This window comes from Peromyscus maniculatus, chromosome 6 (genome assembly GCF_049852395.1).
Source record: "Peromyscus maniculatus bairdii isolate BWxNUB_F1_BW_parent chromosome 6, HU_Pman_BW_mat_3.1, whole genome shotgun sequence".
Taxonomy (NCBI): domain Eukaryota; kingdom Metazoa; phylum Chordata; class Mammalia; order Rodentia; family Cricetidae; genus Peromyscus; species Peromyscus maniculatus.
The window spans coordinates 33,025,364-33,136,208 of NC_134857.1; the positions used below are offsets into that span (position 1 = coordinate 33,025,364).

The 110,845-nt window shown below is 41.0% G+C and overlaps 1 long non-coding RNA gene, 1 other non-coding gene and 1 pseudogene across 2 annotated transcripts; 1 reads left to right on the forward strand and 2 right to left on the reverse strand.

The window, feature by feature from the left end:
- Positions 1-11,767: 11,767 nt before the first annotated feature.
- Positions 11,768-16,403, reverse strand: LOC102923611 (forkhead box protein J1-like; annotated as a pseudogene).
- Positions 16,404-24,433: 8,030 nt separating this feature from the next.
- LOC107401282 (uncharacterized) lies at positions 24,434-82,937 on the reverse strand. The gene is made up of 7 exons (XR_006073640.2): positions 82,405-82,937; positions 81,676-81,731; positions 65,183-65,221; positions 63,864-63,996; positions 63,107-63,155; positions 53,139-53,316; positions 24,434-24,786 (listed from the first exon to the last, which is right to left on the reverse strand). It is a non-coding gene; the product is annotated as an uncharacterized LOC107401282 (long non-coding RNA).
- Positions 35,791-35,916, forward strand: LOC121830635 (U6atac minor spliceosomal RNA). The gene has a single exon (XR_006073851.1). It is a non-coding gene; the product is annotated as a U6atac minor spliceosomal RNA (small nuclear RNA).
- Positions 82,938-110,845: the final 27,908 nt, after the last annotated feature.

Below are 110,845 nucleotides of genomic sequence, written 5' to 3' on the forward strand. Positions count from 1 at the left end.
AGCCTCTAAACTGACTCTGCTACATCCTTCTGCTCTGTGGATGTATGCACTGATTAAGCACTGATGTATGTAGGTCTGAAAGTCCTACCCACAGGAAGTTGTGTCTTCAGACTTCATAGCGATGGAGCATCGGGTTGCTATTTTCTCCCTTTTACATCTGGAGATTATTCTGGCAACTATGTTTCCTGTTTTTAAATTTGCACCGCAGAGAAAAGCATAAACAATCTCGCTCTTCCAAAAAATGATTACAATTAAAACAATAACTAAAGACTTTGTTTTGCTTGTTTTACCTTAAGAGATTATAAGAGTGCCAACTAGGTATAATCTTTTAAAAGCAGCATTAGAGTTTATTAGAGTTAAAGGGGAGGTATTTAGGGATGGGGAGATGGTTCAGTTGACATCATAGTAAAGGGAGACCTGCATTTGATCCCTAGAATTCAAGTTAAGCAGTCTTGTGATAACATACACATGTAATCCCAGAACTGGGAAGCCAGAGGTGGGCAGATCCACGAGACTCACTGGCCAGCCTGCCTATCTCAAATTAGTAAGCTCCAGGCCCCTGAAAAACTCTATCTAGCACACAGCTCCTATAGCGAAGCACCCAAGACTGACCTCCGGCCTCCATATTTGCCTGTTCACACACACACACACACACACACACATACACTCATATGAACACCACCACCAATGATCACACACACATGCATACTCATACAGACAGGAAGAAAATGTTGCAATAAAGGCTTAAGTATAGGCATTAGAGGAGACAGAAAGATGCTTAGAAAATGCATCCAAGTGTGAGCCTGGGCTGTTCAAAGACAGACGTTGGGTACAAATTTTATTGAGAAATTTTATACTGTTACCATCATCTGAGTCAGCCATATCACTATTTGGATATGGGTGCATGTGTGATGGTCAAATTCTTAATCTAGAAAAATAAACTTTTAATTTCTTATGTGAATAGCTGATGACAAGCAAGCCCTGTATAATTTTGCCTGTTTCTCTTGCTTTGTTGGTATTTATCCACCACTAATATCAACATCCACTTAGAAACCTCTTGGCTGCAACAACACTTACTTTGAAGGTATCACTAATGCCTTCCTAGAAGTAATTGTTAGCTCCAAATGAGAAAAACCATAAAGTTGCTTTTTAAAGCATGGAGAAAATAAATAGAAATTGAAGACTAGAATGGATTAATGAAAAGAATAAATATTAAAAACAGTATGTATTTCATATGAACTATATGAAATGTTTCAAAGACTTGTGACATACACATACATGTATATACATATACCTGTTCTGGATGAAACCTCTCACCAATCATGAGTTCCAATATGGTCAACAACCTTGGCTTCAAGCCTTTCTCTCTTCCCAGCTGTAAGCCTATAATTGTCTAGGGATCTTACCTGAATCCCCATTTACAGTATAAGACATGTCTCGAGCCCTTTGTGCAGTTCTAGTGGCTTTTGGTTTTTACCAAATCAATTATAGCCCTATCTAAACCACCTCTGGAACCACCCCTATATTCACACTTCTCCAAATGAGAGAAAGGGGGACAGTCTCTTACCAGTCCTTCGATATGTAACTTGAGAGCCAGCCAAACAGTATGTATGGCTAACGTTAAAACTTAACTATGACCCTCCCCCGAGAAGCCCATGCCCATTTAGATATGTCTTATTCCTTCCCTGGGTGTCTCTCTTCCACTCCTTGTAAAGTTAATACTAAAAAGCTCTTTTAATAAACCCCGACTCTCCTTCGTTCACGCCCATGCTCTTCAGTGTGTATTTTCCTCTCCCCAAAAAGCTTTCTTTAAATTTTAATAAACTCCAAATCTGCTTCTTACTTTCTCATCCTAAAATTCCTTTCTTCATCACAGCCAGGAAAACTGAGTGGAGATCTCTGAAAAAACGTTCATCAGGCTGCTTCCAGTGACAGTGCGGAGGAGCTCTTCTCTCCCCTTCCTGCCGCTGACAAGGTCATCTTGTGTGTCCTGTGTCTGTCCCTGTGTTCCTGGACACTGATTGTTCTCAGTGCTCACTGCTCCTCTGCAATGGTCTGTTTATTCATCTGTCTTGTAAACAGCTCTAGCACTCAACCATGCCTTGAAATAGATATTATCATGGCACTTGCATTATCACTTTAAATGCATTCAGTATGAGGGAAGGGCCGCCTTCACAAACGGCGTCCTTCTCCCTGGAAACAGCCTTGACTTGCCTGCTGCTCCCAGATTTGCCCCTAACTTCCTACTCTCCTCTCCTATAAGTTTTCTCAGTTGTCAGCTCACTCAGTGGTCCAGTCATCCAGGACTTATCCTTTCTCACAGAGGCTGTAGTTTTCCACCTTGGGTCTGCCAGGGTCATTCCAATTAAAACACATTCCATTTGGTATGCAGTGAAAATCAAGGTCAGGCTTAAATGCTGCTACCTCTGTGCTCCCTGAGCACTTTGATCATAACACTAATACAGCACGGATCACATTGTGTCGTAGCCAGTGATCTATCTTTCCCACCACACTGAACCCTCTAATGAGCAAGAGCCCTCTGGTTCGTCTTTGTACCTTCAGAGAGGTTAAATGATTGGCTTAAGATCAAAACACTAGAAAAAAAAAAAAAAGAAAAGAGAAGAAAAGAAAAGAAAAACACAGACCAACCCTTCTACTCTGCCTCTAACCCCAGAATGTTAAAAATACTTCTTCTAAAGTTCTTTCTGTTTTGACAAAGCTCAAGAACATTTTACTATCATTAACAATGGTGGCAGGTACACACACATATTTTTTATTGCATCTTCTTAATAAAATGTCTGCCTCAAAAACTCAGGGGAAAAGTAATGTATAGGTAGGCGGTAAATTTTGAGGCTCCTCTTAGGAAAACTCTCAATGGAAACCTGTGTGCAAACTTCTGAGACAACATCTCCTGTGACCATGTAGTTTCCTTTGCTCATGCTTTCTACTCCAAAACAGAATTCTGGAGCACCAGATTAAGGATAATGACAGTTGCCTAAGTTGTCTGGATATCCCTGTATGTAAAGAAAATGCCTTTGAAACATAGTTATCTGAGAAGCTATTCTGGAGGAGGAACTGCTTGCTGAGCAGCAAAGAATCCCAGAAGCAAGTGGTCAGGGTCTGGTCTACTTTCCAGGCTGCACCTTCAGACCTCCGCACATTTGCTGACAGCAGTTCAAATGCTCACCAGAGGGCTCTGAGGGCAGAAGGAAAGGGAAACCAGCTTAGTTTAAGGAGGCCAAGCAGCTTGGAATACACGCAGTGGCCTGAGCACAGGTCCAGGAAGTCTGAAGCTTTCGTAACTATAATCCTAGCTCAGACACTGATCCCTCCTGCACCCAGGGATAAATTACTCAACCTTCCTGCCTTGCTTTCCAGATCTTTCTAAATAGGGGTAATAATCTTGACCTCAGAAGGCTGGTATATGAATTAAACATCTGTGAGGGCTCATCTTAAAATCCAGCAGAACTAAGCAGACCCAGTCACTCTTTGGATGCGGGTTAACAAGAACTACTTTTGTGCAAGAGGTGAAAGATACCTGATTCTAGCAGCCGCCAAAGGAAGGCAAACTCATAAATGAAAGAAACAGAAAGCTAGGAACAAAAACAAGCAAGCCATCAAAAACTTTTACTTCACCCAAACCATCACGCCTGACTGGTTCATTCTCTCTCTATAATGAGCACTGAGCTTGGCCCTTAACAAGCTTTGAGATAATGGTTGCCTTTCTGGGCACCGAGCTACAGAGTGAGCCTCGGCATATTTTCAGTGTATTGTGACAGTTTATGGACATATTTAGTTGGAAAAGATTCAGTTTTGATCACTAATAAGAGATAAAACTGTTTAATATCTGAAAGTTCTGTTGAAAGTACCATTTAGAGCTACACAGAATAAATTATTATTGTAGCAATACAATTTAATACATAAAACCAAATCACTTTCAGAGTAAGTGAGGGATGTATGCCAGAGGATTACATGTAATTCCAAATTCACACTAGTCAAGCTTGACTTTCCCGTGGGGAGAGAGGTAACACATTCTGGAAACAGTTGATTCCAAAGCCCACATGATGTCTCTGTTTCATGCTGTTTTGCTTTCTTAAGTATTATCTCTCTCATTTGCATCTCTTCCCCTCAACTAACAGCAGACCATAACACACATTGTATTTGTCCTTCGTGTAGAGTTAAGGATCTTGGGGCCTCAGACATGCTAGTCTAGTACTTTACTACTGAAATATGATTCTGGGTATTGTAAAGACTTAGCATGTTTGTTATTTCACAATTTCTTGTGGTCATGAATCAGGGCAGACCATAACTGGGTGCCCTGGACTAAGGCCACTCAAAATCATGACACAATCAAGAGGAGTTGTAATCATCACCAAGCTTAGTGGGGAAGGGTCTGCTTCCCAGACTACCTGGAACACAGTTGGCAGCAGGTTATCCACAGTCACAGGGAGTAGATTATACCACAATACCAAAAGATGGAGATCATTGAAGCCCTCTGAGGGTACCATACTACAGACTTCTGCACACTATATACTGTATCTCTAACTTCATTTCAATATTATTAATACTCTGGAGGATTTTTCTTATTAGCATAAGATTTACCCAGTACATACTCATAAACCTTTGTTATAACAATGTAAAATCATTTCTTAAGGTATCCTAGTGCACGTTTAAGTAACAACAAAAGAGTCAGTAAGATCTCTCAAGGAACCCTGGAAGTCTCACCAGCTATGGCCTGAAGGAGGTCAACAAGGAAGGATGGGAGGGCTCTGTGTGAAGGATCAGAGGGCCTTACATGTGAAAACAGTATCAACTCATCGCAAAACTCATTCAGACAAATTTTTAAAAAAAGTCACCCTGAAATGGAGAAATGGAGGCAGGGGAGTTTGACAGACCTGGGATCCACCTTAGTGGTGGAGAACTGGATGGTGCACACCCAGAGATCTATCCCAGAGCCACTCTTTCAAGTCGGTGTCTTATCCTGTGGGAATACGTATGTTTCTGAAAGCAAGGACTGCATGCCATGGGTGTGTCCAAGGGTGGGAAGGTTAAGCAAAGAATTTTGAATGAACACCGTGGTCAAAATGAGCGATCCCATCAAATTTCAAAAGCATTTCAAATCTGGTTTTGAAAGGAAAAGTTACTGCTAAAATAGTTTCCTACTCTGTCCTAGTCATATATGCGTTTGGGTAGCCTGCGTATTTGTGATTGTGTGAAGCCTGTGGAGAGCGTGGGATCAAGGGAATAGCTTCTTTATGGAAATAACTCAAGCTACACAGCCTGCAAATTGACGATACTGTGACTTACAGACCCCTCATTGCAGTAATCACTTAGGTTTAAAGATAATCCTGACCTGACAGTACCATGCAGCTTTCCCTCAGATGTTGTTGAACATGTATTCCTTAAAAGTACTTCTTTTTATTTTTATACTTAGTGTATGGGTATATATGTGTAAGTGTATTTGTATATGAGTGTGTGTGTGTGTGTGTGTGTGCCCTTGTGCACCTACAGAGACCAGAAGAGGGTGTCAGGTGTCCACTTCAGTCATCCTCCATTTGAGAGAGGGTCTTTCGCTGAACCTGTAGCTCACTATTTTGTTAGGCTGGGTACCAGGAAGACCCATCGATTCTACAGCTGCATGGACACGTGGATTTTACATGGGTGCTTTGGATCTCATTCAGGTCCTCTTGCTTGAGCAGCAAGAGCTCTGTGCACTAAGTCTAGTGTTGATCAAAGTCGTCTTCTTACAGCAGAAACTTTTCTCAGTGGCAGTCACTTCTAAGAAACAGTCTTTCTTGTTTCCACACGCTCTGTGCTTGCTGTTTCCAAACATGGCTATTTGGGCACCTCCCGGTTAGCAATCTGCAACAAGATGAATTGCAAAAGACATATTTCTACTTCTGTGTCATCAGAGAGAAGATGAAGAAAAATAGGAAGTGCATTGTTTTCCCTCCAAACTTTGTGTCTTTGATGTAGTAGCCGCTGACATAGTGGAGACAAATTCCCTTCCACAGGGTTTCGAAGCATCATTTCCACATCTGAAAAGCAAAAAGGCATTCTGAGTCAATAGTTACAACTCAATGCTGCATGCATTGAGTTCATTGAGGAGAGACAGAGACAGAGACAGAGACAGAGACAGAGACAGAGAGAGAACTAACCCTTTTCCCCGTTCTTCTCTTTACTTATAAGGAAATGTTTTTTTCAGTCTTGGGATCAAATTGCAAGTGATTAAGCCCAGTGCCTGTGCTAATCATCCACTGGGCAAACAGTGTTGTAAGAGAGAGCTGAAGCATCTTTGGGTGCAGTATTGGTTTGTCAGGCTGCTATGAGTACCAACTCAACCTGGAGGTTTTTTTTTTTTTTCTTTTTCTTTTTGTTTGTTTGTTTTTTTTTCCTTTTATTTTATTTTACAATACCATTCAGTTCTACATAGCAGCCATGGGTTCCCCTGTTCTCCCCCCTCCCATCCCTTCCTCTTACCCCCACCCCACTCCCCATTCCCACCTCCTCCAGGCCAAAGCCTCCCCCAAGGACTGTGATCAACCTGGTAGACTCAGTCCAGGCAGGTCCAGTCCCCTCCTCCCAGACTGAGCCAAGCGACCCTGCATAAGCCCCAGGTTTCAAACAGCCAACTCATGCAATGAGCACAGGACTCGGTTCAACCTGGGGGTTTTAGCAAAAGGGATTTATTGTCTCTCAGTTCTGGAGGCTGGGTGTTTGAAATCTTTTGTAGAGACTGGAGGGAACATCTATTCCAGGTTTCTTTCCTAACCTTGTGAATTGTATCCTCCCAATATTTTCATATCGCCTCTCTGTGCATACTTGTGGCTAAATTGACCTTCTCATAAGGATATCACCACGCCAGATTAAGTTCCACCCTTATGAACTACTTTAACTCAATTACCTCTGAACCCAAACACACTTTCACCAAATAAGGTCACATTCTAAAAAAGCAAAGGATGAGGATTTCCACGCATGAGCTTAGGAAGAATACAGTTCAAACTACAGAGCTTTTGCTATTGTTGTTTTAATTGTTTTATTTTTGAGACAGGATCTCATGTAACCCCAGTTACTCTCAGACTTGACTTTGTAGCTAAGGATGACCTGAACTTCTGAGCCTCCTGTCCTTACATCCTAAGGATTTACAGGCACATGCCACCATTGATTTAAGCATTGTAGCTGGAACCCGGGGCTCAGTGCATGCTAGACAAGCCCTCTACCAGCTGAGCTGCATGCCAAGCCCCTGTAGCACTGCTAATCTATGAGAAAGCACCACAGACAGGATGGTTTATAAACAATTCTGAAGCCTGAGAAGACCTGAGTCAATGGGCTGTTAGACTCACATGTCTGCAAGTGCTTCCTCCAGAGATGGTTGTCATGCCACTGGGTCCTCAAATGACAAAAGGTACAAGAGAAACCCTAGGTCCTATTTTTCAAGGGAATTAAGCCCATCCACTTAAGAAAGCATTACAGCCGGGCGTTGGTGGCGCACGCCTTTAATCCCAGCACTCGGGAGGCAGAGCCAGGCGGATCTCTGTGAGTTCAAGACCAGCCTGGGCTACCAAGTGAGTTCCAGGAAAGGCACAAAGCTACACAGAGAAACCCTGTCTCGAAAAACCAAAAAAAAAAAAAAAAAAAAGAAAGCATTACAATATATATAGTAATTATTTTCAGTTTCTAAAGGACTGAATTGGAAAGAAGAATGTGATTTTTCAGGGATATTCTAAAATACAAAACAAAAAAAAATGAGCATGTGAAGTCAGGGGAATTGAAAATTGACATTAAATATAGTAAATACATTCTTTGAGACTCTGCATCACATCCTATAAGACAGGCTTTGGATTTTGTAGAAATACAAATAATAATATCAAATATTATCATTAGTGGTAACTACTTGATAGACCTTGAATTCTTCTTCAGTCTGTCTCTCTCCTTGGCTATTTTCCTGCAGTGCAAGGGAGCAATAGCAGCTATTCCCATTGCTTCTGTAGGAACTAAAGGATATGATGATCACTCAACATCCAGGACTATGCTCTATGCTAGTTAGTAATATTGTCACTATTAATTCTTGCTGCTTCCCAATTACTGTAAGATGTTGAGATCATTCTTACAATTAAAACAGTGGCTAGCAGGCCAAACTCATCAGATACTATAGGAATCTTTACACTGTTGAAAGCTTGAAGATTTTCAAAGTGAGTATTTTACTGTTTCAGAAACAAAGAAGCAGCTAGAGATAGGTTGAGTAGCTTGAGTTCATGTCTTCCTATCCCAGCAAAACTAGAGTTGCTATTGCTTGATTGTATCACTCCTCAGATACTTAATTTCATAAGCTGCAAGTGGTATTTTCCCTTGTCATGTGTTTGATTAATGTTGAAAAATACCTGTGCAAACACTGACATCAATTTTAATGTAATCTTCAATGTCAAATATTATCACAGAAAAGCAGCACTGAATTATATACTGAGGCAGCTACTTAGCATTGAATGTCTTTAATTTTTTATTAGATTTCATTTACTCAGCGTGTGTGTGTGTGTGTGTGTGTGTGTGTGTGTGTGTGTGTGTGTGTGTACAAATATACCATGTCACACCCATGGAGTTCAGAGGACAATTTGAATCGGTTCTCTCCTTCCATAATGGGGTCTTGGGAAGCAAACACAAGTTATCAGGCTTGCCAGCAAGGGCCTTCACCCACTCAGTCATCTCGCCCACCCTTAATGCATTTCTTTACATGCAACTCCCTCGTGGGCTTATTGGAAGATCCACGAATTAACTCCTTCCTTATGTGAAGAAATATAGACAATACATCATTCATTCATTAATTTCTAAGTCATCAAAACATTATCCCAGAGAACTCTGCTACGTGTTCAGAGAGCAGTTACCAATAGCAATACAAAATTAACAAGCTAGGTAGCCTTCTATCATTCACCTCCTGGTTTTCTACTGAATACACAGGTAGATACTTATTTTCTAAAGTATACGAACTATGAGAGACAAGCACAGGCCATTGAAGAAATAGGCAGATGAGCTCCTAAGCACATTTTCAATACATGGGCCTAGCAGAGGAAGGGTTTGTAAGCTCAGAACTGAAGGTCAGTAGACATTCATAGGTGAAAAGGGTGGGGAGAGAAAGCTGTGGAAGAGATAAAAATGAATATGTGATATTCAGAGAAAGAAAGGTCATGTATCAACGGAAGACCTTCAGAATTCCCTTGGATTCAGAAGGAATGGGGTCTGCTGGAATATCTCATGAGCTGGGAGAATGTTAACTGATGCTCCAAGTCCTATACATGAATGTAAATGTACTGTGTAACATTTAAAATAGTAGCCAGTGTTAGAGGAGCCCACACATTATTTAAGATCTTTTACTTAAACAAATAAATTTAAGACATCATAACACACCCTTATACTGAGATGAAAATTCAAATTTTTCTATGTTGTACTTCAAAAAGCCAAACTCTTTATTCCCTTTTCTTTGCAGTAACCAAACTGCCCAGCACTGTGGAAATGTGTAGCCCTGGATCACCATACACTTCTCTCCTTAAAAGAAATGAAGGATGGTGTTATTCAGCAGGGAGTGGTTTTTCCAATGGAAACGTGAATAGGAATGGACTTGCTTTATTAAGGAGAAAAATGAGCTCTCTGTGGTTCTCTGGAGAACATCCCAGACAGAAGCGTGGGAATCTGATAGACACTCAAAATTTGTTGACAGATCCAAGTCCGAACCCAGTTTACTGCTCCTTGTCTGTGTTTCCAACTTTTTTCTTCACCCCGGTGAACACAGTCCAAATGCATCAGTTCATTTCACGCCAGTGTGCCTTTGTCGTCCACCCTCCCTCTATCTCAAATGTTCTTGCCCTTGACACCCAGTGCCCTGTTTCCCAGGTAACTGCCCACACATACTTCAAGACTCATCTCTTTTAAGTTTCTCCCATGCCCTTAGTTCGCACTTGGCCAATCATTTCCCCATGTTCTTGTTTTAACCCTTACCTGTTGGACAACCTGCTACTCAGTTGTGCACATTTAAAAACACATTTCTTTCTCCCCTTACAGCATTTGATCCTATCAGCTCCCCATGAACGGATGCATGAATATACGAATGAATGAGATCTAGTTCATAGCTTTAAAGCATGGATTCGGAAGGCAGACCTGTCTGCTTCAAACCCTTTCCCAACTCCTACCAGATGTGTGAAATTTTGGAAGTGATCTCATGGCTCAATCTCAGTTTTTCAATTATACAATGGGAATCATAATAATACTATATGAAAAATCAAAATGAAAGTGCAGTGTATATTTAATATATTCACTGGCAGACCTGGTTTTCCGTGTGTGTGTGTGTGTGTGTGTGTGTGTATACACAAATTTATAAAATTCAGTTAGCATGATTTCATTAAACATCATCAGTCCCTAAATAATCTGGCTCAAATTTCAATAACTACAATACATTCACTGTAACTCCCCTATGTAAAAACATCAAAAATAGCTTGAAGGCCAGGAGTGGTGAAGGCCAGGGTGGTGGTGTACCCTCTACCCTCTTTTTCAGATTAAAAAAAAAAATTCATTTTGAAAAAAAAATTTACTGTAAAGAACTTTACATGAAAAAGATTAAATTGCCCCATATGGAGGGTAGATAAGGGTCCCAGCCTCAGACATCAGGGTGGAGCAAGACCTGATCCTCCTCCTGCAGACAGGGTCATAGGGCTGGCTGCCCCTTTCCTGATCCAGTTCCCAGCAAGCTGGACATCCCTCTAGCTAAGTCTTAACTATAACTATACACCATGTTAGTCTCTCCCCAGAATCGAACAACTTCGCTGTCCCTTCCCCAACCACCCCAAACCTCCAATTCCTGTTGTTCTCAGCCTCAAGACAGGCTCAAAGGTTTGTGGCCTCCTCTATGCAGGTCATGGGGTCAGGAAAAACCCCAGAGGCCATAGAAACCATCTTTTTTTTTTTTTTTTTTTTTTTTTTTTTGGTTTTTGGTTTTTTCGAGACAGGGTTTCTCTGTGTAGCTTTGCGCCTTTCCTGGAACTCACTTGGTAGCCCAGGCTGGTGGCCTCGAACTCACAGAGATCCGCCTGGCTCTGCCTCCCAAGTGCTGGGATTAAAGGCGTGCGCCACCACCGCCCGGCTCATAGAGACCATCTTGCCGCCCCTTGCTGCCCCCTCCCCGTTTCTGATTTCTCTCTCTATTCCCTTCCCCCTGTATCCAGCCACCATCCTCCCTCGCCAAGGCTGCTGGGGCTCCTGAGGAAGCTCCTCCAGGAGGGAAATCCTGGGAGTTAACTGGCTGTCATCCAATTAGCATTTGCTGTACCTGGGAGCTTTCTCTGGGTAAGGACCAGAGGAAGCAGCAGAAGTGGGTGAGATGAAGATGAAGCCGAGCTTTGATGAAGGCCCTCTTCCGTTCCTCCCTAACCTGGCAGAACCCCTCCAGGACTCAGGTCTCACAGTGCAGGGGTCAGGCGGGGGTAGGGTGGGTGTAAGGTCGGTGGTGATTTTGCCAGGTCTTGATCTTAGGGGAGCATGAGTCAATGAAACGCTGTGTGCATGGAGATTGCTGATGAGGGAGAGGCAGCGGTTCTGGTCCTAAGCCCCTAGGCCCCCTTGGGCTTGGATATGAGGACATCCCTGGCTGGCAGCAGTATGATCTCATGGAACCAGCCTTCAGAAACCTGACCCGGCCCTCATCTGGCTGCAGAAATGTTCGCAGGACTGTCTTGGGGTACAGTTCTGGGCCCTGACTTGGGCACTGTCTGGAGATAGGGTGGAGCTAGACCTCACACAAGAAGGCATCCACGCTGGCCTGGTCCTACAGATCAGTGGCCAGTGTGGCACCCTCTGCTTCAAAAAAGAGCTCTGAGGACAGGCATCTACTAACTTTCTCATCTCAGGGATGCTGGAGGAAGGATGTGGCCAGGAAGGTCTCACTAAAATCCGAGCTGTCAACAGCCTGCTCCACTGGAGGTCCCCAGATAGCAGGGCACTAAGGTCCATGTCTCCATACGAGGCAAGCTTGGTGAAGGACTTAGCCTTCGGGCCTCTGGTGAGCTTAGTTCCTCAACCAGAATGCCAGCATGGAAGATGGCCTCCCAGTCAAAGTTGCCTTTGAGATATTTTTAGCTCACCCTGCTCCTCCTGGATCAGCAGGACCTTGGCAACCCTTTTAGGCAGTGGCTGCTGGTGCTTATGTCCCAGCCTGCCCTCTCCTGTGCTCCCAGCCCACTCCCCCATGGCCTCCTCAAACTCCTGCAACAGGGGCTGGGCCTCGGTGTTCATAGTCAAAGTTGTTCATAGTCAACTCAGAGAGCACTGCTGGAGTCCTGTGAGGCCTGGCGGGCAAAAGGAGGGTGGTGGTGAACTGGGGATAGCCTCTGCTTCTTAAAGGCCCAGCTAAGCTAAGCAGGTGCTCTACATACTGAAGGTCAATGTGACAGAAGCACACCCCCACCCCCCCCACCCACCCCCACCCACCCCCACCCACCCCCGCCTCTTGCCAGGTTGGTCCATCTCTCAAGGCACTTGGATGTAGCACTTGTTTGAGGGACGGGTTGTGGCAGATGGAACTCGGCCAGGTGGGGTCCGCATGACGGAAGTAGCAGAAGTTGTTCGGGACCCACTCGTAGATGATTGACAGAGTGATCGTGGTGGTCCAGCTAGCTTGTCTGGCCATGCAGATAGATGAGAATGGCAAATGAGTAGGGCAGTGTGGGCGCCTTTAATTCCAGCACCCAGGAAGCAGAGGCAAGTGGATCTCTGTGTGAGGGCCAGCGGACCTAAACAGAGAGTTCCAGGCCAGCCCGGACTACATAAGGAGACCCTGTCTCAAAAAAATAAAAAAGTCTGAGTCATACCTGATTACTATCATACAACTAACAATGTACATAAGATCTTAGCCTATGAGTAAGCTTGCAGCGTTTTATTGTTGGTCTTGAAATAACTTCAGGAGATTTTAGTGTGAAGTTTCTTAGCCAGGGTCACTTTCTCCGGGATATCTTCAACTCCTTATTTTCATTTATGTCAACTTTCCTTTTGGTGACTCCTCTGGGACTCATATTAAGTAATTCTCAAGTGACAACAATGTCTGTCTTTCAACTCTCTCCACATCTCCCCAGTCAGCCTTGTGACTTCGTATTTCTATGCTACTCTTGCATCTATTGCACAGTTTCCTCTTTCCATTTGTTAAATGCCACACGTAGTCATCACAGCAAGACACACAGGCAACACACTTACATAGTTTGCTGTCTGAGTCCAGTAACAGATGTGCACTGAAGCAATTGTTGTTTGTTCAGTGATTTCTGGACTGAAAGTTCGTCCCTCCTAATCTCAAGGTGCTGGGTTAGCATCACATCAAACAACAATAAAGGGAGAAGTCAGTCAGTACAACTCCATCCTGAGAGACATCTTACACTGTCCCCCCTTTCCTTATCATTTCCCTCTTCCCTCTCTTTGCCACCTCCTCTCCCCATTATATATTGATCCTCCACACTATCCCAGTTATGAAATCTCAACGTCACTGAGGCCACCAGGATTATCTTTTCTGACAACCATCCACCCTGAAGTGGTGGTAAGGGGTCCATAGGGATCCTGTAGATTCTGAAGGTCCCCACTCTTCTATTCTCTCCAGTTCTTAAAAGTAGAATATCTACAAGAAAACTCTCCCTGTTGGTAATATCCAACAGTTATAATGTAACTGGATATGCAATATTTTCATGTTTTCCTCTTATTATGAGAAGAGGGAAGAAAACAGATGTTAAACTATCATAATTTTTGGATAATGACAATGAATCATTCTAGGAAATACCAAAAATTAAGGATTGAGATTTTATGAAAAATATTTATTTTCCCAGACACTTTCTCACACCCATGACTTTCCAGCAAATTATGATGAAAGATCGTGGGACAGAGATAATCTGGGCTAGTTTCCCGCTGCGGGTTTCTGGGGTGATTCTTTGGAAGCAGGTGCCTGGTCCCCACTTTGAATCTACCACATCAGAAGCAAGTCTGTGGATGCACAGAAGCAATGCGGCATTGAAAAACTGCATTTTTAATGAGTTATCTGGATGTGGCTAATGAAGTCTGACATTTAGGGCCCACAACTGACCATCTTCTTCCAGTTCTGAGAAGGAATATCTACAGTGTGGCCACTTTACATCTCTGCCAATGCTCTTTCTTTCTGCTTCAGACTCAAATGAGCCTTTTCCTTTTGTCTAGCTCTTGAGAGGACAGTCACATCGCTCCTACAGTCCACACTGAAAAAAATGTAGACTGTTGGAAGCCCCTGAGAACTTGGCACTATTTTTTAAGGTTAGATAACATAAATATTCTGAATGTAAGGAGGTAAAATAATCTGAATAGTTTTCTTTCTTATAACTAAAACAATGGTAGGTATGGCCAAATAAAAGCAAAAGGTGACTTTTGTTATATCTAAGATAGTATAGTAAGCACATCGGTCAATACCAAAGGAGAGTAATGACTCATGTTTAGGCCAATCTCCCTGCCATAACCCTACTCCACATTTCTTGAGGACACCTGCTCTGTCTTCAGAACAATTTGAGGAGGAATTATTTACCCCGTTCTCTAAGCATTCCTGCAGGTGAGCATTTCAAAGCATATCTTCAAATCTATCTCATCTTTTTCAAGGCTCTCCCTAGTTACTTTTTACAAATCACAAATCTTCTGATCTCCCATGACAACAAGACAAGACAAAATACTGTTGATATTCAAGAGTCGTTTCACCTGGCAACATAGTTCTGGTCAATAATAAGAAAGAAAGAACTCATATACAAAATTTAAAAATCAAATGTAGATATAACCAACCGTCTTATTAAATAAGAAACACAGAACCAATGCAAAGAAGAAAGCCAAGAGGTCAGAGCTAAGAGCTAAAAACCTTACCCTTCCTCTCAAGGTGGTCCTACCTCTTTGAAAGAGACCTATTTCCTGTGTGTCTGTCTTTATATAGACTTTCTGTTCTGCCTTCTCTTTGGTTGTAAACCCAACCACATGACCGCCTCGTCACTGCCTATCTGTACAGACCTCCGGGTCTTCTATGGTTGGTATTGAGATTAAAGGCATGTGCTCCAATGCTGGCTGTATCCTTGAACACATAGAGATCTACCTAGCTCTGCCTACCAGGTGCTGGGATTAAAGGCATGCACCACCACCACCCAGCTTTCCTATGGCTTGCTAATAGCTCTGACCCCAGGCAACTTTATTTATTAACATACAAATAGCATTTTAGTACAAATAAAATATCACCATAATCAAATTCTCTTTAAATGTTCCCTTCTGCTATATTTCCCATGAATCTTTCCCAAAAACATGTTACTGGGAAACTTAATTCACAGTAAAAAGTGTTGCATAGTGGTACCCAATGGTGGTGATAATGTCACAAATACTCTACCCTCACGAGTGGATTAACGTTGATCATGACAATGTTTGAGAATATGAGTGTAGTTTCTGAATCTTTTTGTCTCCCTTTTCTATTCTACCATGGGATAATGTTGTAAGGAGGCCTCCACCAGATGTCAGTTCCTTAATCTTCGTGCTCCTAACCTCCAGAAGGGTGAGCCAGTAAACTCTGTTCAATATAAATTACAGAATGCAATGTTCTATTAAAGTAATAGTTGCATAGCCATTTCTTCTGAATTGAAATATCACTTCCAGGAAAGCTGGGGAGAAGAGGGGAAGCATCACATGAGACTCAGGAACTAAACAAACTTCACATTTCTGGGAAAGCTGAAATCTAAAAGATTCACAGGGCCCTTCTCCAAAGTTATAGAAACAGTAAACAACTACTGATGAACTGAACTGTCTAGAGGAGACTCTTGGACCTGTTCATCTGCTTAAATCCATGCAGAGAGCTCAAGGTTGCAATTTTTGAGTCATTGCCTATGTTGGGAAGGGCTTTTTAATGATACAGCTGCTCCTGTAAGAAGCCCCTTACCCACACTTTGCTAGTAATCCCACTAAGCTCTTTGTTGGTCTGTGGTGACTTCCATATCTGGCATGAGTACATGCATGTGTCATGTCTCCCAGGGAAAAGTTCATAGAACAGTAACATATTAAGATTAAGTATTAAGTGACAGATTAACACATTAAGACATATTCAAGTGTGACTTACCCAATGCCTTTGAAAGATCTCTGACTTCATCTTCCCAATGGCAGGGGTTAAAAACACAAAGCAGAATGTACACTAAAGTTCATGGCTAAGCCATCCCCAACTACTCATGATGTGCTGTAAAGCAACAAAATGGCAAGACTCTGGAACAGTAACGTAAGTAGTATTATGAACGCTCCTTGAAGCTGAGATAGTTACGTAAACTAGTATAGTGAATGCTATTTGGAGCTTGAGTCTTCTACATGGAAAAGAATGTTTAGATACTACCTGACTTACCTCCGGTCATGTGAGCAAATAAACACATATGCAAATTAAAAAATAAATCAAGAAGATGCTGCAACCAAGTGAAACTAATATGTTGTAAATGTACAGATAAGTCCATTTTATATTTATGTAATATGTAAGTCATGTGTTCAATAAAATATGCCACTTACGCCTTTTGACTAGTCTGTCATCCCCATGTTGTATAACGACAAGCATCTCTGGTTTTTTTTCCCCACATATAAAAGCAAAGAGCCTTTATTTCAAGCTCAGAGCTTAGTCCCTCTGTCTGTCTGACACAGCGGTGAAAGCAGAGAGCCGCATTTCTGTTTGATAATAATAATAAAAAAAAACCAGCAAGCTCTCTAGGCATAATTGGAGCTATGCTATTGGCACATGATAGTTTAAAATGGTATGAGGCTATCTTTAAAGCCCAAGTGTTATTAAATGCAGTTTCCAGTTGTAGGAGCTAACATAAATCAGGCTTCTCATTGGTGTTTTAAATGTAAAGAAAAGACACTTCCATATGGAGTAGGGCTATTTACAAGCCAGGATTAACCACCACAGAAAACCAAGTATCCCTTTGCAATATGGCTCAAGTCAATCAAGACAGAGAGATCACAGCAGCCCCTCACAGCACTGGACTTAAAAAGTCACGATGCTGCCCCCACCATTTATGTGTGACCATTCCAGGATCTCTACAGCCTCCTAAAGCTTGTGAAACAAGGATGAGCTAACCCCCCCAGGACTACCTCATTGGGAATAGTTTTCCAGCACAGACAATAGCTAAGACATTGTTAAAGGAGGATTCTTTGCTCTTCTCCCCTAGCTATAAGAGTCAAGACATTCTGAAAAGCTTGGGAGCAGCTCATTTGGTGTTCAACTTCCCAGAACACCTCCAAAGGCTGTCACACTGTTTTATAACCCCAGGAAATCTCTCTCTCTCTCTCTCTCTCTCTCTCTCTCTCTCTCTCTCTCTCTCTCTCTCTCTCGCTCTCGCTCTCGCTCTCGCTCTCTCGCTCTCTCTCTCGCTCTCGCTCTCCCTCTCTCTCCCTCCCCCCCCTCTCACACACACAGTGTGTTGGATTGTATATCCATTATTCAGACTTTTATCTGAAAAAAATACTAGAGATTCACAGTGTCAACATTATCAGCTTTAATTCACCAACTGACAGTCATGACCAGAAGCAACAAGTTTATCATCACTCCATGGGGGCACAGCTGTCCTCCATTTCTCAGGGATTCTCTTACTTGTAGTATACTGTCTTTAATCAATTTCTTCCCCATCACAGCTTCAAAATATATGACCATAATAAGAATGCCATCTAGGCTGGTTAAGGCATTTGTTCATTAAAAAGCCAACTTGCAGCTAAATGAAGAGCCAAAGATCATTAGAGGTGACAGAGCATGGAATGTTGGAAATGAGTGCCTCCCACAAGGCCTCAAATATCACCTTGGCCATTTACGGCTCTCTTGGTGTCTATTTTATACATCATTTATTTAAAACAGCTTTGAGAGAAGGTCATTCAGGTATTTGGATGTGGGTTAACATCTAAAATGAACCATGGTTTATTATTCTTCTTATTGTCCATTTACTAAGGATGGTATAGTAGATGGTTAAAGTCTATGGCCTCATTTGATAAAGTGCAAAAACAGCACTTTTTTGCCAGTCATATTAAAATTGATATCTTGATATTTAAGGTTCTAACCCTGTAGGAAAGAGTGCTGATTTTGTGCATATAAATACATCTGCACCACATCTTTCTAACTTGGAAGCATAATATTCTAACTCAGGCAGAGGAGAGCTGCAGCAAAAGGACATTAGTGTCTGCAGCAATGTTCTCTTCAAATGAATTGGATCTTTAAGACAATCTTATCAGGCTTGCTTTTAATGTAAGTGGCAGCTTTATGTGGAAGCAGGAGAGCAGGTAGTGAAGGGTATCCTGCTGCATCATAAACCTGCAGGAATTTTACAAGCCAAGGTAGATGTCGAGATAATGAGAACAGATTCACTTGTCAGGGGCTCTGATGCCAAAACCAGAGTTTTCTATGATCTTTAAAAAGAATCCTCCACAATGTTTTCTTTTTAATACATTCATTACACAATAGTACTCCACAGCATTTGATGATGCACAGGAAGATGTATAAATTAACATCAAAATGACGCATCTGCCTCTGCTGGTCCTGAATGCCTGTGGGTAATCTGAGAGTCACTTTAAATGCTGATTTTTTTTTAACATTAATATTTGCAAACAATCTCAAGTTTGTTCCCTTTGAAACTAACTGGAGGGGCATACTTAGACTAAAAAGTAATTGATGCAAGACTCTGAGTGATTGTTTTTTTCTTTGTTTAATTTGTTTTGTATTGTTTTATTTTTTTTAGGCAGGGACCCAAGTTGTCTAGAATGACTGACTCTTTATGTAGAGGAGGATGACCATAAACTCCTGACTGTAACCTCCTGCTTCTGCTGCTCAAGTGCTGGGATCATGGCACATACTACATTACACCCTTCTCTGTGGAGAATCTTTATAAATTTCCCCACAAGTGAGAATTCAGGAAATGTAGTAACCAAAGATCAAAAGACAAAGCTCCATCATTCAAACATTTCTGAAATGAATTAAGAACAGTTAAAAGGTTATGGCTCAGAATGTAAAGAAACTGATAGTGGGACACACCCAGAATACAGTTTTAGGTGGTTAATGTTTAATGAATTTATTAACCTAGAAAAAGAATGGCTTATAAATTCAGATACATACACATGTTGCAGAAGTGTTAAGGGAAGTCAGTAATGAAAGGATTGTGAGAGTTGGCAGTGGCCATCTGATTTCTTCCCAGGATGCCCTCTAGGTAATGGACAGGATCATGCATGATGGCAAAACACTTTTGTACTAGAACCATGGCTAAAGTTCCTAACCAAAGAAAGTATTTAGGATTTTGAATGGCCTGTGGAAGGCAGAAGCCAGGAAACACTCAAGTCGGGACTGGAACTAAAGGAAGAAAAGATTTGTTCATCGTTGATAAACATGGTCATTGGAAATGGTGAAAACAGTCTATTCAGTACATGTTTAGAATTAAAAAAAAAAAAACTAATCTGGGAAGTTCTAACTGGCTTACCAAGTCAACACTGAAGAAGAAATACAATTTTTAAGATCACAGTGTACAAGCAGGGGTAGAGGAGGCATGTGGTGAACACCATTTATCTTTTAGTTTGATAAGTAAACTGGGCACAATTTCATTTAAGAATGTAAAGGGTTATAAGCATTGCATCCTATTATTTCCCCCAAGACCAGTACCCCCAGCTGCTCCAAATGGTGCAGGAAGATGAAATTAGCCAATTCCCTGGAAAGGCTGTAGCATTCAGCTTCAGGGCTTTCTTAATTCTCCTTCTCCTGGGGTTCCCAGGGAAGCCTGAGAGCAGAGCAAGGAGGAAGAGAGAAAAGAGGAATTAACAAGCTTCCTAACGTATTGCTACCCTGACATCTTCCAAGGGACTTGGTTAATTTCACTTTGTACTTCCATTCAGATCAGCTCAAGTTTGCAGAAAGCACCAATTAAAAACAGGGAAAGAAGACAAAGGCGGTTGGGTGGGAAAGGGAAGGACGGATAGAATTTAAATTAGTAACCACAGACTGAGGTCTCCCCCCACAGTACTCAAGCACAAGGATTTCTCTTTTGAAAATCTAACTAAGATGGAAACTTTTACATTTTGTTAACTGTTATTCTTCCTTAGGATATGGGTGGAACCCCTGACTCTTATTTTCTAATGTAGCTGATTCACAGGATTGGAAGTTGTCTGATCCATACAATAGTCATCCATGCGCTTCACAACTCCACCTGTTCTCAATAAGTGTTTTGAGGTTGAAAATGAGACCTATGTGCCTGGTGGGAAGCCCTGCTGCTTTGAGTGACAAAATAATGGAAGACATGAATAAGAAGGATAAAAGGGTGGTCAGTGGAAGTGGATAGGAGGGGAGACGCTGACAACTGTAAGTGCACAAAAGTTACCCAAGGACGAAGGCCAGCACACTGTTAAAGATGACAGGAAAGAGCACAGACATACACATTCCCTTGTGTCACTAGACTGTAGGCAAATCCCCATCATGACCCCAGCTCAGGAAACCTCGCTGGAACAAATGTATAAGTGCTCTATGAAGTACTGGGATCTCAAAATCACCCAAGAATGTCTCTTCTTGGTTCTCTTTGATAAAACTTAGAAGATCACTTCTTATAATCCCTTTCACAAACTTGACTCCAGTCAGCCAATATCATAAAAATCCTGAGTCTGTACAGAGTATTGTTGACAGCTATCACTTTGGTTCAGGACTGCAAACAAAATCTAAGTCCATGGCTATCCAGGAGGATTCCCCAGGTGGCCTTAGGAAAATTACTAGGCAAGAAAGAAATGGCAACTTTCTTGGAGAAAAAAAAAAATGAGTGCAGTAAGAACGACTGTGCAAAACTGTTGGGTTCAAGGATGCACCTCTGATTCATAAACAAAGTGACTGGCACAATACACATCCACTGTCAACCCTGTCAACCAAATGATGACTACCATGGCTAGAAACAAGCATGTCTACACCCAAAAAGCAGAGTAAGAAGTCAGAGCATCAGTGGATCTTCAAATCAATTTTATGTCAATACAACCTGAACAGAGTTTCAAAAAACTAGAGATTTAGAGTCTTATCTCAAACCTATTTAACCAGAATCTCTGTGAATAGTGTCCAGAAAATTACTACAGATTCACCAGCTATTTTTTCATTAGTATTTTAGATGGGTTAAATCACTTGTCAGTATCTTCCAGTGGAGTGCAGAACCTTGAATCCTAGATGTCTTGTGTCTCTGTATGAAATCATATTTTACCACTTTATTTCTATGGTCAATCAGCATCAAACTTAGGGACATGTCTTTATTAATTATTATTGTTATTATTATTATTTGATGTTCTAATGCTGTATCTTTAATAAATTCCACTATTTTCTCATAAACTCTGGGTTCTTTCTGAAAGATAACATGGAAACACATAGTTCATCTACTTTCCATCGACTTCTTACTATGTTGTGTGTAAACATAGACCTGAGTAAAGTACCCAGGTGTACAAACTTCCACATAAGTACATAAAAAGTGTGGTAAACCTTAGAAGTAAGTGTGAGCTTTTAAGCAAGAAAGAGGAGCAAGCAACAGATTTACCTTCCTGTCTGAAAGAACTGGAAATAGGTTGTATAAAGCAAGATTCTGAAGACACAGGGCAACAAAGGGCAGCAATCCCTGCAAGGTAAGGGATGAAACAGTGCCTGTAAAAGCTGCATCTCACTCCCTAAGGAGCTTCTGGGCCATTGTGGAGTGAGAAGACCCTGACAGCTAAAGAGGGGTCAGACCATCAGAGGAACTTCTCTGGCTACAGAGGAATTAACTTAGAAATAAACAACTGTAGAGGCCCCTGGAAAAAGTCCCCAAATATTTGGAAAGGAAACAATCTTCTCTTAAATAAATCACAAGTCAGTAAAAAAGCTCAGAACGAAACTAAGTGCTTTGAGCTGCTTTGGCATAGATCCCAAGTATCCTCCAATGTTCGTGTACTGAAGATCAGGCTCCCAATTCAGCCGTGTTGAGCAGCACCTTTGTGGGTGGGGAAATCATGAGGGCTTCAATCTCAAAAGTGGATTAATAATTAATTAATTAATACATCTATAGACACAGATCATAGTGGTTTGGGAGAAATGATTTTTATAAAAGTGCTCTTTCTTTCTCTCTTCATCTCCTTCCCCTTTTCTTCCTAACCACTATGAAGTGAGCAGTACGGCTCTACCACACACTTCCACTGTGCTATGCTACTTCACCACAGCTTGGAGGAACGAGGCCAAGAGGCTATGGATCGAAATCTCTGAAATCATGAGATGAAGGCAATCTTTCCTTCTTCATAGTTTTTTGGTGTGAGCCTAGTCTTTGATGGCTGAGCATCTTTCCTTTTTAAATACAGTTTTCTCAGTGATAGAAAAACAAGGAACTAAAGGATGATGCCCTGGCTCAGGGCAGCATAACTCTGAGATGTGGTGCTTACAGCCACAGTTCCTCAGCCTGATGATGAACTTTGAGTCATCCCAGGCATGAAGTGAATACATCTATGCAGTGTCTCCCATCCTCTGAAGAGTTTGTGAGCCCCTCCCTTGCATCTGAGGTCTAAGGAGAGCACCTCCTTTTCACTCAGTACTCATTTCAAAGGACCCATGCAGATGGCTCCATACCTCTTTTTAGAACACAGATACAGTTGGCATCGGTTTTATCAGGACCTCAGCTAAAATGGAAATTACCATCTGTCACTCTGTCAATCATCTATCTTAATTCAGTTTGGGGAGTAGTCCAGCAGTAGTGCTGTGAAAGCAAACACATATCAACCACATCTTTAAGCAGAAAATTCATCCTCAAGAGATTAAAGTATCCGGTGTCAAAAGAAATCCATGCCTTCTTTGCTCTCTTATCAGTATAAGCAAGCCAGATGATCTCTAATATAAAAATCATATGGTATTTTTGGCTCATAAATATGCCATAAACTTATCAATGAATCTACAAGTCTAATACCCACAGTCATAAATTATACAGAAGACTGTAATTGGCCTGTGGCCTAAGTATGATTTTTGTTAAATAAATAACAAAATCAATTAATTTATAAAATCAGTTAATTTAATATCTTTTGCCTAATTGGCTCATATGTGAAATTCAGATGAGAATAAAAGGACCAAAAAACAGATAGAAAAGAGAAAACTAGGATGAAATAATCTTAAAGAATAGGAATCATTTAAATATTGAATATATGTTTTAAGAAATATTGGGTACATCTAAAATTTTAAAGATGAAGAGTAGGTCATTTCATTAACCTGATTCATGCAAAAGGACTTATACATTGTTGCTCTTTTTTTTAAATAAAGAAATGATTAGCTGTACACACCAAAAATAAAATGCTAGAATTAATAAATGGCTACATCTGCCATCCCTCGAGGCATGGGCTTCTCATGATCACAGAGGTACGACATGCACTACTGCCCCTGAGTAACTCCTGGTCCTACTGATATAACTCTCATTTGCGTGGTGCTAAGAGCTGTATGAACTCTACTTGAGAGAGGGGAATAAGACCTCCTTTATCTTTTTAAAATCCTGCCAGATAGCATCTTCCATTTCTCCTGCCAACATAAAACTTTATCAGAGCTTATAGTGGAATTGCATATGTCCAAAACACTGAGTCTAAAGCTATTTTTTTTCACAAATAATAAAAGAGAGAGAGAAAACATCAAGTCACAGTACTTTGATACCATGAAGAACATTGCTCAAATTAATGTCACGGTTTAATTTGAAGAAATATTTATTTAAGATCTGCCACGAACAACAGGTTCTACACACATTTACATTCAACAGAAATCACAGCTGTCTACTTCAAAGGCTTTAAAACCTAAGGAAGTTTTTCAAACATCTTTTAGGGAGGTAACAATAATTTATGAAAAGTGTGAAGAGAATTTCTCCAGGTTTTAAGTGTCCACAACACTGATCTTAAATCTATTCTCCCTCCAAATCTCTCCCTCTGTCAACTCCCAAAGTACACATCACACTCTTACAATAGCGAAATGCTACAATCTCAAGGTTGGGAGGGCTAGTTAAATACAACTAAACAGAATAATGATTAAAATAGTGATGACATAACATTTTGTTAAAAGGTTACATTAAAATATACTTTATTTTTCTTTGAGAATTTCATGCAATGTATTTTGGAAGGCAGTCATGCTCCTACTACACTACCAATGCTCCACCAATATAACATATTTTGAACATACTCATTTTCCTTTCAATTCTTCAAGTCCTACCTACCATTAAAATGCTCTTGACCTTCCCATCCCTTCCCATTCAACTTGAGATTTCTTCTTCCTCCTCCCTGCCTCCTTCCCCACTTCCACTCCTCCTCCTCCTCCCTGCCTCCCTCCCCACTTCCCCTCCTCCTCCTCCTCCTCCTCCTCCTCCTCCTCCTCCTCCTCCTCCTCCTCCTCCTCCTCCTTATTTTTCTTCCCCTGTTGAGTCCCGTCTGAGTTGCCCAGTTAGTATTAGGAGTGGGCCCTGGCCTGGTATGTAGTCAACCTTTGAGAGGTCACATCATTAAAACAAAACAAAACAAACAAACAAACAAACAAAACCTGACTCTCACTCTCCCAACTACAATCAAATGCCGGTAGCTCCTCAGATGGTGGTAGGATTTCCTGTCCAACTTTCCCAGCTCTGGGCTGGATTTTTTTCTGGGTGGAGTATGTTCACAATCCCCATGAGTTCGTAAGTTCTTCTCCCTGCTGCTCTTGGAACTAGTGTTTCATTGATGTCATTGACCATTCCTGGCTCTTCCATTCTTTCTGCTCTCTTCATGATGAAGATCCTGGTGGAAAGAGAGAGGGGTGATAGTAGTGTCCCATTAGTGTCCCCTTCAGGGCTGGGCACTGTACAGTCCTTCATTCTCTTACTGCTGTCTGCATGCATTGCTCCATCTCACCCTCCAGTTACATACTCTCCATGCCCTAAAGAAGCTTTATTCGACTCTCAACCCTCATTCCTTGCTTAGTACTTATATGCAAATCAGACCAACCTCGGGGACTTTCTGTGACATGCACATGGTTGAAATTAGTGTTCTTGGGAAACTCAAGGTGACAGTCTCCTACTCCCTCAGTTCACCCACTCTATGCATCGCCTCTTTGAGCCTCTCTGTTCTCTCACAGAATCTTTTATCCACGGGTTCTGTTTAATTTTCTTTTGCAGGTGAAAATTATCAAATCTTGATTTAGTTTCAACTCCATTGTTTCAAACGCTGTGACTTTTAATGGACTCTCCAAACACAATCAGTATTTAAGGAACGAATACAATAAGCAATTTAGAGTTCAGTGACATCGAACTAAGTGAAAACATTAGGACGTTTGGGAAGTAAATGCAGTTTTCACTTCCATCTGTCTGGATATCCCTTTTTTGAACATCATTTTCTCCTTCTTCTTGTCCACCCTGCTTTGCCAGCAAATGTTCCTGTCTCTAGCTCTCTGAGACTGAATGAAGGTCAGTGTGACATTGAAATTTGGGAACTGGAAGGGCTTACTTACACCTTCCTTTGCATTACATTTCACTTATTCATTCTCTTGTTCAACTAAGTGGTTTTGTTAGTGTGTGTGTTGCTTTGTAATGCGAGGTATTGAATCCAGGGCCTTATGCATGCTGAACAAACCCTCCACAACTGAACTACTCTCCCACTGTCCTCAAAAAATGTTTTTTGAAGTCAATATAGACTTTCTTGTTACATAACTTCTTCTGGTTTATCCCAATATTGTTTGAGCATGTGTCTGTTTCCCTGTCTGTGGTCACACCCTTCAGGAAGAAACCTTGGGTTGTGGATAATACTGAAGCACATGCACAGAACTCAACTTAATAGTTTAGGAATTTAAGGCTGCCCAGCTTCTTGCTCTACAGTTAAAGCAAATCAATAAGCTGGAATGTAAGGGACTTTTCCAATGTCATCTTTTTGGTCATTGGGAAATACCAAATGAACCATTAACCTTTAGTTCTTTCTGTAGGATGTATCTAATTCAAATATGAATCTTTGGCATTGATATTGGAAAGGAAACTGGTTTACATTTTAATGTGTGGTTTTGTTTTGCTTTTTTAGGCATTCTTCATTCATAAGTGTGGTGGGGGTGACAGTGGGTGGCAGGAACATCCTCCCTGTGCTCTTTCACTCCCAGTACAAGACTCCACTTAGGGGAGAGGAAGAACTCTACCATGGCCCAGGAAAGCTGGAGCACTGAGAAGATTTGGCTCCTGAATAAGGAGTTCTCAGGATCCTACGAGCGTTCTCCTCAAATCTTTGAATACAGAAAATTAATAAATCATTTGTTTGTGTCTTCTGAGACAAAAATAAACCCAAAACAGAAGCAGAGAAAATCAGCTACCATCATGCTTAGTTGCATTTTACCTCAACATGTTACACACTCATGCGGCTTCTGTTCTTTCTGTCACTGAGGGCACCTGACATCTAGGACAGGCTCCTGGGCCCTGTTCCATCACGAGAGCAGTGCTGTTCAATGGTTCCTAACAGCCTTTCAGAGAACATACAGACACTGAACTTTATCCTGTTGGAAACTGTGCCCCACACCTGGGCTGGAAACCTGAGCTTCTCGGGTGATCTCACCCTTTCTAAGTGCACCATCTTCTGCTCATTGCCAAGGCTTTAGCTCCAGCCACAGAGAGAAGGGTCACAGTGGGAATGGCCCAGCTGTTGGAGGTAGGTGATATTTCCTCCCACATGTTTATGCAGGCTCCTTTGAGAGTGTCTTTAAATATTTACCAAGTGCTGGTCAACCAAAGCAAGGTCCCTTCTCTTGCAACTCCCATGACTAATCTGAGCTGCTGTTGGATTCTCCTTGCCCCTTTGAGCAGACCTTCTGGTCGGTGCCCTTTAGGAGCTGGTCTGCTGCCAGTTTCCTCCCCTGGGATTTTACCCCCTAGAATGGTGAGGGTGTGTGACTGCTGATCCCTGGAGCAGGTACAGCTCATTCACCAGAGACACACCCTCCAGTACCAAGAAGAGACAACTCCAGTGGAATAACTCCACCATCACATCCTCAGACATCAAGATCAGGACTAGCACACATTTGAAATTTATTCTTTAATTATGTTTATTTTAATTGATATCTAAAGTTATTAAAAATACATGCTTTCATAGGCACCTGCTGTAGACTATCATTTGAAGTGTGCTATTTTTGTTTATGTTGCATTTGTTTAACTCTGTAAAGTTAACATCTAATGGTCTAATACAGAACTGAGTGGCCAATCGCAAGGGAAGAGAAAGGATAAGCAGGGCTGGCAGGTAGAGAGAATATATAGAAGGAGAAATCTAGGAAAGAAGGAGAAGTAGCCAGAGAAAGAGGAGGAGTACAGGAGCCAGCCACCCAGCCACACAGCAAGCCATGGAGTAAGAGTAAGATTTACAGAAGTAAGAGAATGGGAAAAGCCTAGAGGCAAAAGATAGACTGGATAAGTTCAGTAAAGCTGGCTAGCAACAAGGCAAGCTAAGTCCAGGCATTTATAATTAAGAATAAGCCTCCATGTGTGATTTATTTGGGAGCTGGGTGGCAGGCCTGCAAAGAGACAAAGAGTAAAAAAACAGCAACAGTACCACCTAATATTTCAGGATATGTATATATTATGTGATATTTAAATTGGGTTAAATATCTTTATTGCCTCAAATGTCTATCATTCCCTTATGGTAACATTCTTTTCAGCTGTTTGAAATACACCATATATTCTTGATACTCCCCTGTACAACATCACACTGGAATATCTAATCCCTCTAATTGTGACTTGCCTAATCGATAATCAACTTTTCTTTATACTGTCTTCTTCCAGCTCCATGCTCCTCCAGCTTGGCTAACCACAAATGTACTCTCGATTTCTACAAGACTGACTGTTCTAGATTCTATAAATGTGTGAGAGCATGCAGTAGTTGTTCCTCTCTGCTTGACTTACTTCACTTAGTGTAATGACCACCAATTCCATTCATGTTGTCACATGTGAAAAGATTCTATCTGCCATGTGGTTGAATAGAATTCTATTGAGGCATGTGCCACATTCAGCAAATCCATTAATCATTTGATGGATACTTAAGATTATTTCCATTGCTTGGCTACTGTGAACAATATTGCTATAAACATGGAAGTGTGGGTTTCTCTGTGACATGCTAATCTCATTTCCTGTGGGACGTGGATCATATTTGCTGGATCATATAGTACTTGTGTTTTTAATGTAGGGAGGAATTGATAGAATCCCATTTATATTAATTACTTTTTACTTTGCTGTGACAAAATACCTTACATAAACAGATTAAATGATAAGGATTTACCTGAACGCATCGTTTGACAGCCTCCCAGGTTGTCTTGGGGGAGAAGGCATGGCAACAACCGTGGCTTATTGCTCATAGCAGCAGACAGAAAGCAGAATGCAACCAGGTCCCAAAGCAGCTATAATCAAGGCCCGCCCCAGTGATTCACTTCTACCAGCTAGAGCCTCACATCCTTAAGTTACTACAACCACCAAGAACAGCACCACTGGCTTGGGCCTGTGCTCAAATACATGATGCTCTGAGGAGCACTTTGTGTTCAACTATAACTTGAATCATGAGTTTGAAACGGCCCTTTAGCCCTTGTCATATTAAGTCTTTCTATTAACAGTCATTAATAATGGGATACGGTTTGGATTTTTGTTTCCCTGGTTGTTAGTGAAGCTAGTGGTTTTTTTTCTTTTGAGAAATGTCTAGCTAGGTCTTTTTGGGTTTTGATTTTTGCTATTGAGTTTCTGCAATTCTTTTTATATCCAATGTGTTAACCCCTTGAAAATATATAGACTGGAAGTGTTTGATCAGATTCTAACAGTTGCCCTTCACTTCGATTATTCCTTCCTTGGCTGTGTAGCAACACTTCAGTTTGATGTCATTTCTCCGGCTTCTGTTTTGTTTCTTGTGCTTTTAGGAACCTGCCCCCCCCCCAAAAAAAAAAAAAACATTTCCCCATTCTGTTTCCATGCAGCATTTCTCCTGTTTTCTTCCAGTAATGTCATAGATTCTAGTCTAATATTTATGTCTAGAATCCAGTTAGGGTTGCATTTTGGGAATGGTGAAAACTAGTGTCAGTTTCATTCTGAATTTACCAGAAAGATTCTTCTGCCTCTGATGTGTGCTCTTCACATTTTAGTGGAAAGTGGCTGGTGACATGTGACTTTGCTTCTTGACTCTCTATTGTGTTTACTGATTAACTCTGTGTCTCTTTTCCTTATAATACTATGTTCTTTTGATGACTACAGCTTCTTACTATATCCTGAAGTCAAGGAAAATAGCAATTCATGCATTTTTATATTTTTGCTCAAAATTACATTGCCAATTTGGATTCTTGTGACTCAACGCAATTTTTAGGAATATTTCCCAGTTCTTAGAAGAATGTCATCAGCATTTTGACAAGGCTTGCACTTAATATGTAGATCAATTTGAATAATACGAATGTTTAAAACATACTGAGTTTGGGATCAGTGAGATTCTTGCCACCAATCTCAACAAATTCAAAAATTTCACTGGGTGGAAGGAGAGAACAGACTCCTATAAGTTCTCCTCTGACTTCCATATGTGTGCCATGGTATATGCACTCCTGCACACAGCACAAATACAAGCAATAAATAAATCTAATCATGAATTTTACAAAACATATTCAAATGTCCAATCCATGAACATGGAATGTTTTTTCACTTTCCACTTTTTTAGTGTCCTCTTCAGTATCCCACACCCATGGTTTTCATTGTAGAGCTCTCTTATGTCTTTGGTTAAACTTATTCGTAAACAATATTTTCATATCTATTGTGAGGTCATTTTCTTGATTTCAACTTCAGGTAATTTGGTATTGGCATATAGAAATGCTGGGTTTTCTAATGTTGGTTTTATATCTTTGAGTATGGCAAACTTATTAGTTCTAATAGCTTTTTATTAGTCTTTGGAGTTATATGTTTGCCATAGTTTGAATACTGCCCACTGTCCCAAAATGTTTATATGATAAATGTTTTCTCACCAAGGTGGTGCTATTATAGTGGTAAAATCTATAGGAAGGAGAGCCTAATGGGAGGTATATAGGTCATGTGGGACATGTTCAAGGGAACAGTTGAGGCTGAGTCTCTCTCTTCCTGTTTTTTGCTCCCCCACTGGGATGTACTAGTGCAGACCCAAAGCAACTGGGATGAACAATCATAAACTAAAACTCCAAAACTTAGTCAACACAAGTCTTGCCTCTTCCCAGTGTTATAACAATAGGAAACTGACTATCACAGAGTGTTCACTTGATCCTCCCTTGTTCCCTCTTACTTAAAGTAAGGCTGGTAATTACAGGCTTCTCCCCAGTCCCATAGACATGTCTCCCAGAAGCCCAGTTTAAGACTAGCAACTTTGCAAGCCTAAACCCTAATTTATAATGTTTCATTATTCAAATTTGGGTCTCTGGGGACAGACAGACAGAAGTTTCATTGAACATATTATAGCTTAAATAGTTCTTCACACTTGGATCAGCTTAGAAAATACAATGGTCAACCTCTAAACTTCAGGTTTAAGAACAGGCTAGATCTGGAGTATAGATTATCAGGACCCAAATTATTCTGTAATACAGACTGAGAAAGCCATAACCCCAAAAGACCTTTTAGCTCTTACAACCTAATAGTCCACAGGTTCCCTCTATATCTGATGACCAAAGAAGTTTCCTTCATCTTCACAAACAGAAAAAGGAGAATATGATGCAATTTAGTAAATATCTCCATGTGTTACTTGGATATTATTTATTTGATATCTTCCCTTTTGTTTGAACTGGTACGTTGTGACAGTACAAAGCTTTGTATTTCACAGGTAACATAAAACCCTACAGGGATAAAGGAAGCATTCTGAATTCAAATTAACCAACTATGCAAATACCACAAAGCTTGAAAAATATAAGGATAATAGCACTGGACAAGTTAAGAAATGTGGAAATAGCATGGTTCTCTTTAAGATAATTACTAGTGACCATAATAAATGCTATTAGCAGATTTCATCGTCTTCTCCCTTTCTTTTAGACTCTTTCATTCAGCTGCACTTGTGTGCCTTCTGTCTTGGGCCAGATGCTATAAAACATAATTAACATCATGCTTTCTCCTGGAAGTTTGTTTCACTTTGAAAGTTTCCTTAGTCACTGAAAAGAAATGTATCCTAGATTCTAGATTAGCTCTTTGCAAATCTTCTTGCTCATAAGTTAACCCACATATGCACTTATTAATCTTTCTGAGTAAATGTGGGTTCAGAACTCATGCACACATACAGGCACACAAAGGGTAAGTGAGCAAGGTAGATATCCTCACAAGAGGAAGATGGATAATCTAGTTAACATTTTACAAGGCACATTGAACAAAAGCAACAGATATTCTGGCCTCTACCACCCTCCTCAGCTAAACCTCCACTGAGGTTTTTCTTTCTCTGGTTTTTCTCTTTCCTTTGGCAACACCCTGACACTGTGTGTGTCTCTGCTCTCCTGGTGGTGTTCCCTTTGACAGCAGCTCCTCCATCATTGAGAATGTAGTTTAAACATGTCTGAGCATTAGAACATGCTTATTAAGGTTTGCCCTGCTCATCTTAAGCTGTATCACGATAGTCTTCTATATGAGATGTTCTCCTTTCTTTCAATACACAATCCTGTGAAATAATAGAAACAATTTTTCTCTCTGAATATTTCTCTGTTCTGTTCATTAGAGTTGAATAGATATTCCTTATTAGCCATAATAGTTGCACTCCATCAGGTGGCCCAAATACAGGGCACAGCACTGGTAGAGAATGCAATGGATGGTGTCACCACTTGCCCGTGGAAGTGTGTGAGTCAACAGGCCCTGAGGACTTGGCCAGAAGGAAGCCTCTGCTTTCCAGAGCCCACATGTTTTCCAGTTCTGAGAAGCACATTCCACAACATTATTTTTATTTCTCACCAAACATCTACAAACTTGTTGCGGGTAGAAATGATGATGACGGTGATCCAGATAATTGTATATTGAATTTACAGGACACTTTGCTGAGGAGCTCAGAATTTGTCCATGGTTCTAAGACTCCCCATCACCTCCCTTTCTGAATGCCATAATCTAAGCAGCAGTGATTATAGCTGTAAGTAAGACATTCTGAGAGTTTAGACTGGTTTCCTTAGTTGGAGCTCTGGAACACTCTCCCTATATCTCTGGGAACGATGACTAAGAAGCTGGCAGTGAGCTCTGGCTCCTGTGCTGGTCGTAATGTAGTTTGTTCTTTGCCTGAGGAAAGTGTTAAGACATGCGTCAGGTATTGTTAGAGATGGTGTTCAGCAACTGTCAGCCCCCAAATAATTACAGACCACAGGCATCTCAGATGCGCTCCACTTTTCCGAGGGCCAGAACAGCCTTCCACCACTGTTTAGTCAGCACTCTAGAGGGAGAATGTGAGGGATGGTCCGAAGCTCACCTGAGGCTAATAATTACACTGTGGCTTTTCTCTACCATGTACACATACAGATGTTTTGTGTTGTCATCTGGAAACTTCAGAGGAAAAGAAAGAAGTCAATGCAGATTAAGGTCACCATAGACTTCCTCACTGGCTCTGTGTGTGTGTGTGAGAGAGAGAGAGACAGAGACAGAGACAGAGGGAGAGAAAGAGAGACAGAGACAGAGAGACAGAGACAGAAAGACACACACACAGAGAGAGAGAGAGAGAGAGAGAGAGATCAACATCTTGCAATACCTTTAAGTCAGTGTAGAAAAGGAAAGGTGGCATAATCATGACTCCAGTCAAAATCATCTCTTCAAATTGTTGCTAAACCAGGGAAGGATGCCCTTGATGGTGTCACAATGACGCCCGCTGGGGTTATCTGCATCCTGCAGGTCACACATATCTTTGCTACATTGATTTCAATCCATGTTTTGCAAAATAACAACACAGAAAAGTACACATCAAGAGACTTCATTGACATTCCTTAAATGCTGTGTTCATTCAGAACGAGTTGGTCTTCGTGTGGCTAAGAGACCATCATTTTAGCCCAGCAAACCTGCTTGTTACACAGAGAAAATGAAAGCCCTTTGAAGATTGATGCATCTGTGGGTCTTCATTCATTTTGCAAGGGCACAACCACGCTGTTTCCTGCACTGCAGCAATTTAAGGAAAGCGAGTATCAGCCTCACTTGAGAGAAATGAATCATGGTAAAGAATTCTCTAGACTGCCCCTCTTTGCCCAGCCTCCCACAGTGCTCCAGCTCATTCTGTCCATACTCAGCTCCTCTAGGGACCACTGGGAGTTAAGACTAAAGTCTTGAAGCAAGTATGAAAACACAGGAAGAGGTCAGACCTTTTACCCAACCCATCAGCATGTTTTGGTTAGCACACAGGAACATTTTGAAATGGCATTTGGGGTGCCTTGGAACACTTCTTTAGACAAGTATAGCACACATAGCATTTTATTTCCCTAAAGTGTATTTCTACCATGGCTCAGGCCATGTACAGGAAAACAAAGCTGTCCTTTTGTAGCTTCCTGCCTGGGTCCCTAATGAGACTTTGCTTTGTTAATCTCCAACTCCTCTAAGTGGCATTAAAAAAAAAATACTGCATTTGGGCTTACAGCTGTGTGGCTTTGGCACAGGGATTCTTCCTTATGAGCTTTGTCTAAAGGCAATCCATTTGATCAGAGTTCCACCCTCTGACTTCCTCTTTTATCATTCCTCAGTCAGACCTGGGCTATGGGTAGAATCCTGCCGTTATTTTATTTAACATAAAAAATGATTTCATTCTCCTGCCAGAAGCGGGTCTTACTGATCATTTCGCTTGCCACCTAACAGCCTGGAGAATCATGGCTTTTACATAACTTGCAGTAGTGGGAAATGGCAGATCATCCTAATTAAGAAAAAAAAAAAAAAACACGGCCAGGGAGAAAGACTACAACATAGAACAGGAAGAAGAGCAACTCTCCCGAAGTCATTATTTCCATAGTCTGAGAGACAGAAATTGTCAGGGCAGCAGGAAGAGTTTTCAAGGGCAGACTCTGCTCCGAGACTGTGTGCAGCTGAATGCTCTTGCTCTTCCTCTCTTTCTTCACTTCAAGTGAGGATTTCAAGTTAATCCAGTGCCCCAAGACCAGCAGCTCAGAAGAAAACATTGCAAATTCAGAAAGGAAAATCATCTTACTATTGCAGTCACCACATTTGGGTTCAGAAGGTCTGAATATATTTCCCCCTAGGCATTCTTTCTTCTTTTTCCCAACTTCAAACCATCAGTCAGTATCTTCTATTTGAAAACTTAAAAGTGGATATAGGAAAGGCTATACCATGGCCGCTTTAGATGATACCTCATGTGTTGACTTGGGTTCCTAACTGTTATCAAATGGTTGGAATGCATCAATTATAGCCCTAAGTCATAGAAATGCGCATCATCCAGGATACTCAGAATGCAGCAAACTGTAACCTGTCATATATATATATATATATATATATATATATATATATATATATATATATATATATATCATAACAGATATCATATGTTCTATGAACAGGCTTTGAAAAAAAAGCAAGTCTCTGGAACCACAGATGAACATACATGTGTAAACACATGAAGAAATGGCACTGTCTGGTGGGTATTTCATAATATCCACAAGCTGAGTGGCTTCCAACTGTAGTGAGCAGCTGAACAGCCCACATCTAAAAGCAACTGTGGAAAAGCTTCTGGCCAAAGAGTATCAAATATCAAGAATCTCTCATCCTGAAACATTACAGAAATATTCTTTAAAAGCAAGAAACTACAGGGTTGTTATAGCATTTAAAGGATTTACCTAAAAGGGTACTGCTGTTCTTTCAACCAAACAGGGGGAACATCTGAGTTTCTGTTTTGGCTAGAAAGGAATAGAGAAATAATTTTAAAGTAGTAGGTGTCCCCGTCCCCCCCCCCCCGTGTGTGTGTGTGTGTGTGTGTGTGTGTGTGTGTGTGTGTGTGTGACATATACTGTTACTAGAGTAAAGGTATTATAACCTTTTTAGAACTAGAGATGAAAAAGATGATGATACACACATTCATAGTCACGGTTTTTATTCCTTTTCTATTTACAATTTGGGGGAATAATTTATCAGTTTCTCCACTAAGTGCTTTAAATGTATAAACTCATATAAAACTGCCAAGAAAAAGTGAATATTTTGTCCTAATTTTAGAAATAAAGAAATTGGAAGGTACAATGCTGGAATAATTTTTCCAAGTCAACACAGCAAAACTATAGGGATAAGATTAAGACCCAATCCTTCTACAAGGCCATAAGAACCAAGTGGCTCAGCTATGATACGCTTTCTGACTAGAAATCTTAGCAGCTGTAACTTGCAGGTCTTGTGAAATAGAGTAGTCTACTAAATTGCCACTAGCTGTTGCATTACCCCAAAGCTGACAGTATTCACTAGTGAAATAACCACATTTAGAGCATGAAATCTAGCATCAGGTATTTGGAGTCTAGCCCTGGTATACTGGAGGAAGTATTACATTCATTCATGCCTATTTCAGTACAACACATAACAGGTTTGGCCATGCACCTCTCCTGAACTTATAAGCAAGAAACTTGATAGAAATGTGAATATTGCCTTTTTTGTACAAATAAATTAATTCTTAGATCATTTTTCTTCATAATTGAGCTTATGTTTAGTTAAAAGTGTTCTTAGCTATCATTTTTGTCAAAAACTGTTTTCAATTTGAAAACAGAGACCCTCAAAGATTTTGTCAATGAAGATCACATGGTTTTTGGTTTTCATAATGATTGAACCAGAAAAATCATGAGATATCTTAAGGAAATTACAGACAGAAGATGTGTTGTGTGAAAGGAGAGGTTTGCACTCTCATTAACAAGGATAGAAGAGGCCCTGCAGCCTGAAATGTGAATGAACTGAAGGCGTTGCCACCCACACGGTTTGTGTCGCGTAACCACTGTTATTTCTTTAAAAAAAAAACCAAAACAGGAGATTAAAAAGGTGGGCAAAAAAACCCTGTGAAAAGGTTTGGAAACATATCGTCTCCAAAAACCCTTACAGGCTTTCCAAGCAACCTGATTAAACATACTTTTTAGTGTACAATTAAAAACCTATAGGACTTCTTTACTGGGTGTATGAGGGGTCTGCGTACTGGAGAACATACCAAATATCAGTGTGTATCCTGGTATTTTCCAGTGTTCTCTACAGTTATCAAACCATTTGACTGTAATCAGATATAAACCTCTCTCCCGCCAAGCTCCTATTTTAGTCATTTTCCAGACCCAGACTCCCCAGCCTGTAGATCTAGAAGTGTGGGTCTCTGAAATAGGAAAGTCAACCAGCAAAAGTGCCTCTGCCCCATCAGTGCCCGCTGAGAGCAAAAGTCGGGGCTGAGGTTTCTGTGTAAAAGGATCTCGTATCTGAACACGAGTTAATGGTGCCATTTGGGGAGCTTGTGGAGTCTTTAGGAAGGGGGCCTTCCTAAAGAGGAAGTGGATCATGGGGAGGGGGGGGGAGTCGTGAGAGGTAGATTCCACCCTCCTCACCACCTGAGTTCTCTGTCTTTTGGTGGGTGACAGATGAAAAGAGCAGTTGCTCCATGCTTTTGTCATCATTGATACAGCTCCCCCCTGCCAGGCCTTCTCTGTCCCGAAAGACTATAGCTTGAACTGTCAGCCAACATAAATTGTCTCTCCCTGAAGTTGCATTTGTATGTAAAGTATTTGGTCACAGTGATGGCAAAATAGCTAATACAGCTGCTCGACTATGACACTCTATGTAACTCTTGACAGATGAGAATGGACCTGAGTCAGCCAAAGAGAATTGTTCCAACAGCAGTCAGCCTATTTTTATGACCTTGGATTTACTAAGCATTTATAAAGTTTCTGTAAAGATGGGTAACATAATGAGCTAAAGCACACACCAGCTACCCTCTTTACATGAATTTCACCTGGAGCCTATGAACTACCATGCTTACCTGTTAGCACAAGACTAGAGTCCAACATGTGTTTGGTAATATGCCTATATTATTACTATATATGCATTATTAATCTATATATATATATATATATGTTCACATGTATATATGTATCATGTAAACACAATCTTCTTGGTGTCCATACATTAGTCTACTGAAGGTATAGAAAGAGTATGGGTTTTTAATGGCCACTTCCTAGATATCATATATAGAAAAAGCCCAATCAGAGAAATGCAAATCAAAACTTCCTTGAGATTTCACCTCACCCTAGTCTGAATGGCAGTCATTGAGAAAATAAATAACAACAAAAGGTGACAGGGGTGTGGATACAGGTGAGTAGATAAAGGTCAGTGCTGATGAGAACGAAAACTGGTCAAACCACTTTGGAAATCAGTATGCAGTTTTCTCAGATAACTAAAAATAGATCTATGACGTGATTATGCTAGATAAGCCTTTGGTATTTACCCCAAAGTCTTCAAGTCAACATATCACATTACTGCATTGAAATTAAGTAACCAGTCAATGTATCTAACAACTGAGGAATGGATAAAGGAAGTATAGTACACAGTAGAGTGTTTTTCACTTGTTTAAGAGTGTTTTTCACTTGTTGAAGGAAATGTGTGCAACCAGTAACAACCACACTAAGTGAATTAAGCCAGTCTCAGAAAAGTAAAAATTGTTTGTGTGCTCTCAAAGCAAATATTGCAGTGTGGTTCCTAGATATCTAATCAATACATAAAGTAAGATGTGTATATGTGATATGAAAATAGAAGTGCATCTGTCTAAGGAACCAAAAGAGTCTAATGGGGATAAAGGGGAATGAGAAAAGAGAAGATGAGGATGTGAGAAAGATATGCTTGCATGTAATATACGTATAAGTGTCCTTATGTAATACAGTACCAAGTACAATGAAAATGCACAATAAAAATTTCAAAAGAAAAGACAAGAAAAAGAATGCTGTAAAACATGAAACTTGAGTTAATCATTTGGTGTTCACTGCAGACTCCTACCAGAATTTCTTCTCCTTGGGGAAACAGAACAGAAGATTCAGTCATGTAGAATCATGGGCTGACAAGCCCACAGAGTTAGCTTAATTTAGCTTCTTATGTTGAAAGCATAGACCTATAGAATTTCAGTTTGAGCCCCAACATGATGGCCTCTGCACATTATTATTAAGCAAGCATGAGATTTTCCCAAGATAGAAAGCTATTATGCTGATTTATTGATCTTCCAGAAGCCCCTCCATACTCAACTGAATTAGACAGCCAAAGAGCTCTTTCAAACAATGGTGGTTTGGCATCAAATCACAGGAAGTAAGCGTCACAAGAATGGTCAACACAAGAAGTTCGATGAAACACTACATGACAAGTGTGGTTGAAATCAGCTATATACCTACAGAAAGAGCTGAACTGAACTAGTCACAGTGGTGTGGACTTGTCATCCTCAGTCTCAGGAGACTGAGATGTCAGGGTCAAGTCCAGCCTGGGATACATAGTAAGACCTTGTCAAAGGAAGGAAGGAAGGAAGGAAGGGAGGGAGGGAGGGAGGGAGGGAGGGAGGGAGGGAGGAAGGAAGGAAGGAAGGAAAGAGGAGGGTGAGAGGAGGGGAAAAAGGAGAGGAAGAGGAGAGGCAAAGAAGATAAGAAAGAGGGAGAGAGGAAGGGAGGGGAGAAAAGAAGCAAGCAAAGAAAGGAGAACCACCCCAAGGCTGGCATGGCAAATGTTCAACCTCTTAGATATCTAGTGAGACTGATACAAAGAGGGTTATGAATTCAGAGGCAAGATCTAGTCTAGCATTGAGCTTATTTATATACCGGAGCCATGATTCCAGGTCTGGATAACATGTAAATTTCAGATGCCACCATTGGTTCATCCTTCAGATACAAATATCTTCCTGAAAGTCCACCCCCAGGGACACACCTCCTCCCACAAGGCCACACCTCCTCTAATAAGGACACACCTCCTAATACTTCCCTGACAGCTCAACTGAAGACTAACTGAGCATGCAAATGTGTGAGCCTATGGGGGTGGGGGGCGCCCTCCCCATGGTCTCACTCAGATCACTGCACAGGTTAAGGCCTTTTCTCTCTGGAAGAAGACAGAAAGTTAGAGCTCTCAAGACAGTTACAAGGTCCCGTCCTAACAGATCCCAAAGTTGTTAACCATCAAGAAAAGCAAGATCCAAAGAAGAGGGTAGCACCAGGTATTTCCCAAGCTCAAGTGTGAAGCTCTGTAGCCCACTGGCAGATCCTGCCAAGTGTGATGTCTTCCTTCAGCTGGATTTGACCTTGGCCTCCTGCAGGGGCAAGAGCTTTTCCCCCATCAGATGTTAGTATTTGTTTATTCAGTCAATGGAAGGGATTTTACTCAAAGTTCATATTTGGAATCTGTTTCTCGGTAAATGTTTCAGGAAAAGAGGCTTTTACTGCCGTTTCTCCTCCCAGCCTAGTCCAGAGAGTCCAATCCAGCTCCCCAGACTCCAGCCTGCTGCCGGGAGTCCTTCACCACCCAGTCCTTGGTTGCCATCAGGCACACTGCTCTGTGGAGCACAGCTGGGTTCCACTTTCTATCTGCTAAGACCATTTAACCGTGTTCTGCTCTATTAGCATTAGAACAGTCTGTAGGCAAATCATTTCATCACAAATGTACAATTTAGCTTAGGTTGAGGCATTCTGGGGCAGCTTGAGCACTAGGTAGATATATATACAGACCCCTGAGCAACTTAAGTAACCTTATCACAAGGTTAATTACCACATTTTCACTTTACCTTTGTATAAATAATAATAATAATAATAATAATAATAATAATAATAATAATAATAATAAATAAAGGCATAGACTTTTCTTGGTTGCAAAATCTACTCATATGTGGCTTGGCTACTAATGACAGTGTTGAATATACAATTGTGTTAAGCACAACGTCACGTCACAATGAATTCCAAGCAGAGAGTCCTGCTTTTTTTTTTTAAATTTCAATTTCAATTTCTTAAAATTATTCTAGCTCCAAAGGTTGTCCTACTATGCAAACTAACACTTAAAAAGCCTACTCAAGCAGGCTGCCCCACCTCACATCACCACTACAATGAGCATGTGAGTGGTGGATGGATGGGAGAGAGACAGAGAGAAGCAGAGTGAGCTGTTCATGCCCTGTGGAGAGAGAGGGCAGAACTGGAGGCAGCAGTGAGGACCAGGCTGACGGGAGTGGCCTGAGCTGCCATCTGAGCTCACGGTGATTTCCTGATCCATGCTGACCCCAACGGTGATTTTTGGGTCCAGGGTCCTGCTGTAGTCAGAGTCTGTGTTGATGTCCGGGGCCTATGTTGTCACGAAAGGCCATCTGGATGTCCAGAGTCTGGGCTGCCCCCAAAGCCGTTAATGTGAGTGGCCTACACTGCCCTCTGAGGCCAAGTTGATGTCCAGGATCAGGGCTGTCTCCAAGGGCCTTGCCTGGGTCTGTGGTCCTACTACAGCCAAGGGCTCTGTTCGTGGTCTGTGCTGTGCTCCCACTGACTGGGAAGAGCAAGGAGGCTACTTTTGCAGTGATATCAATGATTGCAGATACACAGTTGAGAAAGAGGAAAGTGTCCATGACAGGCCCTACACCCACCCCACCCCAGCCCCAAAAGGTAACAGTCTAAACAGGAAGCCATCAAAGAGACCTCTTTAAAAGTGTGATGATGATGCTGAAGTTAGCTCTCCACAATTGATGGCTTCTGGCTGGGGTGCAGGAGGGGAAGGACTCAGTCCTATTTAAGGGCAGGCCACTGGGAGTTTGCCCATGCTCCAGTGAGTATATAGGTAACACAAATTGGACTTGTTTGTGTTTTGTTTTGTTTTCTTCTTTTTAATTGAATTTTAATTTGGGGAGGGCAGGAAGTCACAAGGGTGGGGAATGAATATGGAAGGACTGGGAAATGAGTATGATGGGGTGTATGATGTGAAATTCCCAAAGAGTCACTAAAAAGATTTTTTTAAAAACTTACTCAGGTGTAGAGATATCTTCATATATCATATACATATGAGAGAGAGAGAGAGCACACAGGAACACTTCAAACTGTTCACACATTCTCAGAGTCAGTGACTATCACCTGTATTGAGGAAAATGCAGGGGGAAGCCCAAGCAAGCATTGAGAATTCTACAGACACCCATAGCTTCATTTTTTCAGGAAAGGGAACCATTTGGTTTCATTCAAGTAATGAAAACAGGAAATCAAACGTTGGTTACACTAGCCAAAAAAGATAGCCTACGCATCTCTCTCTTCCTCACGACAGTTAAAACATTTAGAAACCACAGACCCCCAACTTGAAGCATGAAGAAATGGTTTAAAATTGAGATGTTGGCCACATATACATCCTATTTGCCAGTGCTCCCCCCCTGAGCCTTAGCTATGGAAAGGGGATAACTATAATTGGGAAGAAGTTAGAATTTTACCTGTAACAGAACCAGATAAATCCACCCAGCATCTAAGACTCCAGTGGTTACCTTTTGAAGCACACGCTCTACATATGGGTGAGGGAAAGATAGTTCAGATTGACATGCGCAGGTTCCTGGCTTGGGTAATTCTCTCTGGTTTTATTTAATTATCATGTGACATTTATTTAAAATTAGTTAGAAAGGCCAGTGGGGGCTGAGAGATAGCTCAGTTGGTAAAATGTTTGCGACACAAGGCTGAGGACTTGAGTTCAGTCTCCAGCACCCACCATGAAGGCTGAGCAGGGTAGAGGAGACCTGCACACCCAGCACTGGAGGGGGAGGAGGGAGGATTCCCGGGGTGGAGGGGATCTGCACACGCAGCACTGGAGGAGGAGGAGGGAGGATTCCCGGGGTGGAGGGGATCTGCACACCCAGCACTGGAGGAGGAGGAGGGAGGATTCCCGGGGTGGAGGGGATCTGCACACCCAGCACTGGAGGGGGAGGAGGGAGGATTCCCGGGGTGGAGGGGATCTGCACACCCAGCACTGGAGGAGGAGGAGGGAGGATTCCCGGGGTAGAGGGGACCTGCACACCCAGCACTGGAGGAGGAGGAGGGAGGATTCCCGGGGTGGAGGGGATCTGCACACCCAGCACTGGAGGGGGAGGAGGGAGGATTCCCGGGGTGGAGGGGACCTGCACACCCAGCACTGGAGGAGGAGGAGGGGGGATTCCCGGGGTAGAGGGGACCTGCACACCCAGCACTGGAGAGGGAGGAGGGAGGATTCCCGGGGTGGAGGGGATCTGCACACCCAGCACTGGAGGGGGAGGAGGGGGGATTCCTGGGGTGGAGGGGATCTGCACACGCAGCACTGGAGAGGGAGGAGGGAGGATTCCTGGGGTGGAGGGGACCTGCACACCCAGCACTGGAGGGGGAGGAGGGAGGATTCCTGGGGTGGAGGGGACCTGCACACCCAGCACTGGAGGAGGAGGAGGGGGGATTCCTGGGGTGGAGGGGATCTGCACACCCAGCACTGGAGGAGGAGGAGGGGGGATTCCCGGGGTAGAGGGGACCTGCACACCCAGCACTGGAGGAGGAGGAGGGGGGATTCCCGGGGTGGAGGGGACCTGCACACCCAGCACTGGAGGGGGAGGAGGGAGGATTCCTGGGGTGGAGGGGACCTGCACACCCAGCACTGGAGGGGGAGGAGGGAGGATTCCTGGGGTGGAGGGGACCTGCACACCCAGCACTGGAGGAGGAGGAGGGGGGATTCCTGGGGTGGAGGGGATCTGCACACCCAGCACTGGAGGAGGAGGAGGGGGGATTCCTGGGGTGGAGGGGATCTGCACACCCAGCACTGGAGGAGGAGGAGGGAGGATTCCCTGGGTGGAGGGGATCTGCACACCCAGCACTGGAGGAGGAGGAGGGAGGATTCCCGGGGTGGAGGGGATCTGCACACCCAGCACTGGAGAGGGAGGAGGGGGGATTCCTGGGGTAGAGGGGATCTGCACACCCAGCACTGGAGGAGGAGGAGGGAGGATTCCCGGGGTGGAGGGGATCTGCACACCCAGCACTGGAGGGGGAGGAGGGGGGATTCCTGGGGTGGAGGGGATCTGCACACCCAGCACTGGAGGGGGAGGAGGGAGGATTCCTGGGGTGGAGGGGACCTGCACACCCAGCACTGGAGAGGGAGGAGGGGGGATTCCCGGGGTGGAGGGGATCTGCACACCCAGCACTGGAGGGGGAGGAGGGAGGATTCCCGGGGTGGAGGGGACCTGCACACCCAGCACTGGAGGAGGAGGAGGGAGGATTCCTGGGGTAGAGGGGATCTGCACACCCAGCTCTGGAGGGGGAGGAGGGGGGATTCCTGGGGTGGAGGGGATCTGCACACCCAGCACTGGAGAGGGAGGAGGGGGGATTCCCGGGGTGGAGGGGACCTGCACACCCAGCACTGGAGGAGGAGGAGGGGGGATTCCCGGGGTGGAGGGGACCTGCACACCCAGCACTGGAGGAGGAGGAGGGAGGATTCCTGGGGTAGAGGGGATCTGCACACCCAGCACTGGAGGGGGAGGAGGGAGGATTCCCGGGGTGGAGGGGACCTGCACACCCAGCACTGGAGGGGGAGGAGGGAGGATTCGAGGAGGGAGGATTCCTGGGGCTCAGTGCCTGGGTAGTCTATCTGGTTTAGCAAGGTTAAGGAGCCATGAGAGACCTGGTCTCTCAAAACAAGCTGGGTGGCTCCTGATGAACAATACCTGTGGCTGACCTCTGGCTTTCACATGTGCAAGAACACACATGTACTCACAGGTAAATGATAGATAGATGATAGATAGATAGATAGATAGATAGATAGATAGATAGATAGATAGATAGATAGATAGATATCAGTGGACTGCTGGAATTGCCTTCTATTTTTCACCGAGTTCCACAGTACAGGGTTAAAACATTATGGAGGAATAACAGTTCCTCCAAATCCCAGAGCTGTGGGTGTTAGATACAAACACAACGACTTTCGAATACTGAAAGAGAGGCAGGAATGTTGTCCCTTGAGCAGTGGAATCTTATCAACTTGGGGAAGGAATTGAAGATTTGTATGATTCAACAGCAAAACAAACAAACAAACAAAACTGGTCTGATTCTCCTCACCCTGTTGCCAAGGACAGGCAGCCATTGAGTGACTCTAAGAAGAGAGACACAGGCAGACCTGTGTTTTAGGAATCTCCCCTGGCATTTCAGTGGGGAACAGAGAGGGACAAACTGCCAAGACTTCAAACCTGAGCAACTGTGGGATGTAATGCAGCTGTCACAATGAACGATGATATGGAACCTGAGCTAAGACATGGCAAAGGATGCCAGAAAAGGATGCTCAGGAGATATGTAATACATTAACAAAGCTTGGTGACAAATTGGATGCCTCCACCTGTCAAGTAAGAGCCTGTACTGGTGCTTTATTCTGTCACCTGTAGTAGGCAGAATAAAAGTTCCTCCAAGATGGCTGCATTCTCATCCTAGAAACTAGACATTGGGTTACATCAGAAATGGTGTTAAGATGTCGTACAGAGCCGGGTTGCTAATCAGCTGCCCTTGACATAGTGAGAGTACCTTGGATTACCCAGATGAGCTTGATGGGATCACAACGGCTCTTCAAATGTAAGAGATAGTTTCCGAAGAGCCAAGGTTATGAGAGCCTTGATGCCACTGCTGCTTTGGAGCTGGGAGCATGAGAGAGTTGGGCAGCACTGGAAGCCAGGGAGGCCATGAAAAATTCCACCCCCCATAGCTTCCAGAAAGAAAGGCAACCCCTGCCAGGGGCCATGCTGATCTGAGTGACCTGTGCTGCCACCTGGGGCCACGGAGACATGGGGCCCCAGGCCACAGCTTAGGGTCATGCCTGTGTCCATGGCTTTGCAGCATCAGGAGTCTGTGGTGATATTCATGGCTCCTGTTACCACCAAGGGCTCTGTAGATGCCCAGAGTCTGGTCAGTCACCTGAGACCCTGTTGGTGTCTGTGGGTCATGCTAGGGCTACACTGATCTGAGTGGACTGTGCTACCACCAGGGCCATAGTGATGTCCTGAGCTGCTACAGAGGGCTGTGTCTCAGTCTGAGGTCCTGCTGCAGCTGGGGTCTGTGAGGATGTCCATGGCTTATGTTAGCGGTATCATTGGAATCATACTGTGCTGAGCCAGCCCCACCCTTCACTGGCCCTGGGATAGCTAGCCCTGCCCCTCCCTGGATACAGCAACAGGAGAGCTGGACCCACCCGATAGGGGAGAGCTCTCCCACCCCTATCCCTTCTTACTCAGAAGGATGGCCCCACCCCTCACCACAGGCAGGTACCTCACCTGGGGAGCACACTAGAGCTGACCCTGTTGTCAGGGTGGCGGGTGAGCCAGCCCCAAGGGCATAAGAGCAGGAGAGTTGACCCTATTCCCCACCACCACCCCGCCCTCATCTGCCCCCTACAGCAATCAGGAGAGAAAGCCCTGCACCTTGCCTGGGCAAACAGTAGAGGTGGCCCTGTTGGTACAATTGTGAGTAAGCCAGATCTGAGGACCTGAGAGCAGGAGTCCTGGCCTGGCTCCTTGCTGCAGGCTGCATTGGGTGAGCTAGCCCAGGCAGCACTGGAGAGCTTCCCTGGGGAGTGACAGCCAGGGAAAGCTGGCAGGCTGACCAACCCAGCTACCAGGGCTGTGAGTTGGCCCACCCCAACATGCAACAAATCTGTGAACTGTTGGAGCATGTGAAGTAGACGAACCTAGAGATCCCAAACAGCAGGGTCTCCCAAGACTGGACAACAACAGGCTATCCGAGAGGAGCCCCCATGGAGAGCACATTATCAGTGGTGTAGCAGATGCCAGAAGCCTGAGCTGGACCAGTGACTCCAGTGACTCGTGGCTAAGAACACTTGCAGTGAAGATGAACGGACTAAAGGGTGAACTGTGGGACTCGGGGCCACACTACAGCTTCCACAACGAGATTCTTCTTTTTGTTGTTGTTGTAATTGTTTGTTTTTGTGGTTTTGTTTGTTTGTTATGTTTGGTCTTTGGTTTTTCTTTTAAACTTTGTTTTGTTTTGGGCAGGGAGGTTGCAAGGGCAGAGGGAGGATGTGAGGAGACAGGGATATGAGTGGGATTGGAATGCATGATGTGAAATCCACAAAAAATCACTAAGAGTTAACAGAGAAAGAGAGAGAAAAGAGAAAAGAAAGGCAGCCCTGCCTGTACCTTTGTGCTACCCTCCCAACACCCATGTCCACAACTGCAGGATGTTATCCGAAGCCACGAACTTTGTGGCAGAATTTTGATCCAGCAGCCATTTGGTGAAAAGGGATGCATTTACCATTTGTGCTTTGGTGACAGGGCCACGGTCTCTCAGATTCATTTACGTTGTTATCCTTCTTACGCTTCACATGATTTATAGCTTTCTTAGCTCAGTGTTCGTAGTTTATTTAGAATCTAAATTTTAGATAGTAGGCACAAGCTGGCTAGACCATACCTACCACTGTGTGACGATCACTCCAGCACTCTAAACTATTAAGTGTACTTCCTGTGAACAGGGAAGCCCATCACATTACCTCCTAATAAACTAGAAGGCAAAGAGCATGCTGTGGCACAGTCTCGCTCTTCCTTGCTTACCTACCCATCAGTCAACTCATGTAGTTCTCAAGCGAGAAATGATTTAGTTATAAAATGTAGGCAGCTTTCTGTCACAAGATATATTTATTTTGCTGTTGAATTAATTAATGTTTGGGAAATGCCATGTAAATGTTAGCTCTTATCCTTTCCTTATTTATAGTAAGTTAATAACTTTCGATTTAATTCCCCACACTAGGAAATGCCGTGAAGTATGAGTTCTAAGTTCTCATGATGAAGAAATATTATTTGCCCTCATGGCTTTCTCTGTAACCTACATATAATATTCAGAACTTGAAATGATGGAGATAATATCTTCAGACCTAGCTTGGCCCAACAGTCATGAAACATAGATGTGAAGGATTTTAGCTCGCAGCCTTAAAAATGAATGGAGCTTTCTACAGTGTCTATATAGCTTTCAAAAGAGGGAAGAGGTAGAGATGAGAAAGTAAGACATTGTTCACATTGTACCTTGAGGGCAATTAAAAATTCTATGGGTTTACATAAGGCCCAAATTGCATTTGAAAATAGAGTTTAAAGAGAGATTGTTTTGATTCTCTTTTAAGGTCCCAAAGAGCCTAACACAGGGTTTATAGAGGGGCTCTTCCCTTGAGAGATGGATAACAACTGGAAGAGTGTTTTATGTTCATAGGCTTTGCTAGATGTTTTTAAAGATCAACAGAAAAGACAATGGCATTCCAAAAGATAAGGATTCTATCATTCTTTGCAGGAATAGAGGTGCTTGCAATATCATGTTCTTCCCTAAAGCGGCAGGTAGCCAACCAGGCAAGTCAGTAAAGACTGTGATCTCTAGGTTAGTCCCAGCTATTATGCCACTATCTAGAGGACAAAGGACCTTGAGGTAGATCAGTAACAGGTGCATGAGCCATGTGTGTGGAATCGGAGCTTATCTCCAGGCACACAATGAGCTGGAGACACCCTTCCTTAGAATTCAGGGCTCTGGAGTCTGTGCCCTTAAGCCACAGAGAAACAAAAGCCAATATGAAAACGACACCAGGTGCTATCATTTGATTAATGTTGAGACACCACAGTTTCAAATTACAGACAAAATAATAACTATTCAAAATACTCAAAAATTGTTTGTATTTCTGCGAGTTAGGCCATATACCCAAAAATCTCAATGTTCGGGGTAATTGCATCACGGTGGCAAGTCTGTTTGTTCGCAGGCAGTGTAGACCTGTATTTGAGCATCTCTGGAGGGCAAAGGGGTAATCTGCCACAGCTGTGGAATTGAGAAGGCTCTGATGCACAGAGCAGTCAGTACAAGTAATTTGCAACGAGGAGGGCTCAGGATATTTTCTCTCAGAATGCAAGGGTAGGTAGGGTTCTGGGTTAGAGCTGTATTTCTCCCTCACAACTGCTTACAAAAGCTTCTTGTGGTAACAGAAGCAGGTTCTGAAAAAGACAGTACAAGTATATTTCACTTCAAATATGTAATTCCAAAGCAACTTTTAAAGGCTGCAAGAAAATCCCACCTGAGTCCAGGTACACAGTGTTATCTTTCCTGGAAATGTTGACTGTAAATGAGTTTTGCAGTAAGTAAATATCCTGAAATACATCAACTACATGTTCCCATTAACTTCCCCCTACTAAATACTGAAACCACTAAATACTGAAATACTCATGGTGTGCTCAAGAGAAGTTTATGCCTGTATATACATAGGTGGTCCCACTTCTCATCCAAGCTCTGGTGTAATAGCGGATCCTCGAAACTTCCACTGCCTTTGCTCTATGGAAGACTTTCTACTTCATTAATTTGAGAGTAGTTGTCCTGTCTCTAAGCTTTTTCTGCATGAATTTCTATGAAGGATCATCAAGAGGGTTTGATTTCTGCCTTCTCTCTTAGGGTTACATTTACAAAGAGCAAGCTGTAGGCCATACATAGACATAACCTAAGCACAATGTCATTCAATAGTTATGTCCCAAATCCTTCTTTCATCTTCGAGAAATGGCTGAAGAAAAGGCCACAGGATCTCCAATAACTACTAATGAGCTCCTGCCTCCCCGTGGGTCGCTTTCGAAACACCGTATCATCCGCATAACTTGGACAAGGAAGGCTCTCTGATCCACATAAATGGACCTCAGGCTGTTCTTGGAGTCACTAGCAGAGAATGCTGTTCATTTTAAAAACTGACTCAAAATCAGGACTTATCTGAAAAGACAGCTTTTCCCAGAACACGGTTTGTAGAGGACAATCAAGAGGAGTGAACTGGCAAGCCAGCCTCACATCAGCCAGGATCAGTCGGCAAGGAGGAGGAGCACAGAGGGCCCGATGGGTCTCCTTTGTCTCCACTAAGTAACTTTACTCCTTATCGTTACACGGTGTTTCTGACTTAGCATATGGCATAATTATTAGTAGCACTATCATGAATACATTAGAATTAACTCATACAGATCCAATTTGTGAGTTTTTCTGATAAAGTTGAACTCTGAAGGAGCGGCATAATCACTTTTGCCTGGCCGAATTAGCATAATGTTACGGAACACTGACCTTTAGGCATGACGTGGCAATTGCCTCTTGAACTCTCAGTGCCTGTGATTATCCTCCAGGACACCTGCATAAGACTGAGGCTGGGCCCACTAATGTGTCTGTCATGGAGCGGGTCAGGGTCTCACACTGCCCCACCCGGCCTTTGAGGATATCTAGACGATTAATAGGTTGCTAGGAGAGAGAAAACCTTTTCCTCGGTCTTGTAGCCACTGGTATATTGATCATGTTACTGCCAATAACCCCTCATTCATACGGCTGGGAGTGGCCTAAGTCAGACTTGAGTGGAGTCATTTCTTTGGTCTGTGGTTGCTGCCCTGACCTGGGGTGAGTAGATGGTTAATTCCCATTTTCCAAAAGAGAAGGTTCATGCAGCACATGGTACTTGGCAGACAGTGGATGTCAAAGAAGAATTTATTAATTTGTCTTCTTAAAAACTGTTCCACGGATATATAGTGTGTACTGAAAGGGAGGTCGGGCACCCAGAATGGGTACAGGATGTACTCAGACACCAAATTCTCATCACAACTCTCCAGAAGGGCAAGTAGGGTGGGGAGAGGCTGCAAACTTAGCAGGAGCAGCAGCAGCAGCAGCAGCAAATACAAGCCAGCAAGAGACGGTGTTTCTGCAGCAGTGGGTTTTTAAGGACAAAAAGGCAGAGTCTGTGCTAGGGTGAGTTGGTAAATCCTGATTGGTTATATTAGCCTAATAATGAATTTTGATGGTTGGACCTTGGTGTTTTGTCTCAGGAATGAGTTGGTGGCCAAATAAGGGAATAGACCTTGGGGGCTGGTGTTAGGAATATAACGGTTTTTATCGAGGGAGAGGAAATGGGATCAAAGGGCAAAACCTGTCCGCAGTGCTTTCCATGCTCAGGCCCGTGTTTGCCGTGCTCGGGCCGTTAGAGCCCCCTCATCACCCTTCCCAGCAGGAGGATTTTCTAAATTTCGTGAAGTTGAATGAAGAAGCATGAAATCAATATTTAAAATAATCATCATATGTGGACACAGTGTCTGTCACAAGACTGATTGTAGCATGTATTAATCCTTCTGTGCTTACCAATGACTCATTAAGCAGATGAGCGTGAGCATAAAGACACCTGTTGGGACCTAGGGGTATTTAAGCACACCAAAGTCCCCAGCAGCCTGAGACAATTTACTGCAGGCTGCAAGCAACATGAAATAAGGGAAAGCATTATTATTCTCATTCAAGAGTTCATTGAGGATATTCAGTAACTGTTAAATGACTGACTGGTAAATGGAGATTTGGGGACTCATTGGAAATCAAGGCGGAATTAACAATGAAAAGAAATTCTGACCAACCCAGAGAAAGTACCTCTGCTATTAAATTCTGTGCAAACATGGAGGTACCCACATGTTTAATTTTGTTTTTGTTTTTGTTTTCCCGGATTGCTTCTATTCCGGTGGGCGGATCCAGAAGCAGGGAAAAGTACAAAGGGTGTCATGTGATTCTCAGAAGTCGTGACATTTTCCTTCAGACTCAGTCAAGCAAAAGAACCAGAAAGACTCAAGAGCTCAGTTTGCACCCATCGATTCCCTAACCTCTGCATAGTTTCTCTTCTCTTGGAACACAGAGGCAGCTTATGGTCTCTACCCCTTCCTGACCAGCTGTACAGAGGTGAGGACACCTGTGAGTCAATGTTGGTGAGAAAACAGACTGTGCATCTCCAGGCTCACTCAGATAACCCACTGCAGTGGCTCAGGGGTCTAGAGTGAAACAGGCTTGTCAAAGGCTTGAAGATCCCCACTCATAGGCTTTCTACCATGAGCAGAGCTGGTTGTGGTGGCACAAGCTGGTAGGATTTGTTGAAGGAGGCAGAGGCAAGAGGATCGCGAGTCTGAGGCCAGCCTGGGCTACCATGCACAGAAAAGGTGATCTGTGTACGTCTTGTCTGGCCACTGGGCTGCTGTCTCTCTCCTTGAGGTTTGGTGGCAATACTCCCTCATGACAAAGGTACTTCCGATGCTTCCCATCAGAACTGGAAAGGTGGGGGCTGGGGATATATGGCTCAGTCAGTAAATGCCTGACTTTTAACCACGAGGACTGGAGTTTGGATTCCTAGCACTCACATTTAGGAAGCAAGGCACAGCACAACATACCTGTCACCCTAGTCCTTCTTAGTGCTGAGATTAAAGGCGTGTGACTTCCCAAGCAAAGGCATGAGATCTCAAGTGCTGGGATTAAAGGTATGTGCCACCACTGCCTCGCTCTGTTTCTCTCTTACACTCAGTCAATCTCAGGTAGTCCAGGTGGCTTTGAACTCACAGAGATCAAGACAGATCTCCACCTCCCAAGTGCTAGAATTTAAGGCATGTGCCACCACTGCCTGGCCTCTGTGTTTAATCTAGTGGCTTGTTCTGTTCTCTGATCTTCAGGCAAATTTTATTAGGGTACACAATATATCACCACAACCCTGTATGAGAAAAAGAAAGTGGAGAACAATAGAAGACACTGGATGTTGACATGTGACCTCAACATGTCTGTGTATATACACATGTACAAAAGCAGGAGCACAAAGTACATAACACAGAGAGAGAGAGAGAGAGAGAGAGAGAGAGAGAGAGAGAGAGAGAGAGAGAGAGAAGATTAAAGCAAAAGGTTCTTGATGTGGCTCTTCCCTTGCATCCTGTTCAGGCAAGGTGGCTCCAGCCAAAGGCAAGGGAGAACTATAGAGCCCAGATCAAGCATATCATTGATGTGTGGTTATTCTTATCAATGCTGGTGCTTGGTTTCCACAGATTCCCAGGTCAGACAATGAGGTGGAGCTCATGGGATCATTATGCTCTCTACATGTTCTCACATGTATATATGCAACACACCTACTCAATGACCCAAACAGCTGCCAATCAACAAACAAACTCTTATAAAGAAAAGCCCCATGAAAATTTTCACATCTTATTAGAGAATCCTGTAAGTGCATCAACCAATGTCCTTGAGGTCTCTAGTTTCTATGATAGTGCCAGGCCCTGTGGGTCAGGGCTTTGGAGAAACTGCTGGTCTTAGATTCTGAGTGCAACATTTAATGTTCATTTGGCTTCTGTGAAAATTACTTAACCTCTCAGTGCGTCCACTGTTTTATCTATAAAGGGAGATAATGCATCTACCTCACAAAAATATCCTTAAAAAGTGGCCTGTTTGAAATAACCCATAGAAGAAGCAAATATTCCCTAAGCCTTGGCTGTGCTGACCTTGGCATCTGAGTGGACTGTAAGAAGAAAAAGATGGGAAAAAATAGTGAGGAGAATCTGTGGTCCTGTGGAAAAAGGAAACATTTTCATTGAGAAATGATTTCAAAAATGAAGGACAGAAAAAAATCCTTGGGCACATAAATGGGAAAGAGACCCAAGGCTGTTTGGTGTCAATTATTTGCAAGAAGAAAGGTCTCTGTACTAGGCAATGAAGTTAAATGTGTTTTGAATGAACATTTAAAACCTTCTGTGATTGAATCAGCCAACCATTACGTTTTAAATTAAGCAAAGCCCTATAGAAAAGATAGACAGCTATCTAGGCAACAAAAATAGAGATTAGAAAACCTGTTAATTTGATTTTCATATAGCCTATTTTATGATTAATATATCTGCAAAGTAGAATGTCTTATCCAAATTTTCATATTAAAAATGGGCCTAGACTAGTTATTCCAAGTAAATAAGCAAGTTCCCCTATAAAAATATATTGTAATTTCATATATGAGCATATAATATAGTAGCATATATAGCTATTTCAAGAAATATAATATAAAACTGTTTCAAAAGAAAGTAAGAAAACAAAGAAGAAATTAAACATTCCTCAAGAAACCGATAATGTTATTAGGCCCAACTGGATTGTATTTATATATTGACCACAAGAATGTTATAAAGAGGTCAAATTCCTCAGCACCTTGTCAAGATTATGAAAAGAATTACTGAATTTTAGAAACATTTAAAATAATTGATCATCACCTCTAATTTCCAAGTTTTAAAACTGAGGCCTACAGAAGAGAGTCAACTTTTCCAAAATTACAGTTCAAATGATTTGTTGGTATGTCTCACAGAAAGAGCTTTTCTCCCACGGCAAGAACAACACAGCATTGCTCGGCTGTGGAATTGGTTTCCTAAGGCTGCCATAACCAATTAACACAAACTGGGTGGCTTCCTACCTCATCGCGGTATAGGCAGGGCTGTCTTCCCTCTGTAACCCCAGGGGAGGCTGTGTCTTCTGTGCTTCCAGAGTCTTCCAGCTTCTGGTAACAGCTGGTACCCCTTGATGTTCACCTCCTATTTCTCAGCCACACGTTCCCATCCATCAGTAACTCTAAATTTCCTCACTTAGAACACCTATGGGACAATAACAACCCAGAATAGGTTTCCTCTCTAGATCCTTCACTGATCACATTTGTCACATAAGGCATTACCCATCCCTCTACTCTGTAAAGCAATAGTCACAGCGCTGGAGGTCAGGATGTGGACAGATCTGAGGGTGCAGGGTAGAGAGGCAGGAGGAACAACACTGAGCCTATCACAGCCTTCAGTAGCAGCAAGCCTACGCGTGTGTCTGAAAGAGAGATGGCACTTTTGAAAGGCTTCAGGGTAAAACTGTAGAGAAGGATTACCTTTTGCCACTTGTCCAACAACTCATTCTTCTTAATTAACTGAGATATGTCACAGAACTCAGGTCACTATTATTATCTAGGACTCAACTTTGGTGTGTGAAGTCAAGTTAAAGAAGGCAAAATGGACATACCCAGTTATCTCTGTGTATTCCTAAAACTCCTCGAAGACAGCTAAGGAACAAACTAGGTCAAAAAAAAAAATTCACACACTATGAAAGAAGGTACACAAGAAAGAAATCCATGAATCGAATTCTGAGAAATGGCAAGCTGATGGACAAGGGGCAACAGATTTAACACAGGATAAACCACCACCCGGAGCTTACAAAGGAAGAAGTCTATAAAAGGAAGATGGATGGGGCTGGTGGGGTGAGTCGGCAGATAAAAGTACCTGCTGCTCTCCAGAGCACAGGTGCTCAGTTCCCAACATGCACATGACTCAAGTTCCAAGAATCAGACCCCTCTGGCTGCCATGAGTATGTGCATGAGCACACACGCGTGCAAACACATACATACACACACATACACACACACGAACACACGGACACGGACACGGACACAGACAAATAAATAATAAGTAAATACTTAAAATCTGTGCATTGATTCTTACCAAAAACATTCAAGGAAAGCTAAGGAACAGAGGTATCATTATTTTCAAAGGCTCAAGTGAGTCATAAAAATGAACTACCCTTTTCCTAACACCTCCAAATGCAAAATTTCTGACAAGTAAAATTGTTTTAGAAAATTTTACTTCATCCAACCTTATTTGCTGTCAAAATATGATCTAAAGTATGTAAGGCTAATTATAATCTTTATTAATCCTCTCTTAGTAAGAATATTCATGTTCCACGGCAGGAAAAAAAATCGATGTGTTTAATTATGGAGACTACTGCAGGTCCCATTAGGTGATGCATCAATTACATATCTTATTATTTTCTAAAATCTAAAAATTAATTCAAATTCTCAAACATGTCTAGCCCTGAGGAGTTTGTATAAGGCATCACGGGACTGTATATAATGAGCCTTTTCCAGCCCCCAATCCCTCCCTTGCCATTCTCTGTCTCAACAAGTAGGGGTGTGCTCTCTAGGGAAAGTGAGTTCTGATCTCTGCGAGGCCTTACACACCAAGGCTTACACGTAGCACCATCCTGAAAACCGAGACAGTAGAACCTAGCTCCCCTGGTGGGCTCACAGGAGCCACAGGCATGTGTTTGAATTGGTGAGTTTTGTACATGTGTCCATTCAGATAAAAGTCAGAGTTCGATGTCCAGCGGTTCTCTTCAATCACTCACCACCTGTTCCTCGGCTTGTTTATTGCTATTGTGTTGAGATAGGGCCTCTTACTAAACCCAGAGCCTATCCGTTCAGCCAGGCTGGCTGGCCAATTAACTTCAAGGATTCTCTCCATCTCTGCCTATCTCACCCCTGCCAGATTATAGATGTTCCGTTTTCAGTGCCTTGATTTTACACAGGCTCTGGAGATCCAAACTCGGTCTCATTCTTGTGTAGCAGGCCTGTCCCGTGTGTCGTGTCCCCCCACCCCCTCCCACCTAAGCCATCCTCAGCTCCTAGTTCTTGGTTTTACGATCTGGTTTGGGGTGTGGTTTTGAGATGAGACCTTGTGTCACCTCCTATCTACCCCCGCCCCCAAGTGCTAGGATTACAGGTTTGTACCACTAATCATGGGGAGTTTCAAAAGTTCCATTCTGTGGCTTCTTGTCACTGTTGCTTTTGAGTGTGCAAGGTCACAGTACATCATGCCAGAAAGACAGGGAACAAAAGAAGGAAAACAGGGTCCTCAAGTCAACAGCCTGACTTCCCCGATGGCCTCACCTCTCAAAATGCTATCACTTCCCAATAGTACTACAGGATGGGTACTAAGGAGGGGCTCTGAGGACACTCAAGACTCAAACGTGCAGCAGCATTCCTATCCAAATGTCACAGGTTTGGGGGCTTTCCCCTGAGCTGGTCAAAAATCAAAGATTTGACACTTGGGGGTTCCCAGGAAGACTGTGGAAACCCCATCTGCTCACCTCCCAGAGTATCTCACTCAAGTGAACAGAACTCTAAGTTGGATTGAATGAAAAGTCAAGAATCATTAGACATCTGAGGGCACAAAAGAATAAGTAAAACCAGTGGGAAAATGAACCCAGGGTAAGAGCGTGTCCAGAGCTGTACTTAATAGTCACAGAAAGATAAAAAATTACATTAATGAAATGAGACCATAATAATTTTACCTTTAAAAATCTTCATAAAATAAAGGGCATGAAATATTTATATTGAACAGAAACATTAGAAATTAAAATTGGTCAAAACAATGGCCAGAAAATTAAGCAAAAAACCAAATACATGAAAAATGATAAAGAATATCAACACACACACAATAGTGAAGCTTAAGACTATAATGGATTTTTTTAAAATCCTGAAGTCTCCCAGATATAACAAATGTGCTAATAACAAATACATAATTTGTGATTATAATAATTGTAATTCTAACAGTTGCATCATTGAGAACTAGGAGATACTTAACCAGCCTTCAAAATTCTATGGGAAATTAATCTCCATACATTTGTATATTATGTACTAATTTAATCAATAGTATATAGATATTAATATTTTTAAAATATTGTGTTCCTGATGGCTACTGATAGTACATACTTCAAGAAAGCAGATAATAAAGAAAAGACATGAATAAATAAAACAGGACACTCAACTCAAACAAAAAGAAGTTGGTATTTCAAAGAAAATACAACTTATACATAACAGTGTTATTCTAAGCACAGGTTTGCTGAGTGCCTGTTCTGAATCGAAGGACGATAAAGTGCTTAACTACATGAAAAGGCTACCAGAACAAGTAAACAAAAGAAGCAGTTATCACAGCCAGCACAAAGCAATTGGCACAAGAAAAGAAATGGGGTAGCCCCAGCCCCCCAGGTGGCTTAGCCATGCATCATGCGTACACATCACTAATATGAATATCAAATCAAAAATGGCTAACACAGCCGCACTAGAAGAGGAGAGAATTATGGGGTAAATGAAGAGGATGATGGGTTAATATGAGGCAATGAAATGTTCATTTTCCAGATTCGGGTCAAAAGATACTACCTAAAGTTTAAAACTCAAGAAATGAGCTATTTATGCTTGATACTTAGAAATAAGGAGAGAGATGTGGGAAGAAGCCATGGGCTCTGACTCAGAGAAATGGCAGTTGCTGGACCAGAGCAGAGGCCAGCATCATCTGTTATGAACCAATGGCTTTTTGTAATACCTTAATGTGATACAAAATAAAAATCTGATTTTACTAGTGTCTCATTGATTACTAGTAAATAAATAATTCATAATTTTTATCTGTGAACATTTACTGTTTTCCTTATCCTCTATTTTCCATCAAAATGGTATTTTTTTAATTGACCAAATCAGTCTTTATAGCTCAAATCATGTCTTCTCTTTAAGAACAGTAAGTGATCAAACTCATTGGGCACTTACATTCTTCCCAGCTTATTTCCCAACTCTCACTTTGCAGATAATTGTGGACCAGTAGCTGCACAGTCTGGTTCAGGCATGGTTTATTTTGCTCCTTCGATGTTCAAATATTGGTCATTCACAGATCTTTTATTGGGGTCTTGATATCTTCTTTATCGTTTTTGGCCTTTGGGGGCTTTTCTTTTTGTTTGTGTTTGGTTTTGTCTTTAGTTTTTGTCTTTAGTTTCTGCCCCTATGATATGGCTCATACTCTTGAAGTCTGCACGTTAATCGTGGGGTGTTAGCTCAGCAGCTCAATGGCATGATTGGGACCCTGCAGAATCCACACCATGTTTACAGAGCCTTCCTCCCATCACATGTGGGCTGCACAGCTGCCAACCTACAGAATAACCTTAGGCTTCCCAAGCAGGGAGACTGATGAAGTCAAAAAGATTTCTTCTTCCAAGCGGTTTTCTTATAGGGATGCTTAACATTGTCTTCGCTAAAACTGGGTCACATGACCAGTCAAGGCCCCTCTGATACCCAAAAGATCTCCATGAACTAGTTGTGACTTATCTTCTAGGGCAGAATACAGTGCTTATCTCTCTCTCTCTCACACACACACACACACACACACACACACACACACACCTAGGGCAGAATACAGTGCTTATCACACACACACACCCCTGGGAAAAAATAGACAAGCTCGTATGGAAAGCTGGTGAAGTCTTGAGTGGATGCATATTGTTTCCATTAGCATGACCCTGTCAAGGATGCCAATGCATTAGACTCATGGGAATGGCAAAGCCCTCCCTGGGTCTGGCTCAGGGGAATGGCAAAAGCATCCCCTTTGAACACAAATGTTGACGGACAGTTGACTAGCACCTGAAAGCAGTACATGCACAAAGTACCATCCGCAGTTCCTCATCCAGGATGAATGCTTTGGAGAGACTGCCACACTACAGAGATCCCCTGTCAAGACTGGCAAAGCTGCCGCCTCCTCCACTGGATATAACAAAAGAGCTAAGTGTCGGGACTGCTGGTGTGTCTCCATGCAAGCCCATGGCCTACCGGATCCCACCTTCTCCTTGCTTATGTCTGTCTTTAATTTCCTTTCACTTCCAGTCAGGTTTACAGGCCCAGCCTGCAAGCCATGGCAAAATGGAATGTATTTGTTCTTTTGTTTTATTTGCATTTTTGATTTGTCAGAGCCATTCTCTTCCTCTGACCTACAGTAAGGTCCTTAATAGAATTTGTACATGAGAGGAATGTTGCTCTCTGCAGGCACAAATGTTGCATATGACTAGCAGGTAATCTTTTTTATTTTGCTTGGTTTTTAATGTAAAATCAGTTTGAAAGACAAGACCCTGGATGGATTGATTTATCACGACATTTGAGAGTGAATTTCTTAGTTTGTGACATGTAAGCAGCTAAAAACACAAAAGCAAACTTTACACCTCGAAACACAAAAGATGTTTTAAGCTAAAAGCTTTAAGAGGAGAGTGGTGTATTTCAGGGTTTGCCATATACATTCTAATAAAGATTCTCAAAACTGAAGTTCACCAAGTGAACTTTCTATCTTTGCTTTGTTTTTGGTGTGTCGATGTAGGTTAAGTTGAATTGAAGTACAGAGTTACCGAGTCAAACGGCAATCTGGGCATTGCTTTGAAGGCATTTGTGCATTAATGGAAGCCCCTCACCAGTTGAGCAATTAGGCCTATTACCTTTCACAATCTGGGTAGACATGATCTGAGTAGCAGGAAGAAATTAAGAGCAAGATTAAGTTTCAGGCAGAGAAAAGAAATTCTCCCTGCGCATAGCTTCTACCCATACGTGTACACTGAGTTTCCCTCTCCCATCACTATCCAGGGACTTGTTTAACCAGCTCTCATAATGGCAAAGTCAGGTCTTTGTGATACGTCTTCCTCCATCTCTTCTTTAATACCCTCTTTCCCTTTTCATCCTCCCCCATCAACCATGTAGCCGCCTTTCATCAATTCATTCACCTAACTACCTATCTACCTTAATACTTACCATCCATTTATCATCCATCTGTCATCTATCATCTATCTACCTATTATCTATCATCTATCTATCAATCATGGAGCATCTCACTGATCTCGCTTCTCTAGTTGAATGTTGACAATATCACTTAAACTACTTCAGACAGGACCATCTTCTGGTTTAATATTATTCCTTCTTCACCTTAATATTTCTTTTCCATTCCTTATTTCTTATTTTTATTCATCTGTTTTGGGTGGAAGGTGAGGGTACCATGTGACTCGTCATTTGTGTGTGTGTGTGTGTGTGTGTGTGTGTGTGTGTGTGTGTGTGTATGCCTGTGCACTCGCGCACAGGTCAGAGGACAACTTGGAGGCGTCAGTTCTCTCCTGCCACCAGGTGAGCTTTGGGACCAGCCTCAGGTCTGCAGGCATGATGACAAGCACCTTTACGTGCTGAGCCATCTTGCCGACTCTACACTCACATCACTCTAATTCTTTCTCTCTTAAAATTATGCTATTCTATACAATATAGATAAAGAATAAATGGTTCTGTGCTCCAGTATCTACAAACCACAAGACACCAGTTCTCGAGAAGGAAACTTCTTGCCAGTCTGGCTAATGCAGTAGAAAATTGAGGAATGGTTGTGTTAGGGAGAAACTAGGACAGAGTTCGAAGGTGAGGCCATGCATTCACAAGATGAAAAAGAATTCATGTTGACATTTTGACAAAATAAATACATCTCAAACATCCACTGGTCCAGGGTGTTTTGAGTCCTGCATGAGGCTGTTGACACAGTGGGAGAAGGAAACAAGAGTCCAAGGCTAATTCAGTCCAGCTCCTGTCTTTAAACAGAGGCCAAATAATAGTGCTTGTATTTCTTTGAAAACAAAAGTTTAACTGTCTTAGATGTGATAAGATTCAAGACCATTTTCTATGACATTTCTTCACTCTTTATTGCTCATTTGAAAGAGAACACAATGGACCTCAGAAATTATCCTTTCCTATGGATCCATCTCAGGTAGTATTTTCAGACCAAAATCATCAAAGTAGCACAGGTTTTTTAGGTAGGATATCTGGAATTGAAAACAAATTTTGTAAAAGAATGCTCCTTATCTCTCTTCTCTGTTTTTTCCCTTTCTCTCACTGAATATCATTTGTTAGACTCATTATTTTCTATCTCTATTACTAGCATATAAATTGTAGGCCAGAGTTTGTGTATGAACTTCAGTGTATTCCAGAAGTGAGCATAATGTGTGGCATGTGGTGGATGCTATTGAATAGTACATCTATTGTTCCTGAGTCTGTAATACAGGCATAATGATAGTATCCAACCTCCCAGCTTATAATTATAAGGAAAAGACATTTTGTATGATATTCTCAAAAATCCTAGTCAACATGAACTACAGCTTTGCATGTGGGCGTCAATAGCTGCTTCCAAACAGATTGTATGTGACATAGAGAAATATGGGGCAGAAATCAAACATTAATCAGTTTTGCTTTTCCTCCGACTCTACTGTTCTGTTCTCAATGTATTGAATTCCTGATCAGGGGTATTGTCTTGGATTGTGAGTTACTGAAGTACTGTTTGTTCCAACCAAGTCCCACACCAAATAGGATCTGAAGTAGAGCCTTTTGGTGGTTTACCATTTAGTTGAACCAGACAGCTGGTCAACAAATGGGATGATTATTGCCTTCCATGATGCTGGAGATGGTAAAATATTAAAAATAGATATGACATTTTCCAGTAATTAATATCAACAAACATTTCAGATTTACAGCCTGAGTACTCTTCATTGTGTTTGGCAGTCTGCCCTCTTCTTTGTTCAGTGGAACTGAAGAGAAAATAGATAGGCATTCTGTAATCAAACACTGAATGGAACTCTCACATAAACTCCTTTGAGTATTCACCTTGACCCCTGAGACCAAGGAGCAAAAACTTGCCAGGCCACATTCTTTAGTACTCTGCCATGGAAAATGAATGATCCAAAGTTAAATAAAATAGGATCGTGTATGAAATCCATGGAGACACCCACGGGAACCTCAGCACTGGCTGTACCTGAGTAACAGGTTCATCCGATATGGTTGTTGATGTTCCCCTGTTTTCTGCAGTGACCATGCATTATTCATACTCTGATAATCAAAAGAATAAGAAGGTTTTTGTTTCTTTGACATGGTATTTTAGATCTTAGAGGTAATAGGAATTTTACAAGTGTTGGTGAATCTTATTTTCATTAACTGAAGAGAATTGGGGGGGGAGAGATAAAAAGATAAGGGCAGTTTGAAACATGAAAACAGGTAAATGTGGGTCATGCAAAAAATACATAGTCAAAAGTCCACTAAGCAAACCCCTTGGCAGCAGAGTTAACTTAAAGCATTTATAAGCATCTTCTCTTATCCCTTCTGATATTTTTCTGTAAACACCAAGATATCATTGTTTTCACGGGCTGCCAAGCTGTTGGCAGGGGACAAACCCGAAACACATTTTTTACTACTAATATTTTACTTTAAAACACCATTGATCTTAAGCTACCGCCCCAATTGCAAATTGGGGGCTTTTTGAGTAATTTATAGGGAAAAACTATGAAGTATATCTTTGAAATGAAATGAAATAATACCTGCACTTCCTACTTTGGGGAAATTTTATGTTAAAACACCCCGACAGGCAGAGGTGACAAAACGTTGAGAAATATTTAGAGATTTCATTTCTCTTCCTGATAACGACAAGGTTGATGTTGTGCTCTCGGAGGGGAAATCATATCTGATTTACCATCGGCTGCCTCGGTACCACCAGCCACATTTCACGTTCCTTAAACAGCCACAGCTCGGTGATGCTGACTACCCTTTATGGTGGGGTTGATCAACTGCCCAAGGCCTGACGAATGCCGTGGAACACTTTCATTCTCTGCTACCTGTTTCTTTATCTGGATAAAGCAGGATGTACAGCAAGAGGCAAACTGTCATAATTTTATTGGCGAAAGAAGGCTGATTTACACCACCTCGCTTCTTCTCGGTGCAAGAGCTAAAAGCATCAGGGAAAGAGGCCGTCTGGAGTGAGTCTCCCTCTTCCCTTCCTCTTGCTCCTCTGCTTTGCCTTTTCCAAGCAGAGGAACAGCTCACTCCCTGCCGCGGCTCTACCTGAGGAATGTTTAGGTCAGATTCTCAAGGAAGCCCGAGATAGCATAAGAAAAGTAACCCTGACTGGCCTTACCTAAATAACCCACAAATCCCTATTCTGCTCATGAATCCCAAGCAGACCTACAGTGAGTTGAGGGGAAGCCTTAGCGAACAGGCTGTGTATTTAAATGTTCAGCAGGGAGGAATTTAAATGTTCAGCCATTCTACAAAGCTCACAAGTGGAGTGAGATGTCAAGATGGAATTACTGTTTAGAGAAAAGAATTTATTGTTTTCAGTTTTCATCTCCAGCTGGATCTGAAAGTCATGGTACATGCTTTAAAAAAAAAATGAATGAAAAACTAGGCATGTCCCTCCTCAGTCCTCCCCTCTCCTGCGCATGCTCAACTCAACACTTCAGCTCCTCTGAGTTTTACTCTGTGGAAACTTCTAAGTCGAGATGCTAAGATATGGAAACAAATGAGGAAGGATAAAGGCAACCTACTGTGTTAGTGAAGACATACCAAGATAAAGGTTGTGGCTACCCATTAGTGTTTTCCTGATGGATAACTGAAGGCAGGACAGAGAAAAGCGTTTGGAGAAACAGGATAGACACACAAGGAAACTGAATTTGTCACTGAAAAGAAGGGACAATCGGTGTGATAGATGCTCCTTCCAATCCGAGTCAAAATTAATTGCCTATCCCCCCTCCCTCCTGAAGCATAACTTTTGAAAGAAAGGTCTCTACCAAATTTACTCTGCCTTGCCATTGACAATGGTTATTTCTCTTCAGAAGCGTGCATTCCCCAACCAACTTGGCACCTCTGCCGTCTATTGAAGACCTAGCTAATGTACCTAGTCATCAGTTAAGCAACTTAGTGTTGTTACTAGACCACCGCTGAGTGTCAAACTTTAAAATCTGACTACCTCTCCTTACCTTGGAATTCCTATACACATGGAGCAAAGCATGTCTATTCAAATGAGCTCTGTAAAAGAAAAGAAAAGAAAAAGAAACCGTAAAAAACTGGGTTGACGTGTAGACAAACTAATGTTTACCACAAAGACTGTTGTGTTGTCACGGGCCTGCCTATTTACCGCTGGAAAGAATTAGAAGTTGCTATTGTAAAGAAAAATGGAAGCATTCTCATTTTAAAATATGCAAAGGGGCGTTCAATGGATTTGACAGATTGATCACTGGATTCTTCTTAAGCCCTTGATACTTGGTTCATGGGTTTTCAAGTATTCTGACTTTTTTCTCTCATTACTAGACCACAGCTCTGGTAATGTCTTTCCCTCCTTCCTCGAGTTTTTCAATTTCTGAACCCCATTCTTACAGCGGGTGTTACCATGAATATGCCAGGAACATGATTATTTACAGGAAGATATTTGTCTATTATTTATAGTCTCTCTCTCTTTCCCCACCGCCATCATCCTAGGAGCTGGTAGTTTCTGAAAGAGATCTTCATCTTGCTGCACAGGGTCACTATGAATGACGGGAAATAAAGGACAGCTGAACTTACACACAGAAATAAAGATTCTTTTGTGGAAGATGAGGTGAGGGAAGCAGAGAGGGTGAAGATAAAGGACATAGGACGAAATGAAAGGGATGAGGTGGCTGTGTTGAGAAGGAACCTTGGGAAAAGCATTGAAATATTGAAAAGGAGTTAGAAGTTTGGGTGTGGGCTGTGTCTTACCTGGCTTGTGTTTACAAGACCTTGTTTAGTTCCATATTCATCAGTATTTCCAAAGCTGGGAGGTTTGGGTGGCTTTTGTTTGTGTTCATCCCTCTATGACTTTCAAAGACATGTTAATTTTGATCTCTTTCCTCTGTAGAAAAGAACAAAACGATCACAGTATCACAACTGCTGTGTCCTGTAAGACCCATGTGCTCAGCTTCCTGCTAGAATGCTTTCTTCCCATGCCAACCTTGGGCATCTCAGACTCAACCTGCCCACACCTAAACTCAAAATTCTGCATCTTGTCTCCCAATTCCTTCTCAAAAATGACAGCACCACCCACCTACTTGTATCTGTCATGAATATTGAAGGACAGCCCTGTCTTTTCTCTGTGTGTATGTCTCAGTGCAGCCACCATGTTCTGGTTCTTTAATACCTCTCAGTGTCTCTTTCTCCACTTTCTCCATCATAGTCCTGCCTTAAGAACCATAGTCCTTTTGGAACAATTGCTAAACCTTCTAGACTTTACCTCCTTTCAATCAGAGTAATCATTAAATAAGACAAACAGGTAAGAGCGGCTACCATTCCATTTTTACGGACAAGGGTTTTCAGGCTTGCTTTCCACCCATTTTCAGAATCCTCTCTTCCTTCCTCTCTTGTTAAGCTCATGATTGATCCCTGTTTCATTTCTCCAAAGAGGTAAGTCTCCCCCTGCTCCTGTACATGCTGTTCACTCTAAGTAAAAGCCCAGCCCCAACTCAACCCCAGTTTACCTTGCTTACCTTTTCTTCTACCCACTCTTCCATTTCAGACTTACATTTGGAAAGCCACCTCTTCAGGAAAGTGCCCATCCCTGACCCCCCTGCCCCACCCCCATCCATCCAAGACTGTTATTTCTCCTCATTAGCATCTCTCCCTGTATAGTCTACATTTTTCTGACAGAATTTATTTCATCTATAATTAAATAACCTTTTCTATAATTATTAATGTCTGTTTCCATGGTGGACTCTCAATTATGACTCATAATGTTAATGTTAATATTATTAGAATTATGCTGGTGAATTGCTAATTGTTTAGAGATGGATAGACAGTCATTTCTGAGATTGCTATTTCTGTGATAGAATCTTTTAAGGCTAAAACATTAAAAATTAAAAGTTCTCTATGTAAATCATACTTATATTTGACATTTCTATTTCTCTGTTTATGCTAGGAGAAAGATTATAAGACACCCAGTGAAACTAGAAACTAAGATTAAGATGTGTACTAGACTAAAATAAAAAATCTGGGACTGTCAAGGGAATGGTGCTTTTTCTTCAAAGAGCATGTCAATCACTTACAAGGACAAGATCTCACATCTCCAAACTCAGCACTTGCACCTATAGAGAGAAAGAAACCCTAGTCATTTCAATTCAGATATCATCCTCATTGCTGAGAGAGCTCACAAATGGAGTTCATTAGTGCCACGTGGGATGACAGGGTTCTGGTTCCATCATCATATCTGCTAATAAATGAGCTGATGAGTCAAATTCCCTAAAATCTCTCTTCGTCTAGAATATATTGTAAAATATCAAAGTCGAGGTGATGATGTGCTTCACGGTATTTCAGATGTAATAAAGCTTAAATCTCTCACTGAAAAATGGAAAGTATGTGAAGTGAGCTATCTTTTTAACACAAAATATTTGGGGGGCTAATAACCCATGGCATACTGCTCATCAACATGGACCAAGAAAAAAGGCATTTTTCAAGTCAACCTGACTCTATTATCACCAGTACAGCCTCTCTTTGCCTCCAAGAGAATCAGGACAAGCAGGTATCTCCCCGGACACTTCCTGTGTCTTTCACTGGAAAGCTAGTTCATCCCTTTCCTCCATTTAATGGCTGTTATGTGTGTTGTCTAATCTTTTCTTTGATAGGAATTTAGTGTATGTTCAACAAATGTTTATGGCATATATTGCTTCAGACTGCCAAAAATTGGAATAGAAGGGGAATAGTCACAGCTTTAAAACTACATAGCAAGTTTGATGTGCTTAATGTCCATCCACCCATATACACAAAACTAACAGACCACTAATTTTAAAAATACAAGCTTCTGATATAGGTCTTCTGGTGAGTATTAAGTGAATTTCATAATAAACTAAAAGTCAAAACTTCATAAAAGATGATGAGTTTACCTATACTTACACCTATCGATTATTTAAATGACTGGACTGTGAGGAGAAAAAGATAACAAATGGCTGGTGTTTGGGAGCAGGAAGGGAAAATACTGGGGAAATAGGGACATATTAAGAAATATCTCACATACCAGAATGAGAACCTGGGAGCAGCACCAGCAGGGATGAGGCATGGCTACACATTTAGGCTGACACATGGTTCAGTTGGTAGAGTGACTGCCTAGCAGGCATAAGGCCTTGGGTGTGGGTTTGATCCCTAGAATAATATAAACTAGGCATGGTGGCACACATCTGCAATCCCAGCACCAGCGAGGTAGAGGCAGAAAGATCAGACGTGCAAGCTACAGAGTGAGTCTGAAGACGGCCTGGGATACATGAGACCCTGTCTCAAAAAATAGTGGGGAATACTGTATTTTTTAAGCAGCGTGACATAATAAAAATGATGCCACAAAGATTCATGGATTAAGGAACAGATTTGCCAATGCTATTAAAAAATGTTGATGTCTAAAATGATCAAAACATTGATTGGCTTATATAAACTGGGAATAAATATCATAAAATAGCAAAGAATACTGAAAAATGAGAATCTATTTCCATGACAAATGTACTGTGATCTTGGGGAAGACAGATTATAAAGATTAAAATTACTTGAATATAATCATACTTAGAATAGAAAAGAATGGCATTTTAGATACAAACATTAAAAAAATGGAGGAGCTAGAGGGCTGAGTGATTAAGAGTGGTGCTTCTCTTGTAGAGAACCCAGGTTTGATTCCATCATGGTGGCTCACAACTACATATAACTCCAGTTCCATGGACTCCAACATACTCTTGGGCTCCTGCATGAATGTGGTAAGCATAAATACATAGGCACACACATCTACACATTAAATACATAAACAAAAAATAAAGAATAAATATTTTTTAAACTGAAGGGACCTAACCACTTTCGAAATGTTTGAAGCAGGGATGCCCCTAGTATCTATGGAATCCCAGTCCTCAGTAAGGTTCAGGAGTCATTTGTTTTATTTCTACCAGAGGTGAGAACACTTTCCATGATGCTAGAAATCCCTTTCCATGTTGATTTGACATTTACCCTTCTGTAGCTTAGATGTAGTTTATATTGAAAAGGTCCATATTTTCCTTTCTGGAACAACATCGAACAAAAATATGTTCAGAACCCTTTCATGTGATGATTCTTCAAATACTGTGAAAGTCATTGAATCATTTTATTGTAGCTCTTAAATAATCTATTATTTACAGCATATGAAGCTCATTAACAAAATTAATAAATGCCTGTGTTATTAATGAGCATTACTAAAGCATCACAAATATCTCCCGATAGATTTACTAATGCTATTTCAGTCTTACAGTCAGATTTATGGCTTTCTCTTGTTTAAAAAAAATACAGACAACTTTCTTTCCCTGAGAGCAAAGAATATAAAATCACTATTCTACATCAAAATGTCCCAAATTTAATGAAAACCAGGAACAGAAAGTCTAAGGACCTGTGGTCAGGCTCCTAACTTGAAAGAATAAATTAAGAAGCATCCAATTCAATTTTCCCAAAGATTGTGATTTTCTATTTGTATGTGCTACAAATTTGGCAGGCTATACAGATTTAGAAAAAATTATTATTATTTTTCCAATACTTTCAAAAATGTATTTGCTTCTAAACCTTTGGGTGCATTCAGGTAAAAGAAAAAAATCTATTTACGTATCCATTATCTCTGGGTAGAAGCCGAGTTTGATGAACGCTCCACATAGCTAACAAATGTTTGCCTGCCCAGATGGCTTTTGCTCTAGCATTATGCCTCAGAAAATAAATTATTACTATTATTTATGCTCATCATAAACTATGTCTGCATAACAAGTTTCTCAGAGGACTTGAAACTAGTTTTTGCTGATTCTACAGCACGTCTCATTTGTAAAAGTCAGAAAACTGTACCTTTGTTGTTCCAAGTGAGAAAATGTGTTCAAAAGGTGCACGGATGCATGGAAGTGAAAGTGAGTGTTCAGTGTACCCATGCGTAGAGACACTCATGAATCAACACTCTGGAATATGGAAAGCCATCCAGTGTCAGCTGTGCTTATAAAATAAAATTATTAGAAACTTTAAAACTACCAAGTACTGTATGTACCTGCTGTGAGGCCAAAATTTCTTTCCATAGAAGAAAGAGCCTATCCCCAAAGATAAGATTTCAAAGTAAGAAATAACTTTAGACTCTTATAGGAAAGAACATAATGACTTGTTTAGGGAAAGCAGTTGCTAAATTATAGTATGAGAAATAAAGAAAGTTGTGTTTTATCCCTCATTCTGCAACCAACCCAAAGCTAGTTATTTATCCCACCTGTAAAATGCAATAAACCTGCACTCTACAATCCTGTCCCAGAAGGATAGGTGGGGATTAATCTCCTGGAGGTGTCTGGAGTTTCACAAATGTTGTGGTGATATACAAATTGTGGTACCTTCATTTTGCTTTTATAACACATTCATGGTCCTAACACACTGGAGGGTACCTTAGTTGTCCAGGCAGTTCATCAACACGCACTCAACACCCCTCTTCAGCATCTCCTGAGGACTAGCTGAAAACCAAGCTAAAAATACTGTTCAGTGATTGCACATTAAATCACACAAGGTTGAGATACCCAAGGTCTCAATTTACTTTTGTAATACAAAATTAACCTTGTAGGTGCAAAATTACAGTATTATTTTATAATTATAGCTGTGGTCTCTATATTTATGAGATATTACAAAATACCTGACCTTCCCAATACTGGTTAGCTAATTATTTTGTATCCAGCTAGAACAAGTTCATTAAACTTGAGTCTCAGTGGAAGTGTGGCTAATGCTTCATCTTACCAGGTTCCATTGTCATTATTCGTGGCGTATTAATTAAATTTAGTATTCAAGCATGAATTCAGAATCTAAAAGACCTGGCCAAGTGCACCCAAGTGACTATTTGTTGTTTACAGCATCAGATACATTATGTAAAAGGGCTATAAATAACTTGATATTTATCTGTGTGTTGTCATTTTATCTCCTTTACTAGACCTTAAGCTATTTCAGGGAAGCAAAATTTAGGGTTTATTTTTATATATGAGTTTCTAAACATGGCTCTGAAGAAAATACTCTGTAAATGGGAAACAGATAATATATGTTGGCTTGAACAATTCTAGGTTAAAATAAAAGATGCATATTTGTATTAGTTAGTAAAGGGCTTTCAGACATCAGTCATATTCTTTTTCATATGCATTTCAACCAATTATAAGCCTAAAATGTTCTGTACAATGAAACTGTATTTATTTGCCTTTTAGCTTTACAGTCACTTCTTAAGGAGTACACCATAATGTACAAGCATGTGATGTTGTACACTATCAAATAATTCAATCTCATTAAAATGCATAGAGTTGAGGTATGGAGTCCTTAATTACAAAAGGTTGAGAATAATATAGAAATCATCCTTTCTTACTCTTGGATTTCAAACATGCATAATGATAAGAAACACTTCAATGTTCAAATGTGCAAAAAATTAACTAACTTAAAACTGATGGTTGAAACTTACTTTCTAAGTATAAAGCTAAGAAAACTACTCCTGACCTTTATAATACCCTTCTTGTGATTGTTCTCAACCTGAAACTTCATACTTTCTACTTCTTTCCTTTACTATATAAAAATGCAAGGACCATTTGCTTGCCACTATTTCTGTGAGTAGAACTCATAGCAAGCCAGTGTTATTAATATGAAAGTTTTAATTTAAGAATTTTAATATACATCACAGAAATCCTTTTGATAAAATAGGAAAATTCAAGGCTCACTTATTAAGACATGGCTATGAAATTAACTTCGCTTATTCTGAAAGAATTTCCATCTTAACCATATATATTCCATATTCTTTCATAAGATTGATGCAGGGCCAATTTGACATTACTCAAGTGTGCTTCAATGCTAGTTTAATTTCCACTAAGAATAGTAAAATAATATGTTTCATTTCTGCTAAGAATGGAAAAAATATGAGACAGTGGAAGAAATGCAAATGAAATATGAAAGTTGAACTTCAAGAACTTAAAAGTAAACTTATAGAAACTATACTCAGACTCACACCATGAATAAGAATTATTAACAATAACAAGTCAATAAACACAAACCATAGAACACTGACTCTACTCATGGAATGTGCAAGTCCTTCCAATCAAAAACCCTAATAACTAAGGACAGAGCCTCTTTCACTGTTAGCAGTGACCACACACAGGCTTAATGGGCCTCAGTAGATCAGGACCTGCTTCATTTTGTGGTCTCTGCATAGGAGATGATATAGATATAATACCTACATTGAAACAGTGGATGGGTAAGGACAAGAAGATGGCTAAAGATCAGGTGGTAAGAATTGTCCTATGACACATGACCGCTGATCCTCTGTGAACCCATGTATTGAACTCTTGCATTGACTAGCTTTATATTATGGTGACAAAATAAACAGAGAAGAGAAGAGTAATTTGGGCCCATTGTCTGAGTCTCTAGTTCAGTTTCACTTAGCACTGTTGCTTTGGGCCTGTGGAGGCTCAGTGCATGCAGGAACATAATGATAGAGGAGGTTTGTTCCCCTTGGGCAGACAGTTGGCCTAATAGGGACGAAGGGCTCAAAGTCTTAATATCTAGTCCCAGAACACCCAGCAGTGGTCTAACTTCCTTCCGTCAGGCTCTGACTCTTAGAGCTCTCAGGCCCTCTCAGTAGCACCATTAGAAGAGGAATTAACCTTCAACACACCTGCTTGTGGGGCAGTTATTCAAATCACGGCACTCCCCTTTCTTCACGTTGTTCACTTTACCTCAGGGCAATAAAAGCATATTGAGCATCAACAGGAAAATGACTGATCAAAGAATAGGACAACTGATTTCCTATACTCTCTCCCTGTCTCAAGACAAAAACACATCTTCCTATTATTTTATTCACAGTGAATACCAAAGTGATCTTGAGTAATCATTGTGATCAGATAATTTAATCAAACGACTGAAAAAAACAGGCAACAGATTAGTTATCCTTATGAAAGTTCAACTGCTTGAGGAGAAATAGCTGTGCTTTTCTTTCTGCCTTCCAATTCCAATGCTCAGTATAAATTTGTTGACTTCATTTTATGACATTGTGGTCCTTGATGAAGCACTGTTTTCAGGCCTGGAAAACAACGACGAAGTCAAAGACTGAAACTACCGCTAAACATAAAAACTGAGGAAAGTCTAAAGAGAGTAAAGGGCACCCAGCAGACAGGATTCAACAATTATTAGAACACCTGAAACACGGCATTTCTCCTAGAAAGAATTTAAGGCGAAATCTCTTTCAATTATCAAGTCATCCTATTTCTCTGATAGTGTTTGTGTTATAACTATTTATTTTCATTAATTAAGTTTTTCATTGTCATGGTAACATATCTGACAAGAAGCACTCTAACGAAGGAAAGATTTATTTTGGCTCTCAGTTAGAGAGTAATACAGCCCACCAGAAAAGGCATGGCAGCAGCATCATGAGGTAGGCAGCCATACCACACCCACAGCTGGGAGGCAGAAAGAGAGAAGTCAAGTTGGCTGGAAAGCTGCACGGCCCTCCTGACCCAGTGACCCACTTTCTTCAACAAGACTCCACCTCCTAAAGTTTCCACAGCCTTCACAAGCCACTAGCACCTGGGAAACCAGTGTCCAAATGCATGAGCCCCTGGCGGACATCTCACATTCAAACTACAACACTACTGAACCAATATGTCCAAGAACCTTAAGTGCTATGTGTCTAACTGACTCCAGCAATGAATGGATCCAAGCTCAGAGCATGGATCCCAATAGTTGTGTCTGCTTTAGAACCCTTGAAAGACTTGGTAAACACACTCTTGCAGCAGCCCAACTCACAGGTGTGTTTTAGGTCTTAGGGAAAGATGCCTAGATAGCTTTGCAAGATTTGTTCATATTATTTTACAGGTATGAGTGTTTGCCTGCATGCAGGTACGCACACTACTTGTGTGCCTTGTGCCTTCAGAGGCTGGAAGAGATCTTCTGATCCCCGTGGGACTGGAGTTGCAGATGACTGTAAGACACCATGCAAGTGTTGAGAACCAAACCAGGGTCCTCTACAGGAGCACCAAGGGCTCTCAGCCACTGAGTCACCTCTCCAGCCCTGAGATTTTTGTTTTTAAAAGGGTGAAGCTGGTATCTATTTATTCATCCTGGGAGCACATTTAATAAATTCTGGGCTGAGGGAAGTGAACGAAGAAGATTGTTAAGAACTTAAATATTTTAAGTCAGATGGAATAGAGCACCATTTAATCCCAGCACTTGGAAAGCAGAGGCAGGTGGATCTCTGTGAGTTTTAGGACTGCCAGGGCTACATGGAGAGATCCCATCTCAAAAAAAAATCAAAGAACTGAAATATCTTAAAATGAGAAACTATAGATTAATGGTTGCCTCAGATCAAGATGATCGGGAAGAATGTGGGTATGGATACAAAAGGACAACACACAACATAAGGATCCTTGCTGCGATAGACTGGACTGTCATGACTGTATCAAGGACAATATCCTGTTTGTGAAAATGTGCTATAGCTTTTCAAGATGTAGGGGGCCAAACTGGGTAGAGGGTACAATAGTAATCTCTGCATTGTTTCTTATAGCTGCATACGAATACAATCATCTCAAAAAAAAAAAAAAAGGATTTTTATTTTGTTTTTTTTTTTCAAGACAGGGTTCCTCCATGTAGCCTTGACTGCTCTAGAACTCACTTTGTAGACCAGGCTGGCCACAAACTCACAGAGATCCACCTGACACTGCCTCCCAAGTGCTGGAATTAAAGGCGTACACCACCACCACCCCACTTTTTTTTAAAGAAAAAAAAACTGAAATACATCAACATTTAGCTCTCTTAGAATCTAGCTGGGACAAGAAATCCATTCCAGAAATTTGACTGCTGTCAGATAATTACAAGTAGTAATACTTTTCAAAGCCTTTTAAAACTTTTCTAATAAATACTTGGTATATGCAATGTCTAAAAGTAATTCCATGTACCCAAGAACCAACGTCATAGGCATAAAGAATGAAAGGTACAGAGAAAGGCCAATGCTGGGAAATGTTTTCATCCCAGCCCCACCATACACTGCTCCTTTACTCACCATGCACATCTTGGGGGTGTGTATATGTATCTACATACAGAGAATTCTTGGCCAACCTATTAGGAATGCAGCATGGTATGGAAAAGACAACAAATGGGGGTTCCTATACCATGTGCATAAATAAGTAAAAGTTAGAACTCCAGCAAAAACTATTCAACACAACGCATTGTATCCACTTACATGGGAAAAAATACTTTCATCACAACTTTGCAGGCTTGGTACTAATTTGAAATATGTGCACCCAAAGTCTTCTGTGTAACATCTGAGGTACCATAAAAGCCAGGCCCTGCCTCTGAAGATATTCTCCTTCTTTCAACCTTAGCTCTAACTTATACTACAAGGTATTTTGGGATTTGTCTTCATGCCACAAAACAATTGTCATCTCTTGGGGATCTCTGGGACCTAGTGTGTAGACTAGCAAGTTCTGCCACAAAAGGGACATTCCATGGATGATGCTTACCCATGACACGAGGAATAGGCTAGAAGAGGAAGCATACATTATTAGAGGATTAGTGCCCTTAACAACTACAGATTTCTCATCTCACAGGGAGACGGTGATGACAGGAACACAAATGTGTGACCACTAAGGATTATAAGGGTGACAGACTTTTACTGAGGAACTACCATAGTTAATCTCAATTGTCAACTTGACAGCATCCGCGATTATCTAGGAGACAAATTTCTGGGCATGTCTGTGAAGGAATCTTTAGTTTGGGGTAATTGATGTGGGAACAACCATACAATGTGCATACCATTCAATAAAAAGATGAAAGACAGCTGAACACAGCATTCATCTCTCCCTGCTTTCTGACTGTCAATACAAAGTGACCAACCAACCCAGGCTCCTGCTGCTATACTTGCCCCAGCATGGTGGACTATATCCTCAAACTGTGAGGCAAAGCAAGCTCCACCTTCATGGTGGATTACTACAGGTCAGGAATTCCAAAGAGGCTAAGCTTGGTAATTCTCAGAGTCTCTAGTACAGTTCTAGTTTCAATGTCAGTCAGGAAGAAGTCATGGAAAGTCTTGCTTGGAACTGTCAACGTGCTCAAACACATGAGCAGCTACTGGCAGAGGGCATGTTTCCCCTCATAGGAACCTTCTTACGGATGCTTGAGAGTCTTCTTTCATATAGCACTTAGTTTTCTGTATCTTGAAAAGTCCAGATGACACCTACAATATTTTCTTTTTTCTTTTTTGGTTTTGTCGAGACAGGGTTTCCCAGTGTAGTTTTGGTGCCTGTCCTGGATCTCACTCTGTAGACCAGGCTGGTCTCCAACTCACAGACATCTGCCTGGCTCTGCCTCCTGAGCACTGGGATTAAAGGCATGTGCCACCACCACCTGGTGACACCTACAATATTTTAATGACTGATTCTCAGAAGTCATTCACTTACTCATAAATTCACTGTATTCTACTGTTCCCATGGTTCTGTTTAAGAAGGGACAGTGCAAGGGTTCAGAACCTAGAGATGAGGACCTCTGGCTGGGCGCTATTGTGAATGTTAACTACTACACACAGCCTCCATGGACCCTTCTTGTTCTAATATTTTATAATTGTACGAAGTTTAGAGTTACTACTAATTGGAATATATCCCATTGAAAATGCATCTGATGTTATAGATGTGTAAAACACATTGCTTTCACAAACCAGATACTGGCTCTTCAAGGCATCCATCTCCTAATTCTTGGAATCCAGGACTACATTACCTAATAGGAAAGAAGACTTTGCAGATATGAATAATTAAAGACCTTGAAATAAAAAGCATATTCTGGATTCTCTGGGTTGGCCCAATATATCAGAGCTAAATATATCAATATTTCTGGCTATGGTCCAAGTCTCTCTTTTGTGGAATGAAGAAGAGTACAAAGACATAAGAGTGTTTGGCCCTTGGTGTCACTGGTTGTAAAGATGGAAGAATGGGCCTAAGGAATGTGAGTGTGTTCTAGAACTCTTCCCTTGGTCTTCAGAAAGGAGCTCAGTTTTCAGGTGCTTTGAGTTTAGTTAGCTCCAGGCTAGACTCATCCTGGACTTCTGACTCACAAAACCATAATGTGAATTCTTGGAAGTCACCAATTCTCTCACAGTGACTTCATTTTTAACATTTTATTATATTAAATTTTGAATTATTTCATTATTTACTGGAACTGTACATTATCTAATAGGACCTCAGATCCATTGAATCATGGGCTTTGTATTTTATTTCTTTATATTAATATTCAAGTTTTGCCCTGGGATCAAACTGACAAAAATCAAAATCTCCCAAGCCAGAAGATATATTATGATGAAACTACTTTGAAGAACATGTCTCACCTCTTTAAGAAACTCCCTTGACTTTCATTTTTAATAACTCTTTGCAACTGCCAAAGGTGTTGGATATTCATAAAGTGCAAGGATGGGCTTTGAGTATGATGAAGATGGAAAACATTCACATAATGGTTAATTTATATAAAATTTGATTGCATTTTTGCAAATGATTTATTGTCAGTGTTGGGCTTAATCTGCACTAAAAGTAATACCATCTTATTTTCTGTGTAATACACACATAGTACTCCTGACCATTTCTCACACTTTTTCTAGGTACCTAATAGCTATATACAACACTGAGGAGACTTCAAAAAAGTTACAGATTTAATCACCAGCTTCAGAGCATGCACACCCATATGAGAATATGAAATGATATATTAAAGATTAAATTGAAGCCAAAATAAGCAAGAAGGGAGTTGAAAATGTAACAAGTGACTACTTTCCACACAAGTTATTCAGAAAAGCAAGCTATGTGGGATTTCAATTGAAAAGACATCATCACCTGAGATGAGGGAAAACACTATAATGTAGATGTTATTTAATCTGGGCTTTGAAAATTACAAGAAATTAGCATAGGGAATCCCAAGTAACTAGATTAAATGCACGAAAATGTTTCTGATATAATAGAATTCACCCAATAATTTGTTTACCGATTTTTAAAGACAAATGAATGTCTTATACATGTGCTCTGGGATTAATTAGAATCTCAAACAACAAGCACAAATTCAAGATTTAGTCATATATATTTAAGCTGTATACTATGTTCGGATGTCTGTGTGTATAGTGAAATGATTATTCTCACTAAGCAAGTTAGCATGCACATCAGTTTGTACTGACTTTTGTGAGTGGTTGTGTATATGTGTTTAGAGCACCCTAAAGCTACTCCAACGTTGTTTGTCCAATACACAATGGAAAATCACTGACAGTCTTCGCAGAGCACATTGAAACTCTGAAGTTATCTTGTGTAGCTGAAAGATTAAAACCTTTGACTTAACATTTTCTGATTTCTCCACCCCCACCTCTGATGACCATCATTTTGCCTTTTCTATGTGCTTTATTTTTTAACATTCCATATTTAAGTTACATTATGCGTGATTTGGTTTTCTGTGCATCAGTTCATTTAACATAAATATCTCATTGTTCATATATTATTGTCACAAATGGCAGGACCTTCTGTTTTTAAGGCTGATAGTGATTGTGTGTATGTGTGTGTGTATGAGAGAGAGAGAGAGAGAGAGAGAGAGAGAGAGAGAGAGAGAGAGAGAGAGAGAGAGAGAGAGAAGGAGGGAGAGAGCGAGCATTCTTTGGCAATAGAGTCTTAGATAATTTTCATATCTTGTCTATATGAATAATGTTGCAGTGTGTTTGGGTGAAGTTTTGGTATATTTTCTTTGGGTGTTTACTAGCAGAGACATTGCTGGGCCATATTTTAATTCTAGTCAATAGATGTTGAGCACAAAAAAACAGATAACTTTGGAAACAATGGAGTTATAATGAGAAGAAAATATATTTTTGTAAAATAAATTTAAAGGCAAATGAATTGCTATCAAAAAGGGGTTTTAAAGCCTATCAAAAAGTTGTATTAACTTTCTGTAAAAAGATAATAAAAACACATAAATTGAGAGTTGTCAATAAGAAAGAGACACAAAACATGTTAATAAGAAAAAAGATGACAGACCTTAATTAATCAGATGTTGCAGTGAAGGTAAATTCAATATGAAGTTCAAGTTTTGGATCCCAAGTACCATGATAATTATGCTGCAATTCACAGGAATGAAAAGAAAGAATATTCATAGGAAAATGTTTGTGTGGTTTTCATGTGTTGAATAAACTATAAAGCACACAAAACATGCATGGATAGATGGACAGATAGACAGACATATGGATGGATGGATACATGCATGCATGCGTGCATGTATGGGTGGATGGCTTCGTGAATGAATGGAAATTTTGTGGGTGGTTGAATGATGGGTAGGTGGGTGGATGGATAGAGGAATGAATGGGTGGGTTAGTGGGTGGATAGATGGAGGAATAGGTGGGTAGATTAAAGGATGGAGGGATAGATGGATAGATGGATGGAAAGATGGATGGATGAGTGGATGGATAAGAGAATGTGTTTCAGTATTTCAAGAGAGAGGAAATGATCTTGAGAACTATTTGGCATAAATACAATGGAGCAGTAAGGAAGGATAACGGTGGACTAGAAAGAAGCAAATAAAAGGGTGACATAAGAAGTTTCCATATAAAGAAGTGAAGGAAATTAAATGAACTCTAGTAAAGGAGGAGGCAGCAGCAGAGATGCCCAATGGAGGCATGGGAAATATGCTAGGTCCACAGTCAGGGTTAAATGCTGCAATAAAAGAAAAGGAGTTTTCCAACTTAGGAACTAATCTTGTACATTTGATTTAGGTAGATGCTGATAACCCACGAAGACTTTCTCTCACACAAATGATGGAGGCAGGCACCAACTCTGTATACCTCAAAACTCCTTTTGATTCTGATATCTATTAAGTCAAAGGGAGATGCTGTACTATAACATTAAAATAATGGTCATTTATATAACATTCAATATTCCATCGTGTGTTCTGTTCAGGAATTCTTCTTGTATGTGTATTCAAAGGCACCCACATAATAGTAGATTCCTAGAGCAGCTAAGCAGCCAAATTGTCCATCAGTGCCATCATCACTGTGTGTATTAGGAGACTAGGTTTCTCAAACAAGAGTCAATGGGACTGGCAACAGGTAGAGCCTAGGAAACTCAATCTTATACCTATAAGGACTGAGGACTATGACTGAGGTAGTTCCAAGGCATATCTACAAGGAAATTTGGGTGGGGTGACGATTTCCTCATTTTATGGAATGCCTAATTCTGAGACAGAGGAATAGACTAGCCATTCTACCACCCGAATAATTGATATTGCATATCATGATATAGAACAGAAATAGTTTCTTCTAAGACCACACTGTCTTTAGCAACTTTGCAATAGCAATTTATAGTAATATGAAAACATGGTAAATTAGCAAAACTTTGGGTTCAAAAAGGTTTCTCTCACACACCAATAGATAAAGCATGCTGCCTCCTCTCATGCTGACATTTTTTGTCAACACAATCTGCTAATTATTCAGGATAACATTTTTCATAATTGGCAAGGCCATGCCCCCTGCATGGACTTTCTCAGTAAATGTTGAAAATTGCTAAATACAATTCGTGTGATTTATTTTTGTCAAATGACCTTATTAGTGCTTCTCCTGCTGAACTGTGTTTGTGGGTGGACGTGGGCATGAAAATTCAGTCTTGACTTTTTCAAGAAAGAAGTTACGTAACTTTACACTTCATAAATTTAACAACCAAAATGTTATCTGTAATAAGTGTTTCGAGGAAGCACTATTTACCACTGACTGGTTTGATGGAAGTTGATTAGATAATGGTTTTTCATCTGTGTGTTGTCACTGATATTGGCCCCATTCCAGTTGGCTGCTAAGGTGTCTGAACACTCAAAAATCAAAATTACCCATAAAGCTTGTGACAGCATCCTCTGGGTTCATGGATACAGATCACTGAACATCTGGATGGGTTGTTCTGGCTGAGTTTATAATGTCATATCCCTTGTAAACACAATACACCTGTCTCTCAGTTTAACAGACAGTTTCTAAAGCTAAAGCATTTGTTTTTCCTGGGAAATGAGTCACAACACATTATTTACAAATATTAAACCCAGGAGTCATGGAAACATTTCAGTATTTCACTTATTTTATCCTCAGACATAGTAACCCTTCAATAGAAGAAAAATTTGCCTTATGTTGGCACTATGGGGAATCTAAAAGGGAGATAATGAAAACATCAAATAATTGATGAATTCCTTTTCCTTTTAGAGAATAAAGGCGAGGATTTGTAACTATTTTCATTCTCCATCTCTTGAAATTTACTTCTGCCTTCCATGTTACAAAGGGTTGAACAACAAACTTTCTATGTGCTCCCACTAATACAAGGAGGTTCACAACAGACTTACCCCATTACAGAGCGTTCCCCCAACAGTACACTATTCTGGAGGAGCTCGCAACCCACTGCAAAGGACAGAATGGCTGCACATGAGCAGGTACCACACTGCCAATGAATAGATGTCAATCACGTGCCAAGGGGAAAGAAGGCGGGTGAAAACTGACAGGTGCCTGGGTTGGGAACAAGAGTGAAGGCCACCCTTTGATTTAAGTCCTGATCTGCTGCCTTCCAAGTCACTCACTGGAGCTACTCTGACCCTCATTTTAAATCATTGACTCGAAATGAGCCACTTTATTAGTTTTCCAGATTCATTTCCACCGCACCAAAAGCTGTATATCAGTCTTTCACTCCCCGTCCCCTTGTTCAGATGCTAGACCTCAAATATGAGTATTATTGCCAAGGTGCACACAGGCTCACCCTTGTCATTATACATTGGTTAACATCAGCCAAGGTAGTTATACAGGGAAGGAAACCCACAAGGCTCCAGTTGTCAACACTGTTCACACATTTGGAGGTGGGGGTTGAATAATCTCAGGCTTGTAAGTGTAGTGCATTTAAAGCTGTTTAAGAAAGCAACGTGAAAAACAAATAATTCATAAAGAAGAAAACACTTTCAGGAATTTTTTGTGATGATAGGCTCTCACACTCATAATCCAATGTTAATGCACTTAAAATTGACCATAGATCTTCTCATAATTCACTTTTTTCCATTCCATATACCTTTATGGAGCACTTGTTATCTGCCAGGTTCTCTGATAGATGCTGGGTACACAGACTTGAACAAATCAGTCTCTGCACCCAAGGAATCTGCATGCTGATGAAGAAGAGACAGAGACAAACCGTGGAGAAGTAGAGCCATGATTGATTATATAGGAGCACAGACCAAGGAAAGAAAGGGAGCCAGGAATATACAATAAAGAGCAAACGCGGAATGCATGAAACCAGAGGTCATCTCATTAAGAGAAGTACACTGGATACAGAAAGACAAGTTTTTTTCCCTCATATGTAAAGGAGAGAACTTAAAACAAAAACACTATAGTGAAAACAGTGAACAGAATGAATTCAAAGGGGAGGGGAAGAGAATGCAAAAGTAAGAAGGGCAGATTGACTGAAGCATGACAATAAGCATGTATAGAAATGTCACCGTAAATCCATTAATATTTATAACTGTACAAATTGATAATTATCATGAAGGACAAAGAGAAGGCAGGAAAAGAGGTCAACACATGTCATAAGTCCATAGAGGCACAAGAAATAGTATCGCCCTTTCACAAACAAGAACCCAGTGGGGGATAACCTGGGATAAGAGCAGAGAGGAGCTGGTGTGCACCCAACATTTGTTCGCCCAGATTCATGTTGAGCTCCTGCTCCCTGGGATGATGATATCAGGAAGGGCCTTGGTGTGGTGGTATTGTGTTCCCCAAAATATTGTGTACCCTAATAAACTTATCTGGGGTCAGAGAACAGAAAAGCCACTAGATACTTAGGATAGGCAGTGATAGCACATGCCTTTAATCCTAGCATTCCAGAGGCAGAAATCCACGTCTTCAAGGATACAGCCAAGCATGGTGACTCATCATGCCTTTAATCCCAAGAAGTGAGCCTTTAATCCCAGGGAGTGGTGGCAAAACCAGAAATATATATAAGGTGTGAAGACCAGAAACTAGAAGCGTTTGGCTGGTTAAGCTTTTAGGTTTTGAGCAGCACAGTTCAGCTGAGAACCATTCTGGATGAGGACACAGAGGTTTCCAGTCTGAGGAAACAGGATCAGCTGAGAAGTTGGCCAGGTAAGGTTAGCTGTGGCTTGTTCTGTCTCTCTGACCATCCAGCATTTCACCCCAATAACTGGCCCCGGGTTTGATTTTATTAATAAGACCTTTTAAGATTCCTGCTACACCTTGGAGTGTGGTTTAAGCATGGAGCTGCATGAATGAATGTTCTCATGAAAGCATCCCTTCAACTCTCTGGTCTCTTTAAAGCTTCAGTGTGACGACTAAGAAGAAGTCAGCCGTCTGCATCCCAGAAGAGAACACTTCCTCAAAGCTCATGGTATCATACCTCCATCTCAGACTTCCAGCTTTTATTCTTCTGTTTATAAACCAGGCAGGCTATTTCATACACTGAAGACAAGAGATTAGAAATGCTCTATTTTATGCATGCATTAACGCCCACCCCATTTTCAATGCTATGAGGCCATTACTTACCAAATCTAATAATTTTTTCAATATTTTGACGTCTGTGGCTCAGTGATGGCGTCAATCTGTGCGGAATATAAAAGTACAAACTCTGTGACTGGAAAGAGCAGCTATCCCCTCTCTGTACCTCTAGGGCCTGGTGGTACTCTAAAGTTTTGATTTATAGGACAATTAAGGAAATAGTGGTTCTGCGCCTTCAAAGAGAAGAACTGCATGAATGTAAAGTTATTCACTTTTAACTAAATTATTGATCTTGCAAAGAAAATTCTGCCAAGCTATTTCCTCTCAGTGCCCTGCAAAATTGAAATTTTTGTTTCAGTCAACATAAACAACTTCCTAAAATGACCAAGTGACTTTAAAATGATTGTTTCTGATTCACTCCATTATTCAAATTATTCAGTTCTCTAGAAAATTCTTTCATTCCCTCCATAAAAGATAGACTGGAAGGCCTTAACTAGAAGTGAGGAAGTGGTCATGGGGGAGCACATATATTCACCAACGTGATGTGTATGTGAAGGCACACAAGAGACTGAAATACCTTGGCTTGTCCCAGAACAATAACTGTGTGCATAAATATTGGCAAGTAAACAGCAAGTGAGAACCGAAAGCACCCTTGCTGTGGGGCTCTGCTGCTTATCCACCCACTAAAGAGCATCAGCCTGTCTCCCCTGGGGGTGTTCAAGCACCCTGAGCCAAACAGCAAAGCAAATGTGCCTGTATCTGCCAGTGTCGCCTCACCTTAAGAAACCCCTCCCTGGCTTCTCTGCACTCTGCTGGGCTCCTGAAGCCCTCTGATTCCTGCAGCTGAAGCTCCTGTTTGCTCTTGGAACTGTTTGATCACTCAAGGGCACAACAGAACAGCGTGTCGCTCTTGCCTTTTTGGCACTGGCTTGAAGTTCAGCAGTAGGTGGTTTCTCACCAGTTTGGCTCTAGCTTTAGGACAATGAGTGACAAGATGTTAGTTCACACAGCACGACTTATGTAACTTACAAAAGGAAAAAAGATCAGGCTGGAGGTTTGTTCAGCAAATCAGCAAGATTTTCAAAACAAGAATAAAAGTCTTTTCCCTGTGTCCCAAGATAAAGAGGGCTTGGCCAAACTACTAAAGGGAGACTCAGCGCGAAAAATGAGTCAATGTGGAGAATGCCCTTTTGAGGCTAATGCCATTCAAAACAGCCAGAGCGGGTGCCCTGAAGATGTCTTTTGTGAGGAGAGAAGTTACAAACGAAATATTATTTATCAGGGTGTTGACTCACTGAAACAGTTCTCATATGACTATAAGCAATTTAAATCTTTTAAAAAAAAAAAAGTCTACCCCAGTACATCAAAACCTACACAGAATAATTTTGTTGAATCCTAATAAAACTGATGTAAATGTTTGCTTCTTGCTTAGAGGGATTTTCAGCTCCACAGAAAAATCATTGCCAGAAAGCCAAATATCTCTTAAACTGAGAGCCCATGGCTGTTCTTTGAACTTGGGAATTGATGTTTTTGAGGTTTGCCTTGTGCTTTATCAGCATGGCTGTGGGAAGTTGCATGATCATTGCTGAAACACAAAGTCGAGATGTCTCAAAGAGCTATGACAATTTGTTCATATTGGGCTCTTCCTCTTTCTTGCTTAGACAGAAGAGTCATGGTTTAAATAAAATTTCCAGAATTGTCCAATGTTTGTTTTCTTTTATTTTTTTTTCTGGGGAGGAGGAGGAAGAGGAGGAGGAGACAGCCACAACAGACTTTATACAGGTCTGCAATGCTAATCTCAATATTCATTCCTAATTATGTTGGAGTCAGTTTCTTCTACCTTTAAGAAGGAGTTAGGTTTTGCTAGGCAATTTCTTATCTTTTGCCTTTACCCACCTGCTACAATCACCTGCTAGCACAACTATAAACATGTAAGATTCTTCTACCTCTATCTCTACAAATATTAAAAATATCCATGTATCTTTGAAAGTAAAGAAAAATCAACAATTTATAATCTTATTTCATAGAAACATGGACAGAAGATTGAAAAAATCAACCTACCTTTATTCTAATTAGCTTAAAGTGTACATATTGCAAGGTTGTAGGCTTTGGTTTGGTTTGGTTTGGTTTTTGAGATAGGTGCTCATTACATAGCCCTGACTCAACTGGAACTTGCTATACAGACCAAGCCTCAAACTTGAGACAGTCCTTCAGGTCTGCTTCCCAAGAGCTGGGATTACAGGAAGATGCTACTGTGCCTAGCTAAGGGTCTATGTTTTTTATATATGAAAAAATATTGGGGAAGTTGACTATAGTCATCAAAGCACAGATGGAGGGCTTTAATTGTGAATTATGCTCATAAATAAAGAAGTGGGCTATCTCCAACTTGAACATCTGAGATTCTGGATTATGATAGCTGTTTAATTTATTAACTCCATGGAGCAATTTTAAATATCATATCATACCATGAAGGTATATGGGAAATATACTCAGAAAGGTTAGACATTAGGTATAAATGTAAAGTGTGATGATTTTTTCAGAATGATGCAAAAACTGTTTGTCTCATTCATCTAACTCTACTTTCAATCTTTGTAAAGAATACTTTTCAAAAATCAAGTCATGCTTTAGAATCATCACTTCTCTCCTACATCCCTCTTATGTCACATAAAGATCTTTTCAGATATCCGAAGGATGCTCCTTAGCCAACTTACCAACACTATTGATAATTTTGGACACAAAGAAACTAAAATACAGGTACATGATAACATGGCCAATATTGTTGCCCAGAAGTCTCCATTGCAAGCCCAAGAAAATTGTAGGCAAAGAACAGTGGGGATCCATCCTAAGTCTTCTGTCTTTCTCTTTGGCCAATAATACTTAGAGTGATTAGTACCAGAGTCATCAATTTCTAACGGGTATCCGAATGCCCACAAGTTCAGGGAAGACCCTTGCCAAGAGACTTAACAATAACCGTCAGATCTGGCCACCTGTGTGATTTGTGTTTGAAAAGTGTCCATGTTGACTGAACAAACACTCTCGGGCACCACACATCTGTGCTCTGCGGTATTGCTTTCATCACCCCCAGCCTGTTCTTTGAGAGCAACCGGCTTCATGCTGAACTCAGCATGAGGACAACAGGGCAGGACACCAATTAGTGGAGGCATTTGCACCAACCTGACAGGCCCACTGTGCGGGGAAGTTCACTGGAGCCGATACAAGAGTGGGAAGCGTGTCCTTCAGCAGTAAATAATTAAACTGAAAGGAAAAAGCGTTATGCTTCATAGACAGGAGATTTGATTCATGTTCAGGAAAATCCACAGCCTTCAGAAAGCTGATCAGTTACCAGTCCCACATGATCTGGACAAAGCTGCTAGGAAATGCACTGTTCCCTTGCACTGTACTTTCTCTGTCATCTAAATTCAGTTTTTGACCTTCAGTGGGTGGACATGAAAACACAGGTCAGGCTGTGAGTTAGCAGAGCTCTGAGTAGAAGTTGTCAGGACCCCATCTCCACTTCTTGAAAACAAACACCAGTCATCGTGATTTGCCATCCTGGCCAGTTAGCACTTCAACTTTGTAGCTTATAAGTTTTCATTTAACTATAATGATTAAGGATCCTATTTTCTAGAGTTTAAGAGCTAAGAATAAAAGTAAGGTAACCAGCCAAGTACGGCATGTAATTTTCTCTAGCAAATAAATTTTGCATGTAATCCCAGATCTAACTCCCACTTGCTCTATTTCCATTCAAGCTGATATTCTAGAAAATACAAAGAGAAAATCACAAGGCAAATCTCCTGTGTGATAACATTCTCAGAAACTTTAAACAGCTTTAAGAGATTTGGCCTCAAACCCAAACATTAACATGATCGCTCAATTTTAATGAGGTCAAGCAAGCTGCTGGGCAGCTGGCCGGTGCTCAAGGTCCCTGCCCTGGGTGGTGAGGGCCACCTTGTTCTTACCAAGAATGTAAGAGGTAGTGACAGGTGATAATGTAATGCAGAAAGCTGTTGCCCTTGGTCGCTTCATCTTTGAACCCCAGTGGATTCCCAGAGGCAATGGCATAGGTTCTAGCCAGATGTAAGCAGTCTCTTCATTATCTAAGGAGCTGAAGGAGACTTTTTGCAGAGAAAGATTGTTTTAAAGAAAAGTAAGTGAACCCCTAATATGTGTGGATTTACCAGCCTGAGGAAGGAAGGATAGAAACATCTGTGAAAAGTCTGAGTGAAGATGAAGGTGGTGTTGCCATGAGTATCTACATTACACCATTTAACTCACTCACGGTAAACATAGCCATCTGCTCATTGCTTGCCTGTTTGCTGTGAAAGCATCCAGACTCCTTCTACCCTCTTGACATGCACAGTACATTACCGTTATCTACAGCAAGTCTCCCGTGCAACCACACACTAGAACTCTTTGTCCCTGTCCTCATGTAACTTATCACCTGTGAATCCGCTTTCGTTTTGAACTTCAGCCATTGATCAATGTTTACCAGACACTCAACCCCCTAAGAAAAGAATCACAAGTTTGAAGGCTACTTTCCTGGGTAATAGTGAGAGTGTTAATAGGAAAACAGGTTCTTTGGCGTTCCAGGATAAGTCCTCTTCACTCCCTGCCATGTGGAAAACACTCAATAACTACACATGCAGTGCAGTGGCCATCAGCTTCACATAGGCACTGGGTATGTGAGGCATGGCTACTCTGACTGGGGAAAACACATTTTCTTATTTAATTTAAACTAACTTAAGTTTAAATTGCCACACGAAGCTAATAGCTACTTCATTTGACAGGAGGGTTGCTAAAATGCACACACCAGGGCTGGAGAGATGACTCAGCATTTAAGAGTAGTTACTGAGTTTGCAGTAGACCCGAATTCTGTCCCCAGCACCCACATCAGGTGACTCACAACTTACCTGTACCTCTATTTCCAGGGGATCTAACACATACAGATTGTACAGACACCTACATTGAGTATGTACACATACTCTATCTCACACACTCAATACACACAGTTTGAAACCATAAAACAAAAACCCCTTTTCCTTTAAAGTCCATGTAAAGCTAATGGGCTGAGAATCAGTCAAATCTGCTACAAGCATACCTGTTTTTGATTATTTTTTACTCTTTTGGCTCTTTGGGGGCCCACCACCTAGCTCCCAAATAAATCACACACGGAGGCTTATTCTGAATTATAAATGCCCAGCCTTAGCTTGGCTTGTTTCTTGCTAGCTTTTTATAACTTTAAATTATCCTGTCTACCTTTTGCCTTTGGGCTTTTACCTTTCTCTATTTCTGAATACCTTTCATTAATTCTTACTCTGTGGCTTGCTGTGTAGCTGGATGGCTGGCCCCTGATGTCCTCCTCCTTCTTTTCTCTTGCTCTTTTTTCTTTCCACCAAGATTTCTCCTTCTATTTATTCTCTCTGCCTGCCAGCCCTACCTATCCTTTCTTCTGCCTCACTATTGGCTGTTTAGCTCTTTATTAGACTAATCAGGTGTTTTAAACAGGCACAGTAACACAGCTTCACAGAGTTAAACAAATGCAACATAAAAGAATGCAACACATTTTGCATCATTAAAGCAAATGTTCCACAGCATAAACAAATGTAACATATCTTAAAATAATATCCCCCAATACATACATCAGTTTTTCTTTCATTTCCAACTTTGGTTGAGTTCTTTAACTTCATCTGCTGAAGAAATTAAAAACCAAGATAGAAAATCTCACCCTTTACGTGAGATTATCTTCAACATATCTGGTGATAGTTGGACTTGCCACCTATACATACACTGGGGTGTAAAAAGTACATCACACATACACTGTGCAACCTTCCTCATTCCTAAGGCAAACTAGTTCACTAGCAACTACAAATAGTTATTTAAGTTAATGAAAGAAATATAAAACATAAGAGCCCTTGGGTCAATGGAAGGGTGCTTTTAAGAATTGTCTATTTTTCATTGTAAGGCAGAGAGTCTAAGAAGAAGTAGGATGATGATACATCAAGAAAAATATGGATCAGATGCAAAGATCTTCCTTCCAACTTCAGTATTAAGGATGAAATGGGTTTTCAAAGGGTGACTACAGAGTCTCTGACACAACATAGGACACTATCAAATGTGCCATCTGCTTTAACTTACTGGTGTCATCCACTGTGTTATTTCTAGAATTGTGTGCTTCATTTCAGCTGAAACTGTTTGGCTGAGTATCTTACATAAAGGTCTTGCTGTATCTCTTCCAGACTTTCAACTCCCACATAGTCTAGTGTACATGCATAAGGACTTCCTTAAAAGTATATGTTCAAGATAAAGGTTCATAAAAGCTTAGCAATGCTGAGTTGTGAAAATGTGCCATTGTGGTGGGCACCACACCAAGGTACAAAAGATGCAGTTCTTAACCTAAGCACCTTATACGAAATTCATTCCATGAAGGATAAAGAAATGGTGATGCTTTGGTTATTTAAAACTTTGGTAGACAATCTATTGGGGGAAATGGGTCTTAGAAGCATTATTGGACCATATGGATTATTAAATTCAACCTTTAAAACTTAGAGAACATAGAAAAGGAATAAAGAAAAAACAAATTGACATATGGGCAAGAATTTATAGTAATAAGTTTGTTATGTATTCATTAGCATGAGACAATGAGTTTATTAATTACTGTAGAAAATAAATTGCTGCAATGAACTGTACTTGTTAAGTGCAATTTTGACAAGCAGCAATTTTTTTGAGCAGAGCACTCCTTTCAGAGATGGTTGTTATTTTCTAAGTTTTGGTTGTGTGTAGGTTTGTTTGTGAGAGAATAGCATGCTTGTGTGAGCACAGTGTGTGCAAGAGGAGGCCATAGGCCAGTGTGAGGTGTCTTGCTCTATTGCTCTCCTATAACTGGACATTACCTGTCACGACTGCCTGGTTCCAAATAAACAATTCAGAGGCTGAATATGAATTATAAATACTTAGGCAATAGCTCAGGCTTTCTACTAGCTAACTCATACACTTAAATTAACCATATTTCTATTTATGCTTTGCCACATGATGGTACCTTTATTAGCATGGCATGTTCATCTCCTGCTCCCTCTGCATCTGGCTGGCAACTCCTGACTCTGCCCTTCTTCTTCCCATCATGCTAGGTTTGGTCACCCCACCTATGCTTCCTGCCTGGCTACTGGCCAATCAGCATTTTATTAAACTAATTTGAGTATCAATCTTTACAGTGTACAAGAGGATTACTCCACAGCACTCTCCACCTTCTCTCTCTCTCTCTCTCTCTCTCTCTCTCTCTCTCTCTCTCTCTTTCTCTCTTTCTCTCTCTCTCTTTCCTCTCTCTCTCTGTGTGTGTGTGTGTGTGTGTGTGTGTGTGTGTGTGTGTGTGTATGTGTGTGTGTGTGTGGTATGTATGTGGAGATCATAGGCCAATGTTAGGTGTCTCCCTCTATTGCTCTCCACCTTGTGTGTTGAGACAGTATCTCTCACGGAAGTGGGAGGTCATTATTTCTGCTAGACTGGCTGGTTAGCAAGCCCCTGGAAGGTGTCAGTCTCTGACACCTTCTCAAGCAGCACTGTTACAGGCGCTCACCACTGGACAAGCTTCTTACATGGGTGCTGGAGATCCAAACTCAAGGCCTCAGGCTTACACAGCAAATACTTCACCATTAAGTCATTTCCCCAAGGCCCTTGGTGATTACTTTGAAGCTTTTACCATTTCCCATTCCTCCAAATTATTATTATAATACAGTATTACAGGAACAAATGTTCAGGTGGTCTTCCTGCACATTTCCTGGCTTCTGTAAGCATTTGCTTATGTTCTCAAGAGCCAGAGAGTTTTATGCGCCGCTACTCTAGACCACAAGCAAAATGGAAGGTAAGAGATACGATGATACAAGAAGTTCAGAAAGAGCATTCTGGGGCTTCCAAGATAGTTCAGTCAATAAAGCACAATCATGAGGGCAGAGTTCAATCCCTACCATGCATATGAAGAGGCCTGGCATGCTGGCATACATTTAAGATCCCATCCACTGGAGAAGTGGAGTCAGACAGATGGCTGGAGTTCACTGGCAAGCCAGCTTAGTCTGATCATGATAAACCCTCTCTTAACAACACAAGGTGACTGGCTCCTGAACAGTGATACTTTTAAAGAAAATTGACTTTTTCCTCCATATGCACACACATATACATATATACACACAAAAACATGCAAGGAGAGAGAGAGAGAGAGAGAGAGAGAGAGAGAGAGAGAGAGAGAGAGAGAGAGAGAGAGAGAGGAGAGAACTTCAGGTAGTGAACAAAGGTCATGTAAATCTGAGAGATGGCAGGTGACAAAGAATTAAATATAGAAGATCTAGAAAAAGCGAAGAAGGTCAAGACCAGAAGCCTTACTGGCTTATCTCCTGTCTTTGATCTGACTGAAACTGTGCAGAAGTAAACTCCAGGTCTGACACAGCTTGTGACAGACATCTCTCCTGTGATGTTTTCTGTAAGCCTCCTTCTGCCAGCGTGACCAAGACCATACAGAGGTCTGTGTTGAAAATAAACTCATCAGCCTCTAGTTTATATGGCTGCCAATACCAGGTTTGCCCAAGACAGCAGGATATTGTTTTAATGGCTGGTGTCATCAGATGACTCCTTGATGAGGACCAAGGGGTCACACCACTGACCAGCTGTGTGATCCCAGACAGGTTAATAAGACTCTTCAGGACTCAGTTACCCAAACTGTGACTGAGGAGGTGGGTACACTAATGCAGCAGCCTGTGAGAGTGGGGGACACTAAGACCAGAGAATCTACAGAACAGTGGCTGCTTTTGTTCCACACACTCAGCAAACATAACTCACTGTTATTATTTGTAGCTTTCCCACTGCGTTAGAACAGTTTAACTGTATTTCCTATAACAAGCAAAATTACTAACATTTAACTTAACAGATAGACATGGTGGTTTTAGTGGCTATTGAATCTGATTAAATAGGTTCCTAATAGCCAACTAGTATTTAAGGGGCATATTAATGGTCTTATTGCTTTTAAATTAAATCTTTATTTCAACCTTTTAATATCTACTTATAACTTACACTTCTCATCCTTTAAAAATTAGCACAAAAAGCTTCTCTTAAAGCAAGTAACAGTGTCTGTTGCTTCTACTTCTTCCTTGTTTAATCTTAGAAACATGGGCAAAGACACTCAATCCTTTTAATCCTTCTGGGTCATGTGATGTTGTGTCATTTGCCACCTAATCACCAATGAAGCAAACTGGGACCACCTTTTACACTGTGGCAGTTTAACTGATGGGCTCTTAACGGCCAACACATACTCCCTTTGCTTTCAGAGATGCAGCTTTTCCCTTTATATTGTTTTTCACTTCCATTTTGCCTTTTCCTAACATAAATGACTTTAATCTCATCATTTCTGCTCCTGTCTACTTGAAATCTCAGTATTGTTTTGTTGTTCTTTTCATGTTCTTTCTTCCATCCGATGCTTGTTAATGGTGAAACTACTCCCTCAGAATGTTTGGCCAACATGATATGAAGGTCTGTTTCTTTGTCTCCTACTGGTGAAATTCATGGCATGCTACAGAGGGGTTAGGGGGTGGTCTGCTAATGTAAGATACATTTACCAACCATACAGCAAAGAGTCACTGACCTCTGCTCAAGTGTTTACAAGGAAGTGTGAAAAAGTCACAGAAGCCCCTAGAAAAGTCAGCCATCAACATCTGTCATCCTGTCAGCTCTGAACAACTGGCAGCATGCTAGACAGCCACACATGCAGCAGCAAAGCACTGTCTTGTGACGCCTCACTCATTCCCTCTCCCTATCGCCCCAACTATAGATAAACCCAGAAGACTCCATTGACCAGGTGGAGAAGGGGAGGACTGGAAGATTTGATGACAAGTCCCTCACTCAGGGACCCACAGTGCCAGATAGAAGGAAACCTCAACTTTAAACACACCGTGATAACACGCGCTACTGACAGTTACATTTCTAAATGGAGGTGGTTTTCTATGACCTGACCTGTATTACCCAGGAGTGACCAGAGAACCCATTAAGCTTGCCTAACTTCTCACACAGATGTGAGAAAGACCAATCTTAGTCTATATTTAAAAGGACAGAGGGAGGCAAGAGTGAAACCACTTTGTGACTTTGTTTGGCAGATCTTCCCAATTGCATGAAGTCAGCTACTTCATGGAAGAGAAAATGGTCATGTTAAATAACCCAGGAATAAAGATGCCAGGCAAAAAATCAGTGACAGTCCCTGAAACTATGGAAATCACCCTGAGTTGGAAGATGACACTTGTCACCTCTGGATCATTACTGATCACAGCTTCCTTTCCTTCCATGTAGAGCCACATAGGAAAGTGTCAATTGCACCTATCTCCATCTTTGCCCAAGTTGCTTTGAAGGGATCACCTTAAAGTGTCACCTCCCAGGGGCTGTTGTGGAGAGTCTTAAGAAGCATTGTTATAGTCAAATGTGATGAGGCAGGTTCTTAATCCCAGCACTGGGAGGCAGAGGCAGAGGGATCATGAGTTGGAGCCCAGCTTGGACTACATGCCAAGACCTTGACAAAGGAAGGAGGAGAAGGAAGGAAGGAAGGAAGGAAGGAAGGAAGGAAGGAAGGAAGGAAGGAAGGAAGGAAGGAAGGAAGGAAGGAAGGAAGGGAAATTGAAAGAAAGTAGGTAGAATTTTTATGATTATTCTTTTTAAAGGGTGACTCACGTATTAATGAATGAAAATCAAAAGAAGGAAGCAGTATCATTCCAGGAAAGGATATTAAAAAAAAAAGATTCATGCCCTAGGAAGTTTTGAAGTAATATCAAAACTTCACAACTGTATGTAAATCTCTGCAAAATAGACCGAGTAGATACAACCATGACTTTTTAACAAAATTCAATGTCCTCATTAATTATCCTATTTATACACAAGCTTTATGAGTATTTGTCCTACTTTATTTTAAATGAACCAACACCTCATTGCATTTTGCCTCTATGCCTTTGGGAATCACATCCCAAACATGGTGTGATACAAAAAAGAGAACTGTCCCGGGAACGATGGCCCCGACTATGATGAATAACACTATGATATTGCAAATGGGTGAAGCGTTTGCTTTGCCACAGCTTTCTGTCTTTAAAAACATGAAATGATACTAATCTAGTGTAATTCACAAGTTACTTATGGGACTCAGCAAGGCAGTGAACATGAAATGTATGCGGATGAAGTAATTTAAAATAACAGTGTGTTTTATGGCTTCAAGGTTTTAATGAGGAAGTTCCATCTCAGTAAATGAAAGTGGGAATAAATTGAAGGAGAAAAGGGGGGGAAGCAAGAGGGAGGGAGGACTATGAGGGAGAAGGGAGTGAAAAGTAGAGAGACAGAGGGAAGGAGGGATAAAGAAGGGAGGAGGGAGAAGGGGGGTCAGTATAGATGAGGTCTGAATGTAAGCCTAAACAACCAATAGCAACTTAAAGAAGAAAGAGACCACGTAAGGAAATCCCAAAGCCTCCAGGCAAAGCTTAAATTTGCCCCACAGAACAAATTCCTACTTTCACATGCCACGGGGTAACGTACTGGGTTTCTACTTGGAGCAAGTACCTTTTAAATTTCTCCTCCTTTGCTCCTCCAAAGGAATGGCTGAAAGTTTACTGTGAAATAACTTTTATTATCAAAATTTATCTTCCAGATTCTTTATGTTTTTTCTCTACTAAAATGGTGACTTTTATTTCCTTCATTTTAATCCCACATCAATATGAAATCAGAATATTCCCATCCTCCCCATCTGTGTTTGGAGTTCTGTCTCGGCCATTTGGGGCAGGAGTAATTTTTCATCTACAACTTGATAACTCCTAACTTCTTTAATGGTAATTTGCATTTTGGAAGTCCCAACAGGGAAACAAAATTGTTTCTACAACTGTTTTCTTAATTTTATCTTCCAGATTTTGAAAACAATAGGGACATATTGCAGAGTATATTAGAAAGTATAAAGTTTTAAAAGGCAGGGGGAAGAAAAATCCCCAAACTGCAAAGAAGCAACAATAGCTAAAACATTATATTCCTTTTTTTATTTTTAAATTTTGTCATTTTGAAACACAAGGCTTGTTATATAAAGCAGGCTGTCCTCGAACTCATGATCCTCCTGCCTCTCCATCATGAGAGGTGGGATGGTAGGTGTGTACCACTGCACCCAGCTATTCTTATTCTTTAACTGAAGCTAGCTTACCTTTTCACTTAACATCATATCATTGACATTTTTCTGTACCAATCATTATTTGTTCAGTAAGGCTTGATACTATTTTTTAAGTTGTCATTTCAATGTGATGTTCAAATTCTGAATTGTGGTAGTATTCTAATTGTACTGAAATGTGATTTTGATTGTATGTTAATAAATAAAGTTGCCCAGGGGTCAGAGCTATTAGAGCCATAGAAAGAGCATGGTGGTGGTGGCACATGCCTTTAATCCCATAGATCTCTGTGTGTTCAGGGATACAGCCAGCATTGGAGACATATGCCTTTAAGACCTAAAGGGCTGTACATACAGACAGTGACGAGGCAGTCACGTGTTTGGGTTTACAACCAATGAGAAGGCAGAATGACTTGGAAACGACTGACACACAAGGAAATGGCTCTCTTTCGGGAAGCTGGGACAGAGCAGGAGGGAGGGTGAGATTTTAGCTCTGAGCTCTGACCTCTTGGCTTTCTCTTTTACATTGTTTCTGTGTTTCTTATTTAATAAGACGGTTGGTTACATCAACACTGAATGCTCTATATTGGTTTTTGGTGAAAAATAGTATATTTGCTATATGTTTGAATCTACTTGTAGTCTGTTTGCTTCTTACACAGCAGGAACGTTTTTTAATTGATGCAAATGTTTTCATAGAAACAATCCAGTTTTTGTAATTTACCTGTTCATTATTTGTTACCTTCATTTTCTGCTTTTTATTTCATTGCAAATTGAGGAAAAAGTAGTAAAAATGTGTTGTTGTTGCTCAGAATGGAAAACCACTGTGTTTAGGGATACATTGCTTATAACACACATGTTCTGTGTTATTTACAGCTTTGTCAATAGAAAAAGATCCTAAAGATTATTTTTATAAGCATAGGAGGAAATTTGCTGTTGAATATAAATATGAAATTTCCTCAGGGGCTTTCATGTTGAATGCTTGGTCCACAACCAGCACTGTCATTTTTAGAGATGATGGGAATATTAAAAGGTAGAGTCTAGTTCAGGATGTAAACTACAAGGTGCTGGGGGTACTTTTGAAGGTGGTACATGGTCCCTGGGTCTTTCTTCTCTGTCAGCCTCCTGTCCTCCAGGAAGTGGGTAGACTCTGAAGCAGTACCCTTCCACAATGATAATCTACCTTATGACAGGCCATTATTAAAAGAGCTAGACAACTGAAAATTCCAAAACTGTGAGACAAAATTGTCTTCCTTTTTATTTTGTTTATGTTAGGCATTTTGTCAGTAACCAGAAAAACCTGATTTCAATACTTGCAAATTTGTTTTCTCTCTGCCATTTCTTTATCTAATAATCAATATAGCCATGCCCAACAAGGGAATTAGTACTGTGCCAGGATACTGCATCACTGTATTCCTCCATTAGCAATCATCGTCTAGGAAATACTTTGGTAACTGTAAAAGGTGACCAATCAAGAATAGCTTGCCATGATGTGGGACATTTGGCACTAAAACTAAGACAGTCTCAACTAATTTCCTCCAGGAAATTCCCTTTGTGAAGTTTACTCAACCAAATATACTCAACCTTAAGCCCAACTAAATAAATACGCTCCTGTGAAAGAGGGTCATACCTGTAACCATCAATAAAAACCCACTGAATGATCCTGACAATCTTGAATAATGAACACTGAGCCTATTCATCTTATCTATGATGCTTCACAAACACTTTTTCCAAGGATATATTTATGAACTATAACACACTTTGGCAGATGAGCTGACCCCCCCCCCATGTCTCTCTTCTCTGCCTCCCCCTACTCCTCACTTCTGGGTCACTGTTCTCCAGTTGCTCTGGCTTCTTGGTGCTCCTCAAGCATGTCTATGTACAGTTCCATCTACCTCTGTACCTGTTGTTCTGTCAAATGCTGGTATATACTTCCTCACTCCATTCATGGCATAGGTCTCACCCATCAGAACCACCTCCTGGGACAATCATTTACAGAAGAACATCTTATCTTTTAGCATCTGATCGTATACCATTTCACAGAAATATCCATATCTACAATTTCACTTCCTGTGGTATCAGGGACCAGAGGTCAAAACAGTCTAAACATATTAAGTAAGAAGTTCTGTAATTAAGCCATTCCTAAGACTTAGATTTTGTTGCATTGTATTCTGTGATTAAAAAGTCTCATGCTGTAGACACTGTGTCATTTTCAGAGTGTAAATCAGTTCTTTATCCAGTGTATCCATGCTGAGTACACTACCCAGTGATGGATCTCTCAGCAGCTTATCAGATCAGCTGTCATGGATTCATGCTTCTGCTCCATAAACCTTATCCTACTTAATAAGGGCCTATTCTATTATTTTGTTAGTAATTATATTTTATTATTGGTCGCCGTTAATATACCATTCTTAACACAAACTTTATCAGACATATGTAAAGAACTTACACACACAATATATATATATGTATATGTACATATGTACACATGCATACATACATATACATACTTGTATGTATACACTACCTACTGTCTCATCACTACCTGAAGGTCTTTGCATATATCCTCTACCAATAAGGAAGACTGTGATTCTCTGTCACAGTTCCAATCATTTAGTACACGTTTATGTATTTGTTTACCATCTCATCTGTTTTTACCCCAGTAAACTATGAGCTCAGAAGCAAGGAGCTTCTAGCAAGAAGTAAGAGAATGTATGAGCCAAATGGGATATCAGTAAACACTTGAGACTCTAGAGCAAAATGCTTCTACTTAAAACTCAATTCTGCTTAACAAGCGTCTGATCTTGAGCAGGTTACCTAGATGGGCTTCTCTGGACATAAGTGTCTAGGTATTATGTTGGGTAACCATTATTATTGAAGGTTGCTCTTGGCAACAACAAGGAAAATAAAAACACTTGAGCCAGGTGAAGTATCCACTGAGTTGCAAGTACTCGGTGAGTTTGCTCTGTGATGCTGTGGTTTTACTCATTAATGAAATTCATTCGAACATTGCATCCAAAAGAGGCTGCAAACCTAGAGTCATCAGAATATGAGAATAATTAAGATCTCAAAACAGCAGGTGCTATCTGTTGCTATTTAACTGTTTAGGTTTTATTCTATTATGTTTGAGAGGGCACACTTTCTCAAAGGGTAGAATTTCCATTCCATAGTCTTGATTCTGGTTTCAAGTGGAATGTTACCAAATGCTTCTGAGTATTTTATAATGTCTTGCAGGTTTCCTGGGAATGGCTGGTGCTGGGTTTTACTGAGCACATTTGCACTGTGAACAACATTTGAATTGGGAATTGTTCCTTTAATTTCTAAAGCATTTACAAAACTAGTTTCCCTGACTAGGATCATTTTCTGGGCCATAAAACACACTAAATTTGGTTTACTAGGAGGCATCCATGGAAGCTTTTGTCATGGGTTCCACTAGCAGGGTTTTCTACAAACATGCCATCTAAATTTTTCTGAAATTTTAGAGAGTGGAACAGATGGTTCACCATTCTGATATTGGCCATAATGGCCTCACAAAGCTTTTTATTTCATTTGTGAATTTTTAATCTTTAAACAATGAATCATGGAGGTAGAGAGGAAACTCACGGAATGCTGCTTTTAAAGGCTATTCATGATCATTCCATGTGCCCATATGGTGTTAGACACAGGTTCTTGTCCACAAGCTTATGATCCACTGGCCTCAAGATTTGAGGGAGGGAAGCAAGAGGCTTGAAGTTTCGAAGCTGAAATGATGAATTCGATCATTTACTGAAGGTTGCAATATGAAGTGAGACTACCAGCCAGAAGTCAGGCAAGTCCCACACCTGAGTCTTCCTACATCAATTGCATGTGGCTCACTTTGATATGAGGGCAAGGCATAACCCCACCCCCCTCTAAAACCTGCTTTGTGGTCCACAGCGGGGAAAGGGCCTTGTGACATTCAAATGGTCCTGGAACTTACTAAGTTATCAAACTTCAAAATGTTTTATGAAAAGGGGACTAATAACATCTATTGAAGAGAGGTCACCGTACTGTTTGAAGATCTCTAAAGGAGTCGTGATCTTTGTTCAAGGAAGTAAAATATTAAGAAAAGTTTTGTTGGTGGAGTTCTGAACTGAATGTGTGCTGTGAAGTTCTTCTGATCATGGGAGCTGCTTCCCATCCAAAAATAAAATAAAACACTCTGATACACAAATGATAAGAATATCCTTTGGCATCAAATAATATCTAAAAGCAAACTCTGCAAAATGTCCCAGAACTGTTGATTTAAGAACATTCTGTTCAAACTTCAAGGTGGAATCTACAGGCAAATATTTATACAAATTATTTTTAAAGACTTTTGTAAGTTTCTATCGTCCAGATTTATTTCATTGGTGTCTATCAATGAGACTTTTTTTTTTAATGGTAGTATACCCTCACCATAAGAAAATATTGTTATTGGGTCAGAATACTATAATAGTAATAACAATAATAAATAGAATCCAAAATCTGATAGCCATTAAGTCTCTACAAACAACTGCGATGGGCTTCCTATCCTATGCATGAACAGGTAGCTCCTGTTCCCAGTCAGTTAATCAGAACAGCATAGCTGAGCAGAGGCATCAGCTCCTCCCTGGCCTCGCAGAGACAGTTCATTGGGGAGCTTTCTTCAGCCATTCGAGAAGGGCATCAGAGTTTTCTATTGATTTTGACTACAGCATGACCACCACTTCCCCCTGATTTCTTGTGTCCTCCTCTGCTTCTTCTGACCTCTACATGTGAAATCACAGACTGGCCGGAGCTATTGCCTCGCTTCCTGAGCAGTTCACCTGGCTGAGCCCGGAGACTCAGGCTTCCAGTCAGCTTTTCCAGGCTGAGGGTGTAGCTGTAGCCGTTTTCCCTCTAGCCTGAGTTCTTAACGTTGAATGCTGTTATTGGGCAGCAGCACCATGTGGCCACGGGGCTCGTTTTGTGTGGATGTGCTTTCCTTGCATCACACTTAGTAAGAGCCTCCTCTCCCTGGGATTCTGAGACAAGCCTTTGGATACTGGGCCAGAAGGCAGATGATTAATAAAGCTTACATAAAACTACTCATAATCCTTCATGGTCCTGGTGACACTCCACATTGCCATCTCTGACAGAGAGAAACTCTAAATCAAAAGAATTCATTGAAAACTGGCACAGTTCTGTCATGGCAAACAAGACAGAAGATGGCAATGTTAAAGCCGAGGCTAGCTGGCTCCTTTGAGAAGACACCAGCCCCAGGCAGAGGTCATCGTCAGCCCTCATCCACCTTAAACTCCTCAGAGGAGACTGGCACATGTTCTCCTGATTCCTGGGGTGGTTAAGAGGCCAGACTTTGAAAACAAAAAAGTCTGAGGCACACCAAAGGGCAGAAGAATATCTTATCTTTGACACTTAAAATGCTAGAAACATAATTTAGAGAAGACCTCGGATTTCACATAGCTCACTTTGAACTCTGCATTAATTTCCCTTACAAACTGATATTTCAAAAAAAAAAAAATCTCCAACTTACTATGATAGCTAATCTTCACACTCGACTGAAGGGGATTTATAATCACCATGGAAACACTTCCTTATGTGTCTCTGAGAGCGTTTTCAGAAAAGTATAACTGAAGAGAGATGAGCTACCCAATTGTGGGCCTCACGCTGAGTAAATAGGAGAAACAGGATGGGGCACCAGGATGTGTCTACCTGTGTTTCCTGTTGGCAGAGGCAATGTAAGCAACTGCCTCACAGTTCTGCCAGAGGCCTGCCCTGCAAGGTGGATTGTCCTCCCTCAGACTACAAGCCAAACAAAACCCTTCTTCCCGTCAGTTGCTTTTGTTGGGTATTTCAGTCACAGAAATGAGAAAATTAATTGATGTATTTTATGATGATAAAATGTGTTCAATTTCTTCAACAATAACATTGCATCTCCACATACTTGGATTTTCAAACCACTCCCTTCCCCCCCCTCCCCATGCTTTTATTACTCTCCCAAGACATCACATATTACATTTTAACAGAGACATGCAACAGAGAACCTGCTCTCCCGAGCTGACCATTGTTCTATGTCGTCCACTAGTATAATCCTTTGTTAACTCCTTCCTTACATTTGGATATTGTAACAGCAGGCAGGTCTTGTACTATGAAGACATGTTCAGGAGTAGGGATTCAAGCTGTCAGGCTAATATATCTGAAAGCATGTGGATATTGACATGAAAACATTCATCCTGGCTAACATGGAGATTAAACTTTCTGGAACACCAGTGACATCAAATGTACAAGGAGTCAAAATACGTGACTCAGCTTCACAACAGTGCTTTTAATTTTTATTTGCAAGCCATTCACCTCAAGTCCCTACACATTAATGCCTCTAATGCCATTTCTGCAGAGAATAATGCAGAAGTCTTAAACACACCTCCTTATTTAAACTCTAAAAGACTTTGAAACTTACAAGAGACCTCTAGTAATAATAAGGAATGTTCCCACTAAGTAGCTGTGGCAAGTCTGGACACTTCCAAGACAGATTCTCCAAAGACTTTTACTATAGTTAGGACATGAAACCAGCCATACAAGTCAAGGCCAAGGCCCATCCTATGGGAAACCTAAATAATATTTATCAAGCTTCCCACAAAAGAGTCCGAGAACATTAAGAGCTAAGAAGTTCTGCCATTAATGAACTGCGTGACTTTGGGAAAGTCCCTTAATGTCTCCTGACTTCACTGTCTCACTCAGAGGCATGAACAGATTCCTCTGTTCATGGTCATGGTCATTTATAGAAAAGTTTTATTCTAGACTCCATGGGAGGCCAGAATATAAAACTTTGTAACTTCAAGTATTTTCCTATTTTAAGCATCATTTTTGAGAGAAAATAGTCCCAAATGTTTTCAAACTAATTCTTCTTAGCAACTTTCCAAATCATCAAATTTATTCAAATTAAGTAGCAAATGGAGACATCCTAGAGCAGATATACATTAAGTTTTAGGTTGGTGCCTTTATATTTTACATATCATTGAATTCTCAAACAATACAATTAGCAATAGTGCAAAATTTAAGTGAATTGAATTGAAGGCATGGAGCTGCAGGGATAGAAGTTTTTAATCACTGGATGTTTTGTACCATAACTGAATCACGTTGTTTATGATAATTTTATTACCTCAGCCCTCTTTGTAACAGAGTTATTATATTTCCCTGTGATGTATGGTATCACGCTTACAAAGCCCTTTCAGTAATTGGAGCTCCACAAAACTGGCTTCTCAGGCTCATTAATGTGAAAAACGATCATAAAAGTTAGGTAAGTGCAGTCATTTTGTTGTTGGATTAGAACTCCCAACTATGAAAGGTATGTTCTTTATCTCTGATGGTATTTTTTACTAGGACTCAACTCCTTTTTGTCAATGATGTATCCTCTTGAACTTTGTGTGCCTGATCGCTATTTGTAACAGAATGAATTTTATTTTTAAATCTAAAAATGTAAACTGTCCCCTTGAACCAAACTGCAAAATTTATTCTAAAAATATCACAGCAGAGATTGTAATCTAGATCCTCTCTGGCAACCTGGGGGATTTAGCAAGGAAAAAATGAAGTCTATCACTGAGCCTAGCCACAGAATAAAATGTTCCACATTCCTAGAGCAAGGAGCAGGTACTGGTGTGGCTAGAGAGAGTCCAGGGGACGCATACTCAAGACTGAGCCTGGCCTACATTCCTCGTTTTAGTCTCTGTTCAGTGTGCCGCTGGGATTCCAAAACCCATGCCTTCTTTTTTCTGACCATTTTTTCTCTTTCCCTTTCCTTTTCCTTTAAACGAGGTGTTCCCACACAGCCCTGGATGGCCTTAAATTCTTAATTATTCTCCTGAAGCAGCCACCACGCTGCTCACCTAAGCCTCTCCTCCTTTTTCTGTCTCTAACACTTTTGCAAATTGCTCTTGATTCAGTAGTTGCTTTATGATCTTTCTTTAAGTACCTGTCTAACTGGTGGTGCGCACCTCGTCCATTTTACAGAAGAGAAAGCCTTCATTTTCCCCAAAGGACCACACATAATAAACAATGACGTGAGAAGAAGGAGTCAGGGCCTTGGAAGGTGGAAGACATTGTCACCCACTAATAGTTATTATCTCCAGGAAGTAGTCCTAGAAAGGATGGAGATGAGGGACCATTCCTGTGTGTGACGCAGCCACAGGAGCCCTCAGGCGGAACCTGAGTTTTAAAGTTGAGAATTTAGACTGTGGAATATAGAAAGACTGCGGGAGGGGGGAGGGGAGTGCCAAAGGCAGCGGCAGAGGGAGGGAGCCGAGGCTAAAGAAAGAATAAGTGTTCCAGAAAACAGGTGCCTTGGTTTTAGTTACTGAAAAGAAGAACAAAATGAAGGAAGGAAAAGAGGGAGGGAGGGAGGGAGGGAGGGAGGGAGGGAGGGAGGGAGGGAGGGAAGAAGCAGAGACTGAAAAAAAAAAAGCCAACAATTAATATTTATCTCAGGGTTGCTGAGAACTGTGGTCTACAGACAGCGGTCCTCATGTCATGTTGTCACTGGGAAAGTTCTAGAAAACCACTCTGTTAGAGGTCAAAGGTGACTTATCCAGACACTACCACTGTAGCCAGGTGCTAGAACAGTGAGTACAGTCCTGAAACCCAGTCAGCCTTTGAGAAACACTGAAATTCCATGTGGAGTCGTAGTTGAGAGTAGAGGTGACTCCGTATCGGCTGCCGTCGAGTTAGGAGGCCAGAGGAGCTCTGAAAGCAGGAAGTGAATGTGCACAGGAAATGAGCTGAGGGAAGTTCCAGGCCTGGAAAGTAGAGCGGGAGAGTGTCTGGGCTGGGTGACTACATCCACACAGCACTGCCCGATCCCACGATCCAACATCTGATGGCATCCGAGATGTCAGCTCCCTGGAGGAAGATTTGTGGTTTGCCCCTTCCTACCTGACCAATAAGGCAGGCAGTTCAAAGTAAGTACAGGTGGCTCTTCTGACAAACCACACCCGCCAGTAGCTAGGTGAACGCCATGAAGGAGAACGAGGAAGCAAATGTGCATACAGACTCTGCCCTCAAACTGACACACAGCCAAAGTGCCCCCGAGAAGGAGCCGGGCAGAGGTCCGTATCAGCTGATCATTCTGCTTAAATACTAGCTCATAAAGTTGCTATTTGTTTTTCTACTTTATTTTTCGTTCATAGTTCCCTCTTATTCTTTCCTCATTTTCATGTCTATTCCATTTGTCTCATTTTATCCTGTCAAATCTTCTGTCATGAAGTAGACTCCTCTCAAAGACGCCAATTTGGCTTGGGCAAGCAATATCCCAGTCCCAAACTTCCGAACACTGACATTGTAAGATTTGATTTTTAACCTCCCTTCTCCTTTATCCTTTACCATTGTTAAATTCTTTTTCTTTCTTCAATTATATTCATTTTCTCTCTTATTTTTCAATTTTTCATTTTTTCTAACTTTAGATTTTTTAAAATTTTCATTGTTTTGTGTTTATATGCTTATGCGGTTGGTTGGTTTGTTATTTTATGTTATTTCTTATTTCACCCCTAACTATGTCTTCTCTATTATGCCTCTTCACCTTTCCCTTTGTCTGTCTTATTTACTTTTCCTCTTATCTTTCTGTTTTTTCTTTCTTCTTGTGTTCTCCTTGATTTTTCCATTCCAATTCTCATCAATGTCTTATTAGATTAAGCAATATCTCTTTGTTCTTTTTTTTCTAATTTTAATGGAATTACTATAGAATTGCTTATAATTGATTATGACCATAATAACATTATGGTTTTTCTATAGGTTGTGGTTATGTTTGTTGTCTCTGAGTGGTGCTGGGGTCTGGCCCTTGTGCCTTGATGTTGACTGTGGTTTAAGTGGTCATCACAATTGTGATAAAGGACTTCTTTACCCTGGCATGGCCTTGACCTGCCCATCCCTCAGTGATTACTTCATCTCAAAGAACATAAGGCATTAAAATTTTCATCTAATTATTTGTCCCAAATGCACAAATTCCAGACAGACAAGACATATCCTCCAAACAATAACTTCATTGTTATCTGATTCTAATAATAGCTAGATGGATGAAATTCTGGATAAAGAGGTAAAAGAAACAACTGTAGAAATGATTGCTATTTATAGAGAGCACAATTAAATGCCTAAATGAATTAAAATAGTATAAAAATAAATAGCTAAATGAAGTAAGGAAGAAAATGTAAGATATAAAAGGAGAATCCAATAAAGATAGAGATTCTGAATGAAAGTACCAAACTGAAATTTAAGAAATGAAATGCTCAGTAAGTTAAATTAAAAAAATATAACTACACTACTAACAGCTAGATTAAGTAGACAATTGATCATTGGGTTCATAGATAAGGTGGGTTGTTTAGAATATTCAGACAGTGATAAAGAAAAAAGAAAGTAATTACCAACAATACATAGACTTTTTCAGATACCAATAAAACCCCAAACTTACAAGTTATATGTATAGAAGGAGAAGGGTACAAGCTAATAGCACAGAAAATGTATCTAATAAAATAGTTGCAGAGAATTTCACAAACCTTGGGGAAGAAGTGGAGATCTAGGTTCTGGAGTGTATTGAAATCCCAAATAGACTCAATCAGAAAATAATCTCCCCAAACTGCATTTAGCTAACACACTACTATACAGAATAAAGAGAATATAGAAAACATGAAAATGAAGCTGCAAGTCACCTGCAAAAGCCAACACATCAGAATCATAGCAGATTTCTTGGCAGAAACTCTAACGCTCGGGATGGCTCACAGTAAAAACAGTTCATCTTCATTGTCAACTTGACTGGGCTTAGAATCAGTGTGGGAAGGTACTTCTGGGTATCTATTTGAGTATTTCCACAAAATGTTGCTTGACTAAGTGTGAGCAGTCCTATTCCACGGGCTTCGATCTCCCACTGAACATAAAGTGAGCGCCAGCAGTCACCTCTCTGTGTTTCCTGACTGCAGATGCAATGTGATCAGCCGTCTCACCTCACACTCTTGCTTCCATATCTGCTAGGTTGTGATGGTAACTCTCAAACTGTGGCCCAAAATAAACCCTTCCCTCTTTACATAGTTGTGTCAGTTATCTTACTGTAGTCACAAGAAAAGTGGCTAATACAACGTGGAGTGATGTACTTCAATCCCAGAAAGAAACTTGGCCAGCTTAGATTACCATACACTGTAGAACATTCCTTCAAATTAATGAAGAAAGACTCCCCACAATAACCCAAATTAAAAGAATTCATGATTGCTAAGACAGTACTACAGAATGTTGTTAAATAAATCCTATGCACAGGAAAGGAAAATATATATAGCCATGAAAAATATAAGAAAAAGAAAAGTCGTGAGAAAAATTAGATAAAAGAAAGTTAAGAAAGAGTTAAAATACTACAAACACTGTAAAGGGGCAGAAAATAATGCGTATGTTTCAATAAAAACTCTAGGTATTAATAATGATCTCAGTTTTTCAACAAAATGATAGAGAATTCTGATTAGATTTTAAAATAGGCCCAACTGTTAGCTGTCAACAAGAAATGCACTCCACTGGCAAAGATCCACAATGATATATATACAGCTTGAAAGGAAAAGGATGAACAAAGATGCTCCAAGTAAATGGGATGCAGAAGCAAACCAGAGTAGCTATAGAAACTAACATCTGAAGAGTAGATTTTAAGGCAGAGACAAAAATCACTTAATAAAAAAAATGACAACTATAAGCACATATGTATCAAATGTTGGCACACCAACCTTATAAAACAACCTTATAAAATGTTTAGTGATTATAAATATACAGATAGTTCCTAATAAAGTAATGGTAAGTAACCTCAGAAACACATTCTCAGAAATACACAGGTCCGCTGTGCTTTAAAAGCCAACAAAGAAACATTAAGTGATGCTATAGACCACCAAATAGATTTACCAGACAACTACAGAACAACACACAACAATAGCAGAATACATATTTTTCTCAGCAGCTTCAGTGACTATTCTTGGTGGTAAAGTTGAAACACTAGGAAAAAGAGATCTCAATCGAGGACCTGCCTCCACTGGATTGATTGGCCTGTGGGCATATGTGGGGCATATTCTTGATTTCTGATTTATATAGAAGGCCCACCCAGCCCACTGTGGGTGGCACCATTCCTAGTCAGTTGGGCCTGAGCTGTATTGTAAAGGCAGATGAGCAAGTCAGAGGAAGCAAGCCAGTAAAAAGCATTCCTTCACTGTCTCTACTTCAGTTCCTGCTTCCAGGTTCCTGCTGGAGCTCCTGCCCTGGCTTCCCCTATTGATGGGCTTTCCTCTGCAACTTGTTTTCTGTTGTGGTATGTTGTCATGCCAACAGAGAAAGCTCACTAGGACAGCATCTCAGAGGACTTTCTCCAAAATATATTACACTTTAGGATATTAAACCATATTTTTTCTTTTGACACAGGGTTTCTCTGTGTAGCCCTGGCTGTCCTGGAACTCACTCTGTAGACCAGGTTGCCCTTGAACTCACAGAAATCCACCTGCCTCTGCCTCCGGAGTGCTGGGATTAAAGGTGTGTGCCACCACCACCAGGCTTAAACCATATCTTAATGCATACAATAAAACTGAATAACTTCTTATACTTTCAGATCACAATAAAACAAAATTAGATGTTACTTGCAAGATAAATTACATAAAATATGCTTATGTATGAGATAAATGTTTTAAAATAATCAGTTGGTTAACAAGTTTTCATTCTTGAATGCAATATTTTAAAAAGGAAATAAAGACATGAAAGTAAGAAGTGAGATCATTAGAAAGCGAAAAGGAACTCATAGGAGAGAGTCTTAAGGATGGGTAATTGAGGTTTGATGGAGACCAAAGGAGCTTATACACATTATGAAGTTGCCATGATGAAACTCTTTCTTATATGCAAATATCATACATTAACCAAATTATTGAGCATTAAAAGGACACAGACAATCACATGCCAGGTGTGGTACAATGTCCACTTCAACTGTTCTTGATCTGCACACAAAATTGTAACGTGAGACTGTCCAAGTAGATGGTAATGAGAGATGAGAGAGCTTACACTGCGTGGTGGAGTTGAGACCCACTCCCTACCTGCATTCAGCCCATGAGAATTCTATGAGGGCATTCTGCAAGACCCTCAGGGGTCTTACAGGAATTCTATTTCCCTAAAGATAGATCATTTGAATAAACAATTAAAATTCTTTAGTTTTGAACCAATTATCAATTAGTTAAAAGTCTCAGCCAGAAAGGTGTTCTAGCCTGTTTTTTCTCTGTTACCTTCTCATTTCCTGGCTCCTCTTCCCTAATTAAAATTTCCCAACACTCCTACATTCTCTTCTCTCTGGGCTCCACATCCAGGAAAGAAAAATAAAAATCCTTCCATGCTTGGGAACATACTTTAAATGTACATAATTAAAACTAAAAATGAAAAGAAAAAATTATATAACAAAGGCTTATAAAGTACTATGACTGCAAGATTCTCCAACACAATCTTGTACACATGATTAATCCATGCCTTCGACTTTCCTAACTCAGTCCAAAGTTCCTCAGCAAGAGTTTGTTTACTGCATGAATAATCCAAATATTTGATTCAACAGCCAATTTCTCTTCCCTTCTGTGTAAGAGCAGTCCACGACAAATGTAAAACCGTTTGGCTGTGTTTGATACACAAACTGTAGCAAGGCGGTGGCTCACGCCTTTAATCCCAGCACTTGGGAGGCAGAGGCAGGTGGATCTCTGTGAGTTCGAGGTCAGCCTGGTCTACAGTGCGAGATCCAGGAAAGGCACAAAGCTACACAGAGAAACCCTGTCTTGAAAAACCAAAAAATAAAAAAAAAAAAGTAAAAATAAATAAGAGAGAGAGGGAGAGAGAGAAACACAAAGTGCATGCACACACACACACACACACACACACACACACACACACACACACACACAATATCCCCACATCACACAGCAGATAGCAAACCTACTCACCACTAGCAGGTCCACATACCTAACACTGCCAAATATTCTCAGGACTGTAACAAAGGAATGGGGTGGAACTCGAATATAAGTGCCTGTGTGTAGTGGAAACATAACATCTCCATTTTTTTGGATTTGCAATAATCAAACATACTTCAAAATACATTCTCTCATTTGCTAAGCCCCTGCCTGCCCTCTTTAGAATTCCAAAACATTCAGGCCCTGATAAGGTTATTCGACCTCAAGGCTTTGAACCAAAATCTTTCAACCCAGCTTAACAACACTGAGAGCTGACAGTGCTGTCAAAAAAAAGGTAGCAATTAAAAATAATATTGACAATCATTGTCTTCCATGCTGGGCTCTCTCTGGAAGTAACTCTCAGGGGCTACTACTACGTGTATGAAGCAATTTCAAACTCAGGGTGGCTTGACTGTAGAACTCATCACATTTTCTTCAGTCCCTTAAAATAGTCTGTTTTAGATGGCACAACTAGAAAATAAGGCATGAGACAAGAGATTTTTTTCAGTTATGATCGAGGCTGTTTAGAATTCACCTCCTACCTAGCAAGGAATACAATTCCCCACTCGGGCAAAGGACTCCTTACCTAGAACGCATACACACACTACCTCACTCAAATCCCATATTCCTGCCTTTCCAAGCAGAATAAAACTCTATCATTTGTAGATCATGTCCTCTTTTATTACTGAAGATGAGCAAAATAGATTTTTATGTTTTTAGGGATTTAAAGCCTGGTGATAGAATTATAGTCTTTATACCTTTTGACAATGACCCTGATGGTTCATAAACGCCAATCGTGAATGAAAACTAATTACAGCTCTTTCAGGCTAAACAGCAGCAACTGAATACCACTAATTATGCAATGAAGCTCACAATACTACTAAAAACATTGGCAATAAATGAATTCACAGGGAAGACAAAAAAAGAAAAAAGGAAGAGAAAAAATGCAGCAGATCAGCCATTGTGCAGAAAATGGCAAATGCTAAAATCTTTCCTTATTACACCATGGATATTTTAAATGCTTTAATTACTGTACAATGATTACTTCCAGCTCAGCATAAAGGCAATTCTCAAAGCTGACAAATCCCCCCAAATCCCAAAATGCATCTTTCATACATACTGATGACTGTGAGCTTAATATTGGTGGAGATTTGCCTAGGTTCAGATGGCAAACAGTGAGTGTCCACATTCAAGTATGTCAGTCATCACGTTCTAAAGTATAAGATCAGAATTCTCCAAATGATTGGGAGCAGGGCTTGTTTGGATTTGGTGGAAGTAACTGTGATTTAACTCTGTTAACTTGGCCAATCTATTCTTGCACAGACTTCCAGTTAAATCAGATGCTGTGGAAAATCCTAAAGCTTCTGTGGAGACCAGATTTATCCTCCATGTGCTCTGATGCCAAGAGACTTAGTGTAGATAGATTATCTATCATTTAAATATAAAACTTTGACAATCCCATGAACGTTCCTTTTAACTCTTTTCAGGGAGATGTGCCCAAGAGGGAACGTGAAATGAGAAACATGAACCTGCTGTCCTCACATCTTAGGTTCAGTTATTCTGTCTTTCACCAAGTGAACAACTCATGCCTTCTAGACTATTTGAGAGGCTCTAAAGAGTAATTTCTTTTTTAAAAACATTGTATGTGCGTGTGTTGTATGTCTATATGCAAGTGCTTGAGGGATGTGGAGATTGTAACAGTGGTTATCAAAGGTGCTCTTGGAGGCCAGTGCTCATCACAGTGTCCTCCTCTTCTGCTCTAGACCTTATTTAATTTTAGAAAGGTCACTCACTGAGCCTTGCTCATGGATGAGGCTAAGATGGCTAGCTAGTAAACCATATAGACTCATCAGTCTTTACTTTCCCAATACTGAGATAGATATGTTCCTCCAGGCCCAGTAATTTTATGTGGGTTGTAGAGATCAAATTAAAGCCCACATATTTACATAAGACAACTGCAGGTTCAGGGAGAGATCCTGAATCAAAAGAATAAGACAGAGAGCAAAGGAGACACTTGATGCCCTTGCGCAGCCTCTGCTCACACTTACAACACACACACACACACACACACACACACACACACACACACACCACTCTACTTAAAATATACCTCTTCCCCTAAACCTGTTACTGCCGTGGTTACGATTATTTTTAATATCACACTATAATTTCTGTTGATGCTCCATTTCTATCAGCACATTCTCTTATCTCCCTAAAAGGTAATAAGAGTTATTAAATCAATGTCAAAAATTCCAAAGTTCAGCTCCAATGGAATATTTGGGCCTTATCAATTATTTTAAATAGAATTTTTATAAATAATGGTGTATATTAATTATGCAAACTATGGAGTCTAATTACAGCATGTCCCCGTTCATGTATAAGATGTAGTTGACTTATGTTCACCCATTCCGTGACTATTTCATATCTTCTCTGCCTTCTCTGATTTTTTTCTTTTTCTCTTCCACATCACTGGTAAACCCTGCCCTCTTTAGTTTCACAGGCATTTTAAGTTCTCACATTTGTATCTTGAATATTATTGGATGGCCATTGCCAGACCTTACCATTCAAAGCGTCCTTGACTCATCACCTTCAAGGAATACTGAAGTTTGCACATGTGATTAAAATATCCTGTCCACACGATGAACTGTAAAAAGAAGGAAAGGAGCAAAATTACTTCAAGGTCTGAAGAGCAGTTGGTCAGGGGGAGGGAGAGACAGGCACCTGAGGCCGTCAAGGAGGGACTCTGATGGGGATCTGGCCCCTGAGTTTCTGGGACTTGGATATGGGTGAACTTCGCTAAAAGTCTAGGGAATTCAAGGAAAGTGACTACAAAGCAGATGGAGTCTTTCAAAGCAGGACTGTTCTGTAGAGGACAGGAATGAGCTCCAGTTTGTGAGTGATAAAAGGCAACCAGAATCATTCTGAAGAACATTCCTGGTTCCTGCGTTTTGAGGACGAGAGTCACACAGATCCAAGCAACCTCCAAGGCCTCACGGAACCTTCTTCACCGTACCTATGAACCAAGTAACTACATCCTACTCATTCTAAACCAGTCATAACCCTGACTCGGCTTCTCCTGAGCTAAGTTCAAAACTACCCCTGCCTAGCCACTCAA